Source organism: Hyla sarda, chromosome 4, assembly GCF_029499605.1.
Source record: "Hyla sarda isolate aHylSar1 chromosome 4, aHylSar1.hap1, whole genome shotgun sequence".
NCBI lineage: Eukaryota > Metazoa > Chordata > Amphibia > Anura > Hylidae > Hyla > Hyla sarda.
Genome location: NC_079192.1, coordinates 358258209 through 358402387, shown reverse-complemented (window position 1 = coordinate 358402387; position 144179 = coordinate 358258209). Strand labels below are relative to the sequence as shown.

The window sequence follows — 144179 nt, the reverse complement described above, 5'->3', positions numbered from 1 at the left end:
GACAAGGGGGGGGGGGATATCAGTGTCCCCATAAGTGAGGGTAGCGGGGAGGCAGTATGAGGAGCCTGGGCGGCTGCACTGTAATGTCAGCCCGGGCTCCTGCCCTGAGAGCCAAAAGCTTTGGCTGTCAGGGCATGCTGGGTGTTGTAGTTTTGTAACAGCTGGAGGGCCACAGTTTGCAGACCACTGGTTTGTGGTCTGTAAACTGTAGTCCTCCAGCTGTTGCAAAACTAAACAGCTGAAGGGGACCTGCGAAGACGTTCACTTACCCTTCCGAGGCTCCAGCGACGATCGGTGACGGGGATCGTCGGGCGGCACTGTCGCGCGGTAGTGTCGTGCAGCGCTGGATCCTACGGAAGCCGGTAAGTTGCCCAAGCCCTAAAACTGTTTCCCAACCAGGGTGCCTCCAGATGTTGCAAGACTACAACTCCCAGCATGCCTGGACACCCTTTGGCTGCCCAGGCATGCCTGGAGTTGTAGTTTTGCAACATCTGGAGGCACCCTTGTTGGGAAACACTGGCCTAAAACAGTGTTTCCCAACCAGGGTGCCTCCAGATGTTGCAAGACTACAACTCCCAGGATGCCTGGACAGCCTTTGGCTGTCCAGGCATGCTGGGAGTTGTAGTTTTGCAACATCTGGAGGCAACCCTGGTCGGGAAACACTGGCCTAAAACAGTGTTTCCCAACCAGGGTGCCTCCAGATGTTTTGACGCTCCGGGCATTTTTGACGCTCCGGGCCTGTTGGTACCGGCTCTTCCCGGCACCCCTGTGGTGTTGGGTACTGGGGCAATAATTGGGGGTTAGCGCTAGCTGTTTTTGTGGCTAACGCTAAGCCCGGCTTAGTAATGTACTCCATCTATAAGACAGCTTCCACTGCTAAGCCTATCTAGCAAAGTTTTAAAAAAAAACAACAGGTTTAAAAAAAAATGTATTACAAAAAAAAACTCCCCCACAAGCCCTCGTTAACCATTTTATTAACATCAAGCAAAGAAAAACGCTGGTCGTCGAAGTAGTCCACCGAATCGGAAGGAGTCCACAGAATACACGGATCTGTAGAAGAAGTAACAAAAAAAAAAAAAAAAAAAAAGTGTAAGTACATTTAGGGAGAAAAAAACTGCGTTGCCGGCATATTTACATTACACCACGCCGAACTGAGGATGCGTGGAGCGATGGATATGATATTTCTATATGCAATTTGTTTCTGATTGGGTGAGTGTCCCTGAGTTTCCGCTTACTCTCCTACTGCAAGATTGATTAATTATTTTGCATCTGTGCACAATTTAGTAATGTTATGCACTTTATATGTATATTTTAACACAAATTGTTATGCACTTTATGGTTTCACGTTTAGTGAACCTATTAAATTGCAATATACTTTTTATTGCATCTTTTGCACATTGTATTTTTATATATTTTTACTCATGTATACTTAATCACTTGTAATTGATATTGTATTGAACACTGTATATATACTGCCCTATGGTCACTATTAGCTTGTGCTTGGAAAAGGCTGCATGGGCTGCTGAAACGTAGCAATTGGAATAAAAACCACTTGACACTACGCCTCGTGTGCCGCAGCAACTTCGTTCTTTTGTATAGCCTTGTGGACCCCGGACCTGGGACCTTTTGGCTGCGTGCACCTACTTACAAAATTTTTTGAGGTGCGGCCCATCCTTCTTTTTTTTATATATATATATATATATATATATATATATATATTAGAATAATAATTATATATATACTTATACTCCTGTCCTCTCCCTTTTATTGCAAGGTTTGACAAATTGTTAAAACTAGAGATGAGCGAACTTATGAAAAATTTGATTTGGCCGATTTGCCAAATTTTTCGAAAAAATTTGGTTTGATCCGAATTTATTGGCGGCGAATCTATATTTAACCCCTTAACCCCTTCCCGCAGAATGTCATATATAAACGCCGGGTTGTGCAGTGCGTTCGCGCATCCCGGCGTTTATAAATGACATGCAGTTAACCCGGCGATGCGCAGCATCGCACGGGTTAACTGGCAGAAGTCCCGCTGTTTCCAGCAGGGGACAACTTCTGCTTCACCCCCAGGACCATCAATTGATGGTCCTGGTCAGCGATCACTGTGATTGGTCCCTGTGGACCAATCACAGTGATCTGGGGTGAAAGTTCACATCCCCCGCACTGCCCGCCCCTGGAAGTCGGGCAGAACGGGGGACGAAGGCTGCAGGGGCTCGCGGGGACCTGCGGCATTCGGGGGGAACACGTGGGGACCGGCGGACTTACCTGATCCAGCGGCGGGACCGAGGAGCAGCGCGGGACCGGCCACGTGGACGAGCAGCGACGGGTAAGTATGTGGTCCTCAGAGGCAGCAGTGAAGATCTTCACTGCTGCTTCTAGGAGTCTGAAAACTACAACTCCCAGCATGCCTAGACAGCCTTTGGCTGTCTGGGCATGCTGGGAGTTGTAGTTTTGCAACATCTGGAGGGCCTCAGTTTGGAGACCATTGTATAATGGTCTCCAATCTGTGCTCTTCCAGCTGTTGCAAAACTACAACTCCCAGCATGCACTGACTGTCCAGGCATGCTGGGAGTTTTAGTTAAGCAACATCTGGCCCTTCAGATGTTGCCGAACTACAACTCCCAGCATGCCCTTCAGCTGTCTGGGCATGCTGGGAGTTGTAGTTTTGCAACAGCTGGAGACACACTGGTTGGGAAACATTGTTTCTAACTCAGTGTTTCCTAACCTGTGTGCCTCCAGCTGTTGCAAAACTATAACTCCCAGCATGCACTAAAAGACCATGCATGCTGGGAGTTGTAGTTTTGCAACATCTGGAGGGCCCCAGTTTGGAGACCATTGTATAATGGTCTCCAATCTGTGCTCTTCCAGCTGTTGCAAAACTACAACTCCCAGTATGCACTGACTGTCCAGGCATGCTGGGAGTTTTAGTTCAGCAACATCTGGCCCTTCAGATGTTGCCGTACTACAACTACCAGCATGCCCTTCAGCTGTCTGGGCATGCTGGGAGTTGTAGTTTTGCAACAACTGGAGACACACTGGTTGGGAAACATTGTCTGTTTCTAACTCAGTGTTTCCTAACCTGTGTGCCTCCAGCTGTTGCAAAACTATGACTCCCAGCATGCACTAACAGACCATGCATGCTGGGAGTTGTGGTTTTGCAACAGCTGATGCAAGCCCCCCCCCCCCCCCGTGAATGTACAGGGTACATTCACATGGGCGAGGCTTTTACAGTGGGTTTCTCACATCTTGAGATGCAGCAAATTTTGCGCTGGGAAACTCGCTGTAATCCCCCGCCCATGTGACTGTACCCTAAAAACACTACACTACACTAACACAAAATAAAATAAAAAGTTAAAAACACTACATATACACATACCCTTACACAGCCCCCCTCCCCCAATAAGAACGTCCGATACACCACTGTTTCCAAAGCAGAGCCTCCAGCTGTTGAAAAACAACAACTCCCAGTATTGTCGGACAGCCGTTGACTGTCCAGGCATGCTGGGAGTTTTGCAACAGCTGGAGGCACCCTGTTTGGGAATCACTGGCGTAGAATACCCCTATGTCCACCCCTATGCAAATCCCTAATTTAGGCTTCAAATGCACATGGCGCTCTCACTTTGGAGCCCTGTCGTATTTCAGGGCAACAGTTTAGGGCGACATATGGGGTATCGCCGTACTCGGGAGAAATTGCGTTACAAGGTTTGGGGGGCTTTTTCTTCTTTAACCCTTCATGAAAAGGAAATGTTGGTGTCTACACCAGAATGTTAGTGTAAATTTTTTTTATTTTTTACACTAACATGCTGATGTTGCCCTATACTTTACATTTTCACAAGAGGTAAAAGGGAAAAAAGCCCCCCAAAATTTGTAACGCAATTTCTCCCGACTACAGAGATACCCCATATGTGAGCGCAAAGTGCTCTGGGGGCGCACAACAAGGCCCAGAAGGGAGAGCGCACCATGTACATTTGAGGTGATTTGCACAGGGGTGGCTGATTGTTACAGCGGTTTTGACAAACGCAAAAAAAACAAAACCCCACATGTGACCCCATTTCGGAAACGACACCCCTCACGGAATGTAATGAGGGGTGCAGTGAGAATTTACCCCCCACAGGTGTCTGACGGATCTTTGGAACAGTGGTCCATGAAAATGAAAACTTGTACAGCCCACTGTTCCAAAGATCTGTCAGACACCAGTGGGGGGGCAAATGCTCACTGTACCCCTTGTTACGTTCCTCAAGGGGTCTAGTTTCCAAAATGGTATGCCATGTGTGTTTTTTTTTGCTGTTCTGGCACCTTAGGGGCTTCCTAAATGCGACATGCTCCCCGAGCAAAATTTGCTCTCAAAAAGCCAAATATGACTCCTTCTCTTCTGAGCATTGTAGTTCGCCCATAGTGCACTTCAGGTCAACTTATGGGGTACCTCCATACTCAGAAGAGATGGGGTTACAAATTTTTGGGAGTATTTTCTGCTATTAACCCTTGCAAAAAGGTGAAATTAGGGGGGAAACACATTTTAGTGGAATTTTTTTTTTTTTTTTTTACATATGCAAAAGTCATGAAACACCTGTGGGGTAATAAGGCTCACTTTATTCCTTATTACATTCCTCAAGGGGTCTAGTTTCCAAAATGGTATGCCATGTGGGTATTTTTTGCTGTTCTGGCACCATAGGGGCTTCCTAAATGCGACATGCCCCCCGAGCAAAATTTGCTCTCAAAAAGCCAAATATGACTCCTTCTCTTCTGAGCATTGTAGTTCACCCATAGTGCACTTCAGGTCAACTTATGGGGTACCTCCATACTCAGAAGAGAAGGGGTTACAAATATTGGGGGGTATTTCCTGCTATTAACCCTTGGAAAAATGTGAAATTTGGGGGGAAACACACATTTTAGTGAAAAAAAAAATTTTTTTTTACATATGCAAAAGTCGCGAAACACCTGTGGGGTATTAAGGCTCACTTTATTCCTTGTTACGTACCTCAAGGGGTCTAGTTTCCAAAATGGTATGCCATGTGAGGGTTTTTTGCTGTTCTGGCACCATAAGGGCTTCCTAAATGCAACATGCCCCCAAAAACCATTTCAGAAAAACGTACTCTCCAAAATCCCCTTATCGCTCTTTCCCTTCTGAGCCCTCTACTGCGCCCGCCAAACACTTTACATAGACATATGAGGTATGTGCTTACTCGAGAGAAATTGGGCTACAAATATAAGTATACATTTTCTCCTTTTACCCCTTGTAAAAATTTTAAAATTGGGTCTACAAGAACATGCGAAGATTGTGAATTTTCTCCTTCACTTTGCTTCTATTCCTGTGAAACACCTAAAGGGTTAAAATGATGACTGAATGTCATTTTGAATACTTTGGGGGGTGCAGTTTTTATAATGGGGTCTTTTGTGGGGTATTTCTAATAAGAAGACCCTTCAAATCCACTTCAAACCTGAACTGGTCCCTGAAAAATAGTGAGTTTGAAAATTTTGTGAAAAATTGGAAAATTGCTGCTGAACTTTGAAGCCCTCTGGTGTCTTCCAAAAGTAAAAACTCGTCACTTTTATGATGCAGACATAAAATAGACATATTGTATATGTGAATAAAAATTTTTTTTATTTGTAATATACATTTTCCTTACAAGCAGAGAGCTTCAAAGTTAGAAAAATGCAAAATTTTCAAATTTTTCATCAAATTTTAGGATTTTTCACAAGGAAAGGATGCAAGTTACCACAAAAATTTACCACCATGTTAAAGTAGAATATGTCACGAAAAAACAATCTCGGAATCAGAATGATAACTAAAAGCATTCCAGAGTTATTAATGTTTAAAGTGACAGTGGTCAGATGTGCAAAAAACGCTCTGGTCCTTAAGGCCAAAATGGGCTTGGTCCTGAAGGGGTTAAGGACCACGGGTTTTTCCATTTTTGCACTTTCGTTTTTTCCTCCTCACCTTTTTAAAAGCATAACCCTTTCAATTTTGCACCTAAAAATCCATATGATGGCTTATTTTTTGGGCCACCAATTCTACTTTGCAGTGACATCAGTCATTTTACCCAAAAATCTGCGGCGAAACGGGGAAAAAAATCATTGTGTGACGAAATTGAAGAAAAAACGCCATTTTGTAACTTTTGGGGGCTTCTGTTTCTACGCAGTACTTTTTTTGGTAAAATTGACACCTTATCTTTATTCTGTAGGTCCATACGATTAAAATGATACCCTACTTATATAGGTTTGATTTTGTTGTACTTCTGTAAAAAATCATAACTACATGCAGAAAAATGTATACGTTTAAAATTGTCATCTTCTGACCTCTATAACTTTTTTATTTTTCCGCATATGGGGCGGTTTTTTGGCGCCGTGATCTGAAGTTTTTAGCGGTACAATTTTTGTATTGATTGGACATTTTGATTGCTTTTTATTACATTTTTCATGATATAAAAAGCAACCAAAAATACGTTATTGACCGTGCGGTTTAATTAATGATATATTTTTATAATTCGGACATTTACGCAAGTTCGGACCACATATGTTTATATTTATTTTTATTTACAGGGTGTTTTTTTTAATGGGAAAAGGGGGGTGATTTAAACTTTTATTAAGGAAAGGGTTAAATCACATTTATTAACTTTTTTTTTACACTTTTTTTTGCAGTGTTTTAGCTCCCATTGGGACCTATAACACTGCACACACTGATTGCCAGAACTGTTCACTGCAAAGCCATAGCTTTGCAATGATCAGCGTTATCGGCGGGCAGATAAGAGGACCTCCGCTTGTGTCCCAGCTGATCGGGACACCCTATTTTCATTGCGGTCGTCCCGATCAGCCCCGCTGAGCAGCTGGGCAGCTTTCACTTTCGTTTTAGACGCAGCGTTCAACTTTGAACGTAGCGTCTAAAGGGTTAATAGTGTGCGGCACCGCGATCGCTGCCGCGCGCTATTAGCCCCGGGTCCCTGCATCAGATACATGCCGGGACCGACCCGATATGACAGGTGGTCACCTCTTGACCCCGCGTTATATCGCGGGAGCCGGTCAAGGACGTAAATATACTTTCTTGGTCGTTAAGGGGTTAAAATGGCTATTTCTGGGCTACAGAGAGCCTCAATAGGGGTGTAAAACACTTTGCTGTGTTCTAACACGCATATGGAGTATGCTTGGGTAGTTAAGTAATACTGTTATGCAGATTACCGGCATCGCTTTTAGAATCACTGCTGCAGAACGGCAGAATGACAGAGCCTGGAGGTGGCATCAGTATGAGGAGACCATATAGTGGCTGAATGACACAGCTTGGATGAGGCTGAAGCATGAAGAGACCATATAGTGTCTTAATGATACAGCGTGGAGGTGTTCGCAGCATGAGGAGACCACATAGTGGCTGAATGACACAGTATGGAGGTGTTGGCAGCATGAGGAGACCATATAGTGGCTGATTGACACAGCTTGGATGAGGCTGAAGCATGAGGAGACCATATAGTGGCTTATTGACACAGGATGGAGGTGTTCGCAGCATGAGGAGACCATATAGTGGCTGAACGACACATTGTGGAGGTGTTGGCAGCATGAGGAGAGCATATAGTGGCTGGATGACACAGCTTGGATGAGGCTGAAGCATGAGGAGACCATATAGTGGCTTAATGACACAGCGTGGAGGTGTTTGCAGCATGAGGAGACCATATAGTGGCTGATTGACACAGCTTGGATGAGGCTGAAGCATGAGGAGACCATAAAGTGGCTTAATGACACAGTATGGAGGTGTTCGCAGCATGAGGAGACCATATAGTGGCTGAATGACACAGCGTGGAGTTGGCGGCAGCATGAGGAGACCATATAGTGGCTGGATGACACAGCTTGAATGAAACTGAAGCATGAGGAGACCATATAGTGGCTTAATGACACAGCGTGGAGGTGTTTGCAGCATGAGGAGACCATATAGTGGCTGAATGACACAGCTTGGATGAGGCTGAAGCATGAGGAGACCATATAGTGGCTTAATGACCCAGCGTGGAGATGTTCGCAGCATGAGGAGACCATATAGTGGCTGAATCACACAGTGTGGAGGTGTTGGCAGCATGTGGAGACCATATAGTGGCTGATTGACACAGCTTGGATGAGGCTGAAGCATGAGGAGACCATATAGTGGCTTAATGACACAGTGTAGAGGTCTTCGCAGCATGTGGAGACCATATAGTGGCTGAATGACACAGTGTGGAGGTGTTGGCAGCATGAGGAGACCATATAGTGACTGATTGGCACAACCAGGAGTTGGCAGCAGCATGAGTAGACACTAGACTTCACAATCCCTAAGATTATAAGATGAATTTTGAACCGAAGTTTTGGGTAGCTACTGCTACCATGACAACATTTTTATTCCCAGACCCAGGCCCAGCAGCATCAGTAAACCATATATTTCCTGAATGACACAGCCTGGAGTTGGCAAAAGCATGACGAGACCATTAAAATATAAGAATTTTAAATTGAAATCTAAGATTTTGAAATGGAACCTTTAACTCCCAAGTTTTAGTGTTCCAGGCCCCGGTGTGTGGGTACAAAGGACCTAATCTAACAATGTCACATTGCAACACAATGACAGAGCCTGGAGGTGGCATCAGTAGGAGGAGACCATATAGTGTCTGAATGGCACAGCCTGGAGTTAGCTGAAGCATGAGGAGACCCCAGTGCTTCACAATCCCTAAGAAAAAAAAGACAAAGTTTGAAAGTTAAAGTGAAGATTTTGGGTAGCTAGTACTACCATAAAAAAAGTTTTTATTCCCAGGCCCATCAGCATCAGTAGACCATATATTGCCTGAATGGCACAGCCTGGAGTTGCCAGCAGCATGAGTAGACACTAGGCCTTCTCAATCCCTAAGATTACAAGATGAATTCTGAAATTTAAACCGAAGATTTTGGGTAGCTAGTGCTACCATTACAAAATTTTTATTCTCAGACCCAGTCCCAGCAGGATCAGTAAACCATATATTGCCTGAATGGCACAGCCTGGAGTTGGCTGTAGCATGAGAAGACCATATAGTGTCTGAATGGCACAGCCTGGAGTTGGCGGCAGATGAGGAAACAATAGGGCCACACAATCTCTAATAATAAAAGATGAATTTTGAAATTCCCATTGAAGATGTATAGTTCCTAGTGCTACCATAAACATATATAGTTCATGTCCTAGGCTCAGCAGCATCACTAAACCATGTAGTTGCTATATGGCAAATACAGGAGCAGGCAGCAGCATGAGTACACAAGAGGGGTTCACAACCCCTAACATTAAAAGGTGACTGTTTAAATCTCTATTGAAGATGCATGATAGCTAGTGCTAGCATCCAAAAATTTAAGGCCCAAGCCCAGCAGCATCACTAAAACCCTGTAGTTGTTGAACGACACAGACAGGAGCAGTCAGCAGCAGGAGTACACAGGAGGGTTTCATAACCCCTAAGATTGAAAGATAAACGTTGAAATCGCAATGATGCATGCATGTAAGCTAGTGCTAACTTCCAAAAATGTACGGCCCAAGCCCAGCAGAATCAGTAAGCCAAGTAGTTCCTGAAACACACAGTCAGGAGCAGGCATCAGCAGTACACCAGATAATTTCATAACCCCTAAGATTGAAAGATCAATGTTGAAATTTCTGTTAAGCATGTATTTAGCTAGTGCTAACCATCCAAAAATTTAAGGGCCAAGCCCAGAAGCATCTGTAAGCAAGGTAATTTGTGAAAGATAAAGGAGCAGTCAAGATGTATGGTACCTAGTTCTACCATAAACATATATAGGTAATGTCCTAGGCCCAGAAGCATCACTAAACCATGTAGTTGCTTAATGACACAGACAGGAGCAGGCAGCAGCATGAGTACACAACCCCTAACATTAAAAGGTGAATGTTGAAATCTCTATTGAAGATGCATGTTAGCTAGCGCTACCATCCCAAAATGTAATCTTCAGTAAGCCAAGTAGCTCCTGAAACACGCAGGCAGGAGCAGTACTCAAGAGGGTTTCATAACCTCCTAAGATTGAAAGATCAATGTTGAAATCTCTATTGAAGAGGTATGTTACCTTGTGCTATCATCAAAGAATTTAAGGCCCAAGCCCAGCAGCATCACTAAACCATATAGTTTCTGAAAAACACAGCCTGGAGCAAGCATCAGCATGAGTTTACAAGAGGGCTTCACAACCCCTAACATTAAAATGTTAATGTTGAAATCTGTATATAAGATGAATGTTAGCTAGTGCTAGCCTCAAGTCAGTAAGCCTCAGCATCAGTAAGCCAAGTAGTTCCTGAAACACACATCCTCTATCAGGCAGCAGGATGAGTACATAAGAGGGCTTCACAATGCCTAACATTAAAAGATCAATGTTGAAATCTCATTTGAACATGTATGTTTGCTAGTGCTAACATAAACTAAATGTAGGTAATATCCAAGACAGTCACAGCAGCATCAGAAAAAAATATATTGGCTGAATGGCACAGCCTGGAGGTGGGGAAAGCATAAGGAGCCCATACAGTGTCTGAATGGCACAGCTTGGAGTTGGCAGAAGCATAAGGAGACAAAATATTGGCTGAATGAAACCGCCTGGAGGTGGCAGCAGCAGCATTATGAGTCCAGAAAGTGACCCGGTGAGTGGTGCGGTGGGTGGCTATACCAGTACCCGGTGATGAAGGTGGCTTCAATGTTTTTAACTGGGGAGCAGCACCTTAAATCTGTTTGGCACTATCAATATTTGTGAAGTGTTGGTGTAGCACCATGGTCAATCTACTCTGATGCACCTGGCATTGGTGGGTGGAAATCCTGGCTGATCCATGCCTGATTAATCTTCACAAAGGTCAGTCTCCACATTTTTCGTAGACAGACGAGTTCTCCTTGGCGTGACTATGGCCCCCGCCGCACTAAACACCCGCTTTGATGCCACACTACTGGCCGGGCAGGACAACTTTTCCAGGGCAAACTCTGCTAGTTGCGGCCATAATTCAAGTTTGGCTGCCCAGAAGTCCAGCGTATCTTCAATGTTTTTTGGCATGGCCTTGTCAAGGTATGCCACCTCCTGCTGGTTCAGGTCCTGCTCCATGTCTACCTGCTGCTGATGAGTTGCTTCACTATGCAGGTGAAGAAAGGTACTCATCATCAACTGTAGACTCAGGCTGCTGCTGATGGAGCTGGTACTGCTCCTGCCACCCCACCCCTCCCCATCAGCCATGGCAGTGGAAGGTGAGCGCAGAGGGCCCCCTGAGTAAGATTTTCTGGTGGATGGATGATGTCGCTGATAGGCATCAGCCAACTGACTATGTAGGATCTCTCTGTAGTGGGTCAGTTTGTCCTCCCTCTCAGTGGGTGTAAAAAAGACCCCCATTTTGAGCCGGTAGCGTGGGTCCAATAAGATGGAGAGCCAGAAGTCATCCTGCTGCCGAATGGTGACAATTCTGCTGTCACAACGCAAGCAAGTGAGCATGCATAGTGCCATTTGTGAAAGTGACTCAGAGGGACTCCCTGCCTCCATCTACACTGCATACTGCCACAGTGTTTCTGGGTACTCTATCTCGCTTTTCCTCAAAACCCTCTAGCTCCTCTAGTTGATCATACTCCTCCTCTCCTGTCAGATGACTAGAAACACTGCCCATCTCATTAAACCTAAACTGTGCTCCACTGTGCCCCTCATCCTCCTCCAGTTCAGCCCCCACAGGGCTCATGTGGCTGTGAGATGTAGCCGCAACGTCTCCATTGCCCTGACCAGCCATTGTTTCCAACACTTGTTGTAGTAAATGAAGCAGTGGAATGACGTTGTTCATCCCATAATCCTGGCGACTGACTAATAATGTGGCTTCCTCAAAGGGCCTGAGCAAACGGCAGGTGTCACATATGAGTTGCCACTGGTTCACATTGAAGTTACACGGGGAGTACCCATATCCGCTTAGATCATCAAGAAATTGGTGGTGGCTTTTCTCTGTTCATACAGTCGGTCCAACATATGGAGGGTCGAATTCCAATGTGTGGAAACGTCACAAATCAGACTATGTTGGGGGATACCAGTCTGACACTGCAGCTGAAGGAGGGTGTGCTTTGCGGTGTACGAGTGGCTGAAGTGCATGCAAAGTTTCCTTCTCATTCTTAGGATGTCTGGCAAATGGGGGAAACACTTCAGGAACTGCTTGACAACCAGATTTAACACGTGTGCCATGCAGGGCGCATGTTTCACCCTTCCTTGTTGCAGCGCGGCAACGATGTTCCTCCCCTTTGTCGGTCACCATGGTTCCCATTTCCAGATTTTGTGGAGTAAGCCATGCATCGATTTCTTTATGAACGACTTTTAGCAGTTCCTCCCCTGTGTGACTCTTTTCACCAAGGCAAACTATGAAAAACAGCGTGACACTGCCGTGCCCTGCACACATGGTATACTGAAGGGCCACTGAGACTTGTCTGGGCAGTGGAGGCTGAGGACACAGTGGAGGAGGTGGAGTTGCACACTGTGACAGGACCAATGGGCTGACAGCGTGGAGGAGGAAGCTGCGTGACCTGTCCAAGTTGGGGTTGTGGCTGTGCAGGAACCACATTCATCCAGTGAGCTGTAAAGGACATGTATTGTCCCTGACCGTTGTTACAGCTCCAGACATCGACGCTGCCATGCACTTTGGTACACACCGACAGGCTCAAGGACTGGCCCACCTTCTCTTTCACAAAATTGTACAGGGCTGGTACTGCCTTCTTCGTAAAGAAATGACTGCTTGGCACTCTCCACCTTGGCTCGGCACAAGCCATCAGTTCTCTAAAAGGTGCAGAGTCCACCACTTGAAAAGGGAGGGACTGCAGCACCAGCAACTTAGACAGGAATAGATTCAGCTTCTGCGCTGTTGGATGAGTGGGCGCATACTGTTGTCTCTTGGACATGGCTTCGCGGATGGATTGTTGGTGGAATGGCTGAGTAAAAGTGGGAGAAGCAGGAGCATCTGGAGCGACAGAAGGAGGGTATGACACACAGCTCCCTTCAACTGAGGTGGTGGAGCCTTGGCTGGCTGAAACAGGGAGCGGCGTGCCACTGGGTGATGCAGCAGGCTGGACAACTACATCGGAGCCACGGTTCTCCCAGGCCGCTTTATGGTGGCGAAGCATGTAAATGTGCCAACATTGGTACCCTGGCCACGCTTCACCTTCTGACGACATATCTTGCATGTGGCTATGTGAACCTCCTCCGGATGCTTCATGAAAAACTGCCAAACCGCCGAGTAGCAGATTTTCCCACCCACAGTCCGCACTAATTGACTGCTACTGCCGCCATCTCCAGGAACCCCTGTTCCACTACCTCCCGGGAAGATAAGCTGCCGCGAAGCAGGTGGTCTCCCCTGGGTACATTTGGCTCCAGAATTTCCACTTCTGCATTACACTACTTAGATGTATGTATGTGGTATGCACTGATGAGGGCAGAAAAATGCTCTACTGTACACCAAAAAAGTATCTGAGTACAACACCACCTGATGAGTACTTTTACCTGGACTTTCACAGTATGTAGGACCTTGACAGATTAGCAGGTACAAAATAGTACACTACTTAGATGTAAGTATGCAGTATACACTTATGAGGGCAGAAAAATGTGCTACAATGAGCCTAAAAATTCTGTAATTTTTTTAAAACACCAGCCAGTGATTGCTTTTGGCTGTCCTTTCACAGTATGTAGGCCCTTGACAGATTAACCGGTACAAAATAGCACACTACTTAGATGTAGGAATCCCGTATGCACTCATGAGGGCAGAAAAAATGTGCTTCAATGCGCCAAAAAACTCTGTATGTTTGTAAAACATTAGCCGTTGGTTACTTTTGTCTGTCCTTTCACAATATGTAGGCCCTTGACAGATTAACAGGTACAAAATAGTACACTACTTAGATGTACATATGCTGTATGCATTTATGAGGGCAGAAAAGTGCCCTACAATGCGACGAAAAACTCTGTATTTTTCTAAAACACCAGATGAGTACTTTTGGCTGTTCTTTCAAAGTATGTAGGCCCTTGGTACACTACTTAGATGTAAGTATGCGGTATGCACGTATGAGGGCAAAAAAATGCGCTACAGTAAACTTGGAAAATGTATTTTCATAAAACCACAGCCAGTGATTACTTTTCCCTGGCCTTTCACTGTATGTAGGCTTTTTACAGATTAACAGCTACAAAATAGTAGACTGCTTTGATGTAGGTATGTGGTATGCACGTATGAGGGCAGAAAAATGCCCTACAGTCCGCTGAAAAAACATATTTTTGCACAACTGCGGCAGTACACAAAAGTGCAGCACCACAAAAAAAATGTGTATTAAACCCAAAATTGCACTCTGTCAAAGAGTATTAAGAATGGTGGGAATTGCTGGTTATTATACCATCTACAGACTAGTATAAGCAGCAGATGATTTCTTGTGGAAAAAATATACAGAATTGTGCTGAAAAGTCATTCATGTCTCCTCTGCTAAGGTTGATGAAGTTGAGGCAGCTTGTTGAAATGTATGAGGCAACAAAAAGCTATCTGCCCCTCTCTGATAAAATGCTGAATAAAGTGACTGGGAGGTTAAAGGGGTACTCCGGTGGTTAATTTTTTTGACTATATGGCATCTTCTTTGTAAGTTTTGTTTTTTTGCAATATACATGTGTTATATGTTTTGGCAGCATGTGTGTGTTTTGCTTACCTGTTTGTTGGGCAGGAAGTTATATAGTTCAGAGGGTTTTCTTTTAGGCTAGGACTCCACTGAGATTTTTGCCCTGCAATTTTTGTGGCATAAAAACGCCAGAAAAACTGCCATAGTTTTTCCCTGCGTTTTGGCATTTTTCTGGCGTTCTTACCTTTGTGTGGAATTTGCCTTTTTTGGCCCCTTTTGCATTTTTTTTTTACAAAATAGTTGGGTACCAAAAAGAAAAAAAGGACGCAGTAGGGATGTAAAAATGTATTTAACTAAATGTTTATTTTTTATACCAAAATTTAGAAATTTTGTCTTTAACTTTTTTTTCTCTTTTTTTATGTAGTACTACTACTCCCAGCATGGAACACACTGTTCCATGCTGGGAGTAGTAGAACTGTAGTATAAACATATCGATGTGATCGTCCATAATATAGCAGAGATGGAGCGGCTCTATACAGCGCTCGCACCTCTGCTCTGTACTCTGAGTGATGTTCTATTCACATCACTCATTCATATTTTCCGCCCTGAGCTGTGATTGGCCGGATGGTTGCAGCCAATCACAGCTCTGAGGAAAAGATGAATGAATGAGCGGCCGGCCCGGAGTATAGTGCAGAGCAGGGATGCGAGCGATGTATACAGCCGCTCTGCATCTCTGCTATAGACAGGACGATCACAGCGGGTGTCAGTAGTGATACCCGCTGTGATCTGTTCTTATCTGCAGGTACTCCTACTCCCAACATGGAGCACACTCTGCTCCATGCTGGGAGCTGTAGTACCTGCATTAATAGACAGATCGCAGCGAGTGTAACTTCTGACATCCGCTGCGATCTGTCTATTAATGCAGGTACTACAGCTCCCAGCATGGAGCAGAGTGTGCTCCATGTTGGGAATAGTAGTACTTGTAGTTAAGGAAAGGTCATTGTGGGTATCACTCCTGACACCCGCTGTAATCCTCCGGTAGAATGTATGGATGCGGCCGGTGCTCTCCTATGGTCCCCTGCACGCCGTATATATACACATTCTGATTTCTCAGAGAGAGCTGTGATTGGCTGGAACCATCTGGCCAATCACAGCTCTCTGTGGGAAATATGAATATTTGTGTATATATACGGCAGTGCAGGGGATCATAGAAGAGCGGCCGCATCTATACATTATACAAAAGGATCGCAACGGCGATCTGTCAATTAGTATAGGTACTACTACTCCCATCATGGAACAGTGTGTTCCATGCTGGGAGTAGTAGTACTACCTAAAAAAAATTACAAATAAAGTGAGCAACACACACACACTACATTTTTATTATTGTCGGCTACATTTTTAGTGCTTTACCTGCTCACATAAATTGAACCTTGTTTAAAAATTTATAAACATTTCATAACAAAAAAGATAAATTTCGTTAGATACAATTTTTTCCATCACTACTGTATCTTTTTTTATTAATTTTTTTTTAATGGTTTTAAAAGTCCAAAAAAGAATAAAAACCGCCTGCAAAAACCGCAAAATTTAAAACCAACATGGCGTTTTTTTGGTTGTTTTTGCTCTCCCATAGAACTCTATATGGGAGGAAAACGCCACGATTTCAGGGCAAAAAATGCCAAACTAGGTTTTGTCGGGCGATTTGAAAATCCAGCCTCTCAGCCCGAAATTGTTGAAAAACGCCAAAAGGATTAAAAAAAACGCCAAGTGAATCTGGCATTTTGCAGTTTACTATTAACTTGCAGCTAACATCTGGACGTGGCGTTTTTTCACTGAAAAAACGCCGTGCGGGAAAATTGGCGTTTTTTATGACATTTTTGCAAAAAAAAACTCTGTGGAATTCCAGCCTTACTGTTGTCCACAGTTCGGAGTCTGTTGTGGACAAGATGTCACAGCTTTTTTTAATTTTTATTCATTGTCTGCATCAGAAAAATAAGCCATGCCCCCTCATCTCATCCAGCTGAGTACACAGCTCCTCCCCTCCCCCCTGCTCTGTATTCTAAGGACGCAGGTCTGCACAGGAGAAGGACCTCACAGAGAAGATAAGTGTTATCTGAAGGGGAGGATGAGAAGGTGTACGGGCTGGGGATGTATTGACTGCAGGGGAAAAAATATCATACTGGGAATGATCTCTATATGTGAAGGGAGTGGGGGGACTCCTGAATGACACATGCTGGGAGTTGTAGTCCCTGTTGTGTGTGTGTGTATGCTAGTGTTTACAAACTAGTGTGCTTCCAGCTGTTGCAAAACTACAACTCCCAGCATGCCCTGACAGACTTTGGCCATGTTGGGAGTTGTAGATTTGCAACAGCTGGAGGCACACTGGTTGGGAAACACTGTTCTAGCCTATTCAGCATTCACATCATGTTACACCAGTGTTTCCCAACCAGTGTTCCTTCAGCTGTTGCAAAACTACAACTCCTAGCATGCCCAAAGGCTGTCAGGGCATGCTGGGAGTTGTAGTTTTGCAATACCTGGAGGCACCCTGGTTGGGAAACACTGGTGTATGCCCTACAGAGGTGTGGTGCACTACAACCCCCAGGAGACTACAGAGACAGCATGCTGGTGTTATACCACAGATTGAACACTCCTGAATGACACATGCTGGAAGTTGTAGTCCCTTTTGTGTGTGTATGTCAGTGTATCCCAACCAAGGCTGATTATATTAGTGTGCTGTGTATAAGGGGGCTGACTCGGGAAAATAGTAGGATGGGTAAAGGGCGTAACAAAAAAAAAACAAAGGAGCCACCCAAACCAGCAAGGCATGTGGCATGCTGGGATTTGTAGTTTTCAGCACAGCAAGAAACAGGAAATAGAAGCAAAGATAGGAAAACAAAGTGGGGGATAAAAAGACAACAAAGAACGGAAATAGAGTAGGCTAAACAACAAGAATAGAAATGAAACAAAACAAATAGGGTAAGTCAAAAACGGAAAAACACGTTTACCACCGGAGTACCCCTTTAATGACTGGCGTAAAAATCCTTTTCAGTGAAAGCAAACACTGCTCTCTGTCCACAACGCTGATGTGACTAGCAGTTGGAATTGGAACACTGCGGTATGATCAATTCAGCATGTTTGTGTAACACACAGAGACACGCAGTCCTTCCTATCCCTCTGCAGTGTATGGCATGAAATGAGCAACCGCAAAATGGCTGCCGATTATATAGGGCTGTGACATCACAGGGGTGACTGAATGCTGATAGGTTGCATCCTGCATGTGATTCAGGATCATCCCGCCTACCTACCTTCCCACCTTGCCTTCCCAGCATTCCCTGACCCATGTACTGACATGTGGATCCACCATTTTAGGTGTCCTGGAGCCTGGAACGCTGTAAAATGGAGTTTAATGAAACAATTTGTGCAATAGAATTGCGGCGATATTCGCATTAGTTGCAAATTGAATATTTCCTGAAATTTGTAACGAATTCGGGTTCGTCTGCTTCGATTCGCTCATCTCTTATAGGTGTATATATACAGTGGGGATCAAAAGTTTGGGCACCCCAGGCAAAAATTTGTATTAATGTGTATAAAGAATCCAAGGAAAGATGGAAAAATCTCCAAAAGGCATCAAATTACAGATTAGATATTCTTATAATATGTCAACAAAAGTTAGATTTTATTTCCATTATTTACACTTTTAAAATAACAGAAAACAAAAAAATGGCGTCTGGAAAAGTTTGGGCACTCTGCAGAGTTAATATCTTGTACTGCCCCCTTTGGCATGTATCACAGCTTGTAAACGTTTTTTGTAGCCAACCAAGAGTCTTTCATTTCTTGTTTGAGGTATCTTTGCCCATTCTTCCTTACAAAAGTCTTCCAGCTCTTTGAGATTTCTGGGCTGTCTGTCACGCACTGCTCTTTTAAGGTCTATCCATAGATTTTCAATTATGTTGAGGTCAGGAGATTGTGAAGGCCAAGGCAAAACCTTCAGATTACGCCTGTTGATGTAACAGATTACGCCTGTTGATCCCCCTTGGATTTTGAGGTGTGTTTAGGATCATTATCCATTTGTAGAAGCCATCCTCTCTTTAACTTTAGCTTTTTCACAGAAGGCGTCAAGTTAGCATCCACTGGCTGCAACACAACCCCAAAGCATGATTGATCCACCCCCATGCTTAACAGTTGGACAGAGGTTCTTTTCATTAAATTCTGTTCCGCTTCTTCTCCAAATGTACCTTTGCTCATTCTGGCCAAAAGTTCAATTTTAACCTAATCGGTCCACAGTTCAAACGGCGATTTTTGTGGGGAGGACGTAGAAGAGGTTTTCTTCTGATGACTCTTATTTATTTATTTATTTATTTTATATAGCGCCTACAGATTCTGCAGTGCTTACAATTATGGGGTACAAACAAAGACAAGTATCAGACATAAAATTACACAATAACTATTCAAACAAGAAGTATGAATAGCATATGAAGACCATATTTGTACAAGTATCTCTTTATAGTGGAATAGTGTACCACAACTCCAGTGTTTGCCAGATCTTTCTGGAGGGATTGTGCAGTGGATTTTGAATAGTTTTTCTCACAATCCTGCGAGCTGTTCTGTCTGATATTTTTCTTGGTCTTCCAGATCTTGCTTTAACTTCCACTGTTCCTGATGACTGCCATTTCTTAATTACATTCCGAACAGAGGAAATTGACATCTGAAAATGTTTTGCTATCTTCTTATAGCCTTCTCCAGCTTTGTGAGCATCAACTATTTTCAGTTTCAGATTTCTAGACAACAGCTTAGAAGAACCCATGGTGCTGATTGTTGGGGCAAGGTCAGATGAGTCTGGGCATTTAAAACCTTTGAAATTGACATCACCTGGTCTTCCCAGATGATGATTGAGAACAATCCATGACACTGGCAGGTCTCAGCTTTCCAAAGGGGGCAGTGCAAGTTATTCTGCAGGGCGCCCAAACTTTTGCTGATGATATTTTTTTGTTTTCTGTTATTTTGAAAGTGTAAATGATGGAAATAAAATCTAACTTTTGTTGACATATTATAAGAATGTCTAATCTGTAATTTGATGCCTTTTGGAGATTTTCCATCTTTCCTTGGCTTCTTTATGCACATTAATACAAATTTTTACCTGAGGTGCCCAAACTTTTGATTCCCACTGTACATTAATGCAGGGGACCATAGAAGAGCCGGCTGCATCTATATATTATACAGGGGGATCACAGCGGGTGTCAGGAGTGACATCCGCTGTGATCTTTCTTTAACTGCAGGTACTACTACTCCCAACATGGAGCAGAGTGTGCTCCATGATGGGAGTAGCAGTACCTGCAGTTAAGGACAGATCACAGTAGGTATCACTCCTGACATCCGCTGTGATTGTCCTATCTATTGCAGAAATGCAGAGCGGCTTTCTCCTGCGCTTCACATCTCTGCTCTGTACTCCGGCCAGTGATGTGAATAGAACAACACTCATTCATATTTCCCTCTGAGAGCTGTGATTGTCTGCAACCATCCGGCCAATCCCCACTCTGGGCGGAAAATATGAATGAGTGATGTTCTATTCACATCACTGGCCGGAGTATAGTGCAGAGATGTGAGTGCTGTATAGAGCGACTCCGCATCTCTGCTATATTATGGACAATCACATCTGGTGTCAGGATTGACACCCGGGGAGATATGTCTGTTAGTAGATGTACTACTACTCCCATCATGGAAGTCTGTTCCATGTTGTGAGTAGTAGTACTACCTAAAAAAAATTACAAAAAAATAGAGGGAAAAAAAGTGAAACACACATACACTATAAAAACATAATTAAAAGTTCATTATAAAAAAATAAAAATTTCCTTAACCCCTTAACGACGCAGGACGTATATTTACGTCCTGCGCTGGCTCCCGCGATATAAAGCGGGGTCGCGCTACGACCCTGCATCACATCGCGTCAGTCATCAACGGCCAGGACCCGCGGCTAATACCACACATCGCCGATCGTGGCAATGTGCGGTATTAACCCTTTAGAAGCCGCGGTCAAAGCTGACCGCCGCTTCTAAAGTGAAAGTATCCCGGCTAGTCAGTCGGGCTGTTCGGGACCGCCGTGGGGAAATCGCGGCTTCCCGAACAGCTTACAGGACACCGGGAGGGCCCTTACCTGCCTCCTCGGTGTCCGATCGACAAATGACTGCTCCGTGCCTGAGATACAGGCAGGAGCAGTCAAGCGCCGATAACACTGATCACAGGCGTGTTAATACACGCCAGTGATCAGCATGAGAGATCAGTGTGTGCAGTGTTATAGGCCCCTATGGGACCTATAACACTGCAAAAAAAAGTGTTAATAAAGGTCATTTAACCCCTTCCCTAATAAAAGTTTGAATCACCCCCCTTTTCCCATAAAAAAAATATAACAGTGTAAATTAAAAAAAATAAACATATGTGGTATCGCCGCGTGCGTAAATGTCCGAACTATAAAAATATATCATTAATTAAACCGCACGGTCAATGGCGAACGCGCAAAAAAATTCCAAAGTCCAAAAAAGCATATTTTTGGTCACTTTTTATACCATTAAAAAATGAATAAAAAGTGATCAAAAAGTCTGATCAAAACAAAAATTATACCGATAAAAACTTCAGATCAAGGCGAAAAAAATGAGTCCTCATACCGCCCTGTACGGGGAAAAATAAAAGTTATAGGGGTCAGAAAAGGACATTTTTAAACATATACATGTAGTTCCTGCATGTAGTTATGATTTTTTACAGAAGTACGACAAAATCAAACCTATAAAAGTAGGGTATCATTTTAACCGTATTGACCTACAGAATAAGGTTAAGGTGTCATTTTTACTGAAATATGCACTGCGTAGAAACGCAAGCCCCCAAAAGTTACAAAATGGCGTTTTTTCTTCGATTTTGTCGCACAATGATTTTTCTTTCCGTTTAGCCGTGAATTTTTGGGTAAAATGACTGTTACTGCAAAGTAGAATTGGTGACGCAAAAATAAGCCATAATATGGATTTTTAGGTGGAAAATTGAAAGGGTTATGGTTTTTAAAAGGTAAGGAGGAAAAAACTAAAGTGCAAAAACTGAAAAACCCTGAGTCCTTAAGGGGTTAAATAAATTTTTTCCCATCCCTACTGCCCTACACCAAAGGGGTCAAAAATGCAATTTAGAACGAAAAATTAGCCCAGAGTAGGGACAGGGATAACCAGACTAATTGACTAAACCCCAATCACCCTAGGGTGATGTGGTAAAAAAAAACCCTAACCAAATGTCCCTCTCTTGTAATGACCTATAGGTCTATAAAACTTCACTTTTATTGTATTCAGTAAAAGGTTCAATACAATGCTTAAAACCAATAGCTCAGTCCCTGTAGTATTATATTTCAATCCACTGTGGGATATATATTTGTCACAGGACGCCTGCAGTGCGTCCCTCTTAGGGACTAGTAGCTAGTTGTTAAAACCAATGAATTATGTCTCCCCTACATGTTTCGTGGTACCAACCACGTCCTCAGGGGCTTGAGACATACTGACACGTGCAGCCTTCTAGGGTTCCTTTTATAACATGCCAAGAACCTCCCCCTGTTTACATACCAGAGCGATCACGTGAGTCCCGATCTCGCGCATGCGCTGGGACTTAGACATCGGTATCAGCCATCTACATAGGATCGCGGGAGTTGGTAAATATCCCGCGCCTGCGCCAGAACTTTAATTCCGAATCCAGGATTCTTCCTAGTGCGCATGTCAAATATATTAAACACTGAACCGTTCCACATTCTCTGTTATCATTAGGATAGATAGTACAAATTATATACTTCAAATCAGGGGATAAGATGGTAAAAATTATCCATGATGTAATTAGTTAGGTAAGTATTTTATTTAGAGCATGCTAATTAGGGACTAAACCATTAGCTGATAATCACACAGATGTAAGATCAAACTATACGAATTAATAAACATTAATATCCAAATAATTGTCATCATCAATCATCCAGGGGGAGGAAGGAGGAAGGGAGAGGGAAAAGGGAACACCAGGCTGCAATTGTAAGTTACGAACCTGCTTAAATATTATCATGACTCAATATAATCCTATATACAGTATTGGACCAAAATAACATACCATATTAGATAAAGGCTCCAAAGGAGAAACCCTCATTTAATCCAAAAGGGCTCCTAGTACACAACCTATAAATCCATCTGGATTCCTCCTGTAATAGGAGTCTATCTAAGTTGCCTCTACATTGGCCCACACTCCTCTGACACACACCCCAGAATTGCAAATCAAGCATGTTGGCAGAATGTGCTGTCCTCATGTGTCTCGCCAGAGGCGTATCAGTATTCGTACGGACAGTACTAAGATGTTTGGAAATCCTCCTCCCAAATTCTTGCGTTGTCTTGCCAACATATAATTTTTCACAGCCACATTTTGCAACGTAAATGATGTTCTTAGTCGAACAATTAATGAACTGTCGTATCTCATAATTGTGTCCATCCAGTGGGTTCACAAATGTCTGTAATTTAGGTAGATATTTGCAAAATTGGCAGTGGCCACAGGGGTATGAACCCCTTACTCCTGATGCCATAGTAACCTGCTTGCTAACAGAAGAAGAATAGTGACTTCTGACTAGTATTTCTTTCAGATTAGGGCCCTTTCTGAACGTCACCTGGGGTCTATCACCTACCGCCAATCTGAGACCTGGGTCCGAATATAAAATTGGCCAGAATCTCCGTAAAATATTATAGACCTTCGTACTGTATCCATCATAGGTGCCAATGCATCTTATTAGAGAGGAAGTTTCTTTTTTTCTCGTGGAACAGAGTAGGGTCCTTCTATCACTCCTTTGTGCCCTGTCATAGGCCCTTCTCACATGGGTCAAGGAGTAACCTCTATCCATAAATCTCTTTTTAAGTTCTACTGCCTCCTCCTTGAAAGTCTCAGGAGTTGAACAGTTGCGTTTCGCCCTGAGGAATTGACCTACCGGGATACTCTTCCTAAGGGTAACCGGGTGCCAGCTCTGCCAATGTAAAAGACTGTTTGTGGATGTCGGTTTGCGAAAAACCTGAGTCTGTATTTTATTGTCATTATCAATAGAAATAGTAAGATCTAAGAAGTTGATTGTCCTCCCTCCCGTCTCAAAAGTAAAGTGCATCCCTATCATGTTGTGATTGAGTGCTTCAATGAAAGAAGTGAAAAGAGTACTGTCCCCATCCCACAAAATCAAAATGTCGTCAATATACCTCCCCCAAAAAATAATGTGTTTAGTATACAACTCAAAGGTGTCAGAAAAAATATATTGACTCTCCCACCACCCAAGAAAAAGATTTGCATAATTTGGTGCACATGTAGACCCCACAGCGGTGCCCTGTGTCTGGAAATAAAAAGTGTCATTAAAGAGAAAATAATTGTGAGTTAACACAAAAGTGAGTAGTTCAATTACAAATTCAGTGTGTGCCTTAAAGTCAATACTACGTGTATTCAAGAATTTCTGTGCCGCCGTGATCCCTAATTCGTGCTTAATATTCGTGTATAGACTTTCTACGTCAATACTAAATAAAGTGGTAGTGTCACTAACTGTGATATCCTGTAATTTCAAAACTGTGTCTTTAGTGTCTCTTAAATACGACAGAAGGGAGGTAACATGAGGTGCTAAGAATTGATCTACATATATACTGGCACCCTGCGTGAGATTGTCACTGCCAGAGACGATTGGGCGACCCTTAAGAGGTCTCATCTCTTTATGTGTCTTGGGCAATGTGTAAAAAGTAGCAACTGTTGGACTCTGATTATAGATGAAATTATACTCATCCATGGAAATGAGGTTATTATCCCTGGCCCTTTTTAGGAGTGATTCTAATTCGGAAAGAAACACAGTTGTTGGATCTGTCCTAAGTGTCTTGTATTTACTCGTGTCTTCTAATAAGCTCATAGTCATACGTACATATTCCTGCTCGTCCAAAATTACGACATTACCTCCTTTGTCGGAGCTCTTAATTACAATGTCGTTACGAGACTTGAGATCCTCTAAAGCCCGCCGTTCACCAGGGGTAAGATTTGCATGTATCAAATTAGATGCTGGCCTGATCTTCTCTATTTCTTTAGTAACCAAATTGACAAAAGTGTCTATATTCCCATATTGGGGAAGAGATGGTGTAACTTTAGATTTAGGTCTTAAATTGGTTAAAGGGCCCTCACATTCCCTTATACCTTCTTCACTTTCCAATAGAAGATCTTCCAATGCCTCTAGCGCCTGTAATTCATTTCTAGAGCTTATCGCTTCTGTATCGGCATGTTGTTGATGCCACTTATGCAGGCACAACTTGCGAGCAAAAAGATTTATATCTTTTACCCATGTGAACGTATCAAATTTGGGTATAGGTGTAAAGGACAAGCCTTTCTTTAATAAATTGATTTCATCAATCTCAAATACAAAAACGGCAGAAAAAAATGCCAGAAAAAGACGTCAGACACAGGAAATTGCACTGGCGTTTTTTCTGGCGTTTTTTTCAGTGAAAAAACGCTGGGGAAAAAAACGCAATCCTAGTCTAATGGTAGTGGGGGAAACCTACTTGAACTTTTGTACCAGAACCCATAAGCCTTCAGTTACACTTCTGGAGCCAAGGTTGATTATGAATTAGGCTCATATGAAAATAAGTATGCAGGATAGAGCTTAGAATGATAGGATATGCAGGATAGAGCTTTGTTTATGGGTTGATTTGTTTTTGTTTTTTGTGATAGTTAACTTAACAATAAATGCCGAATTTTGCCCTTGAAATATCCAATTTGCGAGAGAAACACCTGAGGTGCAGTGAGCATGTACTGTCATGTACAAAGTGGGCAGGTTGAAAAAGGAGGATCTGACCTATTCCTGGCATCACCTCAGCTCTAGATATACAAGGTGGGCCATTTGTATGGATACACCTTAATAAAATGGGAATGGTTGGTGATATTAACTTCCTGTTTGTGGCACATTCAGGGGTGTGGAAATTTAAAAAAAAAAACTACTTGTCCAAGGGACTAAAGCAGAACACAATCTACTTGTCCCTCAAGAAAATCCACTTGTCCTGGCAGATAAAATAATTTTCACCAAAATAGTCTGATCCCCCCCCCCCCACTAGACCACCAGGGATGGATATAAGATCCTTTAGACACTGCTGACAGCGGTGATCTAATGGTTTAATAGGCGATCGCAGCATGCCAGGCTATTAGCGGAAGGAGAGCTGTAGCTCCTCTTACGCCTGAGCCAAGCCCAGAAAAGTCTAGATATAACTTTTTGATCACCTTATAAAAAATTTCTCATATGAAGTGACCAAAAATGAGCAATTCTGGACTACTTTTTACATTTACACCGTTCACCGTACGGTTTAATTAACATCATATTTTAATAGTCTGGACATTTCCACATGCAGCAATACCACTTATGTTTATTTTTGTACATTATTTTTATTTAAAGAAAATTGGAAACTTTTATTAGGAAAGGGGCTTATTCACATGTATACGCACTTTTTAAAATATTTTAATCACTTTTTTTCAGTCTCAATAGGGACTTATGTTACTGGGGGGTGTTCTGCTTCTCCAGTTTATATGGTGCATTTTGTGTCAGAAAATGCTGGAAGTTGCATTTAGTTACTAGATAACTACAACACCCAGCATGCCGTGATACAGCCTATGGTTGTGTGGGTGTTGCAGCATGTTGCACTGTATAGTAGTACAGTTAAGGTTATTGTGTAACATGCTGGGAGTTGTAGTTTTGGTTTGTGTCACAGGGGTGTGGAAATTTAAAAAAAAACTACTTGTCCAAGGGACTAAAGCGGAACACAATCTACTTGTCCCTCAAGAAAATCCACTTGTCCTGGCAGATAAAATAATTTCCACCAAAATAGTCTGATCCCCCCCCACTAGACCACCAGGGATGGATATAAGATTCCTTTAGACACTGCTGACAGCATGATCTAATGGGTTAATAGGCGATCACAGCATGCTGGGCTATTAGCGGCAGGAGAGCTGTAGCTCCTCTTACACCCGAGACAAGCCCAGATAAGTCTAGATGTAACTTTTTGATCACCTTATAAAAAATTTCTCATATGAAGTGACCAAAAATGAACAATTCTGGACTATTTTTTACATTTACACCGTTCCCCGTACGGTTTAATTAACATTATATTTTAATAGTCTGGACATTTCCACATGTAGCGATACCACTTATGTTTATTTTTGTACATTATTTTTATTTAAAGAAAATTGGAAACTTTTATTAGGAAAGGGGCTTATTCACATGTATACGCACTTTTTACAATATTTTAATCACTATTTTTCAGTCTCAATAGGGACTTATGTGTTACTGGGGGGTTCTGCTTCTCCAGTTTATGTGCTGCATTTTGTGTCAGAAAATGCTGGAAGTTGCATTTAGTTACTAGATAACTACAACTCCCAGCATGCCCTGATGCAGCCTATTGCTCTGTGGGTGTTGCAGCATGTTGCACTGTATAGTAGGACAGTTAAGGTTATTGTGTAACATGCTGGGAGTTGTAGTTTTGGTTTGTGTCAGCTGCAGAGCCATAGGCTGTGTCAAGGAATACTGGGAATTACATTTAGTAACTACAACACCCAGCATGCCCTGATGCAGCCTATGGCTCTGCAGCTGACCCGAACCAAAACTACAACTCCCAGCATGTTGCCCTTTATAGTTCTACAGTTTAGGTTATGGTCCAACATGCTGGGAGTTGTAGTTTTGGTTCGGGCGTGTTTGTGTGCATCCGTGGGGCTCTTGGTCGTCGGGCGAGTATGAAGGGGGTGGGATTCTGGGGGTGCAATTTAGTGTGGGGGCCACTAAAAATAAATAAAATTAGATGGTACAACTGCCCTAATGCCCGACGTGACAGTCCGCTCCTATACAAAACATTCATGCATACACATATCATACATACACCAGCCACTGCCCCCATATCATACATAAACACACACACACGCCTCCCCCACATCATACATTACATATACACATACACCATACATATGCACATATCATACATACACCAGCCACTGCCCCCATATCATACATACACACCCCCGCCACTGCCCCCACCACATCATACATTACATACACACATACACTCACACCCTACATATACACCATACATATGCACACATCATACATACACCTGCCGCTGCCCCCCCACATCATACATCACATACACACATCACACTTAGACATTATACACACATCATACATTACATACACATCACACATAGACATCATACACACATCACACATTACATACACATCACACATAGACATCATACACACATTATACATTACATACACATCACACATCACATACACATCATACATTACATACAAATCACACATAGACATCATACACACATCACACATTACATACACATCACACACAGACATTATACACACACCATACATTACATACACATCACACATAGACATCATACACACATACACTCACACCATACATATCCACCAGTGTTTCCCAACCAGGGTGCCTCCAGCTGTTGCAAAACTACAACTCCCAGCATGCCCAGGGCATGCTGGGAGTTGTAGTTTTGCAACAGCTGGAGGCACCCTGGTTGGGAAACACTGATATACACCATACATATGCACACATCATACATACACCTGCCGCTTCCCCCCCCATCATACATTACATACACACATCACACATACACTCACACCATACATAGACAACCACCCTTCCTGCCGCCGCCTGTATTCTCGGTCTCCTCACCTGAGCCGCCATGAGTGGACATCAGAGCTGTAGTCCCGGCCGGTGTGAGGTGAGATTTCCATCCCCCCCCCCCCTCACCCCCCCTGCTCTGTGTTTTCCCCGTGCAAACAAGCAACCGCCCCGTGGTGGATTAGGTCCTGTGGAGACAGATCAGGGGAGGGGGGAGGGATAGAGCTGTGTGTGGGGGAGGGGAGGAGCTGTACACGGAGCTGTCTACATCCTTTCTCTCACCCTGCTGTGTCTTCTGAGCACCGTCCATCCTCCGGGAGGTGAGATAAGGGGACTCTGCAGTCAGCTGGAGGCCGCCGCCCCCTCCATACACCCTGAGCGCCGGTGTGAGGTGAAGACTTCCATCGGCTCCTGCGCCTCACACAGACATTAAAGAAAAATAAGGGGGAAGTCTGTCTGTCCCTGCTAGCCCGATACAGGGCTAAATCTATGAACAATTCACCTGCCCGGCACCCAAAACTACTTGTCCCGGGCGTCGGGCTATAGGATTTCCACATCCCTGGTGTCAGCTGCAGAGCCATAGTCTGTGTCAAGGAATACTGGGAATTGCAGTTAGTAACTACAACACCCAGCATGCCCTGATGCAGCCTATAGCTCTGCAGCTGACCCGAACCAAAACTACAACTCCCAGCATGTTACACTTTATAGTTCTACAGTTTAGGTTATGGTCCAACATGCTGGGAGTTGTAGTTTTGGTTCGGGCGTGTTTGTGTGCATCCGTGGGGCTCTTGGTTGGCGGGTGAGTATGAAGGGGGCGGGATTCTGGGGGTGCAATTTAGTGCGGGGGCCACTAAAAATAAATAAAATTAGATGGCACAACTGCCCTAATTCCTGACGTGACAGTCCGCTCCTATACAAAACATTCATGCATACACATCATACATACACCAGCCACTGCCCCCATATACATACACACACACACCTGCCACTGCCCCCCCAACATCATACATTACATACACACATACACTTACACCATACATATACACCATACATATGCACACATCATACATACACCTGCCGCTGCCCCCCCCCACATCATACATTACATACACATCACACTTAGACATTATACACACATTATACATTACATACACATCACACTTAGACATTATACACACATTATACATTACATACACATCACACATAGACATTATACACACATCATACATTACATACACATCACACTTAGACATTATACACACATTATACATTACATACACATCACACAGACATCATACACACGTACACTCACACCATACATATCCACCAGTGTTTCCCAACCAGGGTGCCTCCAGCTGTTGCAAAACTACAACTCCCAGCATGCCCAGGGCATGCTGGGAGTTGTAGTTTTGCAACAGCTGGAGGCACCCTGGTTGGGAAACACTGATATACACCATACATATGCACACATCATACATACACCTGTCGCTTCCCCCCCCATCATACATTACATACACACATCACACATACACTCAGACCATACATATACAACCACCCTTCCTGCCGCCGCCTGTATTCTCGGCCTCCTCACCTGAGCCGCCATGAGTGGACATCAGAGCTGTAGTCCCGGCCGGTGTGAGGTGAGATTTCCGTCCTCCCCCTGCTCTGTGTTTTCCCCGTGCAAACTAGCAACCGCCCCGTGGTGGATTAGGTCCTGTCTAGACAGAGCCGGGGAAAGGGAGGGGGGAGCTGAGTGCGGGGGATGGAGCTGTGCACGGAGCTGTCTATATCCTCTCTCTCACCCAGCTGGAGGCCGCCGCCCCCCCCATACACTCTGAGTGCTGGTGTGAGGTGGAGACTTCCATCGGCTCCTGCGCCTCACACCGACATTAAAGAAAAATAAGGGGGAAGTCGGTCTGTCCCTGCTAGCCCGATACAGGGCTAAATCTATGAACAATTCACCTGCCCGGCGCCCAAAACTACTTGTCCCGGGCGTCGGGCTATAGGATTTCCACATCCCTGACATTAGTATATGTGAGGGGGGAAACTTTTCTAGATGGGTGGTGACCATGGCGGCCATTTTGAAGTCGGCCATTTTGAAGCCAACTTTTCTTTTTTCAGTAGGAAAAGGGTCATGTGACACATCAAACTTATTGGGAATTTCACAAGAAAAACAACGATGTGCTTGGTTTTAACATAACTTTATTCTTTCATGAGTTATTTACAAGTTTCTGACCACTTATAAAATGTGTTCAATGTGCTGCCCATTGTGTTGGCTTGTCAATGCAACCCTCTTCTCCCACTCTTCACACACTGATAGCAACACCGCAGGAGAAATGCTAGCACAGGCTTCCAGTATCCGTAGTTTCAGGTGCTGCACATCTCGTATCTTCATAGACAATTGCCTTCAGATGACCCCAAAGATAAAAGTCTAAGGGGGTCAGATCAGGAGACCTTGGGGGCCATTCAACTGGCCCACGACGACCAATCCACTTTCCAGGAAACTGTTCATCTAGGAATGCTCGGACCTGACACCCTTTTTTTTTTTTTTTTTTTTTAAAGAGTCGGACCTGACACCCTTGATGTGGTGGCGCACCATCTTGCTGGAGAAACTCAGGGAACATGCCAGCTTCAGTGCATAAAGAGGGAAACACATCATCATGTAGCAATTTCACATATCCAGTGGCCTTGAGGTTTCCATTGATGAAGAATGGCCCCACTATCTTTGTACCCCATATACCACACCATACCATCAATTTTTGTGTTCCAACAGTCTTGGAAGGATCTATCCAATGTGGGTTAGTGTCAGACCAATAGCGGTGGCTTTGTTTGTTAACTGTTAACTTCACCATTCACATAAAAATTTGCCTCATCACTGAACAAAATTTTCTGCGTAAACTGAGGGTCCTGTTCCAATTTTTGTTTTGCCCATTCTGCAGTACATGAAACTACAAAGCCTGTGCTAGCATTTCTCCTGCAGTGTTACTATCAGTGTGTGAAGAGTGGGAGTAGAGGGTTGCATTGACAATCCAACACAATGGGCAGCACATTGAACACATTTTATATATTTGTAAATAACTCATGAAAGAATAAAGTTACGTTAAAACCAAGCACATCATTGTTTTTCTTGTGACATTCCTAATAAGTTTGATGTGTCACATGACCCTCTTCCTATTGAAAAAACAAAAGTTGGATTCAAAATGTCCTACTTCAAAATGGCTGCCATGATCACCACCCATCTTGAAGTTTCCCCCCTCACATATACTAATGTGCCACAAACAGGAAGTTGATATCAACAACCATTCTCATTTTATTAAGGTGTATCCATTTCAATGGCCCACCATGTAGAACCACATATCACAGTCAAGACTGCAGCTGTATTGGGTTTCCACTTGGTTTTTTTCTGGCAGTTTTTGGAGAACTGCCACTGCAGTTTTTGACCCAAAGCCAGAAGTGTATTAAAAAGGAATAGGACACAAAAAAGGAAGGACTCATACTTCTCCCTTATGGATCCACTTCTTACTTTGGGTCAAAAACTGCTGTGGAAGTTTTCAAAAAATGGTTGAAAGTGGAAACTTAGCCTTATTAGGTCTTCAGCCCCTGGAGAGGAGAGCTGGGAGTACGATTCAGAGCAGCAGTGTGCTTAGGGCACTTTGTATGAAAATGTTGGAGACTGCCTCCAGGCCAGCAGTCAGAGAACTTTATAAATCCCATGGAGTAGAGTGATTAACAATGCTTCATTCAACCAAGGGGGCCCAAGTACCCACATTCAGATAATAGGTGCAGACCCTCCCACTAATCAGACTATCATCACTTGCTTAGGAAATGGGTGTCTTTTATAGGAAGCCCCCTTAAAAAAGTTGAGCATTAGTAGAAATCAGTCATCTTCTGTCTGCTTACTTCATTGCAAGTCCAGTGGTGTCCAGCCCATTAATACGTTAAGGACCCGGCAATTTTTTGAACATCTGACCACTGTCACTTTTAACATTAATAACTCTGGCATGCTTTTACTTTTCATTCTGATTCAGAGATAGTTTTTTCGTGACATATTCTACTTTATGTTAGTGATAAAATGTTGTCGATACTTGCATCATTTCTTGGTGAAAAATGCAAAAATTTGAGGAAAAATTGAAAATGTTGCCTTTTTTTTTATAACTTTGAAGCTCTCTGCTTACAAGGAAAATGGATATTCCAAATAAATTATATATTGATTCACTTATACAATATGTCTACTTTATGTTTGCATCATAAAATTGACATGTTTTTACTTTTGGAAGACATCAAAGGACTTCAAAGTTCAGCAGCAATTTTCCAATTTTTCTCAAAATTTTCAAAATCTGAATTTTTCAGGGACCAGTTCAGGTTTTAAGTGGATTTTGAAGGGCCTTCATATTTGAAATAGCCCACAAATTACTCCATTATAAAAAACTGCACCCCTCAAAGTATCCAAAATGACATTCAGTAAGTGTGTTAACCTTTTAGGTGTTTCACAGGAATAGCAGCAAAGTGAAAGAGAAAATTCCAAATCTTCATTTTTTACACTCGCATGTTCTTGTTTTTGAATTTTTACAAGTGGTAAAAGAAAAAGAGAAAAAGCCCCCCAAAATTTGTAACCCAATTTCTCTCGAGTAAGTAAATACCTCATATGTGTATGTAAAGTGTTCGGCGGTCGGGCTCAGAAGGGAAGGAGCGACAATGGGATTTTGGAGAGTGAATTTTGCTGAAATGGTTTTTGGGGGGCTTGTCACATTTAGGAAGCCCCTATCATGCCAGAAGCGCAGAAAACACCACATGGCATACCATTTTGTAAACGACACCCCTCAAGGAACGTAACAAGGGGTCTAGTGAGCCTTAACACCCCACAGGTGTTTGACGACTTTTTGTTAAAGTCGGATGTGTAAATGAAAAAAATTTTTTTTTACTAAAGTGCAGTTTTCCCCCAAAAATTTGCCATTTTTACAAAGGGTAATGGGAGAAAATGCCCCCCAAAATTTGTAAACCCATCTCTTCTGAGTATGGAAATACCCCATGTTAGGACGTAAAATGCTCTGCGGGTGAACTACAATGCTCAGAAGAGAAGGAGTCACATTTGGCTTTTTGAAAGCAAATTTAGCTGAAATGGTTTTTGGGGGGCATGTCTCATTTAGGAAGCCCCTGTGGTGCCAGAATAGCAAAAAAAAAAAAACACATGGCATACTATTTTGGAAACTACACCCTTAAGGAACGTAACAAGGTATTATAAGTGATAGCCAGCATGGGTTTACTAAGGATAGAAGTTGTCAAACCAATCTAATTTGCTTTTATGAAGAAGTGAGTAGAAGCCTTGACAGAGGAATGGCTGTGGATATAGTTTTTCTGGATTTTGCTAAAGCGTTTGATACTGTCCCTCATAGAAGTCTGACAGGTAAGTTAAGGTCTTTGGGTTTGGAAACTTTAGTTTGTAACTGGATTGAACACTGGCTCATGGATCGTACCCAGAGAGTGATGGTCAATGATTCGTACTCTGATTGGTCCCCCGTTATTAGTGGTGTACCCCAAGGTTCAGTACTGGGCCCGCTGTTGTTTAATTTATTTATCAATGATATAGAGGATGGCATTAACAGCTCTGTTTCTATCTTTGCAGATGACACCAAGCTTTGTAGCACGGTACAGTCTATAGAGGATGTGTATAGGTTACAAGATGACTTGGATAGAAGTGTCTGGGGATCCACTTGGCAAATGAGGTTCAATGTGGATAAATGTAAAGTTATGCATCTGGGTACTAATAACCTGCATGCATCGTATGTCTTAGGGGGGATTTAACTGGCAGAGTCACTGGTAGAGAAGGATCTGGGTGTACTTGTAGATCACAGACTACAGAATAGCATACAATGTCAGGCTGCTGCTTCCAAGGTTGGCAGGATATTGTTATGTATAAAAAGAGGCATGGACTCGAAGGACAGGGACATAATACTCCCCCTTTATAAAGCATTGGTACGGCCTCACCTTGAATATGCTGTTCAGTTTTGGGCACCAGTCCATAAAAGGAACACTGGAGCAGGAAAGGGTGCAGAGACGCGCGACTAAACTAATATGGGGCATGGAACATCTTAGCTATGAGGAGCGATTAAAGGAGTTACAATTGTTTAGTCTTGAGAAGAGACGTTTAAGGGGGGATATGATAAATGTATATAAGTATATTAATGGCCCATACAAAAAATATGGAGAAAAACTGTTCCAGGTTAAACCCCCCCCCCCCCCCCCAAAGGACGAGGGGGCACTCCCTCCGTCTGGAGAAGAAATGGTTTAGTCTCAAGGGGCGACACGCCTTCTTTACCATAAGAACTGTGAACTTATGGAACAGTCTACCTCAGGAACTGGTCACAGCAGGAAAATTTTACAGCTTTAAAACAGGGTTAGATACATTCCTGGAACAAAATAACATTAATGCTTATGAAGAAATATAAAATGCCATCCCTTCCCCAATATCGTGCCACACCCCTACCCTTCAATTTCCTGGTTGAACTTGATGGAAGTATTTCTTTTTTCAACCGTACTAACTATGTAACTATGTAAGGGGTACAGCGAGCCTTAACACCTCACATGTGTTTGACGACTTTTTGTTAAAGTTGGATGTGTAAATGAAAAATAAAATTTTAAATTTCTGCAAGGGGTAACAGGAGAAAATGACCCCAAAAATTTGTAACCCATGTCAAGTGCTCTGCTGGCACACTACAATGCTCTGAAGAGAAGGAGCTCCATTGAGCTTTTGGAGAGAGAATTTGTTTGGAATGGAAGTCAGGAGCCATGTGAGTTTACAAAGCCCCCCGTGGTGCCAGAGCAGTGGACCCCCCCACATGTGACCCCATTTTGGAAACTACACCCCTCACAGAATTTAATAAGGGGTGCAGTGAGTATTTACACCCCACTGGCGCTTGGCAGATCTTTGGAACAGTTGGCTGTGCAAATGAAAAATGAAATTTTTCATTTTCTCGGACCACTGTTCCAAAAATCTGTCAGTCACCTGTGGGGCGTAAATGCTCACTGTACCCCTTGTTACATTACGTAAGGGGTGTAGTTTCCAAAATGGGGTCACATGTGGGTGGGGGGGTCCATTGTTCTGGCACTATGGGGGCTTTGTAAACACACGTGGCCTTCAATTCCGGACAAATTTTCTCTTTTTTTTTTTCATTTTCACATCCAACTTTAACCCCTTAAGGACCAAGCATTTTTCTGTTTTTACACTTTCGTTTTTTTCCTCCTTACCTTTTAAAAATCATAACCCTTTCAATTTTGCACCTAAAAATCCATATGAGGGCTTATTTTTTGCGCCACCAATTCTACTTTGGAATGACATCATTCATTTTACACAAACATTTATGGCGAAACGGAAAAGAAAATCATTGTGCGACAAAATTGAAAAAACACCATTTTGTAAATTTTGGGGGCTTCTGTTTCTAGGCAGTATATTTTTCGGTAAAAATGACACTTTATCTTTATTCTGTAGGTCCATATGATTAAAATGATCCCCTACTTATATAGGTTTGATTTCGTCGTACTTCTGGAAAAAATCATAACTACATGCAGGAAAATTTATACATTTAAAATTGTCCTTTTCTGACCCCTATAACTTTTTTATTTTTCCACGTACAGGGTGGTTTGAGGGCTAATTTTTTGCGCCGTGATCTGAAGTTTTAATCGGTACCATTTATATTTTGATTGGACTTCTTGATCGCTTTTTTTTCCTTTTTTTATGGTATGAAAAGTGACCAAAAATACGCTATTTTGGACTTTGGAATTTTTCTTGCGTGTACGCCATTGACCGTGCGGTTTAATTAATGATATATTTTTATAGTTCAGACATTTACGCTCGTGGCGATACCACATATGTTTATTTTTATTATGGTTACATTTTTTTAATATGGAATTTGGACAAAGGGGGGGTGATTTAAACTTTTAATAAGGAAGGGGTTAAGGTGTGTGTTTTTAAACTTTTTTTAAACTTTTTTTGTTTACACTTTTAGTCCCCTTAGGGGACTTTTAGGAGGAATCATTAGATTCCTCATACAGATCATTGTGGTTTCATAAAACCACAATGATCTGTGTGCTCTGCGCTCGATTGATAAAGCCTGGCCCTGCCAGGCTTTATCATGCAGAGCACCGGAGCCGCCGCAGCAGGAGAGGTAAGCCCTCAGGCTACCTCAGTAGTGGATCGCTCCCCCGCGATCGCGCTGCGGGGGGGGCGATACACCCCACTGGACCACCAGGGACTGTATACAGGCACCTTTAGACGCCACTGTAAACTTTGACAGCGGCGGTCTAAAGGGTTAATAGCCGGCCGCGGCGATCGCCGCATGTCGGCTATTAACGCCGGCCCCCAGCTACAGGAATCAGCTGGGGGCTGGCCGGTATGACGCGGGCTCGAGTCGGGAGCACGCATCATACCCCGGTAACTGCCATTGGACGAGTATAGACGTCCATGGTCGTTATCGGGTTAATGAAAATTTGTCAAACACCTGTGTTAAAGGGGTATTCCAGACAAAACCTTTTTTTATATATATCAACTGGATCCAGAAAGTTAAACAGATTTGTAAATTACTTCTATTAAAAAATCTTAATCCTTCCAATAGTTATTAGCTTCTTAAGTTTTCTGTCTAACTGCTCAATGATGATGTCACGTCCCGGGAGCTGTGCATGATGGGAATATATCTCCATAGGAACTGCACAGCTCCCGGGACATGAGTCATCAGAGAGCAGTTAGACAGAAAGCAACAACTCAACTTCAGAAGCTAATAAATATTGGAAGGATTAAGATTTTTTAATAGAAGTAATATACAAATCTTTTTAACTTTCCGGAGCCAGTTGATATATATAAAAAAAAAGTTTTGGCCTGGAATACCCCTTTTAGGCTCACTATACCCCTTGTCCGTGAGGGGTGTAGTTTCCAAAATGTGGTCACATGTGGGTATTTATTTTTTAGCGTTTATGTAAAAACCGCTATAAAATCAGCCACCTCTGTGCAAATCACCAATTTAGGCCTCCAATGTACATGGTGTGCTCTCACTCCTGAGCCTTGTTGTTCGCCTGCAGAGCATTTTACGCCCACATATGGGGTATTTCCTTACTCAGGAGAAATTGCGTTACAAATTTTGGGTGTCTTTTTTTTGCTTTTACTGCTTGTGAAAATATAGTATGGGGCAACACCAGCATGTTAGTGTAAAAATTTAAATTTTTTATACTAACAGGCTGGTTAAGCCCCCCCAACTTTTTCTTTTCATAAGGGGTAAAAGGAGAAAAAGCCCCCCAAAATTTGTGGAGCAATCTCCCCCGAGTACGGAAATACCCCATATGTGGCTCTAAACTGTTTTCTTGAAATGCGACAGGGCTCTGAAGTGAGAGAGCGCCATGCGCATTTGAGGACTACATTAGGGATTGCATAGGGATGGACATAGGGGTATTCTACGCTAGTGATTCCCAAAAAGGGTGCCTCCAGCTGTTGCTAAACTCCCAGCATGCCTGGACAGTCAGTGGCTGTCTGGAAATGCTGGGATTTGTTGTTATGCCACAGCTGGAGGCTCTGTTTTGGAAACACTGCCGTACAATACGTTTTTCAATTTTAATGGGAGGGGGGGGCCAGTGTAAGGGGGTGTATAAGTAGTGTTTTACCCTTTATTATGTGGTACTGTAGTGTAGTGTTTTTAGGGTACATTTGCTTTAGCGGGTTACGTTGAGTTTGCGCTGTGGCGAAAAATTTGCCGCAGCCCAAACTTGAAGCAGGAAACTTACTGTAAACCTGCCCGTGTGAATGTACCTTGTACATTCACATGGGGGGGGCAAACCTCCTACAACTCCCAGCATGTACTGAAAGACCGTGCAAGCTGGGAGTTGTACTTTTGCAACAGCTGGAGGCACACTGGTTGGAAAACCTTCAGTTAGGTTCTTTTACCTAACTCAGTATTTTCCAAACAGTGTGCCTCCAGCTGTTGCAAAACTACAACTCCCAGCTTGTACTGATCGCATGCTGGGAGATGTAGTTATGCAACGTTTAAGGGGGGATATGATAAACGTATATAAGTATATAAATGGCCCATACAAAAAATATGGAGAAAAACTGTTCCAGGTTAAACCCCCCCAAAGGACGAGGGGGCACTCCCTCCGTCTGGAGAAGAAAAGGTTTAGTCTAAAGGGGCGACACGCCTTCTTTACCGTGAGGACTGTGAATTTATGGAACGGTCTACCTCAGGAACTGGTCACAGCAGGAACAATTAACAGCTTTAAAACAGGGTTAGATACATTCCTGAAACAAAATAACATTAATGCTTATGCAGAATTATAAAACTACATCCCTTTCCCTTATCCCCTTACACCCTTCCCTTCAATTCCCTGGTTGGACTTGATGGACATATGTCTTTTTTCAACCATACTAACTATGTAACATGGATTTACGCAACTACAACTCCCAGCATGCCGAGACAGCTGTTTGCTGTTTGGGCATGCTGGGATTTGCAGTTTTGCAACATCTGGAGGGCTACAGTTTAGAGACCACTGCACAGTGATCTCCAAACTGTGGCTCTCCACATGTTGCAAAACTACAAATCCCAGCATGCCCAGACAGCAAACTGCTGTGTGGGCATGCTAGGAGTTGTAGTTTTTCAAGATCTGGAGGGCCACAGTTTAGAGATCATTGCAAAGTAATCTCCAAACTGCAGCCCTCCAGCTGTTGCAAAACTACAAATCCCAGCATGCCCACACAGCAAACAGCTGTTTGGGCATGCTGGAAGTTGAAGTTTTGCAACAGCTGGAGGGCTACAGTTTAGAGACCACTGTATAGTGGTCTCAGACTGTAGCCCTCCAGATGTTGCTAGGCAACTCGCCGACTTCCTTACGATCCAGCAAGCCAGCCGCACGACATCACTGCCCGATGATCACCGTCGCCGCCGATGGGTAAGTGGATCTTCTGCCGCCGGTCCCCGTCGGTTTCCACGTTCTGCCCCGCCTATTGTGGGGGGGCAGAAGGGGGAAACTTAAAGTTAACCCCCTCGTCCCCGTTCTGCTATTGGTCTTCGCTTCTGGCGACCAATAGCAGGGTAGGAGGGGTGGCACTTCTGCGACCTCACTCCTATCCCTTCATGGGGATCATGGGTGTCTTAGACAACCGCGATCCCCCATATATTCTTGGTCACCGGGTCATCATAGACCTGTATGACCCGGAAATGACTCGGCGCAAATTGTCGGTGTGAATTCACTGGCGATTTGAGCCGATCGTGGACATGATGACCCCCCCCGGGCATTTGCGCAGGGTGCCTGCTGATAGATATTAAGTACCACGAAGCCAGGGCGTATTCATACGTCCTAGGTCCTTAAGGGGTTAAAGCTATCTAATATGATATGGTCACTGTGTGTGCAAAAAAGGGGTTATGACCAAGGGTGGCAAAAATCCTTGCACCAGCCCTGCCCGTAATTATGCGGCCCTGAGCACAGCTGATACTGATCAGTAGATATACGTCATATAGCTCCTGCCCAGCAAGAATTTACAGTAAAAACTGCTTTACTGTAACCCCTTGCTGGGCTGAGCGCTATGTGGCAGCCCAGCTAGGAAAGACTTAGCTTGCACTGCTGAGCAGCGTTTGTTAACTCTTTGTTGGGTATAAAGTATATACAGTTATCTATAGATCAGTGCATATACTGTATACAGTAGCCAAACATAAACTCTCCACCCTGGCTTTAGCGCCTTCTTGGTCTAGTGTAGCTCCACCCCTCAGTGATAACGTCATTAGAGAGTCAGGAGCCAGGGTGGTAAGTATGACTTTGTTCTCGTTATGCATTATGTGAACAGACCCTTTCTGACAGGCTTTGGCTGTCTGGGAATGATGGGGGTTATAGTTTGGCAACAGCTGGAGGCTCCCTGTTTGGGAAAATACTGCATTATGGACAATCTCCACCAGGGGAGAGCGCAATAAATGTATTAACCCATTTTTCACGTTTGTATTTTCTTTTTTTTTCTTTCAATTAAATGGTTAACAAGGGCTTTCCTTACATCCTACAAGCAGCACAGATGAAAATAAAAATATTAGAAGTGAAAACACACCCACAATCACCCCTATAAAGAGGGAGATCAATCTAAGCACTTTGTGTTTTTTTTCTGTCCTCTCAGACAGTAGGCCTGATGGTGATCCCCCTCATCCAGGCCCGTCGCTACAGGACAAGAAACCAAGCAATTGCTTGGGGCCCCGAGCCGGCCAGGGGCCCTGAGCAGAGCCGATGCTTGCCCGTCCTGTAGCGACGGAGCAATTCCCCCTATCACTATTATGGACATCTCTGTGTCCCGGAAGATTTTTTCGGGACACAGGGATGCCCCCATTAACTCTCTGCGGCCCAGCGTTAAGTTTAAAAACACAGGGCCATCGGGTGATAGCGCACTCCGGGACTTCACTGACGTCCCATGCGTGCGCCCATAGCAACGGAGGCACCGAAGACCGGAGCATTGAGGAGGAGGAAGACGCGCGCTGGCCAGCTTGGTAAGTGACCAGCGGCACATCATCTTCGGTGTTCTGATCACCGCTTCTCCGGTCGCGGAACTAATGCTATGGCCGGACGGGAGGAGCGGTAGTCGGAGCACTGAAGTGGAGCAGTACACAGACATACAGCCTCCAGCCATATACAGTGCATGGAACACTGCCAGCCTAATGTGGGGAGAACTATGCTGCACCTAATGTGAGAGAACACTGCCAACCTAATGTGGGGAGAACTATTCTCCACCTAATGTGGGGGGAACATTGCCAGCCTAATGTGAGGAGAACTATGCTGCACCTAATGTGAGAGGAACACTGCCTACCTAATGTGGGGAGAACTATGCTGCACCTAATGTGGGGGGAACACTGTCAGCCTAATGTGGGGAGAACTATGCTGCACCTAATGTGGGGGGAACACTGCCAGCCTAATGTGGGAAGAACTATGATGCACCTAATGTGGGGGGAACTATGCTGCACCTAATGTGGGGGGAACACTGCTAACCTAATGTGGGGAGAACTATGCTGCACCTAATGTGGGGGGAAATCTGCTGCACCTAATGTGGGGGGGAACTCTGCTGCACCTAATGTGGGGGGAACACTGCCAACCTAATGTGGGGAGAACTATGCTGCACCTAATGTGGGGGAACACTGCTGCACCTAATGTGGGGGGAACTCTGCTGCACCTAATGTGGGGGGAACTCTGCTGCACCTAATGTGGGGGGTTACTATGTCCTGACGCCGGCCCTAGAGCGTGACGTGCGAGAACATCAAGGGGGGGGGGGGCCCCTCCATGTCCATTTTGCTTGAGGCCCCCAAATTCCTTCAAACGGCCCTGCCCTCATCCACAGTATTGAATGAGATACAGGGAACGGTATAGCACCACTCCCGCTCTCTGCATCTCATTGTGTTTAAGTGGGTGATTTTTTTTACTATATGCATTTTAACCCCTTAAGTTCATAGGGTTGAAAAAAAAGACCAGAGTCCATCTAGTTCAACCTATATCCCTAAGAAGTCCCTACTGAGTTGATCCAAAGGAAGGCAAAAAAAACCTCATACTAGAGGTAAAAATTCCTTCCCGACTCCAAATATGGCATCAGAATACCGTATTTATCGGCGTATAACACGCACTTTTTAGGCTAAAATTTTTAGCCTAAAGTCTATACACCCCCAGGAAAGGCAGGGGGAGAGAGGCCGTCGCTGCCCGCTTCTCTCCCCCTGCCTTCCCTGCTGCCGGCTCTTCTCACCCCTTGGCTATCGGCGCCGCTGTCCGTTCTGTCCCCCTTACTATCGGTACCGGCGCCCCATTGCCGGCGCCGATAGCCAGGGGGAGAGAAGCGGCGCCGACAGCCAGGGGGAGAGAAAGGGCAGCGGCACCCATTGCCGGCGCCGCTGCCCCGTTGCCTCCCCCATCCCCGGTGGCATAGTTACCTGGGTCGGGTCCGCGCTGCTGCAGGCCTCCGGCGTGCGTCCCCTTCGTCGTTGCTATGCGCTGCACGGCGCGGCGCATGACGTCAGTGCGCCGCGCCGTGCATAGCAACGACGCAGGGGACGCACGCCGGAGGCCTGGAGCAGCGCGGACCCGACCCAGGTAATTATGCCACCGGGGATGGGGGGAGGCAACGGGGCAGCGGCGCCGGCAATGGGTGCCGCTGCCCCTTCTCTCCCCCTGGCTGTCGGCGCCGCTTCTCTCCCCCTGGCTATCGGCGCCGGCAATGGGGCGCCGGTACCGATAGTCAGGGGGACAGAACGGGCAGCGGCGCCGATAGCCAGGAGGAGAGAAGGGTCGGCAGCAGGGCTCTAGACCCCAGGAAAGGCAGGGGGAGAAAAGCGGGCAGCGACGGCCTCTCTCCCCCTGCCTTTCCTGGGGATGTATCGGGGTATACACGCGCACAGACGCACCCTCATTTTACCATGGATATTTGGGTAAAAAACTTTTTTTACCCAAATATCCTTGGTAAAATGAGGGTGCGTGTTATAGGCCGGTGCGTGGTATACCCCGATAAATACGGTAAATCTCTGGATCAACATTCTGTCCCTATAAATCTAGTGTACATAACCGACGATGTTATTATTCTCCAAGAATGCATCCAGACCCCTTTTGAACTCTTTTACAGAGTTCACCATGACCACCTCCTCCGGGAGAGAATTCCACAGTCTCACTGCTCTTACAGTGAAGAACCCCCGTCAGTGGTTGTGTAGAAACCTTCTTTCCTCTAAACGTAGAGGATGCCCCCTTCTTATAGATACAGTCCTGGGCATAAATAGATCATGGGAGAGATCACTTTACTGTACCCTGATATATTTATACATAGTTATTAGGTCTCCCCTAAGCCTTCTTTTTTCTAAACTAAATAAACCCAATTCTGATAATCTTTCTGGGTACAGTAGTCCTCCCATTCCCTATATTACCCTGGTTGCCCGTCTTTGAACCCTCTCCAGCTCCGCTATATCTTTCTTGTACACTGGTGCCCAGTACTGTACACAGTATTCTATGTGTGGTCTGACTAGTGATTTGTACAGCAGTAGAATTATTTCCTTGTCGTGGGCATCTATGCCCCTATTGATGCACCCCATGATTTTATTTGCCTTGGCCGCAGCTGCCCGACACTGGTCACTACAGCTAACTAAGACCCCTAAGTCCTTCGTCCCAAGTGTTCTCCCATTTAATATATAACCCCGTCCTGGATTTTTCCTCCCCATGTGCATAACCTTACATTTATCAGTGTTAAACCTCATCTGCCACTTCCCAGCCCAAACCTCCCACATATCCAGATCCATTTGTAACAGTGCACTGTCCTCTATAGTGTTAACCGCTTTACAGAGTTTAGTATCATCTGCAAAGATTGCTACTTTACTATTCAACCCCTCTACAAGGTTATTAATGAATATATTAAATAGAACAGGACCCAAGACTGACCCCTGTGGTACCCCACTAGTAACAGTCACCCAATCAGAATAAGTACCATTAATAACCACCCTCTGTTTCCTATCACTGAGCCAGTTACCCACTTGCACACATTCTCCCCCAGCCCAATCCTTCTCATTTTATGCACCAACCTTTTATGTGGCACCTTATCAAATGCTTTGGAAAAATCCAGATATATGACATGCAGTGATTCCCCCTGGTCCAGTCTGGAGCTCACCTCCTCATAAAAGCTGATCAGGTTAGTTTGACAGGACCGATCCCTCATAAATCCATGCTGATACGGGGTCATACATTTATTTGTATCAATATACTCCAAAATAGCATCTCTTAAAAAAAAACCTCAAACAATTTACATACAACGGAGGTTAAACTAACAGGTCTGTAATTCCCGGGGTCACCTTTTGTCCCCTTTTTAAATATTGGCACCACATCTGCCATGCGCCAGTCCTGGGGAACAGTCCCTGTTACTATAGAGTCCTTAAATATTAAAAATAGAGGTCTGTCTATTACAATACTTAATTCCTTTAGAACTCGGGGGGTGAATGCCATCTGGACCTGGTGATTTGTCTATTTTGATTTTTTGTAGGCGGCACTGTACTTCTTCCTGGGTTAGACAGGTGACCTGTACTGGGGAGTTTACCTTATCACACTGTATTTCACCTGGCATTTCATTTTCCTCGGTGAATACAGTGGAGAATAATTTGTTTAGTATATATATTTGCTTTTTCCTGATCCCCGTTTATAATTTCTTCCTCAACATTTTTTAAAGGGCCTACACTTTCATTTTTGACCTTTTTGCTATTTATATAGTTAAAGAACATTTTGGGGTTAGTTTTACTCTCTTTGGCAATGAGTCTTTCTGTCTCTATTTTTGCGGCTTTTAGCTGTATTTTGCATATTTTAACTTTTTCTCTATAGCTTTTTAATGCTTCTTCACTGCCGTCCTGTTTTAGTAGTTTAAATGATTTATTTTTGTCAATTATTGCCCCCTTAACATTTTTATTCATCCATATTGGTTTTCTTTTATTTCTGACCCTTTTATTCCCATAAGGTATATACATCTTACAGTGAGAATTTAAGATATTCCTAAAAGTCTCCCATTTAGTGTCAGTATTCATATTTTTTAGGACATTATCCCATTTTATATTGTTAAGGGCTTCTCTGAGTTGATTGAACTTTGCCTTCCTAAAGTTCATTGTTTTTGCGGCCCCTCGAGAGATTCCCTTATTGAAGAACAAGTTATAATTTATTATGTTAGGATCACTATTTCCTAGATGTCCTTCTACCTGCACATTAGTTACTCTATCAGGTCTGTTGGTTAATATTAAGTCTAGTAGGGCGCCCCCTCTGGTTGGGTTCTGTACCATATGGGACAGATAATTGTCTTTAGCTATAGTCAGAAACCTGTTTCCTTTATGAGATTCACAGGTCTCAGTCTCCCAGTTTATATCAGAATAGTTAAAGTCCCCATTATTATCACCTCATTCTTCTTTGCTGCCTTGTTTATTTGCTTCAGTAGTTGATCTTCTACCTCTTCCATTCTTTTTGGCACTGGGCATATCTATACGCCCTGTTTTAAGGTCCTTAAGGACTGAGGGCGAATGGGTACGGACGTGGGAATTTCTGTCCCCACCGGCAGCCAGTCGGGGACCAGACCGGGATGCCTGCTGAAATGGTGGCGAAATCGGCGGCAGTGAGGAGGTGGCAGCGGGGCAGCAGTAAAGATCAGTGGTAAGTGATCTTCACTGCTTCCTTCTAGGAGTTGCCAAACTACAACTTCCAGCATGCCCAGATAGCCAAAGGCTTTCTGGGCATGCTGCTAGTTGTAGTTATGCAACATCTGGAGGGCCACAGTTTGGAGACCACTATACAGTGGTGCCCAAGCTGTAGCTCTACAGATGTTGCAAAACTATAACCCCCAGCATGCCTAGACTTGCCAGGCATGCTGGGAGTTGTAGTTCTGTAACCTCTGGCCCTTCAGATGTTGCAGAACTACAACTCCCAGCATGCCTGGACAGTCTGAGCATACTGGTAGTTTTTCAACATCTGGAAGAGAACAGTTTTGACATCACTATACAGTGGTGTCCAAACTGTAGCACTCCAGATGTTGCAAAACTACAACTCCAAGTATGCCCAGACTGCCCAGGCATGCTGAGAGTTGTACTTCGGCAACATGTGGCCTTTCAGATGTTGCCAAAATACAACTCCCAGCATGCCTGGGCTGTCTGGATATGCTTGGAGTTATAGTTTTGCAACATCTGTAGGGCTACAGTTTGGAGACCACTACACAGTGGTCTCCAAACTGTTTTCCTCCAGTTGTTGCATAACTACAACTCCCAACATGCCCTTCGGCTGTCTGGGCATGCTGGGAGCTGTAGTTTTGCCACAACTGGAGGCACACTGGTTGGGAAACATTGCCTGTTTCCTAACTCAGTGTTTCCCAACCCTTGTGCCTCCAGCTGTTGGAAAAATATAACTCCCAGCATGCACTGACAGACCATGCATGCTGGCAGTTGTAGTTTTGCAACAGCTGGAGGCACACAGGTTGGGAAACAAACTTAAGTAACAAACTTTCAGTGTTTTGCCACCGGTGTGCCTCCAGCTGTTGCATAACTGCAACTCTCAGCATGCATGGACAGCCAAAGGACATGCTGGAAGTTGTAATAGTATGCCTCGAGCTATTGCATAACTACAAGTCCCAGCATGCCCTTCTGCTTTCTGTGCATGCTGGGGGTTGTAGTTTTTGCAACAGTTGGAGGCACGCTGGTTGCGAAACACTGAGAGTTTGTTACCTAACTCAGTGTTTTGCCACCAGTGTGCCTCCAGCTGTTGCATAACTGCAACCCCCATCATGCACAGACAGCCAAAGGGCATGCTGGGAGTTGTAGTTTTGCAACAGCTGGAGGTTTGCCCCCCCCCTCCCCCCATGTGAATGTACAGGGTACATTCACACGGTCGGGTTTACAGTGAGTTTCTCACTGCAAGTTTGAGATGCAGCAAATTTTCCACTGCAGCTCAAACTCGCAGCGGGAAACTCGCTGTGAACCCCCGCCCGTTTGACTGTACCCTCAAAACACTACACCTACATAAAATAAAGGGTAAAACACTACATATACACATACCCCTACACATTTAACACCCCCCCCCCCCTTAGCCCCTAATAAAAATGAGAAATGTCTGGTACAGAACGGTTTCTAAAGCGGAGCCTTCAGCTGTTGCAAAGCAACAACTCCCATTGTTGCCGGACAGCCATTGACTGTCCAGGCATGCTGGGAGTTTTGCAAAAGCTGGTGGCACCCTGTTTGGGAAATACTGCCGTGGGGTAGTTTTGGTATACAAGGCAAGTCTAATTCTTGCAACCAGGTCCGTCCCTATGCAAATCCCTAATTTAGGCCTCAAATGCGCAATCATATTTGATGGCAACAGTTTAGGGCCACATATGGGGTATTTCCGTACTCAAGAGAAATTTGGGAGGCTTTTTCTCCTTTTACCCCTTATAAAAATGGAAAGTTGGGGTCTAAACCAGCATGTTATTGTAAAAATGTTTTCTTTGTTACACTAACATGCTGGTGTTGCCCCATACTTTTCATTTTCACAGAAAGGAAAAGGAAAAAAAGACACCTAAAATTTGTAACATAATTTCTTCTGAGTATGGAAATATCCCATATTTGAGCCTAAAATGCTCTGTGGACACACAAGGCTCAGGAGTGACAGCGCCATGTACATTTGAGATGATTTGCACAGGGGTGGCTGATCATTACAGCGGTTCTGACCTTAACGCAAAAAAAAAACAACACCCACATGTGACCCCATTTTTGGAAACTACACCCCTCATGGTGCATAACAAGGGGTATAGTGAACCTTAACACCTCACAGGTGTTTGAAGAATTTTTGTTAAAGTTGGATGTGAAAATGAATTTGTTTTTATTTTTTTCACTAAAATCCTGGTGTTATCCCAAATTTTTCATTTTCACAAGGAGTAATAGGAAAAAAGCCCCCCAAAATTTGTAACCCCATATGTGGGTATAAAGTGTTCTACTGGCGAACTACAATGCTCAGAAGAGAAGGAGCGCCATTGGGCTTTTGGAGAGAGACTGTGTCTGGAATTGAAGGCCATGTGTGTTTACAAAGCCCCCCGTGGTGCCAGAACAGTGGATCCCCTCCCCACATGTGACCCCATTTTGGAAACGACACCCCTCAAGGAATGTAATAAGGGGTGAAGTGAGCATTTACACCACAAAAGTGTCTAACAGATTTTTGGAACAATGGTCCGTGAAAATGAAAAAAAATTTTTTTCATTTGCACAGCCCACTGTTCCAAAGATCTGTCAAACGCCAGTGGGGTGTAAATGCTCACTGCACCCCTTATTAAATTCTGTGAGGGGTGTAGTTTCCAAAATGGGGTCACATGTGGGGTGTTTCTGCTGTTCTGGCACTATGGGAGATTTGTAAATGCACATGGCCACCGACTTCAATTTCAGCAAAATTCTCTCTCCAAAAGTCCAATGGCGCTCCTTCTTTTCTGAGACCTGTAGTGCGCCAGCAGAGCACTTAACATCCACAGACAGTAATGGACATGCTTAGGAAGGATCTGCGCTTGTCTTGGGGCTAAATGGCTATGTTGTGAGATTACCATAACACTGTGGCTTGCTGTTTGTGAACTGGTATTTCCTGTTTGTCTTTTCTTTTTTTGACTACAAATCCCACAATTCCATCTTCCTCCCTCCCACACATCAGCCACCCATAAATAAGCTGCATCCATTCAAATCAGTGGGGTTTTCAATCAGGGTGCATACAACTTTTGCAGATTAACCTCTCTCCCACCAAGCGATCCCTCCACCCATTGAAGCAGACAGGCTCTCTGTCGTCAGCTGACTAGTGAGTCAGGTCTTGGCCACATTGCAACCTGAGAAAGATCTGAGACAACAGTCATTTTGTATGCTGGTAAAAGTAAATATTGGGGTGAAAATGACATAAAAATCTTGAGAAAACCGTCACACATAGGTACAGACACTATATTATGAACTACACTAACTTTACAGCCCCTGTAGCATAGTCAAATAAAAAAAATTCTTGGAATACCCCTTTAATGAATGCACATGAGGATGTTGGGGCCCTTGTTTGCAATCCTGGAAGTGCTTCCTTGGGACTTTGGCATATGCACCCTCTTCAGTTGGAGGTCTTAGCCAAGTGGAATCACCAGCCCTCAGTGCTGAACATATAACACTCCCTGTCTTATCCCACTTGGTCCTTCTTTAGATGGTGGTGTCATTTAGAGGATGACAAGTCCCTGATCCAAGCCTCTTGGATCATGCTTACTACAGACACGTCCCTTGTAAGTTGGGGAATGCATTATTTGAACATGAGTGTGCAAGGTGTCCTGGTGTCCTCAAGAGAGAATAATAACATCCAATCTCTAAGAGGCACACAATCACAGAGAGATAGGTCTGAAACCTCACCCATCTGTCAGCAATTCATATTTGAGGTTGATATAGCAAAGCGTAGAAGCTGAATAGAATGCACTCACCTATATGAGTAGCTTGCTTGAAAAACTTTTTTTATTTAAAAGCAGTAAAAGTACAGTGGCAGCCCGAGGAAGTGCGCTTGGGTGCAGGTAACAGTCTGTTGCCGTAAGGTTACTCCACTGATTCTACCAGCTGTACTTTTACTGCTTTTAAAGAATAAAGTTCTTCAAGCAAGCTACTCATATGGGTGAGTGTATTCTATTCAGCTTCTATGCTTTGCTATATTTCCAGAAACTTTGTCTGTATTTTGGATAGCACCCCCAGATAGGATCCATAGGCGTGTCCATGCCTTCCAGCTAGTTGGACGTTAGGTCAGGTGTGCAGTGCCGAATTGGCTCTACAGTGTTCATATTTGAGGTTCCCTTAACATGATTGCCGGTCGCCTAAGCCAGGGACTTCCGACTGAAGGGTGTACATATTCAAGGAACTTACTCTCTGGCAAAGAGATGGATCTCATGGCTAAGAGGTTCAACACCAAGTTGAAGAGCTTCTAGTATCAATAGATTCTCTGTCGATCCTGTGGGGGTTCAGGCTGTCCTACAACTTCACTTCAGTTTCCATTCCAACGGTCTTGGGATGTTCATCCTGACAGCCTGGAAGTTGATCAGTCCCTTCCACAGTTAGAAGGGCTTTCTGATGCGGTCTTGAGAACTTTGTCACACTCTCGGGCAGATTCTACAAAGAAGGCATACACGGACAATCTTTCTAGCATGCTGCACCAGTAAACAAATCTGTATCTACCTATCTCAACAATCCCACAATTCCTGCAATTGTAAGATTCTACCCTGTGAGCACAGACATCTGCCATCTCTGCTTATCCCCCTGACAAGGAAGGAGCCTCAAGATTAAACCAATTACAATTAAATAACCAGTCCCTGAATGGGACATTTCAGTAGTTCTCATGGGTTGTCATCTCTCCCCTTTGAGCCTATGGAGGACGTGGACTTAAGGCATGTTACCTTAAAGATAACTTTCCTACTTGCAATAACCAGAGCAAAAAGAATCGGTGAACTGAAAACATTGGCCCTCATTTACTAAGAGTGGAGTGTAGGTTTCTTTGTAGGTTTTAATTCCCTACAATTTATTTTCCACTGTATTTACTAAGGTTTCCCTACATTTTCCACTTTCCCTACACTTTGCTTTTTTTTTTTTTTTACACATGCTCTGATCTGTAGGGTTTTCCCCAGCTCAAATCCACAACATTTTATGTGGAAACCTTAGTAAATATGTTGGGTTTTTGTGAAAATGTCGGAAACATGCCCCTTTTTGGAGACCTCACCCCCTTTATCGACAGTCATACCCCCTTATTTGGGTTTTCTAAGCAAAATGGAGAGTTAGTCGGGTTTTTTTTTTTTATTCTGGCGCAAATACTGGAGCAAAATCTGGCGCAGACAGAATCTGGCGCACAACCTGACAAAACATGTCGGGTTTGCAATAGTAAATGAGGGCCATTGTTCGCTAATGAACTGTACACATGCTTGGAGTTATTTAGTTTGGAGAAAAGACGTCTTGGGGTGATGTACAAATGTACGAATGGACAGTACAGAGATCTTACAAGTGATCTTTTCATAACCAGGCCGGTAACCATGACAAGAGGGCATCGTCTATGTCTAGAGGAAAGAAGGTTTCACCATCATCACAGACAGAGATTCTTTACTGTAAGAGCATTGAGACTATGGAACTCTTTGCCACATGATGTTGTGACGTCTAACTCAATAAACAAGTTCAAGGGGGGCTTGGATGTTGTCCTGAAAAAAAGAAAAATATTACAGGTTATGGCTACTAGACTTATGTGGATAGAACGTTGACCCAGAGATTTATTCTTATTGCCAGATTGGCAATTCGCATCAGCCTCATGAGGTTTTTTTTTTTTTGCCTTCCTCTGGATCAACTCTTGTTTTTTTTTAACCTTACAAACTATCACCAGGTTGTTAGGATTCATTCCGTCATTCATCCCAAGAGTTCCTACGTTCCATAACATTAAGCCCTTAAGGACGCAGCCCTTCTTTTGCAAATCTGATCACTGTCACTAGAGATGAGCGAATCGAATTTGATAAACTCGAATTCGTTACGAATTTCATGAAATATTCAATTCGCAACGAATGCGAATATCGCTATGATTCTCTTGCACAAATTGCTTCTTTAAACTGCATTTTACAGCATTCCAGGCTAAAGGAGAACTAAAATGGCAGATCCACATGTCACTACATGGGGTAGGGGATTATGGGAGGGCGGGAAAGTACGGCGGGAAGGAAGGTAGGCGGGATGACCCTGAATCACATGCGAGACGCATCCTATTATCATTTATTGACCCCTGTGATGTCACAGCCCTATATAATCGCCAGCCATCTTGCGGCTGCTCATTTCATGCCATATACACTGCAGAGATAGGACAGACTGTGTGTCTGTGTGTGTTACACAGACACGCTGAATTGCTTATACCACAGCGTTCCACTGCCAACTGCTATTTACATCAGCGTTGTGGATAGAGAAGTGCAGTGCTTTGCTTGTTCTGACTGAGAAGGATTTTTACGCCATAAACCTCCCATTCACTTTATTGAGCATTTCATCAGAGAGGGGCAGATAGCTTTTCATTGCCTCATACATATCAACAAGGTGCCTGAATTTCATGAACCTTATCACGGGAGGCAGGAAAGATTTTTCAGCACAATTCTGTGTATTTTTTCCACTAGAAATCATCTGCTGCTTATAATAGTATCTAGACGGTATAAAAATAAACAGTTCACACCATTCTTAACACTCTGTGACAGAGTGCAATTTAGGGTTTAATCCCCGTTTTTTTGTTGTTTTTTTGTGTGTGATGCTGCACTGTTGTGTCCTGTTGCTGTGCAAAAATACGTTTTTTCAGCGGACTGTAGTGCATTTGTTTGCCCTCATACGTGCATACCACATACCTACACCAAAGCAGTCTACTATTTTGTATCTGTAACAAGTCTAGTTACTGGGAAAGTCCTGGTAAAAGTAATCACCGGCTGGTGTTTTACAAAAATACTGAGTTTTTTGGTGTATTGTTGCGCATTTTTCCCCCTCATACGTGCATACCACATACGTACATCTAAGTAGTGTACTATTTTGTACCTGTTAATCTATCAAGGGCCTACATACTGTGAAAGTCCAAGCAACAGTATTCACCAGCTGGTGTTTTACAAAAATACAGAGTTTTTTGGTGTATTGTTGCACATTTTTCTGCCCTCGTCAGTGCATACCGCATACGTTCATCTAATTAGTGTACCATTTTGTACCTGTTAATCTGTGAAAGGCCTATATATTGTGAAAGTCCAGGCAACAGTACATACCGGCTGGTGTTTTACAAAAATACTGAGTTGTTTGGCATATTGTAGAGCATTTTTTTGCCCTCATACGTGCATACCACATACCTACATCTAAGTAGTGTACGTATTGTTGCGCATTTTTCTGCCCTCATCAGTGCATGCCACATATGTACATCTAATTAGTGTACCATTTTGTACCTGTTAATCTGTGAAAGGCCTACATACTGTGAAAGTCCAAGCAACAGTACTCATCGGCTGTTGTTTTACATGTATTGTTGCACATTTTCTGCCCTCATCAGTGCATACTGCATACATACATCTAATTAGTGTACAGTGACCCCCCCGACCTACGATGGCCCCGACATATGATGAAATCGACATACGATGGCCTCTCAGAGGCCATCGCATGTCGATGTCAGCATCGACATACGATGCTTTTTTATGTCGAGGCCATCGCATTAAGTGCTATCCGGCACCGCCAAATGCTTAAGCTGCTGCCGGATAGCAGCTTAATGTTCCCCCGTGTGGTGCGGTAAGTATTACTTACCCCTCCACGATGCTCCGGGGTGCCCTCCGGGTCCAGCGCTGGTCTTCCGGCGTCTTCTCGGCCCTCTCCGATGACGTCAATACGCTGCTGCGCACGCCATCCAATAGGAATGGCGTACGCATCGGCGTAGTGACGTCGCTACGCAGGCCCAGTAAGGCCTTGCGGAAGACAGAAGAGGACCGGAGAAGACAGCGGAGAGCCCAGCGGAGGCCCGGGATCACCATCGGGAGCGGCGGGGACAGGTGAGTACAGCTTCCTATACTTTACATTGCACGGATGCCTCAACATACGATGGATTCGACAAACGATGGTTCGTTTGGAACGAATTACCATCGTATGTTGAGGGACCACTGTACTATTTTTTACCTGTTAATCTGTCAAGGGCCTACATACTGTGAAAGTCCAAGCAACGGTACTCACCGGCTGGTGTTTTACTAAAATACTGAGTTTTTTGGCATATTGTTACGCATTTTTTTGCCCTCATACATGCATTCCACATGCCTACATCTAAGTAGTGTACCATTTTGTACCTGTTAATCTGTCAAGGGCCTACATACTGTGAAAGAACAGCCAAAAGTACTCATCGGCTGGTGTTTTAGAAAAATACTGAGTTTTTCGGAGCATTGTAGGGCATTTTTCTGCCCTCATAAGTGCATACAGCATATGTACATCTAAGTAGTGTACTATTTTGTACCTGTTAATCTGTCAAGGGCCTACATATTGTGAAAGGACAGACAAAAGTAACCAACGGCTGATGTTTTACAAAACTTTTTTCGGCATATAATTTTGTACCTCTTAATTTGTCAAGGGCCTACATACTGTGAAAGGACAGCAACAGTACTAACCGGCTGGTGTTTTACAAAAATACAGAGTTTTTTGCCGTATTGTTGCGCATTTTTCTGCCCACATCAGTGCATACCGCATATGTACATCTAATTAGTGTACCATTTTGTACTTGTTAATCTATTAAAGGCCTACATACTGTGAAAGTCCAAGCAACAGTATTCACCAGCTGGTGTTTTACAAAAATACTGAGTTGTTTGGCATATTGTAGAGCATTTTTTTGCCCTCATACGTGCATACCACATACCTACTGTCAGGCCCAAGCCCTGATTATTAAAATCCTATATGTGTATTATAAATTATAACTGTGTGTGATGGATCGTCCAAGACATGGGTGAGAGGTCATCCAGACTGTTTTTTGTGTATTGCATTTTATTGGAGGTCTGGCTGTCTTCGTATCTCCTTTGAAGTCGTGCACTCTGGTCCCATCATAAAACCAATATAATCATATAATCAAACAGATTAGGGGTCAGGAAGAGGTAAGACCCCCTGGTGGGACCAGAGGGGAGGGGGGAATGGAGCCTCCCTCCCAAGAAAGCAGATATGATATTTAAAACAATGCTAGACCCAAAGTGGGGTGTTCAATGCTGTGCAACAAGCTGACAAGACCATCCTAAGAACAGCTGAACCCTCACTCACTCATGGACTGCTATATCATCATGCTGTAAGAACTACATCTTTTGTTTTCTGAACTTGTCTTGCAAAAATCTTTTATATATTGTTATACCTGTATGTCATTTGTTTCTGTATTTTTATGCATAGCACTGTGATACCTTTTATCAGATTAAATGTTTAATTAATCAGCTCTGGTCTTTGATCTCTAAATATATGAGCTCACCTTTCTGAAGGCAGCTCTGGTGGAAACACGTTTATCTAAGGGTTAATTTGGTGACTTGCTGGGACTAGTAGTGGATACCCAGAGGTCTGGCGGCTTTAACCCTTGCACCATCACACTCTCTCTAGCGTCTTAGCTGGACCGATAGGGTGTGATCGTGACACCTACATCTAAGTAGTGTACAATTTTTTTACCTTTTAATCTGTTAAGGGCCTACATACTGTGAAAGTCCAAGCAACAGTACTCATCGGCTGGTGTTTTACAAAAATACACAGTTTTTTGGCATATTGTTGCGCATTTTTCTGCCTTCATCAGAGCATACCGCATATGTGCATCTAATTAGTGTACCATTTTGTACTTGTTAGTCTGTGAAAGGCGTACATACTGTGAAAGTCCAATCAACAGTACTCACCGGCTGGTGTTTTACAAAAAATACTGAGTTGTTTGGCATATTGTAGAGTATTTTTTTGCCCTCATACGTGCATACCACATACCTACATATATAGCAAAAACCTCCAAACTCCACAAGGACTTGAATCGGCGCAGAATGGATGAGGAACAAGAAGATCACTAGGCGATTTATTTGGAACAACGCGTTTCGACGCCAGGACAGGCGTCTTTTTCAAGTTCACAACATGTAATGGTCACATAGACATATTTATACAAGCTTAAAACACAACTCAAGTAACGAGTGAATCCTCAAGACACGTCGGACCGGAAGTTGTCATCAGGGTCATGGCGCGTCAGAGGAAACACAAGATCAGGGTCACGGCGTATCAGAGGAAACACAAGATGAATGGACCGGAATGCATCCAAACAGTAAGTATCAATATATACATTAAAAATCATAAACTTAGCGGTCTACAGTGCATAAAAAAACATAAAACAAGCAATAAAACCTAAATGCATCAATTATGTTACATTTTCGATCGTCTCGTTTAAACCATCAGGATGAAGGCTTTTCAGTTTAAATATCCAGTAGGATTCCTTATTGATCAGTTTGCGAAAGCGATCTCTCTGATCTTCAGGGATCTCATCAATAATGAGAAGTTTTAGAAGTTCCGGATTATTATTGTGTTTCAATGCAAAATGTCGGGATACACTATGCAGTGGATATCCCTTCCTGATGTTAAAGCGATGTGCGTTCATGCGGGACCGCACCGTCTGAACGGTGCGGCCCACATACTGTAATTGACACGGGCACTCTAATAGGTAAACCGCATAGTTTGTATCGCAGCTATAATTGCGTTTAATCTGAAAAGTTTCATTGGTAATATTAGATTTAAAATTAGAACACTTGTCCTGGAGAATATTGCAACACAAACATCTGTTCTTTCCACAGATGTTTATTGCTGGTTTAGAAATTTGCACTGTGTCTTTATTTTTTGTTGTTATTTTGTTTTTGAATTTGCTGGGGGCTAAATAGTTGTGAAGGGACATTGGTTTCCTAAAAGTGATCCGGGGACAGTCAGGGACAAAATCTTTCAGGATAGGGTCGTTTTTTATAATCGGACAATGTTTTTTAAAAATTTTCCTTATAGAATCAGAGGCACAATTAAATGTGGTAAGAAAATTATATTTAATCTTATCATTTGTTTCATTACTTGGAATTTTTACTTTTGTTTTAGTAAGTTGATGTTGTCATAACCTTTTAGTTCTATTGTATGCCTGCACAAGAATTTGTTTAGGATAGTTTTTTTCTAAAAATCTTTTTTGTAAAATCTGTGATTGTGTTTTAAAATCTGAATCATCCGTACAGTTTTTTCGAATTCTGAGGTACTGACCAAATGGGACATTTCGGAGCCACTTAGGGTAGTGGCAACTGCGGTAATCTAAAAAACTATTAACATCCACAGTTTTAAAAAAAGTTTTTGTTTTAAAATGGCCAGAATCCGATTTAAAAATTTCCAAATCTAAAAACTGGATGGATGTGTCAGAAAAATGAGGTGTAAAATTGACCCCCCCAGGTATTACTGTTAAGACATGATACAAAATTAAGAGCCTGTGCATGCGATCCAGTCCAAAGGATAAAAAGGTCATCTATGTAACGCCTATAATAATAAATATTTTTAAAAAAAGGGAGATCAGGCTGTGCGATGTGTTGGGACTCGAAACGCCCCATGAATAAATTTGCATAACTTGGGGCGAATCGAGTCCCCATCGCACAGCCCTTGATCTGATGGAACACTTGATTATTAAAATCAAATGAATTGTGATCCAAAATAAATTGGATAGCCTCAATGATAAAATCAATTTGTTCCTCATTGAAAAACTCCTGTTTTAAAAAATGTAAAACTGCTTGGGTGCCTAAGGTGCTATTAATGTTGGAATAAAGTGCTGAGACATCAAGAGTTTAGGCACCCAAGCAGTTTTAAAAATTTTTAAACAGGAGGAGTTTTTCAATGAGGAACAAATTGATTTTATCATTGAGGCTATCCAATTTATTTTGGATCACAATTCATTTGATTTTAATAATCAAGTGTTCCATCAGATCAAGGGCTGTGTGATGGGGACTCGATTCGCCCCAAGTTATGCAAATTTATTCATGGGGCGTTTCGAGTCCCAACACATCGCACAGCCTGATCTCCCTTTTTAAAAAAATATTTATTATTATAGGCGTTACATAGATGACCTTTTTATCCTTTGGACTGGATCGCATGCACAGGCTCTTAATTTTGTATCATGTCTTAACAGTAATACCTGGGGGGGTCAATTTTACACCTCATTTTTCTGACACATCCATCCAGTTTTTAGATTTGGAAATTTTTAAATCGGATTCTGGCCATTTTAAAACAAAAACTTTTTTTTAAACTGTGGATGTTAATAGTTTTTTTTAGATTACCGCAGTTGCCACTACCCTAAGTGGCTCCGAAATGTCCCATTTGGTCAGTATCTCAGAATCCGAAAAAACTGTACGGATGATTCAGATTTTAAAACACAATCACAGATTTTACAAAAAAGATTTTTAGAAAAAAACTATCCTAAACAAATTCTTGTGCAGGCATACAATATAACTAAAAGGTTAAAACAACATCAACTTACTAAAACAAAAGTAAAAATTCCAAGTAATGAAACAAATGATAAGATTAAATATAATTTTCTTACCACATTTAATTGTGCCTCTGATTCTATAAGGAAAATTTTTAAAAAACATTGGCAGATTATAAAAAACGACCCTATCCTGAAAGATTTTGTCCCTGACTGTGCCCGGATCACTTTTAGGAAACCAATGTCCCTTCACAACTATTTAGCCCCCAGCAAATTCAAAAACAAAATAACAACAAAAAATAAAGAGACAGTGCAAATTTCTAAACCAGCAATAAACATCTGTGGAAAGAACAGATGTTTGTGTTGCAATATTCTCCAGGACAAGTGTTCTAATTTTAAATCTAATATTACCAATGAAACTTTTCAGATTAAACGCAATTATAGCTGCGATACAAACTATGCGGTTTACCTATTAGAGTGCCCGTGTCAATTACAGTATGTGGGCCGCACCGTTCAGACGGTGCGGTCCCGCATGAACGCACATCGCTTTAACATCAGGAAGGGATATCCACTGCATAGTGTATCCCGACATTTTGCATGGAAACACAATAATAATCCGGAACTTCTAAAACTTCTCATTATTGATGAGATCCCTGAAGATCAGAGAGATCGCTTTCGCAAACTGATCAATAAGGAATCCTACTGGATATTTAAACTGAAAAGCCTTCATCCTGATGGTTTAAACGAGACGATCGAAAATGTAACATAATTGATGCATTTAGGTTTTATTGCTTGTTTTATGTTTTTTTATGCACTGTAGACCTCTAAGTTTATGATTTTTAATGTATATATTGATACTTACTGTTTGGATGCATTCCGGTCCATTCATCTTGTGTTTCCTCTGATACGCCATGACCCTGATCTTGTGTTTCCTCTGACGCGCCATGACCCTGATGACAACTTCCGGTCCGACGTGTCTTGAGGATTCACTCGCCGTAAGTTACTTGAGTTGTGTTTTAAGCTTGTATAAATATGTCTATGTGACCATTACATGTTGTGAACTTGAAAAAGACGCCTGTCCTGGCGTCGAAACGCGTTGTTCCAAATAAATCGCCTAGTGATCTTCTTGTTCCTCATCCATTCTGCGCCGATTCAAGTCCTTGTGGAGTTTGGAGGTTTTTGCTACATTTGCTACACCGTTGCGGTGGTGGGACTGGCTGCATTGTGGAATACCTTTTACAGTGTTGTGCCTGACTTTGCACAACCTATTGGGTAAGCGCATCCGATAATATCGGCTTAGTTATATTACCCTTTTAATGCACTATGGAGCGCTTCTTGTCTTTTTACACATACCTACATATAAGTAGTGTACAATTTTTTACCTTTTAATCTGTTAAGGGCCTACATACTGTTTAAGTCGAATCAACAGTTTTACCAAAATACAGAGTTTTTTGGCGTATTATTGCGCATTTTTCTGCCCTCATCAGTGCATACCACATATGTACATCTAAGTAATGTACCATTTTGTACCTTTAAATCTGTCAAGGGCCTACATACTGTGAAAAACCAAGCAAAGTTACTCACCGGCTGGTGTTTTACAAAGTTTTAAGGCTCATTGTAGCGCATTTTTCTGCCCTCATAAGTGCATACCACATACCTTCATCAAAGCAGTCTACTATTTTGTATCTGTGAATCTGTAACAAGTCTAGATACTGGGAAAGTCCAGTCAAAAGTTATCACCGGTTGGTGTTTTACGAAAATATGTTTTCCAAGTGTACTATAGAGCCTTTTTTTCTGTCATATGTGCACACCACAAAGCTACATCTAAGTAGTGTACTTTTTTAACCTGTTAATCTGCAACAAGCCCACATACAGTGAAAGTTGTGTAGTGAAGTGTATTTTACTCCCCTTGTATACGCACTAAGTATGTCAGGCAGAGAAGAGCCAGGACGTGCTCAGAGGAGTGACAGAGGCCTAAATTTATTAGGCAGAGGGCGCAGCAGACTAGGGGCGCGTGGTAGCAGGCGTCGCAGCGAGAGGCCTGAGCTCCCGGTATCAGCTACCGGTTGTGTCTCTACCGGCAACCCATCTGTTGTCGGCGATTGGTTGACACGGTCATCCACTTCATCACAAATAACATTTGATACCCCCAACAATTGGTGGGTTCCTCAAACACAATCCTCAGTTGGCATGGCCCGGGAGCAGTCCCTGTCCTTCCATTGCCTATGTCCTATGCTGTTCCCACCCCTAAAGAATTATCTTACACAGTGGGTTCAGCTCCACTATTCAGTGAGGAAGATGTATTAGACTACAGTCAGCAGTTACTGCCCAGCCAAGAATTTGAAGAGAAATCTGCCGCTTCCTATGCTGGGTGGGCAATTATTGATGAGGTGGTGTTTCCAGCATTAAGGGTCCTGAATCATACACTATTGAGGAACCTGAGGAGGACATCAGTGACGTGCAGACAGAACTCGATGATGATAAAGCTGATCGCACTTGGGAGCCGGGTGCAGAGGGGATTTCTTCAGCAGAAGAGGGTTGCAGGTTGCCCGTGAGGCAGCAGATGAGCCAGCAAGGTGGTAGCATGGTTGGCAGTCAGCATAGTGGCAGAAGTGGAAATTCAGGAGCCAAACGTGCCTGGGTAGGTCACCTGCTTTGCGGCAGCCTACCTTCCCGGGAGGTAGTGGTACAGGGGTTCCTGGAGACGGCGGCAGTAGCAGTGAATTATTGCGCACTGTTGGTGGTAAAATGAGATACTCGGCGGTCTGGCTGTTTTTTTTTCAAGCATCTGGAGGAAGTTAACACAGCCATATTCAAGATATGTCAGCAGAAGGGGAAGCGTGGACAGGGTAGCAATGTTGGCACCACGGCCCTGCATCAACATATGATGCGTCACCATAAAGCTGCCTGAGACAACCGTGGCTCAGATGTGGTGGTCCAGCCCGCAGCATCACCCAGTGGCACGCCACTCCCTCCTTCAGCCAGCCAAGGGTCCACCACCTCAGGTGAAGGGAGCTGTGTGTCATACCCTCCTGTCACTACAGATGCTTCTGCTCCTCCTACTTGTAGTCAGCCATTCAGCCAACAATCCATCGGTGAAGCCATGTCCAAGAGACCATAGTATGCGCCCACTCATCCAATAGCGCAGAAGCGGAATGTCCTCCTTTCCAAGTTGCTGGTGCTGCAGTCCCTCCCATTTCAAGTGGTGGACTCTGCACCTTTCAGAGAATTTATGGCTTGTGCCGAGCTGAGGTGGAGAGTCCCAAGCCGTCATTTCTTTGCGAAGAAGGCAGTACTAGCCCTGCATAAGTTTGTACAAGAGAAGGTGGGCCAGTCCTTGAGCTTGTCGGTGTGTTCAAAAGTGCATGGCAGCACCGATGTGTGGAGCTGTAACTACGGGCAGAGACAATACATGTCTTTTAGGGCCCACTGGGTAAATGTGGTTCCTGCACAGCCACAACAGCAACTTGGACATGTCACACCACTTCCTCCTCCACGCTCTCGCTCTCAGGCAGTTGGTCCTGTGACAGTGTGCGACTCCGCCTCCTCATCCTCCACCATGTCCTCGGCCTCCACTGCACATACAAATCTCAGTGGCCCTTCATCTTATCATGTGTGTAGGGCACAGTGGTGTCATGCTGTTCTTCACATGCTTTGCCTTGCCGAAAGGAGTCACACGGGATGAACTGCTAAAATTAATTCGTCAAGAAATTGAAGTATGGCTTACTCCACAAAAACTGGGAATGGGAACCATGGTGACCGACAACGGGAAGAAAATTGTGTCTGCGCTGCGACAAGGAAGTGTGAAACATGAGCCCTGCATAGCACATGTGTTGAATCTGGTTGTCAAGCACTTCCTGAAGTCTTCACCCCATTTGCAAGACATCCTAACAATGGGAAGGAAACTGTGCATGCACTTCAGTCACTCGTACACCGCAAAGCACACCCTCCTTGAGCTGCAGCGTCAGAACGGTATCCTACAACATAGTCTTATTTGTGACGTTGCCACACGTTGGAATTCCACCCTCTATATGTTGGACAGACTATATGAACAAAGAAAAGTCATCACCGATTTCTTGATGATCCAAGCAGATAGGGGTACTCCCCTGTGTAACTTCAATGTGAACCAGTGGCAGCTCATAAGTGACACCTGCCGTTTGCTGAGGCCCTTTGAGGAAGCCACATTATTTGTAAGTCGCCTGGATTATGGGATGAAGGACGTAATTCCACTCCTACAACAAATGATTGAAACGATGGCTGGTCACGGCAATGGAGACGTTACGCCTACATCTCACAGCTACATGAGCCATGTGGGGGCTTAACTGGAGGAGGAGGAGGATGAGGGGCAGAGTGGAGCACAGTTTAGGTTTGATGAGATGGGCGGTGTTTCTAGTCATCAGACAGGAGAGGAGGAGCATGATCAGCTAGAGGGTTATTATGAGGAAGGCGAGACAGAGGACCCAAACACACTATGGCAGTATGCAGTGGAGATAGAGGCAGGGAGTCCCTCCGAGTCACTGGCACAAATGGCAAGATGCATGCTCAGTTGCTTGCGTAGTGACCCCCGAATTGTCATAATTCGTCAGCGGGATGACTTCTGGCTTTCCACCTTATTGGACCCTCGCTACTGAGAGGGAGAACAAACTGACCTCCTACAGAGAGATCCTACGTAGTCAGTTGGTCGATGACTATAGGCAACATGGTCCATCCACTCGCAGGTCTGACTTGGGGGGCCCTCTGCGCTCACCTTCCACTGCCATGGCTGCCGGGGAGGGGTGGCAGGAGCAGTACCAGCTCCATTATCAACAGCCTAAGTCTACAGTCGATGATGAGTAGCTTTCTTTACCCGCATAGTGAAGCAACTCGTCAGCAGCAGGTAGACATGGAGCAGGTCCTGAACCAGCAGGTGGTGGCATACCTTGACATGCCCATGCCAACAAACTAAGAAGATCCGCTGGACTTCTGGGCAGCCAAACTTGATTTATGGCCGCGACTAGCAGAGTTTGACCAGGAAATGTTGTTCTGCCCGGCCAGTAGTGTGCCATCAGAGCGGGTGTTTAGTGCGGCCAGGGCCATATTCACCCCAAGGCAAACTCGTCTGCCCACGAAAAATGTGAAGAGACTGACCTTTGTGAAGATGAATCAGGCATGGATCAGCCAGGATTTCCACACACCAATGCCAGATGCCTCAGAGTAGATTGACCATGCTGCTACACCAACACTTCACAATTATGGTTATGAAACCGTCCTGGGTTATCAATTAGGGTTATGAAACCCTCTTGGGTACACCGTATGCTTGCTCCTGACTGATCCTGTGTCTTTCAGGAACTACTTGCCTCACTGTTGCTTCTGGCCGTGGGCCTTTAATTTTTGGATGTTTGCACTAGCTACATACATGCTTAATTGAAATTTCAAAATTGATTGTGCAATATAAGGGGTTATGAAAGCCTCTTGGGTACTGCTGATGCCTTTTCCTGACTGTGTCTTTCCGGAACTACTTGGCTTACTGATGCTTCTGGGCTTGGGCCTTAAATTTTTGGATGGTAGCACTACCTAACATGCATCTTCAATAGAGATTTCAACATTCACCTTTTACTTTTAGGGGTTGTGAACCCCTCTTGTGTACTCATGCTGCTTCCTGCTCCACTCTGTCAGCCCGTTGGTCCTGTGACAGTGTTCGACTCCACCTCCTAATCCTCCATCATGTCCTCAGCCTCCACTGCCCGGACAAGTCTCAGTGGCCCTTCAGCATACCATGTGCACAGGGCATGGCGGAGTCATGCTGTTCTTCACATGGTTTGCCTTGACGAAAAGATTGGAAACAATGGCTGGTCAGGGCAATGGAGACATTGCGCCTACATCTCATGGCCACATGAGCCCTGTGGGGTTTTGTTAGATTTGGCCCTTTGTACCCACACGCCGGGTTAAATTTCAAAATCATTAAATTACGTTTCCAATTCTTAACTCCTTGGGGACGGAGCCCATTATAACCCTAAGGACGGGAGCATTTTTTGCAATTCTAACCACTGTCACTTTAAGCATTAATAACTCTGGGATAATTTTACTTTTCATTCTGATTCCGAGATAGTTTTTTCGTGACATATTCCACTTTATGTTAGTGGTAATTTTTTGTCGATACTTGCATCATTTCTTGGTGAAAAATTCCCAAATTTTATGAAAAAATAGAAAATTTGGCATTTTTCTAACTTTGAAGCTCTCTGCTTGTAAGGAAAATAAACATTCTAAATAAATAATATTTTGATTCACATATACAATATGTCTACTTTATGTTTGCATCATAAAGTTGACATGTTTTTACTTTTTTAAAACATCAGAGGGCTTAAAAGTTCAGAAGCAATTCTCCAATTTTTCACAAAATGTTCAAAATCGGAATTTTTTAGGGGCCAGTTCAGTTTTGAAGTGGATTTGAAGGGCCTTCATATTAGAAATACCCCATAAATTACCCCATTATAAAAACTGCACCCCTCAAAGTATTAAAAATGACATTCAGTCAGCGTTTTAACCCTTTAGGTGTTTCACAGGAATAGCAGCAAAGTGAAGGAGAAAATTCAAAATCTTACACTCGCATGTTCTTGTAGACCCAGTTTTTGAAATTTTACAAGGGGTAAAAGGAGAAAAAGCCCCCCAAAATTTGTAACCCAATTTCTCTTGAGTATGGAAATACCTCATATGTGTATGTCAAGTGTTCGGCGGGCGCAGTAGAGGACTCAGAAGGGAAGGAGCGACAATGGGATTTTGGAGAGTGAGTTTTGCTGAAAAGGTTTTTGGGGGCATGTCGCATTTAGGAAGCCCCTATGGTGCCAGAACAGCAAAAAAAAAAAAAAAAACACATGGCATACTATTTTGGAAACTACACCCCTCAAGGCACGTAACAAGGGGTCCGATGAGCCTTAACGACTTTTCGTTAAATTCGGATGTGTAAATTAAAAAAAAAAAATTTTCACTAAAGTGCAGTTTTTTCCCCCAAATTTACCATTTCTACAAAGGGTAATGGGAGAAAAATCCCCCCAAAATTTGTAACGGAATTTCTCCCAAGTACGGAGATACCCCATATGTGGCCCTAAACTGTTGCCTTGAAATACGACAGGGCTCTGAAGTGAGAGAGCGCCATGCGCATTTGAGGCCTGAATAAGGAATTTGTAGTAGGGGTGGACCCGGTTACAAGGATGGGGCTTGTCTCCACCAAAACCCTACAGCAGTGTCTCCCACAGGGTGCCTCCACCTGTTGCAAGACTCCCAGCCTGCCAGGACAGTCTATGGCTGTCCGGCAACACTGGGAGTTGTGGTTTTGCCACAGCTGGAGGCGCCGTTTAGGAAACACTGCCGTATGAGACGTTTTTCATTTTTATTGGGGGGGGGGGGGGCGACGTGTAAGGGGGTGTATGTGTAGTGTTGTACTTTTTATTATTTGTTAGTGTAGTGTTTTTAGGGTACATTCACACAGGCAGGGGTTCACAGTAAGTTTCCTTGAAGGAAACCCACTGTAAACCCGCCCGTGTGAATGTACCCTGTACATTCACATGGGGGGGGGGGCACCCCAAACCTTCAGCTGTGGCAAAATGATAACTCCCAGAATGCACTGACAGACCGTACATGCTGGGAGTTATAGTCTTGCAACAGCTGTAGGCACATTGGTGGGGAACCACTGAGTTAGAAAACAGACTCTAGCTCAGTGATTCCAACCCATGTGCCTCCAGCTGTTGCAACACTACAACTCCCAGCATGTACGGTCTGTCAGTGCACTCTAGAAGTTATAGTTTTGCAACAGCTGGAGGCACACGGGTTGGAATCACTGAGTTAGGAAACAGACTCTAGCTCAGTGTTTCCCAACCAGTGTGCCTACAGCTGTTGCAAAACTACAATTCCCAGCATGCCCGTACAGTCAGGGATGCTGGGCGTGTAGTTCTGCAATATCCGGCCCTTCAGATGTTGCAGAACTACAACTCCCAGCATGCCTTGACAGTCTGGGCATGCTAGGAGTTGTAGTTATGCAACAACTGGGGAAGAACAGTGGCCTCCAAACTGTAGTCCTCCAGATGTTGCAAAACTACAACTCCAAGCATGCCCAGACTGTCCAGGCATGCTGGGAGTTGTAGTTCTGCAACATCTGAAGGGCCAGATATTGCAGAACTACACGCCCAGCATCCCTGACTGTCTGGGCATGCTGGGAGTTGTAGTTTTGCAACATCTGGAGGGCTACAGTTTGGAGACCACCATATAGTGGTCTCCAAACTGTGCCACTTCAAAAGTTGCAAAATTACAACTCCCAGCATGCCCAGACAGTCAGTGCATGCTGGGAGTTGTAGTTTTGCAACATCTGGAGGACCACAGTTTAGAGACCACTACACAGTGGTCTCCAAACTGTGACCCTCCAGATGTTGCAAAACTACAACTCCCACCATGCCCAGACAGCCTTTGGCTGTGTGGGCATGCTGGGAGTTGTAGTTTTGCAGCTTTTAGAAGGCCACAGTGAAGATCACTTATCGCGATCTTCACTGCAGCCTTCTCAGCCGCACTTTCCGGCCGCCGCTCTTCCTCCTGCCGCCGCTGCTCCGGGATGCCGTCGCAGGTCCGGGTAAGCTGGGCCATGTTACCCCCGTGTTCCCCCCGCTCTAACCGACTTCGATCAGTGCGCAGAGCGGGGGGAAAGGAATTCTAACCCCCCCGCCCCCCTCCTGCCATTGGTGGTCAGCCTGACCGACCAATGGCAGGGATTAGGAGGGGGTGGCAACACCTCGCTCCTATGCTTTAGGCTGGTCGGAGCTGTCTCTGACAGCTCCGATCAGTCTTATTTTCCGGGAGATCGGGTCACCAGTGATTTGACCTGCGATCGCCGATATGGGGGGGTCTCAGGACCCCCCTAGGCATTGCCACAGGATACCTGCTGATAGATATCAGCAGGCATCTTGGTCCGATCACTGCCCGGCGAGCGGCAGTGATCGGAAATGCCGAGGGCGTATGGATACGCCCTCCGTCCTTAAGTGACGGGACGCGAGGGCGTATGCATACGCCCATCGTCCCCAAGGAGTTAAATTTTAATTTAAAAAAATCATTCATTTCAATCCTCTCCTCATGCTTCAGCCAACTCCAGGCTGTGTCATTCAGGCAATATATGGTTTAATGATACTGCTGCCGCGCCTGGTTCTGAAAATGTTGTTATGGAAGCACTAGTTATCCAAAATCTTCATTTTAAATTAAAAAAATTATTGTTTTTTGGGGGGGGATTGTGAAGCCCTGGAGTCTCCTCATGCTTCAGCCAACTCCAGGCTGTGTCATTCAGACAATATATGGTTTACTGATACCGCTGCTGGGCCTGGGTCTGGGAATAAAAATGTTGTTATGGTAGGTAGCACTAGCTATAAAAATTCTTAATTTTCAATTTTAAAAAATTCTTGCGTTTTTTTCTTGGGAATTGTGAAGCCCTGGGGTCTCCTCATGCTTCAGCCAACTCCAGGCTGTGTCATTCAGGCAATATATGGTTTACTGATACCGCTGCTGGGCCTGGGTCTGGGAATAAAAATGTTGTTATGGTAGGTAGCACTAGCTAACCCAAATCTTCGGTTTAAATTTCTGAATTCATCTTTTAATCTTAGGGATTGTAAAGGCCTAGTGTCTACTCATGCTGCTGCCAACTCCTGGCCGTGCCATTCAGCCACTATATGGTGGTCTCATGCTGCCAACACCTCCACGCTGTGTCATTCAGCGACTATATGGTCTCCTCATGCTTCAGCCTCATCCAAGCTGTGTAATTCAGCCACTATATGGTCTCCTCATGCTACCATCACCTCCACACTGTGTCATTCAGCCACTATATGGTCTCCTCATGCTTCAGCCTCATCCAAACTGTGTCATTCAGCCGCTATATGGTCTCCTCATGATGCCAACACCTCGACGCTGTGTCATTCAGATACTATATGGTCTCCTAAAAGCGATGCTGGAAATCTGCATGTTATTCTGAATAACAGTATTATTTCACTGTTATTTCATATGCGTGTTAGAACACAGCAAAGTGTTCTATACCCCTATTGAGGCTCTCTGTAGGTAAGAAATAGCCGTATTTAATATAGTTTCGCCGAGAATAAGTTCGGATCAAAACAAATTTTTTAGTAAAATTCTGTGAATCGGCCGAATCGAATTTTTGAAAAGTTTGCTCATCTCTAACTGTGGGATACTTTTACCTTTCATTCTGATTCAGAGAATGTTTTTTCATGACATATTCTACTTTAACATAGGGGTAACTTTTTGTCGTTACTTGCATCCTTTGTTGGTGAAAAAATCCCCAAATTTCATGAAAATTTTGAAAATTTAGCATTTTTCTAACTTTGAAACTCTCTGCTTGTAAGGAAAATGAATATTCCAAATATATTATATATTGATTCACAAATACAATATGTCTACTTTATGTTGACATAATAAAGTTGACATGTTTTTACTTTTTGAAGACATTAGAGGGCTTCAAAATATAGCAGCAATTTTAAAAATTTTCACGAAAATTTCTAAATCTGAATTTTTCAGGGACCAGTTGAGTTTGAAGTGGATTTGAGGGGCCTTTCTGTGAGAAATAACCCATTAATGACCCATTATAGAAACTACACCCCTCAAAGTATTCAAAATGACATTCAGAAAGTTTGTCAACCCTTTAGGTGTTTCACAAGAATAGCAGCAAAGTGGAAGAGAAAATTCAAAAATTCATGTTCTTGTAGTCCCATTTTTTTCATTTTTAAAAGTGGTATTAGGTGAAAAAGGCCCCCAAAATGTGTAGCCCAATTTCTTTCGAGTATGGAAATACCTCATATGTTGACATAAAGTGCTCTGCGGGCTCACAACATGGCTCAAGAGGGAAAGAGCATCTGTTGGATTTTTTAAAACAAATTTTGCTGTCATGGTTTTTTGGGACCATGTTGCATTTAGGAAGCCCCCATGGTGCCAGAACAGCAAAATAACCCCCACATGGCATGCTATTTTTGAAACTACATCCCATTAAGGAACGTAACAAGGGGTAAAGTGAACCTTAACACCTCACAGGTGTTTGACGACTTTGGCCCTCATTTACTTTTGCAAACCCGACATGTTTTGTCGAGTTGTGCGCCAGATTCTGTCGCATTGCGCCAGAAATTCTGTCTGCGCAAGATTTTGCACCAGATTTTGCACCAGAATTGAAAAAAAACCCGACTAACTCTCCATTTTGCTAAGAAAACCCTGAAAAGGGGGCATGGCCTAAAAGGGGGCATGGCCTGAAAGGGGCGTGTTCCCAACATTTTCACAAAAACCAAACATATTTACTAAGGTTTACACATAACATGTGGTGGATTTGAGCTGAGGAAAACCAGACAGATCAGAGCATGTGTAAAAAAAGCAAAGTGTAGGGAAAGTGGAAAATGTAGGGAAACTTTAGTAAATACTGTGGAAAATAAATTGTAGGGAATTAAAACTCACCAAGAAACCTACACTCCACTCTTAGTAAATGAGGGACTTTGTGTTGAAGTTGGACATGAAAATAGAAAATTTTATTTTTAACACTAAAATGATGGTGTTACCTCAAATTTTTATTTTTCACAAGGGGTAATAGGAGAAAATGGCCCCAAAATTTAAAGCCAATTTCTCCCAATTAAGAAAACACCCCATATGTGAACGTTAAAGGGGTACTACCGTGCATACAACTTATCCCCTGCCGCTGGGGACCCCCGCGATCTCGCACGCAACACCCCGCTCTCATCAGGCCCCAGAGCGAACATCCGCTCCGGGTCTGATGACTGCCAATCCCGGGGCCGGAGTAACATAACATCACGGCTCCGCCCCCATGTGACGTCACGCACCGCCCCTCAATGTAAGTCTATGGCAGGGGGCGAGACAGCTGTCTCGCCCCCTGCCATAGACTTGCATTGAGGGGCGGAGTGTGACATCACGATCACCTGCCCCGTCATCAGACCCGGAGCGGATGTTCGCTCGGGGGCCTGATGAGAGCGTGGTGCTGCGTGTGGCATCACGGGGGTCCCCAGCGGCGGGACCCCGCACGATCAGGCATCTTATCCCCTATCCTTTAGATAGGGGATAAGTTGTCAGCACAGTAGTACCCCTTTAAGTGCTCTGCTGGTGCACAACAATGCTCAGGAAAAAAAGAGCTAAATTTGGCTTTTTGAAAGAGGATTTTACTGAAATGGTTTTTGATGGGCATGTTGCATTTAGGAAGCCCCCATGGTGCCAGAACAGCATAACTCTTATTAAGGACCAGGATGGTCTTATTAAAGCCAGGGTGGTAAGTGGACATCTGGCTATTGTATACAGTATATCCAGCGATCTATAGATAGCTGGATTTACTGTATACCCCATGAAGAGTTAACCAGCATTGCTCAGCAACACAATTTAACTTTTTTGTTGCTGGGGTATTGCATAGTGCTTAGCCCAGCAGGGGGTTACAGTAAAGCAGTACTGTTTTTACTGTAAATTCTTGCTTGGCAGGAAATATATGATTCATATCTCCAGCTCATCATCAGCTGGGCAGGCTCAGCCCTGCTAGGAGCAGGCACTTCAGGAGTCTCGGCTCCTGTATAGTATATAGCAGTGCACTATACACCAATGTAAACTATTAGCCCTGAGGAGGTAAATGGTAATGCTATGCATCACTACTTACCACATAACACTCTGTAGGCCGGGTGCCCTGCATCTGACCCACAGAGTGGTACACTGAGGCTAAGTTTCCACTTGTTTTTTTTTTTTCTGCTAGTTTTTGGTATACTGCCAATGCAGTTTTTGAGCCAAAGCCAGAAATGTATCCAAATGGAATAGGACATAAAGCAAGGATGTATACTTCTCTTCCCTTATTCCCTTATGGATCAATTTCTGACTTTGGCTCAAAAACTGCAGTGGCAGTATTCCAAAAACTGGCAGAATAAAAACCATGTGGAAACTTGACCTCAAGGCAGTAAAAAACTGCCACAGGGTACAAAATTGGCTGTTTCCACACTTCAGAAAAATTGATAAAACAATCATAAAAGCTGTGGTTGTCTTTCATTTTTTTTTGGGGGGGGGGAGGGGGGGGGGTAGTTGGAAAAAAAAAAGTGGTAACCTAGCCTTAGCCTGTCACTTATCAAAAGCTCCCAACTTGGAACCTGGACTAGACTATAAAGCCACATATACTCATACTAGAGTGTTTTCCTCACTCGATCTTATTTCTACATTGTGCTGCATTCTCTCCTATGATAACTTAAAGAGATACAAAAAGAAAAAAAAGAAGAAAAAAAACGTGTGCAATGTTGTTCTGCAAGCTGCTACAGTCATCAGATTAGGAGAAATGTTTCCGGCAAAAAAATATCTCCTTCCTGTCAGCCTTCTCTACTCTATCTTCAGATGGGGACCAGCTGATGTCTTATAAAGTGCCTTATGTGCACTTCTTCACCTCATATTCAAAGTCAGAAAGTTTAGGAAATGAGATGAGATTCAATCCCTATTCATTTTCACCTTTATAAGTGTAGGTATACTATACAATATTAGAAAAACAGGAAATACATAACTTTCCTAGCCCACTAAATTTGAAGCTTGCTTATTTAGGCAGGAGGGATTTTTCACTTTATTTCTACCCACAAGTTCTGTAAAGACTGTCTATTGTGTTTCTGAGCTGTAAAGACTGTTTGTCTATAGGTTTCTGAGCTGACCCTAAGGGTCTATTCACATGGGCAGAATTCCGCCTGAAATAAAAGCCCATAAACTTCTATGGGCGGAATTCTGTCAACAGGAGTGCGGAAACCCATAGAAGTGTATGGGCTTTCATTTCAGGGTCTATTCACACAGCTGTAATTTCTGCATCAATTCCGCTTCTGCTTTCTTGGGTGGTTTCTGGCTAGTGCGGATTTTGTGAGGAATTGGTGCAGAAATTCACAAGTGTGGAATCCCATAGAAGTCTATTGAGCTTTCATTTGAGGTAAAATTACGCCGATTTGAATAGACCCTTAGGCTCTCCTTACAATTTCAGTGGGAAATTCCACGTGGATTTCTGCACAGAGATTCCACTGCAACAGAGTCCTGCTGCACTGTGCACACAGCTGAATTTCCTGGCACGGATATTCAGATTTCCATGTCTGCAGAAAGTCTATCAGGAAAAGGAAAGGAAAGATGATCCTCAATAGGCGCAATAAACAGCAGTGAAGGAGATTTCAATGGTCATCCATAGTTCATATAAAGATATTTATTGAGCACACAGTGGCAACGCGTTTCTTTCCCGGATCGGGCACTTCCTCAGGCAAATGTGCATAGGCAAATGTGCATGGGCAGATATGCACATTTGCCTGAGGAAGTGCCCGATCCGGGCAAGAAACGCGTTGCCACTGTGTGCTCAATTAATATCTTTATATGAACTATGGATGACCATTGAAATCTCCTTCACTGCTGTTAATTGCGCCTATTGAGGATCATCTTTCCTTTCCTGTTCCTGATATCTCTGCAAGCCGGCCAGCTACGCTGATACCGGAGGATCCAGGCTGCATCCAGCACACTGCATCACAACTCGAGCTCATCTAGGTGTTGTGCTCATAGCGCAACACCATCTGGTAAGTGGAATACCAACCCCTTCCCTTACCCCAAGGTCTGGAAGTATTTCACTTGGGGCGCGTGTCCTTTTTCCTTTTTTGTCTTGCAGAAAGTCTATGAGACAGCGCATTCCTGTGCGGTCCTAGCATTGACATATTATGCCAGCGCCCACAGTCTCTGCAATGTCTGCACTTACATTTTCTGTGCGGACATTCTGAAGTCTGAACATAGCTTAAAGACAAATCTGTCTAGCTAGGACACTATTTGGGAGTAAGGAAAATTATTTATTTACTTAGATTTAGTATTTGTCACTAGTACTACTCCCTATTAGTTTATAACCCAGCTTTTCTGGGACCCTGTGTGGCAAAACTGCTTATTTATGTCACTATTTGGAGAGAGATTTATTTTTACTACTTCACATGATTTGTCAACCAGCTTCTGCAATTTCCCTCTAGAGCTGTAATGGAGGTCCTATTTGTGGATACAGCTGTCCTACTTTATGCAAGTATATATAGTGTTGGGACAATAGTATACAGCAAGTATGCTGCTTCTGTCCCTGTATGAACAATTGGTACCATAAGTGTAATACACCTGAACTTTGACACTTTGTATGCACTGTAGCTGGGGTATTTGGTGCTATAGCTGGTATTATTGGTACTAGGAATGGTGCTGTTACTAAATTTATTTTGTAGTGATGCCTCTCAACAAAATGGCAATGCATAGGGCCGTGTATACAGAAAAAAATTAAGATGACAAAGGGGGGTAGGACCAGCGGGTGTTTATAGTGGCCTCCGGACTCTCCCCCAACAGAAATTAACTGCTGCCAGAAGAACCTTGCAGCAGAATAACTCTCTGCTCCTAATTCAAATCACATGAATGCTCAGCTATGTATGTATGGAGGGATCAGGAAAGATGGCAGCAAAACGAATGTGTATGGGCACCTCTCTTCACTGTGAAAACACATGCATACTTAAAGGGGCATTCCGGCCTAGACCCCTTTGGATAAGGGAAAAGATGTCTAAGGCCGGAATACCCCTTTAACTGAGCCTGGCATGCTTGTGTTTGTTACTCAGCTTTTCCAATTTCCCATTAAAGCTGTAATGGAGTGTCCTATTTGTAGATAAAGCTATGGAAGTGGTCGGGAGGTATAGCTGACAGCTTGTTCGGCTGACAGCTGTTGACGGTGTAAAGGCATTTTTATATTGAGCCTCTTCATTAAAATAGATCATTATACTCATGTCACCCATCTCAAACTGTCTTAATGATTCTTTGTGCCACTAAATGCACTTTGTTGAATATTTTGTAATGCTGGTTAACCAGCATATTTTCTGCACTGTTAGCATACTTTATAAGGTTCAGCTTTTATTTGTCCTGCACCTGTACACAAACGCTCATTTAACCTTAAACTGTTGTTACTGTCAACATCAGTAACTATTCCTTTGTGACCTATGTACAATGCTTGTATTGTATTGCTGTAGAGTATTTGTTTGTGTTTACCCATTGTCAGGGTTTAATCCTGAATTAACCACCCCCAGCAGTGAAAAAGACAGTCACCCTGTCTTTGTAATGATAATGAGAAGACTCAGCCAACCCTCCCCCAGTCTGATAGGCACAAGCTAAAACATGACTAAACATAAAGTGACAGATATGTGTGACCCAGAGTGAAAGCAAGAACATATAAAAGTAAAAACCAACATTAACCTCGTATGGATACGCCCTGCATCCCGAGTCCTTAAGGACGCAGGGCGTATCCATACGCCTGTGGGAATTCCGGTCCCCACCGCTAGCCGGTTAGGGACCGGAGCCGGATGCCTGCTGAAATCGTTAAGCAGGCATCCCGGCATATCGCCCAGGGGGGTCATTATGCCCCCCCATGTCGGCGATCGCCGCAGATCGCTGGACAATTCAGTCCAGCGATCTGCGGCGATTCCGGGTCAATCGGGTCTCCAGTGACCCGGTGACCCGGAATTACTGGCTGTTCGGGGCCGTCTCTGACGGCCCCGAACAGCCAGAGCCTGCAGGGGTGAGGTGGCACTGGTGCCACCTCACGATCGCCCTGATTCGTCGGCCGGATTACCGGCCGACCAATCAGGGCGCCTGCTGCGGGTGTCACTCCCGCACCCACTCCGCCCCTCTTCCGGAGGGCGGGTGCGGGAAGACGACCCCGGGTGCTGGGGACCCCGATCCCCCGCGTCCATGTTGGGATCGGGGCCGCAGAAGCGACGGCGGCGGCGAGGGACAGCCTGCGATGGAGCAGCAGTAGGAGGTGAGTGACAGCCTCCTGCTGTTGCTTAGCAACAGCTCCCAGCATGCAAAAAGGGCATGCTGGGAGCTGTAGTTATGCAACAGCATGAGGCAGACCACCACAACTCCCAGCATTCCCTTATGGGCATGCTGGGACTTATGGTTTTGCAACAGCTGGAGGCACATTTTTTCGATGGAAAAGTGTACCTTCAGCTGTTATATAACTACAACTCCCAGCTTGCACAAACAGCTAAAGTGCATGCTGGGAGTTGTAGTGGTGCATCTGCTGGTTGCATAACTACAACTCCCAGCATGCCCGTTGGCTGTCGGTGACTGCTGAGAGTTGTAGTTTTGCAACAGCTGAAGGCACACTGGTTGTGAAACTTGAGTTTTTTTTTTACCTAACTCAGTGTTTCACGACCGGTGTGCCTCCAGCTGTTGCAAACTACAACTCCCAGCAGTCACCTTACACCATGCACCGTACATGCTGGGAGTGGTAGTTTTGCAACAGCTGGAGGCACACTGGTTTTGAAACACTGAGTAAGGTCACAAACTCTGTGACACATAACCAGTGTGCCTACAGCTGTTGCAAAACTAAAACTCTCAGCATGTACAGTCTGTCAGCGCATGCTGGGAGTTGTAGTTTTGCAACAGCTGGATGTCCCCCCCAATGTGAATGTACAGGGTACACTCACATGGGCGGAGGCTTACAGTAAGTATCGGGCTGCAAGTTTGAGCTGCAGCAAATTTTCTGCAACAGCTCAAACTGCCAGCGAGAAACTACTGTGAACCCCCGCCCGTGCGACTGTACCCTAAAAACACTACACTACCACAAAAAATAAAATAAAAAGTAAAAAACACTACATATACACATACCCCTACACAGCCCCCCTACCCTCCCCAATAAAAATAAAAAACGTCTGGTACGCCACGGTTTCCAAAACGGAGCCTCCAGCTGTTGCAAAACAACAACTCCCAGTATTGCTGGACAGCCGTTGACTGTCCAGGCATGCTGGGAGTTTTGCAACAGCTGGAGGCACCCTGTTTGGGAATCACTGGCGTAGAATACCCCTATGTCCACCCCTATGCAATCCCTAATTTAGGCCTCAAATGCGCATGGCGCTCTCACTTTGGAGCCCTGTCGTATTTCAAGGCAACAGTTAAGGGTCACATATGGGGTATCGCCGTACTCGGGAGAAATTGGGCTTCAAATTTTGGGGGGTATTTTCTGCTTTTACCCTTTTTAAAAATGTAAAGTTTTTGGGAAAAGAAGCATTTTATGTAAAAAATGTTTTATTTTTTTTTACATATGCAATAGTCGTGAAACGCCTGTGGGGTATTAAGGTTCACTTAACCCCTTGTTACATTCCCCGAGGGCTCTAGTTTCCAAAATGGTATGCCATGTGGGGTTATTTTGCGGTCCTGGCACCATAGGGGCTTCCTAAATGTGGCTTGCCCCCAGAGCAAAATTTGCTTTCAAAAAGCCAAATGTGACTCCTTCTCTTCTGAGACCTGTAGTGCGCCAACAGAGCACTTTTCACCCCCATATGGGGTGTTTTCTGAATCGGGAGAAATTGGGCTTCAAATTTTGGGGGGTATTTTCTGCTATTACCCTTTTTAAAAATGTAAAGCTTTAGGGAAACCAAGCATTTTAAGTAAGAAATTTTAATTTTTTTTTACATATGCAAAAGTCGTGAATCACCTGTGGGGTATTAAGGTTCACATTACCCCTTGTTATGTTCCCCGAGGGGTCTAGTTTCCAAAATGGTATGCCATGTGTTTTTTTTTTGCTGTTCTGGCACCATAGGGGCTTCCTAAAAGTGACATGCCCCCCAAAAACCATTTGACGCTCCTTCCCTTCTGAGCCCTCTACTGCGCCCGCTGAACAATTAACATAGACATATGAGGTATGTGCTTACTCGAGAGAAATTGGGTTTCAAATACAAGTAAAAATTTTCTCCTTTTTACCCCTTGCAAAAATTCAAAAATTGGGTCTACAAGAACATGCGAGTGTAAAAAATGAAGATTGTGAATTTTCTCCTTCACTTTGCTGCTATTCCTGTGAAACCCGTAAAGGGTTAAAATGCTTACTGAATGTCATTTTGAATACTTTGGAGGGTGCAGTTTTTATAATGGGGTCATTTATGGGGTATTTCTAATATGAAGACCCTTCAAATCCACTTCAAACCTGAACTGGTACCTGAAAAAAAGCGAGTTTCAAAATTTTGTGAAAAATTGGAAAATTGCTGCGGAACTTTGAAGCCCTCTGGTGTCTTCCAAAAGTAAAAACTCATCAATTTTATGATGCAAAAATAAAGTAGACATATTGTATATGTGAATAAAAAAAAATTATTTGGAATATCCATTTTCCTTACAAGCAGAGAGCTTCAAAGTTAGAAAAATGCTAAATTTTCAAATTTTTCATCAAATTTGGGGATTTTTCACCAAGAAAGGATGCAAGTTACCAAAAAATTTTACCGCTAGGTTAAAGTAGAATATGTCACGAAAAAACGATCTCGGAATCAGAATGATAACTAAAAGCATTTCAGAGTTATTAATGTTTAAAGTGACAGTGGTCAGATTTGCAAAAAATGGCCGAGGTGAAAAAGGGCTCAGTCCTTAAGGGGTTAAAGGGGTTATCCAGGAAAAAACTTTATATATATATATATATATATATATATATATATATATATATATATATATATAATCAACTGGCTCCAGAAAGTTAAACAGATTTGTAAATTACTTCTATTAAAAAAAATCTTCATCCTTTCAGTATTTATGAGCTTCTGAAGTTGAGTTGTTGTTTTCTGTCTAAGTGCTCTCTGATGACACGTGTGTAGGGAACCGCCCAGTTTAGAAGCATTTTTTAATAGAAGTAATTTACAAATCTGTTTAACTTTCTGGAGCCAGTTGATATATACCGTATTTATCGGGGTATACCACGCACCGGCCTATAACACGCACCCTCATTTTACCAAGGATATTTGGGTAAAAAAAGTTTTTTACCCAAATATCCATGAAAAAATGAGGGTGCGTGTGTGCGCGTGTATACCCCGATATACCCCCAGGAAAGGCAGGGGGGGAGAGGCTGTCGCTGCCTGCTTCTCTCCCCTGCCTTTCCTGGGGTCTAGAGCGCTGCTGTCGGCCCTTTTCACCCCCTGGTTATCGGCGCCGCTGCCCGTTCTGTCCCCCTGACTATCGGTGCCGGCGCCTATAGCCAGGGGGAGAGAAGCGGCGCCGACAGCCAGGGGGAGAGAAGGGGCAGCGGCACCCATTGCCGGCGCCGCTGCCCCGTTGCCTCCCCCCATCCCCGGTGGCATAATTACCTGAGTCCGGTCCGCGCTGCTCCAGGCCTCCGTCGTGCGTCCCCAGCGTCGTTGCTATGCACGGCGCGGCGCTCTGACGTCATGCGCCGCGCCGTTCAGCGCATAGCAATGACGCCAGGGACGCACGACGGAGGCCTGGAGCAGCGCGGACCGGACTCAGGTAATTATGCCACCGGGGATGGGGGGAGGCAACGGGGCAGCGGCGCCGGCAATGGGTGCCGCTGCCCCTTCTCTCCCCCTGGCTGTCGGCGTCGCTTCTCTCTCCCTGGCTATCGGCGCCGGCACCGATAGTCAGGGGGACAGAACGGGCAGCGGCGCCGATAACCAGGGGGTGAGAAGGGCCGACAGCAGCGCTCTAGACCCCAGGAAAGGCAGGGGAGAGAAGCGGGCAGCAACGGCCTCTCTCCCACTGCCTTTCCTGGGGGTGTATCGGCGTATAACACGCACATAGAGTTTAGGCTAAAAATTTTAGCCTAAAAAGTGCGTGTTATACGCCGATAAATATGGTATATAAAAAGTTTTTTACTGCAATACCCTTTAAGATACCAAATGTCTCTGCAACTTTCATGTGAATTGTCTAATACTTCTACAAACAATATATACTTTTTCCCCTTTAAATAGAAGAGTATTTATGTTGCATGTAGAGCTATTTTAAACCTTATGGCAGTATTGTTTAACATTTCATGCATCTTATATGTTTGAATACTATATCTTATTTATTTATTTTACATAATGCAAGAGCTCACGTTAAAGGACTGATTACATGTAGCAAAAATGTAGAGAATTTTTCATAGTTTAAAATCTGCAGCATTTTGCACCAAAATGCACCAAAAGTAGATTTTGGTGCAGACTTGTTACAATTTTTTTTACAGAATGTGAAAATAACTAAATAAAAGGTGTTTTAAAATCCAGAGCTTTAGCTGCCTCCAGCCTTTGTTTATGCAGCTATAGTTACTGGGCAGACTAGATACTTGGATAAACAGACATGACACACATAAGAGTATCCAAGGCTAAATTCATAGTCAAAGGCAAACTTGAGTTCAACAAAGGTCAAAGGTATGTAGCAAGGATCAGAATAAAATATGTAAACAAGGTCAGCATTGATGATTATAGTATAAGTACACTGGTATGGTAGTAAGGCTAGTGGGTCTCTTAAAGGGGTACTTCGGTGGAAATTTTTTTTTTCAAATGGGCACTGTCACCAACCTTTTTTTTATTTTTTTATATGTTGTAGTACTTATGTACTACTACAACATATCTCTAATATACTTTCATAATTTGTTTTAAATTAAAATTAGAGATATAGAATTCGTTTCGGCCGATTCGCTGAATTTTTCGAAAAAATTCAGTTTCATAAAAATTTATTTGCGGATAATCTATATTAAAAACAGCTATTTTTGGCCTACAGAGAGCTTTAATAGGGGTGTAGAAAACTCTGCTGTGTTCTAACATGCTTATTGAGTGTGCTGGGGTAGTGAAATAATATTGTTATTCAGAATGACATGCAGATTACCGAAATCCCTTTTAGAATCCCTGCCGCAGAGTGGCGCAATGACAGAACCTGGAGGTGGCATCAGTATGAGGAGACCATAAAGTGGCTGAATGACACATCGTGGAGTATTTGGCAGCATGAGGAGACCATATAGTGGCTGAATGACACAGCTTGGATGAGGCTGAAGCATGAGGAGACCATATAGTGGCTGAATGGCACAGCGTGGAGGTGTTTGCAGCATGAGGAAACCATATAGTTGCTGAATGACACAGCGTGGAGGTGTTGGCATAATGAGGAGACCATATAGTGGCTGAATGACACAGCGTGGAGGTGTTGGCAGCATGAGGAGACAATATAGTGGCTGAATGACACAGCGTGGAGGTTTTGGCAGCATGAGGAAACCATATAGTGGCTGAATGACACAGTGTTGAGGTGTTGGCAGCATGAGGAGACCATATAGTGGCAGAATGACACAGCGTGGAGGTTTTGGCAGCATGAGGAGACCATGTAGTGGCTGAATGACACTGTGTGGAGGTGTTGGCAGCATGAGGAGACCAAACAGTGTCTGAATGGCACAGACAGGAGTTGGCAGCAGCATGAGTAGACACTAGGCCTTCACAATCCCTAAAATTATAAGATGAATTCTGAATTTTCAACCGAAAATTTGGGGTAGCTAGTGCTATCATAACAAAATTTTGATTCCCAGACCCAAGCCCAGCAGCATCAGTAAACCATACATTGCCTTAATTTGGCAAAAGCATGAGGAGACCATTGAAATATAAGAATTTTAAATAGAAATCTAAAATTTTGAAATTGAGGATTTTGAAATGGAACTTTTAACTCCCAAGTTTTAGTGTCCCAGGCCCCGGCGTGTGGGTGCAAAGGACCTAGTCTAACAAGGAGTCACATGTCAAATGGCAGCACAATGACAGAGCCTGGAGGTGGCATCAGTAGGAGCAGACCATATAGTGTCTGAATGGCACAGCCTGGAATTAGCTTAAGCATGAGGAGACCCCAGGGCTTCACAATCCCTAAGAAAAAAAGACAAAGTTTGAAATTTAAAGTGAAGATTTTGGTTAGCTAGTACTACCATAACAAAAGTTTTTATTCCCAGGTCCAGCAGCATCAGTAAACCATATATTGCCTGAATGGCACAGCCTGGAGTTACCTGAAGCTTGAGGAGACCATACAGTGTCTGAATGGCACAGCCTGGAGTTGGCAGCAGATGAGGAGACAATAGGGCCACACAATCTCTAATAATAAAAGATGAATTTTGAAATTTCAATTGCAGATGTATGGTACCTAGTGCTACCATAGACATATATAGGTAATTTCCTAGGCTCAGCAGCATCACTAAACCATGTAGTTGCTATATGACACATACAGGAGCAGGCAGCAACATGAGAACACAAGAGGGATTCACAACCCCTAACATCAAAAGGTGAATGTTGAAATCTCTATTGAAGATGCATGTTAGCTAGTGCTACCATCCAAAAATTTAAGGCCCAAGCCCAGCAGCATCAGTAAGCCAAGCAGTTCTTGAAACACACAGTCAGGAGCAGGCATCAGCAGTACATAAGAGGGTTTCATAACCCCTTACATTGAAAGAACAATGCTGAAATCTCAATTAAGTATGTATTTAGCTAGTGCTGAACATCCAAAAATGTAAGGCCCAAGCCCAGAAGCATCAGTAAGCCAAGTAGTTCCTGAAAGACACAGAAGCAGTCAGGAGCAGGCATCAGCAGTACACCCGAGGGTTTCATAACCACTTTACATTGAAAGATCAATGTTGAAATTTCTATTAAGCATGTATTTAGCTCAGGCTAAACATTCAAAAATGTAAGGCCCAAGCCCAGAAGCATCAATAAGCAAAGTAGTTCCTGAAACACACAGTCAGGAGTAGGCATCAGCAGGACACCAGAGGGTTTCATAACCCCTCACATTGAAAGATCAATGTTGAAGTTTATATTAAGCATGTATTTAGCCAATCACTGAAAAAGCTGGACTACCACATCCAATTTAGCTAGATTCTTAACCAAAAAATAACCAAAATAGCTAACATTTTACAATCTTTAATAGAAAATTACATAAAACCTATATCAAAAATACTAAAAGATCAGTAGACAAATAGAGTAAGGATTTTCCTATACAGAGACTTTCCTAAGGGTCAATCCCCCAAATTTTAACCCGACTCGTTTCCCCTTACCACTCATATAATATGGTTCATCAGGGGTATATATAAGTAACCCGCTATTACAGGGTGGAGATAACAGAATATCAGAGATTATTCCATTTTAGAAGATATATAGATATATCAAGCAAAAGAGTGTACATGTAGCAGGAGGCAGACACAAAAGCAGCATTATATCACATATTATACGGTATTTTTATTATGTAAATTCTGTTCCCAGCAGGAAGTTGTCCTCAACAGGTATTCTTGAGGCTTGATATATTTTCCTCAAGGAAAAGGAATCCTTGTTCGTAAAATAAAACCTCTGTGGCAAGTGTAGGGCTTGTGCATTTGTACTTCAGACAAAAACCTTTTTGAGCGTAGTTACCCAAAAGGTTTATGTGATAAGTGATTTTGCTAATTGTGAAACAGAGGGAGTAGTATACCTGTGCACGTGCCCTATGCTATATGTAGGAAAGATCAAGAGAGCTTTGAAACGGAGAGTGAGGGAGCACATATGCAGGGGTGTGGAAATTTTATAAAAAACTACTTGTCCACGGGACTAAAATGGAGCAAAATCTACTTGTCCCTCATGACGATCCACTTGTCCGGCCAATTTTCGCTTTTACACTCTAATTTTTTCCTCCTTGCCCTACCATAACTACCTACTATAATGATACCTTTTAATTTTTCAATAACATATTCTCCGAACCAAAAAAAAAAAAAAAAAAAATATATATATATATAAAGGGAAGTGAAATTGAAATAGTAAAAGATAATTTAGCAGATTTGGTGGTTTTTCTTTTCTGCGCCATTTACCTTGTGGTTGAGGTAACATGTTATTTTTATACTTTAGGCGCCTGATTACAGCGATAGCAGATTTGTATCGTTTACGTCATGTTTTACAAATTCTGGACTTTTTCAAATTTTTTTAATTGCCATTTTTTAACCCCTGTAGCTTTATTTTTTTTCCGCATACCAGGCTGTATGAGGGCTCATTTTTTGCGCCATAATCAGTTTTTTGTATCGGTACCATTTTGGTATTGATCTGACTTTTTAATCGCTTTTTAACTTTTTTTTTCTGGGATATTATAAAAATTGCAAATCTGTGGTTTGGTGTGATTTGAACTTTTAACATGGAAGGGGTTAATGCAGCGGTCTTCAAACTGTGGCCCTGCAGATGTTGCAAAACTACAACTCCCAGCATGCCCGGACAGCCAACGGCTGTCCTGGCATGCTGGGAATTGTAGTATTGTAACATCTGGAGGGGCACAGTTTGAAGACCACTAGGTTAATGTGTCTTTCAAACTTTTATTAAAACTTTTTTATTTTATTTTATTTTATTTTATTTTTTACACTTTATTACACTTATAGGAGGAATCATTAGATTATTAATTAAACTATTAAACTATTAATCTGTGTGCTCTGTGATTCATTGATAGAGCCTGGTCCAGCCAGGATCTATCAATTACAGAGCGGGACAGGAGGAAGCAGAGGTAAGTCCTCCGGCTACCTCTATAGTGGATCGCCCCCCTGCGATCGCGCTGCGGGGGGGGGGGGGGGGGGGGGGCGATCCACCCCACTAGCCCACCAGGGAGCATTCACATGTCCCTTTAGACGCCGCTGTCAGCTTTGACAGCGGCGATCTAAAGGGTTAATAGCCAGCCGTGGCGATCGCCGCATGCTGGCTATTAGCGGCGGCCCCCGGCTACTGAGAACAGCCGGGGGCTGCAGAATACGGAGCGGGCAGGAATCCCGAGCCCGCTCCATACATACTGCAGAGCGCCGCATGCATCTCCCCGTGCAGACGTGCGTCCTCCCCTCAGCTCTCCGAAGCTACAGCTGGGGGGAGTGAAGGCAGAGGACGCAGGTCTGCACGGGGAGCAAGAAGCCACGCCCCCTCATCTCCCCCCGCACGTCTGCAGAGCAGGGGAGAAAAGACAAATACACAGCTTCTCATCTCCCCTGCTCTGCTTCGGAGGACACAGGCTGCAGAGTATGAAGCGGGCAGGAGTCAGGAGCCCGCTCCATACAGACTGCAGATCCGCCGCACTTGTCAGGTCCGGCCCTGCTTGCCCGAAGCCGGGCTAAGGGCCGGACAAATTCACCTGTCTGGCGCTCAAAACTGCTAGTCCCAGGCGTCGGGCGATAGAAATTCCACATCCCTGACATGTCACATTGAGAATAGGAGGGATACCCCCTTGGCTCAACATGTCATGGAGAAATATGAAGGTAATGTTAAGGATCTAACATTCTGTGTAATGGAGGTAGTCCATCGGTCCCCAAGAGGAGGTAAATGGGACAAAAAAATGCTACAGAAAGAGGCAGAATAGATCCACAAGATGAAGTCAGTAATGCCATTGGGTATCAATGAGCGACTTTCCTTTGGCTGCTTCATTTAGCTTATGAAATACATACAGTATTGCTTGGTATCAAGACATGCTGTCCATGAATCATCGTCCCTTCTTTTAGGCATGACATTTGATATGTCCTGCATTAGATGGGAGTATATCATATCGGGACCCCTTTAATGTGAGATAGCTTTAGCTATTGGCTCTAACGTGCTGTAAGCTAATAATGTAATATAGAATGCAGGGTTATCATTACCTTCTATTTTTTTTAAATCTTTTTACCTTTTACCTTTTTTCAACTTGGTATTTGTTTTTTGCAGAGGCTTTGTGGTTAGACCTGAAAATTATCTCTTCCCATTTTATTATTATAATGTAATATAAGGTGCTGAGTTTCATTTATTTGTGGTTGTAATCATAATTGGCCTCCATTGGTACATGTGAAGTACATGTGACAGTCTTTTGTCTCTATTTTGACATTATTTAAAATTGATGTATTTTGACTATTTGAAGTGACCGCATGATTACCTGGTAAACGAGGCATAGTGCGCACTGTTTGGCCATTGACTCGCAAACCTGAAGTGTCAATGGTACCTAATGTGAGGTGTGGAACGCATGGTGACATGCAAACCTGAAGTATCAATAGGAATTAATGCAAGACGTGGAACGCACAATGATACGCATGTGGAGATGGTGCCCGGAAGTGATGCACGTGGCGTCCTGATCCGAGCGCGCTCCTGCACATGTAAGGAGGGATATTTAAGGCGCTTGCGGACTCTGTATAGATGCCACAAACCTTTATCAGAGATTTTTAGTGGTCAGGAATAGTGACCTATATGGACTTATATAGGTTTTGGCTTATACTTTGGACCAAACATTTGACATAAAGTTTTATTGGACTTGTGGTGACATTTGTATTATCTGGCATAGGTATTTAAAGGGGTTCTCCCTTGTTTATACTGTTTTTTGTTATTATGCTTGTGTGTTATGTGTGTATAAGTATGTGTTTTTTTATGTGTGTTGTGATTATGTATATATGTACTTTCTTACCTTTTGTGAAGATCCGGAAGCTGGCCCCTTTTTCTTCCAGCGGCTTGCTGTGTAACCTCGGCCTCCGCCATGTTGTGTTCGGTAAATGGGATGTCGGGGGTGTGTTCTTGCTTCTGTCCTTCCTATCTTCTGACGTCCGAGGCGAATCTTTTCTTCCTGTTTCTTCCGTGGCTCAGCGACGAATCTGCGGCCTCTTCCGGCACATGCGCAGGTAGTTTTTTTTTTTTACCAATAAAGTTTTTTTTGTCTAATTGACAAACTGTCTGCGCATGCGCGAGTACGCAAGTGCTACACTAACAGCGTAGCGTACGTTAGGTCTACGCTAATCGCGCAAGCGCAGACAGTTTGTCAATTAGACAAAAAAAACTTTATTGGTAAAAAAAATAATAAAAATACCTGGGCATGCGCCGGAAGAGGCTGCAGATTCATCGCTGAGCCACGGTAAGAAAATACATATGTATACATAATCACAACACACATAAAAAAACACATACTTATACACACATAACACACAAACATAATAACAAAAAACAGTATAAACAAGGGAGAACCCCTTTAATGGAGTGATCTCTATACCACATGACAGATTGCGGTCCGTGGTGTTTTAGGGTAAGAAATATATTTTCAGAATTTAGTCTCCCCTTCTTCTTATCACCCATGAGGATCTTGTGGTAGTTATAATACACCTTGTTATTGTCTTTTGTTAGGTTCCTTTGCTTTTTCTTGTGCAATTTAGCACGTTGAAGTGACATTGGAGTGTTATAGTGTATCCAGTGGAAGGGGCATGAAATAATCTCCTGAGAAAATCTTGGTGATCTCACTAGATGGTTGTTATCATTATTAATAATTGTTGGTTATCTTTATTAGCATGATGGTGTTTGTGACTATATCTATATAATACCATCTAGGTTCAGTTTTATGTCATCTTGGGATAAAGAGTCTATTGAAGTTCCCAGCTTCTTTCAGCATACCGTATATGCCGGCGTATAAGACGACTGGGCGTATAAGACGACCCCCAACTTTTACAGTTAAAATATAGAGTTTGGGATATACTTGCCGTATAAGACTATCCCTCCTACCGCAATGTACAGTACCTTATAGTTCCCCCACATTAGGTCAGCAGCATGTTCCCCCACATTAGGTCGGCAGCATGTTCCCCCACATTAGGTCGGCAGCATGTTCCCCCACATTAGGTCGGCAGCATGTTCCCCCACATTAGGTCGGCAGCATGTTCCCCCACATTAGGTCGGCAGCATGTTCCCCCACATTAGGTCGGCAGCATGTTCCCCCACATTAGGTCGGCAGCATGTTCCCCCACATTAGGTCGGCAGCATGTTCCCCCACATTAGGTCGGCAGCATGTTCCCCCACATTAGGTCGGCAGCATGTTCCCCCACATTAGGTCGGCAGCATGTTCCCCCACATTAGGTCGGCAGCATGTTCCCCCACATTAGGTCGGCAGCATGTTCCCCCACATTAGGTCGGCAGCATGTTCCCCCACATTAGGTCGGCAGCATGTTCCCCCACATTAGGTCGGCAGCATGTTCCCCCACATTAGGTCGGCAGCATGTTCCCCCACATTAGGTCGGCAGCTCCCCCCCCCCCCCACATTAGGTCGGCAGCTCCCTCCCCCCCCACATTAGGTCGGCAGCTCCCCCCCCCCCCACATTAGGTCGGCAGCTCCCCCCCCCCCACATTAGGTCGGCAGCTCCCCCCCCCCCCCCATTAGGTCGGCAGCTCCCCCCCCCCCCCACATTAGGTCGGCAGCTCCCCCCCCCCCCACATTAGGTCGGCAGCTCCCCCCCCCCCCCACATTAGGTCGGCAGCTCCCCCCCCCCACATTAGGTCGGCAGCTCCCCCCCCCACATTAGGTCGGCAGCTCCCCCCCCCACATTAGGTCGGCAGCTCCCCCCCCCCCACATTAGGTCGGCAGCTCCCCCCCCACATTAGGTCGGCAGCTCCCCCCCCCCCACATTAGGTCGGCAGCTCCCCCCCACATTAGGTCGGCAGCTCCCCCCCCACAATAGTAGGCAGCTCTCCCCCCCCCCCCCACACAATAGTAGGCAGCTCCCCCCCCCCCACAATAGTAGGCAGCTCCCCCCCCCCCACAATAGTAGGCAGCTCCCCCCTCAGACATACAACTTCCAGCCATATAGAGTGCATGGCTGGAGGCTGTATGTCTGTGTACTGCCCCCCACAGTGTTCCGGTCACTGCTTCTCCGGCCCCGGGTCACAATCTACTGCTATGGCCTATGGACCATAGCAGCAGTCCCGGGACCAGAGGAGCGGTGATCGGAACACTGTAGATGACGCGCCGCCGGTCACTCACCAGGCCCCGGCCGCGCTCGTCCTCCTCCGGTCCTCCTGCGCCTCTATGGTTGTACGCACGGGACGTCACTGACGTCACGTGCATACAACCATAGAGAGGTGGAGAAGCGCAGAAGGACCGGAGGAAGACCGCAGGAGGACGCGCGGCGGGCGGGGAATGGTAAGTGACCTGCGGACATCCTTATGTCCCGAAAAGATTTTTCGGGACACGGGGATGTCCGCCATAGGAATACTTACGATTATCGTGCCGGCTCCTGTGTGTGGCTGCAGGCGGGGGCCGGCCAGAGCATGTAAAAACTAATTCATGAATACTAAAAACCAGGGTGCCTCCAGTTGTTGTGAAACTACAACTACCAGCATGCCCGGACAGCCTTTGCCGGTCCGGGCATGCTGGGAGTTGTAGTTTCACAACAGCTGGAGGCACCCTGTTTTTTAAGTATATAGTTATAAGGTTGTACATGCTCTGGCCGGCCCCCGCACACAGGAGCCGGCACGATTATCGTAAGTATTCCTATGCCGGACCCCAATACCCGGCGTATAAGACGACCCCCGACTTTTCAGAAGAAAATTCGGGGTTAAAAAGTCGGCTTATACGCCGGGATATACGGTAAATTATCTTGGGGCCTCACATGTGAATATACATGTGCAAATATCTAGATAATACATTTCACTGTATTGTTTCAGAGTACGCACTTATAAAACACTATTTGTTGCTTTAATTCTAATTTATATTTATATATGAAATTTCTAGCCAGTGGGGGCCATTGTGAAAGAAAGGATGGATAATGTTACCATCATATATCTACCTTGTCCTATGAAAATTTGATGTATCATTACTTCAAAAGATATTATTTGAGATTATTTCATTCTTTCTGAAATATCACTATGGCTTGCTGTATGTGTGTTTTGTATGTGTCTTGCTTTGTGCCTTATATGTGCTCTGTGATGTACCTGGTCTTTGTGCTGATAGTGATTGGAAAAAAAACAAAAAAAACTGCAACATCTTCATATGGCATACATGTCAAGTTTAAAGTATCTTAGAAACCAATCACAGTTCACCGGTTTCTCAAAATAAGCTGTGATTGGTTGCCATCTGTCTGAGACAAAAATCTGACACTTTTTTGTCGCGAACAGATTAATAATGCAGGGCTATCCTATTTATTGAGGATATGGCACAAACTCCATGACAAAGACAGAAAATAGATCACCAGGGGTGCTGTCTTGTTTTTCGTTGACTATTTAACATTTCTAATAAAAAAAACAACTGACGTCCTCATTTCCAAGACCTCTGGCAAAGTGGTGTTTTGCTTGGGAAGCCACAGTCAACCGGGTAATGAAGATTTACATGGTGGTCATATTATGTTTGGGGACACCCAGAATTACTATGGAAAGAAATTTGGCACCAGCTGTCCTAGAATTGTGGCATGCGGTAATCATTGATTATATGCACCAAAATGTACAGTAAGGGATGTGACTTCTATGAAGGAGGCATGGCTTAAAATACAGCAGTAATGACTGGGGGGCAATGCAGCCCTGAGCTGAACCCAATCCACTATCCCGACCCATTTGTAAAATCTGCTCTAACTGACAGCCCTGAACTGCAACAACAGTGCAAGTAAAGTGTAGTAAAATTAACTAGGCCAGAACTGAACACATACAGTACAGAATCAAAGCCAGGGATCAGAACCAGAGGACAGCATAAGAATCAAAAATAGAGGGAAGCACCAGAAAAAAAGCAGAGTCAGAAAAGGAGGTTTTGTCTAGTCCAAATCAGATTCCAGAGGCAGAAGTGGAAGACTGTGGCCACAAAGGACTGAAATCCTGCAGAGTCCCCAAAGCTCCCCTGCTCCTTCTTATCTCAGACAGAACGGGAAGTCTCAGCTGAGATTTATGCCTAGTGGCCAGAGTGGAAACTGTTACATTTCAGGATTATTTTATAATGTAAATAGCAAAATGAAAAATGAGAATTATCAAAAAAAAAAAGACAAAGAAAAAACATAATAACTTTATTTAAACAATAGGTCATTCCTATTAAAGATGGGCAGATATATTAAACTGAGTCGGTCACTAGATAAATCAGGCACATTTGTAGAATGTCTAGTTTAAGTTTACATTCTCTATGATAGACAAATCGCCCGGTCCAGATGGCATTCACCCCGATTTCTAAAGGAATTAAGTAATGTAATAGACAGACCCCTATTTTTTATATTCAGGGACTCTATAGTAACAGGGACTGTTCCCCAGGACTGGCGCATGGCATATGTGGTGCCAATATTTAAAAAGGGGCAAAAAAGGTGACTTTGGGAATTATAGACTTGTTAGTTTAACCTCTGTTGTATGTAAATTGTTTGAGGGTTTTCTAAGAGATGCTATTTTGGAGTATATTGATAAAAATAAATGTTTGACTCCATATCATCATGGCTTTATGAGGGGTCAGTCCTGTCAAACTAACCTGATCAGCTTTTATGAGGAGGTGAGCTCCAGACTGGACCAGGGGGAATCGCTGGATGTCATATATAGAGATGAGCGAATCGAAGCTGACGAACCCAAATTCGTTACGAATTTCATGAAATATTCGATTCGCAATGAATGCAAATATCGCCGTGATTCTATCGTGTAAATCGCTTCATTAAATTCCTTTTTACAGCATTCCCGGCTAAAGGAGACCTAAAATGGCGGATCCACATGTGAGTACATGGGGCAGGGGATTATGGGAGGGCGGGAAGGGAGGTAGGCGGGATGACCCTGAATCACATGCGAGATACCAGATGAAATACAGTGTGATAAGGTAAACTCCCTTTTACATGTCATCTGTCTAACCCAGGAGGAAGTACAGTGCCGCCTACAAAAAATCAAAATAGACAAATCACCAGGTCCAGATGGCATTCACCCCGATTTCTAAAGGAATTAAGTAATGTAATAGACAGGCCCCTATTTTTAATATTCAGGGACTCTATAGTGACAGGGACTGTTCCCCAGGACTGGTACATGGCAAATGTGGTGCCAATATTTAAGAAGGGGTCAATAGGTGACCCTGGGAATTATAGACCTGTTAGTTTAACCTCTGTTGTATGTAGATTGTTTAAGGGTTTCCTAAGAGATGCTATTTTGGAATATCTTAATAAAAATAAATGTATGACTCCGTATCAGCATGGATTTATGAGGGATCGATCCTGTCAAACTAACCTGATCAGCTTTTATGAGGAGGTGAGCTCCAGACTTATTCTGATTGGGTGACTGTTACTAGTGGAGTACCACAGGCAGGGCCGGACTGGCTTAGCGGGATACCGGGAATATTCCCGGTAGGCCGCTGCCCTGTGGGCCGGCAGTGGCTGGAGCGCAGGCTGCCTGAATCCCGACAAGCAGTTGCGACACTATGCAGCTGCAGTAACAGGTCCGCCACTCAGGCTGCGCCCGTCGCTGCCAGCAATCTTTACTAACTTTTAATTACCTGCGCGCCGACCCTTTAAAAATCAGCTGGGAGGCCAGGGGCATGATGGGAGTAGACGTGCTCCGCGTAGGTATGCACGCACGTCTGCTCCAAGCCCCTGACACGTCTCTGCCTCTGACCCTATGATATCGATACCAGGCAGTGGCAGGTGCAGCTGCCCGCCCGACATCGCTGCAGTGATCTCCAGGAAGGTGAGGAGACACGGGACGGGCTGCCGGAGGGGGTTGCTGGGGGTGATAAATTCACGAGGGGTTAGATTGATTGGTGAGGAGACCGAGGATGGCGGGGGGATTGATGAGGAGACTAAGGACGGGGTGCAGGTGGGGCGGGGGCGGGGGTGATTGATGAGACAAAGGGCGGGGGGGGCCTAATTGATGGGGAGACCGAGGATGGGGTGTGTGTGTGTCTGTGTGTGGGAGCTGGGGGAAGGGATGGATTGATGAGACTGAGAATGGGGGGGCGTGTTTGGGGAATGGGGTTCAGGGGGATTGACTGAGAATGGGGTGCTGGGGGGTTGGACTGGGTGGTGGTGTATGAGGAGACTGAGAATGGGGTGCAGGGGGGATTGAATAATGAGGAGACTGAGGGTGGGGTGCAGGGGGGGTTGAACTGGGTGGCGGTGTATGAGGAGACTGAGGATGGGGTACAGGGGGGGCTGGGTGGTGATGTATGAGGTGATAAGGAGGAGGATGGGGTGCCAGGGGGGTCGTGGGTGACGGTGCATGAGGTAATGACTTGGGTAAAGACGTAGGAGTCTTGGGGGGGGGTTGACAGAGAAGCCTGGAGGAGGATAGATGGGTCTGGAGGAGGACAGTGCAGGGGTGGGATTCAGCTGGACTATGGAGAAACACTGTGTGACAGTATTATTATTATGGGAACAGTGTGTGGCATATGGGTTATATTCTGAGGATACAGTTTGTGGAAGTATTTTACCCAAGGGTTACAGTGTGTAGCAGTATTATATTCAGGGGGTACACTGATTGGCAGTATTATATTCAGGGGGTACAGTGTGTAGCAATATATTTAGAGGGTACAATGGGTGGTAGTATTAAATTCAGGGGGTACAGTTTCTGGCAGTATTATATTCAGGGGGCACAGTTTCTGGCAGTATTATATTCAGGGGACACAGGTTTTGGCAGGGTTATAATGATTAATGATTAATTAATTAATTAACATCATTGTTTATATCTTGTTTATATCATATTTAAAAAAAAGTTTTTGAGGGTGCGTGTGTGCGCGTGTATACCCCGATACACCCCCAGGAAAGGCAGGGGGAGAGAGGCCGTCGCTGCCCGCTTCTCTCCCCCTGCCTTTCCTGGGGTCTAGAGCCCTGCTGCCGGCCCTTCTCTCCCCCTGGCTATCGGCACCGCTGCCCGTTCTGTCCCCCTGACTATCGGTGCCGGCGCCGATAGCCAGGGGGAGAGAAGCGGCGCCGACAGCCAGGGGGAGAGAAGGGGCAGTGGCACCCATTGCCGGCGCCGCTGCCCCGTTGCCTCCCCCCATCCCCGGTGGCATAATTACCTGTTGCCGGGGTCAGGTCCGCGCTGCTTCAGGCCTCCAGTGTGCATCCCCTGCGTCGTTGCTATGCGCTGCACGGCGCGGCGCATGACGTCAGTGCGCCGCGCTGCACCGTGCAGTGCATAGCAATGACGCAGGGGACGCACGCCGGAGGCCTGAAGCAGCGTGGACCCGACCCCGGCAACAGGTAATTATGCCACCGGGGATGGGGGGAGGCAACGGGGCAGCGGCGCCGGTGTGAGGTGGTTTTTTGCGCCCCCATAGATCCATGCGTCCGCTGCTCCCCCAGCTCTCCGAACATTTCCGAAGCTAGAACTGGGGGAGGGCAGAGCAAGGGGAGAGAGAAGGTCCACACCCCCTCCCTAATCTCCCCTCCCTGAGCTCGGCTGGACGCAGATCTCTACGGCCACGCCCCCTCCCTGAGAACATAGATCTCCTCGGCAGGTCCCCTCCCTCATCTCCCCGAGCTGAGGACGTAAATCTCCACGGCAGGTCCCTCCCTCATCTCCCCTCCCTGAGCTTGGCTGGACGCAGATCTCTACGGCACGCCCCCTCCTTGAGGACATAGATCTCCCCGAGCTGAGGACGTAGAGCAGTGCTCCCAATGAGCTCTATGTGTAAAGGGGGACATACTGTACGGGCTAAAGGGGGACATACTGCACGGGCTAAAGGGGGACATACTGTACGGGATAAAGGGGAACATACTGTACAGGCTAAAGGGGAACATACTGCACGGGCTAAAGGGGAACATACTGTACGGGCTAAAGGGGAACATACTGCACGGGCTAAAGGGGAACATACTGCACGGGCTAAAGGGGAACATACTGTACGGGCTAAAGGGGAACATACTGTACGGGCTAAAGGGGAACATACTGTACGGGCTAAAGGGGGACATACTGCACGGGCTAAAGGGGAACATACTGTACGGGCTAAATGTCCCCCTTTAGCCCGTACAGTATGTCCCCCTTTACACATAGAGCTCACTGGGAGCACTGCTCTATGTCCTCAGCTCGGGGAGATGAGGGAGAGGACCTGCCGTGGAGATTTACGTCCTCAGGGAGGGGGCGTGGCCGTAGAGATCTGCGTCCAGCAGCCGAGCTCAGGGAGGGGAGATGAGGGAGGGGGCGTGGACCTTCTCTCTCCCCTTGCTCTGCCCTCCCCCAGTTTTAGCTTCGGAAATGTTCGGAGAGCTGGGGGAGGAGCGGACGCATGGATCTACGGGGGCGCAAAAAACCACCTCACACCGGCAATGGGTGCCGCTGCCCCTTCTCTCCCCCGGCGCCGATAGCCAGGGGGAGAGAAGGGCCGGCAGCTAGGCTCTAGACCCCAGGAAAGGCAGGGGGGGAGAAGCGGGCAGCGACGGCCTCTCTCCCCCTGCCTTCCCTGGGGGTGTATCGGCGTATAACACGCACATAGACTTTAGGCTAAAAATTTTTGTCTAAAAAGTGTGTGTTATACGCCGATAAATACAGTATTTGTTGGCTAAACCTCCACATAGATAATCTGACACATCTATGTGAAGGTCTATCCCACAAATCAAAGTTTTGTGGCCAAATGTGGATATTAAAAAAAAATATATAGTATAGTTTAAAACTTGCAGAGTTTATCATATAAACCAATCAACTTGCTTCTTTCATAATTGATCAAGCATCAAATAAATTATATAAGTTTTGGTTAAACTATGTTCAAGTCTGGAAATTTAAAACTGGTCTAGTATTTGTAAAAACAAACCATATACCGTATTTATCGGCGTATAACATGCACTGGCGTATAACACCCCCCCCCCCCCCCCATTTTAACAGGGAAATTTAAGTTAAAAAAAATAAAATGTAAAATAAATGACTTGGACTAAATGCCACATAATCCCCCCAAGTTCGTTTTCTTCTGCACCTCAGTTTGGTCCCGTCCCCTCCAGTGCCAAATGATTCCTTCTCTTTTATCTGTCCCTGTGCCACATTTACCCCTCTCATCGCCACCCCCCATGTCTCATCATCTCCCCATGTCTCATCATTTCCCCCTGTCATAGACTACCACTAGCCATACAGACATTAAGCATTTAGTGCCTCCACCACCATCATTTCCCCGTCTCATCATCCCCCACCCTGTCTCATCCCCCACCCTGTCTCATCATCCCCCACCCTGTCTCATCATTCCCCCCTCATCATCCCCCACCCTGTCTCATCATGTCCCCCCATCATTCACCCCCTCATCATCGCCCCACCCTGTCTCATCATGCCCCCATCATTCCCCCCTCATCATCCCCCCACCCTGTCTCATCATGTCCCCCATCATTCCCCCCTCATCATCGCCCCACCCTGTCTCATCATGCCCCCATCATTCCCCCCTCATCATCCCCCCACCCTGTCTCATCATGTCCCCCATCATTCCCCCCTCATCATCCCCCCACCCTGTCTCATCATGTCCCCCATCATTCCCCCCTCATCATCCCCCCACCCTGTCTCATCATGTCCCCCATCATTCCCCCCTCATCATCCCCCCACCCTGTTTCATCATGTCCCCCATCATTCCCCCCTCATCATCCCCCCACCCTGTCTCATCATGTCCCCCATCATTCCCCCATCATCATCCCCCCACCCTGTCTTATCATGTCCCCCATCATTCCCCCCTCATCATCCCCCCACCCTGTCTCATCATGTCCCCATCATTCCCCCTCATCATCCCCCCACCCTGTCTCATCATGTCCCCCATCATTCCCCCTCATCATCCCCCCTCATCATCCCCCCACCCTGTCTCATCATGTCCCCCATCATTCCCCCTCATCATCCCCCACCCTGTCTCATCCTGTCCCCCATCATTCCCCCTCATCATCCCCCCACCCTGTCTCATCATGTCCCCCATCATTCCCCCTCATCATTTCCCCCTGTCTCATCCCCCCCATCATTCCCCCTCATCATCCCCCCACCCTGTCTCATCATGTCCCCCATCATTCCCCCTCATCATCCCCCACCCTGTCTCATCATGTCCCCCATCATTCCCCCTCATCATCCCCCCACCCTGTCTCATCATGTCCCCCATCATTCCCCCTCATCATTTCCCCCTGTCTCATCCCCCCATCATTCCCCCCTCATCATTTCCCCCTGTCTTATCCCCCCATCACCCCCCCCTCATCATTTCCCCCTGTCTCATCCCCCCATCATCCCCCCTCATAATTTCCCTCTGTCTCACCCCCCCCTCATCATTTCCCCCTGTCTCATCATCCCCCCATCATGTTCCTCCTATGGCATCCAGTGGTCTTCAACCTGCGGGCCTCCAGATGTTTCAAAACTACAATTCCCAGCATGCCCGGACAGCCAACTGCTTTCCTTACTTGTCTGCACTTCGGCTGTCTTGCGGGGTCTGTGAAACAGATGAGTTACGTCCTCTCCCGGCTCCTTGCGCGGCATCACGGATGTCACTTTTCGGCGGCGACTACAGGAAATGAAGTGATGCCGCACAGAGAAGCCGACAGAGGACGTAACTCATCTGCTTCACTGACCCCGCAAGACCTGCCGAAGTGCAGCCAGGTAAGGAATATAAACAAAACTATAAAAAGCAGGGAAAGGGGGAATGATGGGGGAGGGAGGGCAAATGAAAAGTGAAACTCACTTGTCTCCCGCACGATCCACAGGTACTGGTGGATAGTGCGGGAGACACTGATTAAAAGGTAGTGCAGATCCGGGCAAGGTAGGGCTCATTTTAATCAGCGTCTCCCCCACTATCCACCACACCAGTACCGTGCAGGAGAAAACAAGTGACAGAGCGGGGAGGAGACGCCGCTGGTCACTGATTTAAAGTGGCCGCGGCCGTGCTGTTAATACTTAACAAGCAGATGCTGCTGCGGCCGCTTTAAATCAGTGACCAGAAGATTTATCGGCGTATTACACGCAGGCAGACTCTTTGCCTTAAATTTAAGTTTTAAAGTGCGTGTTATACGCCGATAAATACGGTATATCACATATTCATTAGATCAATTTTTCATTCATATCACATGTCTGTGGCGTACTTTGACATTATTTTTTCAAGGACAAGAGTGTTCACAGTAATTTAATTAATAATTTATGAAAACAACCTTTAAAATTTTAAATGGAAAAATATGGTCCTGAAAAATAATATCAAAAAGTGTATAAATAATAAACCTGTGCAGAGGAAAAGTGGTGTAGTTGCACATGGCAATCAATCAGATTGCTTTATTCATTTTTAAAGAGACTATAAAAAACATAGTATGCAATCTGATTGGTTGTCATGGGCAAATGCGCCACTCTTCCACTGCACAGGTTTTGAAAAGTCTCCACCACTTTAAAGGGGTACTCCGGTGCTTACACATCTTATCCCCTATCCAAAGGATAGGGGATAAGATGCCTGATCGCGGGAGTCCCGCAGCTGGGGACGCCCGTGATCATGCACGCGGCACCCCGTTTGTAATCAGTCCCCGGAGCGTTTTCGCTCCGGGTCTGATTACGATCGACCGCAGGGCCGGCGGCGTGTGACGTCACGCCTTCATCCCCATGTGACGTTACGCTCCGCCCCTCAATGCAGGCCTACGGGAGGGGGCGTGATAGCTCCGGGGACTGATTACAAACGGGGTGCCGCGTGCATGATCACGGGCGTCCCCAGCTGCGGGACTCCCAAGATCAGGCATCTTATCCCCTATCCTTTGGAGAGGGGATAAGATGTGTAAGCACCGGAGTACCCCTTTAAATGATGGTTTGATAAGGACTTACCTATACAATTACAAAAGGATGTCCAGCGCAGATAGATGCAGAACGGTGCTCTTTATTGCGATAAAACTTCAATTCATGTAAGACATGGACACTGGTGACGCGTTTCGGCCCTGGTGTTGCAACACCAGGGCCGAAACGTGTCACCAGTGTCCATGTCTTACATGTATTGAAGTTTTATCGCAATAAAGAGCACCGTTCTGCATCTATCTGCACTGGACATTCTTTTGTAATTGTATTTACATATCCAGGCGCTGGCCATGCCAGTCCGGGCGCTGCGGGCATGGGAAAGGAGCTGGACATCACCTACTTCGGTAACCAAGGACTTACCTATACCCCATCTTGCCATGGCACAGCTCCAAGGGGAGAGCAGAAGAAGTTTGCCAATGCTTCACGTATTTCCATAATTGGCACATGACCTTTGGAATGATGGTTCCAGGGCAACCATTGAGGCTTCTTCTATTTCCTCCATCAATACGAAGTCATGTGGCTGATTATATAGCACAAAGTTATGAAGCACTACACATTCTTGGATGACAGAATCAACTTTATGTGGCCTTAATTGAATGCACGTGGTGAAAACCCTCCAACTAGGATACCGAAGGCGCATTCAACATGTCTTCTCGCCCTTGTTAGACGATAATTAAAAATTCTTCTCTGGGCATTCAGGCTTCAGCTTGCATATGGTTTTAATAGGTTTTTTGACATTTGAAATGCCTCGTCTGCCACCAGTACATGAGGCAGTAGGGGTCCTGTTGTTCCAGGTAATGCTTTTGGGCCGGGGATGTTAAAGTTTCCACTGTAAAAAGCATGTCCAAGTTTGGACTCTATGAAAACTCTAGAGTCATTATTATGACCATATGCCCCTATGACACCTGCCAGAAAACAATATTTTGCATCTGCAATCATCTTTAAAATAACGTTGAAAAACTTCTTATAGTTATAAAATGGCGATCCACTTCCAGCAGGCTTTCCAATTTCGGCATGTTTCCTGTCCAGGGCACCAATACAGTTGGGGAAGTTGGCATTATCCTTAAATCCTTGAGCTGCTGTCATCCAAATTTGGGTATTTGGCTCTGGTAGATAGTTTGGCTGAAGATTGCTCCACAGTGCATCACATGTTTCCGATACTATTTGACAAATAGTGGATTTCCCAACCTAAATAGATACAGTCTTGGCCATCAATGTTGGCACCCCTGAAATTTTTCAAGAAAACAAAGTCTTTCTTACCGAAAAGGATTGCAGTAACGCATGTTTTGCTATGCACGTTTTTAATCTCTTTGTGTGTATTGGAACTAAACCAAAAAAGAGAGGAACAAAAGCAAATTGGACGTAAAGTCACACCAAACTCTAAAAATGGGCTGAACAAAATTATTCACAAATCAAAATGATAGACAGCGCTCCGAAGTGTATTAACATTGGTAACTGGATGAGAGATAGTATAGTGGTGCTTACCACAAGGAGTTACACTAAACCAAGTGTAACTATGGGAAACCGCCAAGGTAGGTATGCCTGCAGCCATTCTACTTCCAATATGATATATGTAAAAGAAGTACCTCCAACAGGGGGGACGGGATTAAGGCGCTGAACAAGCCATGTAGAAAGATCTAAAATTTTATTCACCCATCATGCAACGCGTTTCTCAGCAAAGCTGTTTCATCAGGCATGATGCCTGATGAAACAGCTTTGCTGAGAAACGCGTTGCATGATGGATGAATAAACTTTTGGCTCTTTCTACACGACTTGTCCAGCACCTTAATCCCGTCCCCATGTTGGAGGTATTTCATTTACATAACTCTTATTGGAAGGATGCCTTTTCCCAACAGCAATTTTAAGATCTCTCCACAGGTGTTCAATGGGATTTAGATCTGGACTCAGCTTTCTGACACTGGGCTGTACAGTGTAACCCAAAATCTATTGGTAATCCTCAGATTTCATGATGCCTTGCACACATTCAAGGCACCCAGTGCCAGAGGCACTGAAACAACCCCAAGACATCATTAAACCTCCACCATATTTCACTGTAGGTACTGTGTTCCTTTCTTTGTAGGCCTCATTCCATTTTTGGTAAACAGTAGAATGATGTGCTTTACCAAAAAGCTTTATCTTGGTCTCATCTGTCCACAAGACGTTATCCCAGAAGGATTTTGGCTTACTCAAGTTCATTTTGGCAAAATGTAGTCTTGCTTTTTATATCACTGTGTTAGCAGTGGGGTCCTCATGGGTTTCCTGCCATAGCATTTCATTTCATTTAAATGTCGACAGATAGTTCGGGCTGACACTGATGATCCCTGAGCCTGCAGGACAGCTTGAATATCTTTGGAATTTGTTTGGGCTGCTTATCCACCATCCGGACTATCCTGCGTTGACACCTTTCATCAATTTTCTCTTCTGTCCACGTCCAGGGAGATTAGCTATAGTGCCATGGATTGCAAACTTCTTGATAACGTTGCACACTGTGGAGAAAGGCAAATCTAGATCTCTGGAGATGGACTGGTAACATTGAGATTGTTGCTATTTCCCCACAATTTTGGTTCTCAAGTCCTCAGACAGTTCTCTTCTCCTCTTTCTGTTGTCCATGCTTACTGTAGCACACACAGACACACAATGCAAAGACTAAGTGAACTTCTCTCCTTTTTATCTGTTTTCGGGTGTGATTTTTATATTGCCCACACCTGTTACTTGCTCCCAGGTGAGTTTAAAGGAGCATCACATGCTTGAAACAATCTTATTTTTCCACAATTTTGAAAGGGTGCCAATAATTTTGTCCAGACCATTTTTGGAGTTTGGTGTGACATCATGTGCAATTTGCTTTATTTCCCTCCCTTTTTTGGTCTAATTCCAATACACATATAGGGAATAAACATGTGTATAGCAAAACATGTACTACTGCAATCCTTTTCTGTGAGAAATACTTTATTTTCTAGAAAAATTTCAGGGGTGCCAACATTTACGGCCATGACTGAAATGTAAAGAGGCGAATGATTCGCCACTGGCCAGTAATCTATTGAGAAAAAAATTATAATTTTATATTTTGCATATAACAAGGTAAGTTTATTAACCCCTTTGGGACCGAGCCCATTTTGACCCTAAGAACCAGAGCATTTTTTGCAATTCTGACCACTGTCATTTTAAGCATTAATAACTCTGGGATGCTTGTACTTAGGAATTTGATTCAGAATTTTTTTTTTTGTGACATATTCTAATTTATGTTAGTGGTAAATTTTCGGCGATACTTGCATAATTTCTTGGTGAAAGATTCAAAAATTTCATGAAAAATGTGAAAATTTAGCATTTTTATAACTTTGAAGCTCTCTGCTTGTAAGGAAAATAGACATACCAAATAAATTATATATTGATTCACATATGCAATATGTCTACTTTATGTTGGCATCATAAAGTTGACATATTTTTACTTTTTGAAGACATCAGAGGGTTGCAAAGTATAGCAGCAATTTTCCAATTTTTCAAGTAAATTTTAAAATCTTAATTTTTCAGGAACCAGTTCAGTTTTGAAGGTAATTTGAGGGGTTTTATGTTAGAAATACCCCATAATGGATACCATTATGAATACTGGACCCCTCAATGTATTCAAAATGACATTCAGAAAGTTTTTTAACCCTTTAGGTGTTTCACAGGAATTGCAGCAAAGTGGAAGCGACAATTCTAAATGTTCATTTTTTACACTAACATGTTCTTGTAGACCCATATTTTTAATTTTTACAAGGGGTAAAAAGGAGAAAAAGCCCCCTGAAATATGTAACCCAATTTCTCTTGAGGAAGGAATTACCTCATATGTAGATGTAAAGTGCTTCATGGACTCATTAGAGGGCTCAGAAGGGAAGAAACCACAATGGGATTTTGGAGAGCGAATTTTGCTGAAATGGTTTTTGGGGGGGCATGTCGCATTTAGGAAGCCCCTATGGTGCCAGAACAGCATAAAACAGCCCACATGGTATACTATTTGGGAAACTACAACCCTCAAGGAACATAACAAGGGGTACAGTGAGCCTTAACACCACACAGGTGTTTGACGACTTTGCGTTGAAGTTGGATGTGAAAATGAAAAATTACATCTTTTTTACTAAAATGCTGATGTTACCCCAAATTTTTCATTTTCACAAGGGGTAATAGATGAAAATATCTCCCAAAATTTTAAACCCCATTTCTCTCGAGTAAGGAAATACCTCATATGTGGATGTAAAGTGATCTGCGGGTGCACTAGAGGGCTCAAAAGGGAGAGAGCGACATTGGGCTTTTGGAAAGCAAATTTTGTTGAAATGGTTTTTGCGGGGCATGTCTCATTTAGGAAGCCGCCTTTCCCTGGTCCTCAGTCCCCGCCGCATCCACAGGCCCCCCACATATCGCCGCCATCTTCCCCCGCTCTTCCCCGACATCCAGGGGATGGCAGAGCGGGGGATAGGAGGAGGAGTCCTGATCGTGGGGGAAAGGAGGAGGTGGCACCCCTGCCACCTCACTCCTATCCTTTAGGATGATCAGGGCTGTCTCTGACAGCTCCGATCATCCCTATTTTCCGGGCTATCGGGTCATCAGAGACCCGATCAGCCCGGAATCACCGCGAATCGCAGATCTGAATTGATCCTGTTCCGATCCCCATCTGGCTAGCGGCGGGGATCGAAATTCCTTAAGTACCAGGACGCAAAGGCATATCCATATGCCCGTGGTCCCCAACAGATTAACCCCCTCACGACGGGCGACGTACATGTACGTCGTGGGGTTTCGGGAGCGCCGCGTCACCGGTAGCGGTGATCGGACCGGGATGACTGCTGTTATCTAACAGCAGGCATCCCGGCACATCGCCGAGGGGGGTCCTGAGACCCCCCCATGACCGCGATGCGCGCAAATCGCAGGTCAATTCAGACCTGCGAGCTGCGCGATTCCGGGTCATACGGGTCACTGGTGATCCGGTGACCCGGAAAATAAGAGGGATCGGGGGTGTCCGAGACACCCTTGATCCCCCTAAAGGGATAGGAGTTTGGTGGCAGGGGTGCCACCCCTCCTATCCCTGCTATTGGTCGGCCGAGCGACCGACCGATAGCAGACCGGGGGAGGGGGGTTAAAGTTCGGTTCCCCCGCTTTGCCCACCTGTCTGTGTCCGGGCAAAACGGGGGAACCGTCCAGAGAAGGTCGGCGCCGGAGGTCCCTTACCTGGATCTCGGATCCCCGTTCACGATCCTCCCCCACGAGCGGCGGCGGCGGCAGCAATACTTCCGGGGCCTGCTAGGTGAGTTGTTGCCTAGCAACATCCGGAGGGCCACATTTTACAGTGGTCTCTAAACCGTGGCCCTCCAGATGTTTCAAAACTACAACTCCCAGCATGCCCAGACAGCTGTTTGCTGTGTGGGCATGCTGGGACTTGTAGTTTTGCAATATTTAGAGGGGTTCAGGTTGTAGATCACTAAGTGGTCTCAAACTGTAGCTCTCCAGATGTTGCAAAACTACAACTCTCAGCATGCCCAGACAGCAATTTTCTGTCTGGGCATGCTGCGAGTTGTAGTTTTGCAACATCTGGATGGCCACAGTTTTGAGACCACTGGACAGTGATTTACAACCTGAACCCCTCTAAATCTTGCAAAACTACAACTCCCAGCATTCAGGAACAGCATAAGGCTGTCTTGGCATGCTGGGAGTTGTACTTGCGTGCCTCCAGCCATTGCATAACTACATCTCCCAGCATGCCCTTCCGCAATCAGTACATGCTGGGAGTTGTAGTTTTGCAACAGCTGGAGGCACACTGGTTGGAAAATACTGAGTTAGGTCATAGAACCTAACTCAAGGTTTTCCAGCCAGTGCGCCTCCAGCTGTTGCAAAACTACAACTCCCAGCATGCATGGTCTGTCAGTGCATGCTGGGAGTTGTAGTTTTGACCCCCCTCCCGTGTGAATGTACAGGCTACATTTACACTGGCGGCAGATTACAGTGAGTTCCCTGCTCCAAATTTGAGCTGCGGGAAATTTTTCGCCGCAGCTCAAACTCCTAGCGGGAGACTCAGTGTAATCCGCCGCCAGTGTGAATGTAACCTAAAAACACTACACTACACTAACATAAAATAAAGAGTAAAACACTAGATATACACACGTACACTGCCCCCCCTACCACCCCCTTCCCCAATAAAAATGAAAAACGTATTGTATGGCAGTGTTTCTAAGATGGAGCCTCCAGCTGTTGCAAAACAAAAACTCCCAGCATTTCTGGACAGCAATTGACTGTCCAAGCATGCTGGGAGTTTAGCAACAGCTGGAGGCACCCTGTTTTGGAATCACTGGCATAGAATACCCCTATGTCCACCCCTATGCAAGTCCCTAATTCAGGCCTCAAATGCGCATGGCGCTCTGACTTTGGAGCCCTGTCGTATTTCAAGGCAACAGTTTAGGGCCACATATGGGGTATTGCCATACTCGGGAGAAATTGCCTAACAAATTTTGGGGGGCTTTTTCTCCTTTTACCCCTTATGAAAAGGAACAGTTGGGGTTTACACCAGCATGTTAGTGTAAAAAAATAATTTTTACACTAACATGCTGGTGTTGCCATATACTTTTCATTTACACAAGAGGTAAAAGGGAAAAACGCCCCCCAAAATTTGTAATGCAATTTCTCCCGAGTACGGAGATACCCCATATGTGCTCTGGGGACGCACAACAAGGCCCAGAAGGGAGAGTGCGCCATGTACATTTGAGGTGATTTGCACAGGGGTGGCTGATTGTTACAGACGCAAAAAAACGCAAAAAAAAAAACACCCACATGTGACCCCATTTTGGAAACTACACCTCTCACGGAATGTAATAAGGGGTGCAGCGAGAATTTACACCCCACAGGTGTCTGACGGATCTTTGGAACAGTGGTCCGTGAAAATGAAAAATTTTGCACAGCCCACTGTTCCAAAGATCTGTCAGACACCAGTGGGGGGGTAAATGCTCACTGTACCTCTCATTACATTCTGTGAGGGGTCTAGTTTCCAAAATGGTATGCCATGTGGGGGTTATTTTGCTGTTCTGGCACCATAGGGGCTTCCTAAATGCGACATGCCCCCCGAGCAAAATTTGCTCTCAAAAAGCCAAATATGACGCCGCCTTTTCTGAGCATTGTAGTTCGCCCGCAGTGCACTTCAGGTCCACTTATGGGGTACCTCCATACTCAGAAGAGATGGGGTTACAAATTTTGGGGGGTCTTTTTTGCTATTAACCCTTTAAAAAATGTGAAATTTGGGGGAAAACCAACATTTTAGTGAATTTTTTTTTTTTTTTTACATTTGCAAAAGTCGTGAAACCCCTGTGGGGTATAAAGGCTCATTTTATCCCATGTTACATTCCCCGAGAGGTCTAGTTTCCAAAATGGTATGCCATGTGTTTTTTTTTTTGCTGTTCTGGCACCATAGGGGCTTCCTAAATGCGACATGCCCCCCAAAAACCATTTCAGAAAAACGTACTCTCTAAAATCACCTTGTCGCTCCTTCGCTTCTGAGCCCTCTACTGCGCCCGCCGAACACTTTACATAGACATATGAAGTATGTCCTTACTCAAGAGAAATTGGGCTACAAATATAAGTATACATTTTCTCCTTTTACCCCTTGTAAAAATTCTAAAATTGGGTCTACAAGAACATGCGAGTGTAAAAAATGAAGATTTTGAATTTTCTCCTTCACTTTGCTGCTTTTCCTGTTAAACACCTAAAGGGTTAAAACATTTACTGAATGTCATTTAGAATACTTTGGGGGATGCAGTTCTTATAATGGGGTCATTTATGGGGTATTTCTAATATGAAGACCCTTCAAATCCACTTCAAACCTGAACTGGTCCCTGAAAAATTGCAAGTTTGAAAATTTTGTGAAAAATTGGAAAATTTCTGCTGAACTTTGAAGCCCTCTGGTGTCTTCCAAAAGTAAAAACTCGTCAATTTTATGATGCAATCATAAAGTAGACATATTATATATGTGAATCCAAAAAAAAAAGGATTTGGAATATCCATTTACCTTACAAGCAGAGAGCTTCAAAGTTAGAAAAATGCTAAATTTTACATTTTTTCATCAAATTTTGGGATTTTTCACCAAGAAAGGATGCAAGTTTCCACAAAAATTTACCACTATGTTAAAGTAGAATATGTCACGAAAAAACAATCTCAGAATCAGAATGATAACTAAAAGCATTCCAGAGTTATTAATGTTTAAAGTGACAGCGGTCAGATTTGCAAAAAAGGGCTTCGTCCTAGAGGTGAAAATGGGCTCCGTCCTTAAGGGGTTAAAGAAGAAAACGTGGCAAAGAAGAAAACAACATGCCAGTGCTAATTAAAGCTTCATTCATCAAATTGGAGAGATAGTATTGTCTCTGGGTGGATTTGAACCCCCAACCTTTCAGCTTTACTAACCGAACTTGCTACCAATTGCACCACAGAGACTATAAATCTACTAACAATCTACTTTGATTAATTAATGAAACTATAAAAGCACACTGTGGAGGAGTACCATCAATAGCTATTCTAATAACTATGTCCTCGACTATAGAAATCAGATATCTTCACATTTGAGCTGTGTACAAATTTAATTTAATAGATAGGGTATTGTTTTCCAACCAGGGTGCCTCCAGATGTTGCAAAAGTACAACTCCTAGCATGCATGGACAGCCTTTGGCTGTCCAGGCATTCTGGGACTTGTAGTTTTGCGAAACCTGGAGGAACCCTGGTTTGAAAAACAGACATAGGGGGATGAGAAAATTTCCTTAAATTTTCTTGCCAGAGATCCATAACAACACATATACATATTATGGATCTCTTGCAATAAATTGGCGGGAAACTTTTAATCCCCAGAGAAATCTCCCTACAATTTTCTTGCAAAAGATCAATATTACCATACATACTCTAAACACATTCTTCTCCACTGTATTCACAGAGGAAAATGAAATGCCAGGTGAAATGCAGCAGGATAACAAACTCCCCAGTACAGATCACCTGTCTAACCCAGGAAGAAGTACAGTGCCGCATACAAAAAATTTAAATAGGCAAATCACCAAGTTCAGATGGTATCCACCCACCTGATCTAAGAGAGGTAAGTAAAGTAATAGAGAGACCACTATTTCTAATACTCAAGGACTCTATGGTGACAGGGATGGTTCCCCAGGACTGATGCATAGCAAATGTGGTTCAAATATTTAAAAAGGGGTCAAAAAGTGACCCCAGGAATTATAGGCCTGTTAGTTTAACCTCAGTTGTATGTAAATTATTTGAGGGTTTTCTGAGAGATGCTATTTTGGAGTATCTTGATAAAGATAAATGTATGACAGCATATCAGTATGGCTTTATGAGGGATCGGTCCTGTCAAACTAACCTGATCAGCTTTTATGAGGAGGTGAGCTCCAGACTGGACATGGGGCAATTGCTGGATGTCGTATATCTGGATTTTTCCAAAGCATTTGATACGGTGCCACATAAAAGATTGGTGCATAAAATGAGAAGGATCAGGCTAGGGGAGAATGTGTGTAAGTGGGTAAGTAACTGGCTCAGTGATAGGAAAAAGAGGGTGGTTATTAACCCCTTAAGGACTCAGCGTTTTTCCGTTTTTGCATTTTCATTTTTTCCTCATCACCTTCCAAAAATCATAACGCTTTAAATTTTGCACCTAAAAATCCATATTATGGCTTATTTTTTGCGCCACCAATTCTACTTTGCAGTGACATTAGTCATTTTACCAAAAAATCCACGGCGAAACGGAAAATAAAATCATTGTGCGCCAAAATTGAAGAAAAAAAATTCATTTTGTAACTTTTGGGGGCTTCCGTTTCTACGCAGTGCATTTTTAGGTTAAAATAACACTTTATCTTTATTCTGTAGGTACATATGGTTAAAATTATACCCTACGTATATAGGTTGGATATTGTCGTACTTCGGAAAAAAATCGTAACTACATGCAGGAAAATTTATATGTTAAAAATTCTCATCTTCTAACCCCTATAACTTTTTTTTTTCCACGTACGGGCCGTTATGAGGACTCATTTTTTGCGCTGTGTTCTGAAGTTTTTATCGGTACCATTTTTGTATTGATCAGACTTTTTTATCACTTTTTATAAATTTTTTCATTATATAAAAAGTGACCAAAAATACACTATTTTGGACTTTGAAATTTTTTGGCGCACACGCCATTGACCGTGCGATTTAATTAACTATATATTTTTATAGTTCGGACATTTTCGCATGCGGCAATACCACATGTTTATTTTTATTTACACAGTCTTTTTTTTTTTATGGGAAAAGGGGGTGATTCAAACGTTTAATAGGGAAGGGGTTAAATGACCTTTTGTTAACTTTTTTTTTTCACTTTTTTTTTGCAGTGCTATAGCTCCCATAGGGACATATAACGCTGCACACACTGATCTCCTATGCTGATCCCTGCAAAGCCATAGCTTTGCAGGGATCAGTTAGATAGGTGGTCGATTGCTCAAGCCTGTAGCTCAGGCTTGGAGCAATCAATCGACCATCGGACGCTGCGGAGAGAGGTAAGGAGACCTCTGCCTGCGTCCCAGCTGATGGGAACATCGCGATTTTATCTTGATGTCCCGATCAGCCCAACTGAGCTGCCGGGAAAGGTTTACTTTCGTTTTCAGATGCGGCGATCAACTTTGATCGCTCCGTCTGAAGGGTTAATAGCGCGCAGCACTGCGATTAGTGCCGCGCACTATTAGCCACGGGTCCCGGCTGTTGTTAGAGGCCGGGCCCGACCCGCTATGACGTGGCGCTACGCCGTGGCCCCGCGTTATAGATCGGGAGCGGACTCATGGCGTAGCAGTACGTCATGAGTCCTTAAGGGGTTAATGGTACTTATTCTGGTTGGGTGACTGTAACTCGTGTGGTACCACAGGGGTCAGTTTTAGGTCCTGTTCTATTTAATATATTTTTTAATGACCTTGTAGAGGGGTTGAATAGTAAAGTAGCAATCTTTGCAGATGATACTAAACTCTGTAAAGTGGTAAACACTATAGAGGACAGTGCACTGTTACAAATGGATCTGGATAGGTTGGAGGTTGAGGCTGGGCAGTGGCAGATGAGGTTCAACACTAATAAATGTAAGGTTTTGCACATGGGGAGGAAAAATCCAGGTTGGGATAATGTGTTAAATGGGAGAACACTTGGGATGACTTGGGAAAAAGACTTAAGAGTCTTAGTTAACAGTAAATTTAGCTGTAATGACCAGTGTCAGGCAGTTGCTGCCAAGGCAAAAAAAATCATGGGGTGCATCAATAGGGGCATAGATGCCCACGACAAGGAAATAATTTTACCGCTGTACAAATCACTAGTCAGACCACACATGGAATACTGTGTACAATACTGGGCACCAGTGTACAAGAAACATACGGTGGAGCTGGAGAGGGTTCAAAGATAGCAATCAGAGTAATACAGGGAATGGGAGGACTACAGTACCCAGAAAGATTATTATAATTAGGCTTATTTAGTTTAGAAAAAATAAGGCTTAGGGGAAACCCAATTACTATGTATAAGTATATCATGCAGCAGTGAAGAGATCTCTCCCATGACCGATTTATAATACAATACAGGAATTTAGGTGCACTACTGTGGTAGATGTATACAGTGACATTGGCTATCCCTCAACACTGATGTTAAAATTGAGACATTCGCCAGTATATCTTTATATGAAGGACATACCAGAGCCCGCACACCAACGCCAAGGTTTCTCAAATGGCACGGGACCTAGCGCTAAACCTACCTGTGCGTGATAAGCAAAACAGGGGCCAGTGGGCAATTACGGCAGCAATAGGTTGACTCACAGAGTTCTCCCAGGTACCCTCCAGCGTGGCTAAGCACACATACAATGGGAGGAGGGAGGCAGGCTGCAAGCCCCACCTAAGTTGGCTAATATAGGTGCATGGCCTCACAGGTGCTACCTTGATGCTGCCTGGAAAATGTTCAAGGCGCATTACATATGGAGTTTTCACACCTCCAAGTTTTTTACTTTACCATTTTTTGTGCCATTTTACACTCCAGGGTCCGCATTGAAGATTGAACAGGAGTAAGCAATGAGGAAAAGTCCTTATGTAGTGAGGGCCGAAGCAATTGGAGCATATCCTTTAAGGCATTTTCAGATACCGTTTTATCAGTGGTCTGGTATAGGGCAAACATGTCTCCTGCGCCCACCTGGCTAGACTGCTCTCCCTCAGCACCTGCCGCCCAGTCATCAGCCTTTGCCGCCCAGTCATCAGCCTTTGCAGAGGTAAGTCAGGGTTTTTGCTTCACAGGGCTAATTTGTGCAGAGGAGGACAAGCGTGGGGGAGAACTTCCATCTTCTCAGAGGCATTAGAGGCCTTAGCCTGAGGTAAAGGCAGAGTGTCATCTCCTTCCTCCATCTTCGCCATGTTAGATTCTACTAGCGGGGCCCCAAGACACAGAGATAATACAGTCCTCGCGGGCTCTGGTGGAGCGGGTCTTGTCTCTCACCTTTCCTGCAGCGGTGCGAGCTGTACGTTGAGGCAGTGGTATCTGAGACCTTCATGCTCCGGGAGAGACTCGTGAGGACGCAGGAGGCGCAGCGCCATCTTGGGTATCTCAAGCCCGGGGCTTCTTCATGAAAAACTGCCGAAGGGACTTGGATTCACCCGGCTGGTGAGATCTCTTCCTGCCCGAGGTCGCCATAAAGAACTAGGTGTGTCTAGTGGGCTAATAATGTCACTGGCAGGTTATATCGGTCGTTTTCTGTGAGCCTGCTTTGGAGCAGTCGTACTATGCGGCCATCACTCTGCACGGCCAAACCACGCCCCCCTGCTTATTCACTTTAGTGGAATTCCTGCAGCGGAAATTCTGGGGCAGAAATTCTCCTGTGTGAATGGGACAGCGGAATCCCATTGGGGGAGATTTATCAAGCTGTTCCCATAATTTTCTTTTGCTGTAAAAAGGTGTATCGTTGCGCAATTTTTTTGCACCTTTTTGAAGTCGATTTTTTTTTTGCAGTGGACAGTATTAACTGTGCCTTTGGAAAAAAATGCGCAAAATTTTGGCGCAAACGGTACAAATAAACCAAAAATGTAGACCATGAACAACTTGGCTTAAAAAAAAAATACAGAACACAGTGAAAGGTCTTTCAAGCACTGGGTTGGCTAGAAGAAGAGCACAGCACCCGGCACTCCTCACTCAGGTGGCCAGGTCCTGACAACCCAGGTGGCCTCTTGACTTCTTGGCTTCTGGGGGTGTGAGGAGACTGTGGAAGTGTTGACTTCTTGGCTTCTGGGGGTGTGAGGAGACTGTGGAAGTGTATGTGTATATATATATATATATATATATATATATATATATATGTATTACACCAGTGTTCCAGCTGTTGCAAAACTACAATTGGGCATGCTGGGAGTTGTAGTTTTGCAACAGCTGGAGGCACCCTGGTTGGGAAAAGCTGAGCTATATATATCATGGATGGTGGGGGTTATTATATATATAAACACACACACACCAACACAGGGTATATATATATATATATATATATATATATATATATATATATGTTAAAAGCCTAATTGGCTGCATTTGTGGGAGTGGCGTGGGGTATATAACCACCCCTCTCCCACAGGTCGGGGCGTATGTATCGTTGGCGGTATCTTCTGTTACAGAGTAACGCGTTAGGTCATACGTCCCCAGGTGGCAAAGTCGTCGTTCGTTGTGGTTTCCTGCCCGGGTTCCCCCTGGTTAGGTATGTGGTGTCCCGGTACCGTATCCTATCCGGTACCTGCGTGTGGGTCCCCTTAGCCAGAGTCCCTAGGATGTCGGGGTCCCCATTGTCTAGTTCACCCCTGGTCACCTCTCATCCAGATAGTTATTGTGCTAATAGTTTATTTAGGAAGCATCTAAATATGATATCAATGTCTATAAATAGTTAATTACCTGTCTATAGCATAGCAGGACCTGTGGGTCATGTGGTCAGGTGAACTCTATGGTATTTCTGCTTAAGGACCTTTGGAGGTCCCTGTGACATATGCTACCCATCACACTGTGTAACAGTGAATGACGGATGTTCGGACCAATCAGATTCACCCCGCCCCTGCCCATATAAGGGAGCGGCGGCCATTGCTCTCTCTCTCTTGTTCCCTGGCTGTCAAATGAGCAGTATCTGCACAGCTGTCTATCGCAGTGAGTTCGGCCTGAGCCTTGCGGCAACGGCTGATATATTCAGGATCGCAAGTGTATCAATCCCTAGGCACTCTGCAGGATCACCGGCCCGCTCACACAGTCACCTCTCCCCATAAGTCATCAGCATCCCCAGGGTCTTTCCCCTCTCCCGGCACTCTCACTGGGTCTCGGCCTGGGGGGGGGAAGGGGGGGGGGCTTGTGTGTGTGTGCACAATGAGCGCCCCGGTCAGCAGGTTCCCACCTGTCGGTGGTCCGGGGCCACCCTCTGGGCTCCCCCTCCCGGCACAATCACAGGCATGAACTCACTAAGGTTACATGGTTAGTACGGTTGAAAAAAGACATACGTCCATCAAGTTCAACCAGGGAATTGAATATGATGTTTTAAATGTTTGAGAATGCTCTTATGTTACTGTGTTTAGTTACCTGCCGTTCCCTGGTTAATGGGGCGTAAAACAGCTGTCAGACATGGCTCTAAGCTTGTCTTCCACGTGCCGTCTTCTTCAGACTTGTGTCTTGTGAGGTTCTGCAGCAGCTGCAATATATTGGTTGGGCTGCTGGTTCGCGTGTCAAATACCGTACCGCTCTTATTTGCCACACTGTTTCAAGGTCACTACTTGAGACCTCATTGTCTGCTATGCTTCCAAATAATTCAGACTCAACTGTCGGGTCAATCGATGCGGCAGTTCAATGTTATTCCATGTTTTTGTTTCAGATTGTTTAGTTGGTTGTCGGTGATTAGAGTTTCCCTTCAAGCGATTCCCTCTCAGCTTTATGCTTGAGGTATATATAAAAAAGGAAGAAAAAAAAGGGGAAAAAAATATATAAATGTAAACCCATAACTTACTCATGCCTTCCATATTCTGCTCATGACGCTGCTACTGACATGCCTTCAGAGCCACGTGCGTCCTCACACACTCGCCATCTGGCCTCCGGTCTGACTCTTCTTCAGTCGGGGCATGGTGCACATATTGTTCCTGACTCATTTCAGCGCAATATGACATAACTTTAGGAAGAGAATAACCTTTATCGGACACGTCCTCAGCTGGGTCCTCTGCGTATGCCGTTCTGACTCTTCTTCAGCGCAACGGCGTACACATAGTCTCAACAATTACTACATTCTTCGCCACTCCACACCCTCTAGCTTATTACACACATGTATTACGCTAATTATCTCATATAATATCCACAGCTTGAAAGTCGGGCTGTGCCGTCAAGGCTCCTGTGTGTCATATACACAAAGAAAAAATCGAGTTCAAACAACTCCTTAATTAAAATCATGATTTTATTGAAACAATTTAAAAAACAATGTAAACAGACGCCAATAATTGGAGATGGGATTAAGGTTAGATTCCAGTACAAAAGAATAGGGCTACTGCCAGCTACAATGGGCTAACATATAATATGGTGTAAAAAGTAATCAGTATGGTATCTCAGTCTCTAAGAGAACTGCACTGCACATAAATTATTACTACTAAAGTGCTCTATATACGGTATTTATAATATACACTGACCACAATTGTGGGTATTATTGAATATAAATTAGTGCAAAAAAGTGCCAAAGTAAGTTGCAACCCAAATGTGCATATACATACAAAGATAAAATATTGCGCAATAATAGTATGACAATATAATAGTAGCACAAGCACTTATCTATGGATCCATGCAGACTGCAGAGAGACACAGAGACTGGTCAAATAAAGTGCATATGGTAAACTTACCCATATTGAGCTGCAGAGCCCTGACCCCTACGATCGTTTTGGTTTCCCTTTATCAAGAGGTACTGCTGAACAACACCGCACTACGATCTCGTGTGCTCGCTATTACTTACAGTGCTCGCTATTACTTACAATTAATTACAGCTGTGGATGATGACAGTTGTAAGACAAAAGTACATATATCAGATTTACCCATAATCCATACAACAGTTCACTGTACAATTGAGGGATATCCTAGAGGAAGCAGTTGATAAGGACATTATTACCAGAAAACATATGGAAGCATTAATACCAACATATCCACAGATACCTACCATATACTTTCTTCCTAAGGTCCACACAAGAATCCCCTCGATTCCCCTGGTCGTCCCATCGTGTCAGGAATTGAAGGCATATGTGATCTTACTTGCAAATTTATTGATATCTATCTAAAACCGATGGTTGAGAATCTCCCATCTTATGTCAGAGACACGATGGACGTACTCGGGAGGATTGATGGGATTTTTGTGGAAATAGATATGCTCATAGTCACAGCATATGTGGAATCACTGTATACATGCACTACACATTCTGATGGATTGCATGCTGTAAGGTTCTACCTTGAATTCAGTAATGTCTCTAGAGATATGGGTTTACTTATTATACAGTTGCTTGAATTTGTGTTAACACATAATTTTTTCATTTTTAAAAACAGTTTTTATTTGCAGACGCGCGGCACTGCCATGGGTGCTGCCTGTGCCCCATCGTATGCCAACCTCTTCCTTGGTTTTTGGGAGAGGGAGGTTTTGTCATGCGGTGGGGCACAGGGCAGCGACCATGTGCAGTGCTGGCTGCGTTACATAGATGATGTGCTATTTATTTGGCAGGGCACTGTTGAGGCATTACAGGATTTCATGAAAATACTCAATAACAATAACATTAATCTTAAGTTAACATATACTTACAGTTCAACTACCGCCAATTTTTTGGATATCCAGATGCACCGACAATCAGATGGACACATCGCTACAGATATTGATAGAAAGGAAACCTCTACAAATTCGCTGCTTCATGCCACCTCATCCCATATGCCATCTACGATCAGAGCAGTGCCCATAGGTCAGTATTTACGCCTAAGACGTACATGTTCAAGTCTGAAAAAATTTGAGGAACAAAGTAAAGAGTTAAATCAAAGATTCATAGAAAGAGGATACAGTAAGAGATGCATTAAGAGAGCTTATAGGAGGGCAAGGCATACCCCTAGAGAAGAATTATTAGTGAAAAAAACTAAATGTCAAGATCAGATGGGAGATGTTACCCGATTCATTACAACTTACAATTGTAAGTGGCAAACAATGCAACAAGCAATACAAAAACATATAGGGATCCTTAAAATGGATCCAGTGCTAGCCACAAAAATATCTGATAGAATCCCTATGACTGCACGCCGCAGCCGTAATTTAAAAGACCTATTAGTCAAGAGCCACTATGTACCAAAAAATATTAATCCTTTTACAGAATCAATGCCAAGAGTTGGTTGCTACCCTTGTGGGGAATGGCTAGCTTGCTCCAATATTATCAGGACAAAAACGCTCACTACATCTGGGAGTTTGCGGGAATACAGGATAAGGCAGTATATTTCGTGCACTAGCTAACATGTTATATATTATGCCACATGTGACTGTGACAAAATCTATATAGGTTTGACCTCTAGACAACTGCGCACCCGAGTCCGAGAACATGTGAGGGACATTATCTCTGCCAAGAACTGTGTTGATACTATGAGCTTAAAAACCCTGCCAAGACACTTTAAGGAGAAACACGGATGTGACCCCTCTGGATTAAAAGTAAGAGGGATCGAAAGAGTCCAAGGTGGTATGAGAGGGGGCAATTTGAAAATAATTTTGGCCCAGAAGGAGTGTAGGTGGATTACAGTGTTGAATACAATGGTCCCCCACGGGTTAAATGAACAATTAAGCTTCTCATCCTACTTGTAAAGTAAAATAAAATATATATTGTGTCCGTGGTAATACAGACATAATGTTCTTTGGTTCCGACACCTAGTGAGGACGAATGACTCTTTAACATGAATATGTAGTACCAATCGAGTCTTAATATCAACTTACTCTAGATACATAATATCGTGACAAGAATTATTTACCATTTGTCTCCCCAATTTGTTTTTAACTCTCCATGTGTTGTTCACATGTTTTAAATTGTATTGTTGTATTTAATTGTAACTCTTATTTTCTTTGTTTAAGATATACCTTTGTACACATGGCATTATAAGGCACACCGTTACCCTGTGATATGAGTCTCGCATCTCAGTATGAAAGATACAAATTATTGAAAGAAGTATGGACTACTTGAAGACCACTAAATGAACCATGGTAGTCAGACTGTGTTAAAGGAAAAAGGAAAAAATTGGACAATATGGTAGTGAAAGGAATTGTAGCGGGGTTTTGGATTTTTTGGGATTTTTCCCTAGTAAGTGCCACATTGGTGGCTGTATACAATTTGACAGCTGCTGTGGTCTACTGGAGTTTTATTCAAATATTGGGGCATAATTCTGTATTTTTTTGTCATTAATATAGATTTGGCATTCACTTTATAGATGTGGTTTTATCAACACCTTTTTTGTATCGGGATATTGGGTAATATCCCTTGTATTTTCTTATATATTGGGTAACTGGGTTACATTGTCAAATTAATATGCACTTTAATCATACTGTTTAATGGGGATTTGCCAGTAATTAATACTGACATGATATACATATATATTTGCACTGTATGCACAGCACTTTATTTATTCTTGTAATATGTTATATTTATATATATAATATTTTTTTCCTTTTGTTATATGTTATCTTGATATGCACTTATAATATAGCACGATTTATTTTTGCATTGGGTTAATACTGCACTGGGTCTATTTACTCCATATATGTCCTTACTTGTATACTATTGTCAAGTCTGTCCCATGGATTCATGCAGATGTCTGCACTGAGTATTTCGTACGGCTGTGTTGGTTCAGTGCGCATGCGAGGCATGTCGATATCCGAGATACCGCCCTTCCGACATGACCGTGGCCGTAGTGCGCATGTCCGGAAGCTTACTGCTTTCGGGCATGCGCATAGTGGTGTGGACGCCGGAAGTGGGGCGGTTGTTTACATCCGGAAGACTACTATCGCATGCACCAAAAGAATCATCCACAGCTGTAATTAATTGTAAGTAATAGCGAGCACTATAAAGATTGTGGTGCGGTGTTGTTCAGCAGTACCTCTTGATAAAGGGAAACCGAAACGATCGTAGGGGTCAGGGCTCTGCAGCTCAATATGGGTAAGTTTACCATATGCACTTTATTTGACCAGTCTCTGTGTCTCTCTGCAGTCTGCATGGATCCATAGATAAATGCTTGTGCTACTATTATATTGTCATACTATTATTGCGCAATATTTTATCTTTGTATGTATATGCACATTTGGGTTGCAACTTACTTTGGCACTTTTTTGCACTAATTTATATTCAATAATACCCACAATTGTGGTCAGTGTATATTATAAATACCGTATATAGAGCACTTTAGTAGTAATAATTTATGTGCAGTGCAGTTCTCTTAGAGACTGAGATACCATACTGATTACTTTTTACATGATATTATATGATAGCCCATTGTAGCTGGCAGTAGCCCTATTCTTTTGTACTGGAATCTAACCTTAATCCCATCTCCAATTATTGGCGTCTGTTTACATTGTTTTTTAAATTGTTTCAATAAAATCATGATTTTAATTAAGGAGTTGTTTGAACTCGATTTTTTCTTTGTGTACATGGTATTATGAGTTCTCTTGTATCTATGCAGGAATTAGTGTGCCCCCGACTGTATGCCATAGAGGCAAGGGGTGATCACACACGTTATATGCTAGAACCTGTATTAATAATCCTGTGTGTCATAACAGCTCAGGATATTCAGCAGGTCAGTGTTAACCTAGTAGCTAGGTATATTTGGTTTAGTTGCTAAGTCACATTAGTCTTTTTTTTTTTTCCCCCCTCCGGCACCCTCCTTCACTGGCCCGGATAGGTTCGGCTAGAGGCATGTCACAACCCTCGGATATCGAGGATGCACTCTCCCTCCCGGAAACCCTTGCTAGGGCTTCTGACCGAGGCAGCATGCCATCATACCGGGCCTGGACCATCCCCAGCCTGATGGAGGAACTAAGGAGGACGGGCATCCCTTTTCCAGCCTCAGCCAGGAAGGGCGAGCTGTTTAGCCTGCTTAATGAGGATCAAGCCCCCAGGGGTAGTCAGGAAGCTGCTCAGGCTCAAGCTTCAAGCGCCTCTCTGTCCCAGCTCCACACAATGATGGCGGATGTTCTAGCTTCAGTCTCAGGCTTCCAGGCCAGACTGGACCTCATGGATCTTTCCAAGAGTGGCGAAGCAGCCCCAGTTGTAGCGCCTCCCACAGCTCCTACCTCTCAGGCTACGCCTCCAGGTACGCCACAACCTCCACCTAACATCACACCTGCACACTTCATACCAGCGCCCATTAAGAAAGACATTCTGTATGTTGCTTATATGCTAATTTCTCCTTCTAGGTACACCTCTTGATTATACCCCTTTCTCTTTTCCATTTTCTCCTTTCTCCAACCCCCTCCCTTACGGAACACAATTCTATAGCAAGTAAGTTTTGATTAGGCTACGACATGGAAGCCTCTCGCCACCATTCTCCCTGGCTTTATATTTAGACCATTGTGTAACATGTGTTTCAGTTACCTCCACAGGCTATGGACTTTATTCATGATGTATATGTACTTTTCTGTGACGGATTGTATTTATTTGTTTGTTGTTCAGGTCGTTACGCCTGACCATTATGCTTTGTCCACTGTTTATTCCGGATATGCCCGGTTCTCTGTTATTTCAAAATTTAATAAAAACTTATTCTTGAAAAAAAAAGAAAGACATTATCGAGGGCAAGGATATTAACCTTGCTTCTCTGCTCATTGCCACAGCTGATAAAGGACACCAAGACTGTCGCCTGTGGTGAGCTAGCAGTTACCTTTAAAAGCAAGGACGCTAGGCTCAGCAGGTCATTGAATGTCACTGAATTCGTAATAGCTTTCGGGCTCTTCAGGGATGTTGACTGCTCCGTCAGCCCTGGCCGCAGGGAGGAGTTAGCTCTATACTTCCATAGAGTAATTCAGATGGCTCACAAGTACGGGGGAACTACGTTCTACGAATACCATAAGGCATTCTCGGCTAAGGCAGCGGCAGCTTACACACAGTTTAATTACGTGACCAACTGGGGGGGCCATAAACACGGATCTGTATGTGAACATTTTGCAGGCTTGAAAGCTCCCTCCTGCACTTTGTGTGGGGTTATCACCCACCTGTCCAGCTGGTGTCCTCGGAGCAGTGGCCTAGGGGAACCTAGCTCCAGTAGGGGCTCCAGTTCTTACGCCTCATCAGCTCAGAGAAACACAGCCGCCCTGGACAGGCTGGGTAGACCTGTGAGGTATCTGGAGAAAACCCAGATCTGTAATAACTTTAACCTCTCTACCTGCCAGTACAGTAAGTGTAGATTGCTACACATATGCTTCATCTGCTACAAGGCTCACCCCAGCTCAATCTGCTCCCAGAAGGGCTCTCAGGCTTGACTAGGCGTGGTCCAGGCCCAGGTCCTCGCCAGGATCCTTGCCGGTCACCCTAATCCCAACTGGGTCAGTTGGTTGGTGGCAGGGATCTGTGACGGCTTCCACACGGGCTTGGTCGCCCTTCCCCAATGTACGTACGAGTGTCACAACTTGTTGTCAGCCCTTGCCGAGCCTAAGGTCGTCTCCGATTTGATTAAGTCTGAGATGACCAAAGGCTTCATGATTGACCTGTATTGCTTGGTCAATGGAAGAATATTTCATCGAGAATTCCTCTGACGGGATTACAGCGTTAATGCTGGGTATGACGGAGGAGTAAGGAGCTGAGAGATCGTAAATTAATCTCTTTTGATTTGAGAATTTAGCAGTAGCAAGCCCCAGCGGGCTGACTCTCCAAGAAGAAAAGGGGGGCCTGCAGCTGGGAAGGAACACTTGGCTGTCAAAAGCTGACATAACCGACGCTTTTAAGTTACTCCATATCAGACCAGACCTCTGGCAGTGGCAGATTGCAAGAAAAATATTATTTCGCTGTCAAACTTACTTTTGGTGCTAAAAGTAGCCCATGGCTCTTTGACCAGTTGGCCACAGAGTTACACTGGGCACTTCAGAATACTGCCAACACACAATACACTACTTGGATGATTTCTTACTGCTCGAACATCCTAACCACCCACCTAACAACCTTTCCTCACTTTTGGCACTATTTAAAGAAATCGGGGTCCCCGTCTCACCTCACAAGACTGAGGGTCCCACCAGACAGCTTGTCTTCCTGGGCATCATCCTAGATACCGTAAACATGCAGGCTGGACTGCCTCAGGACAAATTAACTAGAATTCGAGAACTGATACATAGGCTGTCCAGATGTTGCACGGTGTCCAGGGTCGAGCTACAGAGCCTCCTGGGCATGATGGCTTTCGCCATGAGGATTATACCTCAGGGGAGAGCCTTCATATCCAGACTCCTGGACCTTCTCCCATCAGTCTCGGGCCAGAGGCACACGATTCATGTCGATGACGAGGCCATGGCAGATCTGATTATGTGGGATCATTTCCTAGAAAGTTGGAACGGGGTCTCATTCTTCACACCCTCAGCTTCAGAATTGTCCCCCACAGTTGTGTCTGATGCCTCAGCATTCGGATTCGCAGTCATACATGGTAATCACTGGCTGGCGGGGCCTTGGCCTCCAGAAATTCTTAACATTCACGATTTTAGGGAAACCTCGGCATTATTTGAGACATACCCCATTGTAGCTGCCGCTACAGTCTGGGGGCATTCTTGGTCCAATACGACCGCCCGGTTCCTATGTGACAATACCGCCACGGTCGATATCCTAAATAGAGGGCGCTCCAAATCTCATCAAATTATGCGCTTTGTCAGAAGGTTCATTTTACTATCACTTCAACACAACTTTCACTTTTCTATTGAACACATTGAGGGTAGGTTGAATCTGGCAGCTGATGCACTTTCACGGGCTAAACTAAGTATGTTCTTCCAGGTGCAACCAGAAGCAGATCAAACCGGAGTCACGGTCCCCCTGCTCCAGCAGCTAATGATGGATTAGCCAGTTACGTATCTATAGCCAACACTTTAATTAGAAGGTCACTAGCACCCAGCACAATTCGGGCCTATGTTGCCGCTCTGGCATCCTTCACCTCTTTCATGCACAACTTAGGTCTTCCCGCCACAATTTCCGTGCACTCCTCCCTAGCTTTTGTCGGTTTTTGCCATTCCTCCCTACATCTGTCTCATAACACCATCAAGCTGCACCTAACGGGTCTTCGGCACCACAGGTCTTTGTTGCATCCTAACGCACCCTCACTGCTTTCTGCTCATCCCATCAAAGCAGCTCTTAGAGGCGTGTCACTCCTGTCACACCTCAGGTCCCCTTCTCACGCACCTGTCACCGGGGACCTTTTCCGGGCCATGTCTTCTCTTCTGGATACTCACCCTTTCGGTTATCAGCTCAGCACGGTTATCAAAGCTGCCATCCACCTTGCTTTCTACGGCTTTCTTAGACAAGGGGAATTCACGTGTCTCGGTCACAGATCACCGGGTTTGACCCTGGGCCAATTGTCACCCGACAGCCCAGGTTTCATTCTCACGCTGCTAGCCACCAAAACCTGTAGATGGGGAGCGTCTATCCGTTACTTCCCCGCGTCACATCAATGGTGCCCGGTCTCTTCCCTCTCAGTCCTACTCTCCATGCTTTCAGGGCAAGCACAGGGCACCACCGGTTGGTGGTCAGGCTTTATCGACGTTACAATTCATAAAGCACGTACGGTCACTAGTCACGATGTTGGGTCTAGATTCCACAGGCATTACAGGTCATTGATTCAGGATTGGGGCAGCCTCAGCAGCTTCTAAACATAACGTTCTGGCTCACGTTATCAAGAAGTTAGGCGGTTGGAACTCCAGTTGCTTCGATCGTTACGTGCCTGACCCTTCTACAGAAAATGCAAATGTATTTAAAATATTGGCTTTGTGACTCTAAATGAACCCCTTAAAGACGCAGCCCTTTTTCACCTTAAGGACTGAGCCCTTTTTCGCAATTATGACCACCGTCACTTTACGAATTAATAACGCGAAAACGCTTTTACCGAATATTCTGATTCTGAGATTGTTTGTTTGTTTTTTCGTGACATATTCTGCTTTATTTAAGTGGTAAATTTTCGGCGTTAATTGCATCCTTTTTTGGTGAAAAATCCCCAAATTTCATGAAAATTTTGAAAATTTAGCATTTTTCTAACTTTGAAGCTCTCTAATTGTAAGGAAAATGGATATTCCAAATACATTTTATTTTTCTTCACAAACACAATATGTCCACTTTATGTTCGCATCATAAAATGGACATATTTTTGCTTTTTGAAAAAATTAGAGGACTTCAAAGTAGAGCAGCAATTTTCAAAAATGTCATGAAAATTGCTAAATCTGAAGGGACAGATGTTAAAGAACTACAACTCCCAGCATGCCTGGGCAGTCGAGGCATGCTGAGAGTTGTAGTTTGGCAACATCTGGAGGGCTACTGTTTGGGCACCACTGTAACAGTGGTCTCCAAACTGTGACCCTCCAGATGTTGCAAAACTACAACTCCCTGCATGCCCAGACAGCCTTTTGCTGTCTGGGCATGCTGGGAGTTGCAGTTTGGCCCCCCTAGTGGTTGCCACAGTAAAGATCGATTTACTTTCACTTTCAATTACCCCCCCCCCCCCCCCCCCCCCACTGTCGATTCCCTACCTGATCAGAATCCAGCAGGCTCCAGCGAAGATCCCAGGTCCCCAGGCATCTTCTCCTGCAGGTACGGTCTCCATCTTCTTCCCAGAGCCCCTCGACATCCAGGGGCGGGCAGAACGGGGGGGTTGCCATGGCAACCCCCTGTCCTGCGCTGCCATTGGTCAGAACTCCGTTCTGAGTAATGGCAGGGGATAGGAGTAGATCGCAGCTTTACGACCTCACTCCTATCCTTTAGGCTGATCGGGGCTGTTGCTGACAACTCCGATCAGCCCTATTTTCCGGGTGATCGGGTCACCAGAGACCCGATCAGCCCGGAATTGGAGAAAATCGCATGTCTGAATTGACATGCGATTTTCTCCGATCGCCGACATGGGGGGGTCTCAGGACCCCCCTGGGCGATGTGCCAGGGTGCCTGCTGAATGATTTCAGCAGGCATCCGGCTCCGGTCCCCAACCGGCTAGCGGTGGGGACCAGATTTCCCACGGGCGTATGGATACGCCCTCGGTCCTTAAGGACTCGGAATGCATGGCGTATTCATACGCCCTGCGTCCTGAAGAGGTTAAATTGAGTTGCACCCTATTTTTGACTATTTGCCCTCTATAGGCGTACCCACGGTCGCGGTATTTGGGCACACCTCAACCGCTGTTTTCCTGTTGTCACAGTTGTATTTTAGGTCCCCTGATGGTTCTAGGTTCGGGTCGGTAAGTACAATCAAATGTGTTTCCTTCCCCAGGTTATTCACTTACGGCTCTTCGAGCCACGACCACAAGTCAAAATATGGGTTTTGGCTAGGGTTGCAAAAATCCTTGCACCAGCCCTGCATGCTGTATTAGATTTCCCATGTGGTAATACAGTAGCTGGAGACACCACTGCAGTCCTTGCATTTTCTATCAACCAGCGGGAGAGAATATTCATGCATTTTGGTTGCTCCATGAGCCAAATCTGGAGAGCGCAAAGTGAGAGCCCCAAATATGAGACCAGGGAGTGGTGGCAATCTTAGTCACAATGGCCTAGGTGTTGAAAATGCTGCAGGGGAGACAGCTCGGTAACAGGTAAGCTGCGTTTAATCTGAAGGCTAGTGCATGTGTCTTTAGAGGCAGACGCGACAGCTCTGTTATTCCAATTTGGGTCACGCAAATTCTGTTGCACTCGCCAGGTTGTTATGTTATTGATCGATTTTGGTGATAAATCACCAGGAGCAACCAAAATGCCTAAGTAATCTCTGCGGCTTTAAAAAAAATTACAATAAAAAAAATTAAAATAAAAACACCAGTATGCCAGCCTATTTAGAACTCTGTGTATGACAATTTTGTAATTATAAAAAGGGCTGTCGATACCTTGGTAATGTCTGGCAGTCTTTGTAGCTTTTATTTTAGCTATGTTAAAAATAAGACAGGCAGAAACACTTTAACATTAAACACTTACAAGTAGGGTAATCTGCTATGACAGCACCTTCTGTACCGAGCATACAGGCCCCCAAACAACAGGCTACTCAATCTGAGGGAAATCCAAAGGAAACTTCCAATTTGGTGGCTCACAGCCGTTTGTGAGGTGAATTTAAATTTGCACAATATTTAATAATGTCTGTGGGCCTTTTTGATAAATTTGGTGCACAACAGCAAAAAACTGCACAAAAAAAATCGCACAAAAAAGGACTTTGCACAGCAAAGAAGCAATCTGTTTTGCTGTGCAAAGTCCTTTTTTGTGTGATTTCTTTTGTGCTGTTTTTTGTCGTTTAGCACCAAATTTATCAATCCCCCCCATTGAAGTGTACTGGATGTAAATTCTGGAATTCTGCACAAATTTATAGCCAATGGGGGAGATTTATTAAAACCTGTGCAAAGGAAAAGTTGCCAAAATCAGATCGCTTCTTTCATTTTGCAGAGGCCTTGTTAAAAATTAAAGAAGCGAGCTGATTGGTTGCTAAGGGTCTGGGCAACTTTTCCTCTGGACAGGTTTTGATGAATCTCCCCCAATACACTTCAATTGGATTCTGCTTTCCTAGTCACACAGCAGAATTTTTCCTGAAGGAAGTTCATTGAAGTGGATTGGCTATAAATTCATGTAGAATTGTCATACAGAATTCAATGCAGATATTCTGCCGTGTGAACTCGGCCTTAGGCTGCGTTTACACAGTGGAAATTCCCTGCAGATTTCCGCTTGGAATGTCCACATGGAATTTCCGCTGCAGCAGAGTCCCATTAAATTCTGCATCGGGATTCTGCTGCGCTGTGCATGCTGCGGAATTTCCATGCCAGATATTTCCGGCATGGAAATTCCTTTTTCTGTGTCTGCACAAAGAATGAACATGTTTCCACACGGAATGCATAACCATCTATGAGATTGCGCACTGCACTGTACGGAATGTCCGCACAGAGATCTTCTGTGCGGACATTCCACCGTGTGAACACAGCCTTACAGAGCCTTTTAGAAAACTGAACATTTGTGTGGACAGGGCTGCATGAATGAGTACTGGACTGTTGGCTTCCATTATTCATTGGCCGCACATTCCCTATTACACAAGGCAATGTACGGTTCAAGAAAGATGTTTTTTTTTTTTATCAGGTCAGAATAAAGTTATCAGCTGATAAATGGTCTTTTTCTCATTTGCTAGCTGATAGTTCCTATTATACTAGATAATATTGGCCTACTTGGCTGATAATTACCCTGTGTAATAGAAACCTTACTCAATTTTGTAATTAAGGCTGCATTCACATCACGATTTTGCAATACAGATTTGGATCAGTTTTTTTTCTCCAAAAATGGATGTCTCAAAACCAGACCAAACCGTATACAACCGTGTACAACCGTATATACTTCTATACGGTTTCAAACCATATACGGTTTGAAAACGGATATACAGTTGCATACGGTTTAATATGTTGTTTTTTTGTTTTTGTTTTTTAAACGTATACTGTTTCAAATTTGTACTTTTTTATATACATCAAAGAGTGGTTTTCTTTGGTCTTTAGCCTTGGTAGTGTGGTGAAAGGAGAAGCAAGTATTTTACAGAGCTCAGCTATTTTTCTGGTGTGTATACATATTCCAAGATGATAGTTGCGCCATTTTTGCGTTAAAATCTTCCAAAGCTGTGAGAGAGGGAAAAGGAGAGGAAGAGGCAAAGTTTGCTCCATCGTTAGTGGGTACATCTAGTCAATCTGGTCTTTCAGCAACATGGAGCCTTCCACTGCCTTTACGTGCAGTTAACTTGTTAAGGACCAAGGGCGTACATGTACGCCCGTGGGAATTTCGGTCCCCGCCGCGTGCCGGGCGGGGACCGGACCAGGGTGACTGCTGATGGTCATCAGGCCCCCCCCCCCGTGTCGGCGAATTCACACTTGCGATTTGCACGATTCCGGGTCATTACGGGTCTATAATGACCCGGAATATAAGGGGGATCGCTGTTGTCTAAGACACCTATGATCCCCCTGAAGGGATAGGAGTAAGGTGGCAGGGGTGCCACCCCTCCTATCCCTGCTATTGGGCGTCTAGAAGCTTCGTCCAATAGCAGATCGGGGGCTGGGGGTTAACTTTCGTTTTCCCCATTCTGCCCACCCACAATAGGCGGGGTAGAATGGGGAAACGACAGAGGACCGGCGCCAAAGTCCACTTAGCCTGCGGGCGAGGCTGCGGGCGACGATCGGTTAGAGATCGACAGGCGGCATGTCGTGCGGCTGGCTCCCTGGATCCGACGGAAGCCGGTAAGTTGCCTAGCGACATCCAGAGGGCTACAGTCTGAGACCACTATACAGTGGTCTCCACACTGTTGCCCTCCAGGTGTTGCAAAACTACAACTCCCAGCATGCCCAGACAGCTGTCATGCTGGAATTTGTAGTTTTGCATCAGCTGGAGGGCTACAGTTTGGATATCACTGTGCAGTGAACTGTGGCCCTTTTACATCTTGCAAAACTACATCTTCCAACATAGCAGTTTGCTGTCTGGGCATGCTGGGATTTGTAGTTTTGCAACATCTGGAGGGTCACAGTTTGGAGATCACTGTCAGGGGGTGGTACAACCCATACACCTGTATGGGGCCCGGACATCCCTTTATTCATTTTTTTTTTTTTAAATACTGGATTGTCACTTGTACCCCACATGATGGCGGCCCTGCTTGTCAATGAGTGACTGCAACTGTGACTCACTGACCGCTGGGTGCCCGCAAGGACTATGACCGGGCCTCATAGTCCAGAGGGCCCACACATTTCTATTGAATTACTTATTTCTAGGGTGCGGGCCCCTTAAGAATTATGGCAGGGCCGGACAGGCCAAGGCTGATTGGAGTAGAGACGTCACGTGCCCCCCGCAGGCACGCACGTCTGCTCCAATCACCTGACCTGCCCCTGCCTATGTCCCCGCGCGATCTCCAGTGAATCTTCCTGTGCAGTGACAGGAGCTGCAGAAGCCTCACGTGGTTTCACTGAACCCCGGCAGGGTAGGTGAACTTGTGCGGGGGCGGGGGTTATGGAGGTGATAAGTGGTGCAGGAGGGGTGATGAGTTGGGAGGGGGGGGGGTGATGAGAGGTGCAGGGGGGGTTATGGGGGTGATGAGTGGTGCAGGGGGGGGTATAAGAGGTGCAGGGGGAGTGATGAGAGGTGCAGGGGGTTATGGGGGTGATGAGAGGTGCAAGGGGGTGATGAGAGGTGCAGGGGGGTGATGAGAGATGCAGGGGGGTTATGAGGTGGTGGGGGGTTATGGAGGTAATGAGTGGTGCGGGGGGGGGGGGTGATGAGAGATGCAGGAGGGTGATGAGAGATGCAGGGGGGTTATGAGGTGGTGGGGGGTTATGGAGGTAATGAGTGGTGCGGGGGGGGGGGGTGATGAGAGGTGCAGAGGGTTATGGGGGTGATAAGAGGTGCAGGGGGGTGATGAGAGGTGCAGAGGGTTATGGGGGTGATAAGAGGTGCAGGGGGGGTGATGAGAGGTGCAGAGGGTTATGGGGGTGATAAGAGGTGCAGGGGGGGCTGATGAGAGGTGCAGAGGGTTATGGGGGTGATAAGAGGTGCAGGGGGATATAAGAGGTGCAGGGGGAGTGATGAGAGGTGGAAGGGGGTGATGAGAGGTGGTTGGGGGGTTATGGAGTTGATGAGTGGTGCGGGGGGGGGGGGGTGATGAGAGATGCGGGGGGGGGGGTGATGAGAGATGCAGGGGGGGTTATGAGAGGTGCAGAGGGTTATGGGGGTGAGATAAGAGGTGCAGGGGGGTGATGAGAGGTGCAGAGGGTTATGGGGGTGATAAGAGGTGCAGGGGGGTGATGAGAGGAGCAGGGGGGGTGTGATGAGGGTGATAAGAGGTGCAGGGGGGTTATGGGGGTGATGAGAGGTGCAGGGGGGTGATGAGAGGTGCAGAGGGTTATGGGGGTGATGAGAGGTGCAGGGGGGGTTATGGGGGGTGATAAGAGATGCAGGGGGGGGTGATGAGATGTGCAGAGGGTTATGGGGGTGATAAGAGGTGCAGGCGGGGTGATGAGAGGTGCAAGGGGGGGGGGTGATGAGGGTGATGAGAGGTGCAGGGGGTGATGAGAGGTGCAGAGGGTTATGGGGGTGATAAGAGGTGCAGGGGGGGGTGCTGAGGGTGATAAGAGGTGCAGGGGGGTTATGGGGGTGATGAGAGGTGCAGGGGGGGTGATGAGAGGTGCAGAGGGTTATGGGGGTAATAAGAGGTGCAGGGGGGGTGATGAGGGTTATAAGAGGTGCAGGGGGGTTATGGGGGTGATGAGAGGTGCAGGGGCAGGGATGTGGAAATCCTCTCGCCCGACGCCCGGGACATGTAGTTCTGGGTGCCGGGCAGGTAAACTGTTTATAGATTTAGCCCTGTATCGGGCAAGCAGGGACAGACAGACTTCCCCCTTATTTTTCTTTATTGCCGGGGTGAGGCACAGGAGCCGATGCAGACTTGCATGGGATGCAAAATTCTGTTTCTTGACAAGTTCTGTGTCCCGATCAGCTGATGAAAGTGCTGAGTCAGCAGAGCTGCAGCATAGACACTGTGATTGCACTGTGATTGGTTGATGGGAGGGTGTGTCTGCTCACTGCACAGATCACACTATTTTGCAGCCTCTAGACAAGCACAGACACAGATTTTTGCAAACCCTAATCCCTTATGTATTCAGACTGGACACACATCTTTTCAAACCCTAAACTCTCATGTACCCAGCTTTTCCAAGACACATCTTTTCAAACCCTAATCTCTCTTGTACCCAGCAGACATCTTTTCAAACCCTAAACTCTCATGTACCCAGCTTTTCCAAGACACATCTTTTCAAACCCTAATCTCTCATGTACCCAGCTTTCCAAGACACACATCTTTACAAACCCTAATCTCTCATGTACCCAGTACGCATCTTTTCAAACCCTAAACTCTCATGTACCCAGGTTTCCAAGACACACACCTTTTCAAACCCTAATCTCTCATGTACCCAGCTTTTCCAAGACACACATCTTTTCAAACCCTAATCTCTCATGTACCCAGCTTTTCCTGGACACACATCTTTTCAAACCCTAATCTCTCATGTACCCAGCTTTTCCAAGACACACATCTTTTCAAACCCTAATCTCTCATGTTCCCAGCTTTTCCAGGACACACTTGTTTAAAAACCCTAATCTCTCATGTACCCAGCTTTTCCAGGACACACATCTTTGCAAACCTTAATCCCTTATGTATTCAGACTGGACACACTTTTTTTTTATAAACCCTAATATGTCATGTATGCAGCCTGGGAAGAAAGGAATAAGCGCTCCATAGAACAGTATTGTTTGTACCCAAAGCGTGAGTTTAGTATCTAAATTTACTGCTCACCCTGGTTGGTTGTGTAGGCACATACACAACAATGGAAAAGATATACAAGATAGGTCGTCTGCTGCCCTCCGGAGTAGGTGCGACAATTGGATATTTTGGTTTCAGGTGAACCCAGTTCCCGGCGCTGAACGACCAGACAGGTGGATAGATTCAAGGTAAGTTTATTGACCAGAATGCAACGCGTTTCATTGCTCATGCACAGCTTCCTCAGGCATGACAGAGGGTACACAGCTAGTTTAACCCCTTAACGACCACGGCCATAAATGTACGTCCTGGTTTGGCGGGACTTCCCGCACCAGGACATACATTTACGTACGGAACGGTGCTCGCGTCACACATTGCAGGTTCCGGCTGCTAGCAGCAGCTGGAGACTCACCTGTAATGGCCGACATCGCGCGGATGTCCGCCATTAACCCCTCAGATGCCGTGATCAATACAGGTCACAGCATCTGTTGCTGTGCGGTACTTTGAATGGGTGATCGGATCGCCCGCAGCGATCCAATCATCCAGCATGGCGGCTGGAGGGTCCCCTCACCTGGCTCCGGACGTCTCCCAGGGTCTTCTGCTCTGGACAGCGATCGAGCAGACAAGAGCAGAAGATCACCGATAATACTGATCAGTGCTATGTCCTATACATAGCACTGAACAGTATTAGCAATCAAAGGATTGCTATAGATAGTCCTCTATGGGGACATAAAAAGTGTAAAATAAAAGTTGAAAAATGTAAAAATAAAAAGTAAAAAAAATGAAAAATCCCTCCCCCAATAAAGATGAAAATTGTCAGTTTTTCCCATTTTACGCCTAAAAAGCGTAACATTTTTTTTTATAAACATATTTGGTATCACCGTGTGCGTAAATGTCCGTACTATCAAAATATAATGTTAATTATCCCGTACAGTGAATGGTGTAAACGTTAAAAATTCAGTTCAAAGTCCAAAAATGCAGTCCAAAGTCCATAAATGCAGCTTTTTTGTCACATTTTATTTAAAAAAAATGAATAAAAATTATCTAATAGTTTTATATATGCAATTGTGGTATCAATAAAAAGAACAGATGACGGCGCAAAAAATAAGCCCTCATACCGCCCTATATACGGAAAAATGAAAAAGTTATAGGTGGTCAAAAGAGGACGATTTTAGATTACTGATTTTGTACAAAAAGTTTTAGATTTTTTTTAAGCAGTACAAAAATATAAAAGTATCTAGCCATGGGTATTATTTTAATCATATTGACCCACAGAATGAAGAACACATGTCATTTTTACCGTAAAGTGTACAGTGTGCAAACAAAACCCTCCAAAATGTGCAAAATTGTGGTTTTCATTTCAATTTCCTCCCTAAAAATTTTTTGGGGGGGTTCGCCGTACATTTTATGGTAAAATGAGAGTTTTCATTACAGAGTACAATTGGTCACGCAAAAAACAAGCCTTTATATGGGTCTGTAGATGGAAATATAAAGGAGTTATGGATTTTAGAAGGTGAGGAGGAAAAAACGAAAACGCTAAAATTAAATTGGCCTGGTCCTTAACCCCTTAAGGACACATGACGTACTGGAACGTCATGTGTCCACTCCCGATCTATAACGCGGGGCCACGGCGTGGCCCCGCGTCATAGCGGTTCGGGCCCGGCCTCTAACAACGGCCGGGACCCGTGGCTAATAGCGCGCGGCATTGATCGCTGTGCCGCGCGCTATTAACCCTTTAGACGCGGCGTTCAAAGTTGAACGCCGCGTCTAAAGTGAAACCGAAAGCATGCCGGCTAGCTCAGTGGGCTGTTCGGGATAGCCGCGGTGAAATCGCGGCATCCCGAACAGCTGACAGGACAGCGGGAGGGCCCCTTCCTGCCTCCTCGCTGTCCGATCGCCGAATGACTGCTCAGTGCCTGAGATCCAGGCATGAGCAGTCATCCGGCAGAATCGTTGATCACTGGTTTCTTATGAGAAACCAGTGATCAACATAGAAGATCAGTGTGTGCAGTGTTATAGGTCCCTATGGGACCTATAAGACTGCAAAAAAAGTGAAAAAAAAAGTGAATAAAGATCATTTAACTCCTCCCCTATTAAAAGTTTGAATCACCCCCCTTTTCCAATAAAAAAAAAAAACAGTGTAAATAAAAATAAAAATAAACATATGTGGTATCACCGCGTGCGGAAATGTCCGAATTATAAAAATATATCATTAATTAAACCGCTCGGTCAATGGCGTGCGCGCAAAAAAATTCCAAAGTCCAAAATAGTGCATTTTTGGTCACTTTTTATATCATTTAAAAATGAATAAAAAGTGATCAATAAGTCCTATCAATGCAAAAATGGTACCGTTAAAAACTTCAGATCATGGCGCAAAAAATGAGCCCTCATACCGCCCCATACACGGAAAAATAAAAAAGTTATAGGGGTCAGAAGATGACAATTTTAAACGTATTAATTTTCCTGCATGTAGTTATGATTTTTTCCAGAAGTCCGACAAAATCAAACCTATATAAGTAGGATATCATTTTAATTGTATGGACCTACAGAATACATATCAGGTGTCATTTTTACCGAAAAATGTACTACGTAGAAACGGAAGCCCCCAAAAGTTACAAAACAGCGTTTTTTTTTTCAATTTTGTCGCACAATGATTTTTTTTCCCGCTTCACCATAGATTTTTGGGCAAAATGACTGACGTCATTACAAAGTAGAATTGGTGGCGCAAAAAATAAGCCATCATATGGATTTTTAGGTGTAAATTTGAAAGAGTTATGATTTTTTAAAGGCAAGGAGCAAAAAACGAAAATGCAAAAACGGAAAAACCTCCGGTCCTTAAGGGGTTAAAGGGGTTATCCAGGAAAAAACTTTTTTATATATATCAACTGGCTCCAGAAAGTTAAACAGATTTGTAAATTACTTCTATTAAAAAACCTAAATCCTTTCAGTACTTATGAGCTGCTGAAGTTGAGTTGTTGTTTTCTGTCTGTGATCTCTGATGACACATGTCTCAGGAGCAGTCCAGAGTAGAAGCAAATTCCCATAGCAAACCTCTTCTACTCTGTGCAGTTCCTGAGACAAGCAGAGGTGTCAGCAGAGAGCACTGTTTCCAGACAGAAAAGAACTTCTTAACTTCAGCAGCTGATAATTATTGGAAGCATTCCAAGGGGTATTCCAGGCAAAACCTTTATATATATATATATATAATATATATATATCTATCAACTGGCTCCGGAAAGTTAAACAGATTTGTAAATTACTTCTATTAAAAAATCTTAATCCTTCCAATAGTTATTAGCTTCTGAAGTTTTCTGTCTAACTGCTCAATGATGATGTCATGTCCCGGGAGCTGTGCATGATGGGAGAATATCCCCATAGGAACTGCACAGCTCCCAGGACGTGAGTCATCAGAGAGCAGTTAGACAGAAAACAACAACTCAACTTCAGAAGCTTATAACTATTGGAAGGATTATGATTTTTTAATAGAAGTGATTTACAAATCTGTTTAACTTTCCGGAGCCAGTTAATATATAAAAAAAAGTTTTGACCTGGAAGACCCTTTTAAGATTTTTTAACCCCTTCAGGACGGAGCCCATTTTGGCCTTAAGGACCGGAGCGTTTTTTGCACATCTGACCACTGTCACTTTAAACATTAATAACTCTGGAATGCTTTTAGTTATCATTCTGATTCCGAGATTGTTTTTTCGTGACATATTCTACTTTAACATAGTGGTAAATTTTTGTCGATACTTGCATCCTTTCTTGGTGAAAAATCCGTAAATTTGATGAAAAATTTGAAAATTTAGCATTTTTCTAACTTTGAAGCTCTCTGCTTGTAAGGAAAATGGATATTACGAATACATTTTTTTTTGGTTCACATATACAATATGTCTACTTTATGTTTGCATCATAAAATTGACGTGTTTTTACTTTTGGAAGACACTAGAGGGCTTCAACGGTCAGCAGCAATTTTCCGATTTTTCACAAAATTTTCAAACTCAGTATTTTTCAGGGACCAGTTTAGGTTTGAAGTGGATTTGAAGGGTCTTCATATTAGAAATAGCCCATAAATGACCCCATTATAAAAACTACACCCCCCAAAGTATTCAAAATGACATTCAGTCAGCGTTTTAACCCTTTAGGTGTTTCACACGAATAGCAGCAAAGTGAAGGAGAAAATTCACAATCTTCATTTTTTACACTCACATGTTCTTGTAGACCCAATTTTTGAATTTTTACAAGGGGTAAAAGGACAAAATTTTTACTTGTATTTGTAGCCCAATTTCTCTCGAGTAAGCACATACCTCATATGTCTATGTAAAGTGTTCGGCGGGCGCAGTAGAGGGCTCAGAAGGGAAGGAGCGACAAGGGGATTTTGCAGAGTACGTTTTTCTGAAATGGTTTTTGGGGGGCATGTTACCTTTAGGAAGCCCTTATGGTGCCAGAACAGCAAAAAAAAAACACATGGCATACCATTTTGGAAACTAGACCCCTCGGGGAATGTAACATGGGATAAAGTGAACCTTAATACCCCACAGGTGTTTCACGACTTTTGCAAATGTAAAAAAAAATAAATAAAAAATTTTTACCTAAAATGCTTGTTTTCCCCCCAAAATTTTATTTTTAAAAAGGGTAATAGCAGAAAATACCCCTAAAAATTTGAAGCCCAATTTCTCCCGATTCAGAAAACACCCCATATGGGGGTGAAAAGTAATCTGCTGGCGCACTACAGGTCTCAGAAGAGAAGGAGTCACATTTGGCTTTTTGAACGCAAATTTTTCTCTGGGGGCATGCCGCATTTAGGAAGCCCCTATGGTGCCAGGATAGCAAAAAAAAACCCCACATGGCATACCATTTTGGAAACTAGACCCCTCGGGGAACGTAACAAGGGGTTAATTGAACCTTTATAGCCCACAGGTGTTTCACGACTTTTGCATATGTAAAAAAAAAAATTTTTTTTTACCTAAAATGCTTGTTTTCCCAAAAAGTTTACATTTTTAAAAAGGGTAAAAGCAGAAAATACCCCCCAAAATTTGTAACACAATTTCTCCCGAGTACGGCGATACCCCATATGTGACCCTAAACTGTTGCCTTGAAATACGACAGGGCTCCAAAGTGAGAGCGCCATGCGCATTTGAGGCCTAAATTAGGGATTGCATAGGGGTGGACATAGGGGTATTCTACGCCAGTGATTCCCAAACAGGGTGCCTCCAGCTGTTGCAAAACTCCCAGCATGCCTGGACAGTCAACGGCTGTCCGACAATACTGGGAGTTGTTTTGCAACAGCTGGAGGCTCCGTTCTGGAAACAGTGGCGTACCAGACGTTTTTCATTTTTATTGGGGAGGGGAGGGGGGCTGTGTAGGGGTATGTGTATACGTAGTGTTTTTTACTTTTTATTTTATTTTTTGTGGTAGTGTAGTGTAGTGTTTTTAGGGTACAGTCGCACGGGCGGGGGTTCACAGTAGTTTCTCGCTGGCAATTTGAGCTGCAGCAGAAAGTTTGCGGCAGCTCAAATTTGCAGCCAGATACTTACTGTAATCCTCCGCCCATGTGAGTGTACCCTGTACGTTTACATTGGGGGGGGGGGGGACATCCAGCTGTTGCATAACTACAACTCCCAGCATGCCCGAGAGTTGCAGTTTTGCAACAACTGTAGGCACACTGGTTATGTATCACTGAGTTTGTGACCTAACTCAGTGTTTCACAACCAGTGTGCCTCCAGCTGTTGCAAAACTACAACTCCCAGCATGTACGGTGCATGGTGTACGGTGACTGCTGAGAGTTGTAGTTTGCAACAGCTGGAGGCACACCGGTCGTGAAACACTGAGTTAGGTAAAAAAAAACTCTGAGTTTCACAACCAGTGTGCCTTCAGCTGTTGCAAAACTACAACTCTCAGCAGTCACCGACAGCCAACGGGCATGCTGGGAGTTGTAGCTTTGCAACCAGCAGATGCACCACTACAACTCCCAGCATGCACTTTAGCTGTTTGTGCAAGCTGGGAGTTGTAGTTAGACAACAGCTGAAGGTACACTTTTCCATAGAAAGAATGTGCCTCCAGCTGTTGCAAAACCATAAGTCCCAGCATGCCCATAAGGGAATGCTGGGAGTTGTGGTGGTCTGCCTCCTGCTGTTGCATAACTACAGCTCCCAGCATGCCCTTTTTGCATGCTGGGAGCTGTTGCTAAGCAACAGCAGGAGGCTGTCACTCCCCTCCAACGATCCAGACGCTGCAGGTCAGTCCCGCCGCCGCAGCTGCTCCTGGGGCCCCGATCCCAACAGGGGCGCCGGGGATCGGGGTCCCCAGCACCCGGGGTGCACGTCCCGCACCCGCTCACGTCCTCCAGAAGAGGGGCGGAGCGGGTGCGGGAGTGACACCCGCAGAAGGCGCCCTGATTGGTCGGCCGGTAATCCGGCCGACGAATCAGGGCGATCGTGAGGTGGCACCAGTGCCACCTCACCCCTGCAGGCTCTGGCTGTTCGGGGCCATCAGAGACGGCCCCGAACAGCCAGTAATTCCGGGTCACCGGGTCACTGGAGACCCGATTGACCCGGAATCGCCGCAGATCGCTGGACTGAATTGTCCAGCGATCTGCGGCGATCGCCGACATGGGGGGGCATAATGACCCCCCTGGGCGATATGCCGGGATGCCTGCTGAACGATTTCAGCAGGCATCCGGCTCCGGTCCCCAACCGGCTAGCGGTGGGGGCCGGAATTCCCACGGGCGTATGGATACGCCCTCGGTCCTTAAGGACTCGGGATTCAGGGCGTATCCATACGCCCTATGTCCTGAAGAGGTTAATAGAAGTAATTTACAAATCAAAAACAAAGATTAACCACGCCTCAAGAATACTACCCTAGGGTACACAGTGAATAATTGTTTGAGACATAAAGTTTTGAAAAAAAGTGCAGATTTTATGAAAACAATAAAAACCTAAATGGTTAAAAATATCAGAGCAATGTCAATGTTATCTTAAACTGTCATTGGGCCCTAATGACAGATTTAGAAAATATGAATATATATATATAGCAACCACCTAATATAGAATAATCTATAGATGTAAAAAACAAATGCAATTTTTCAACGGCATATAATGATCCGGAGTCGACTATTAGTCCAGCACCTATGATGAATAAAAAAGGGGCTGATAGTCCGGCACTTGTAATGGAAAAGGCAAAGTCACTTGATGGACTGATGTATAGGTGTATAAAAAGCTGCCCACAGTTGTTAGACAAATGCAAAGTTCAACCTCACCCTGGCTGCTGGTCCCATACTGCGACGGGCCGATATATGGAATTCTTGTGTTGGCTGCAGCAATCCCGGCATGAGAGCCTGGATGGATATGGGCTCCGGCAGGAGACTCTCTCGGGAGCGGTCCGTGGTATCGGCAAATACCTGGATGTGTATCGGACCTTCGCTGGAGAGATCGTGGCTGGGTTCTGGTAGTGCAGGCAGCAGGTTGATAATGCGCTCAGTGGGAGAGGATGTTTGATGAATGCAGCAAGTGGTGCACAAAGTTCTGGACCGGCTTCAGTCTAGGTGGTGCGTGCGAATTGTGCTCTGTTCAGATTAGATATCAGCCTAGACGCGTTTCAGGGTGCTAAAAACGACCCCTTCCTCAGTAGGCGAATGTAGGAAATAATGAATGTGCAGCCTTTATATGGTGGGTGCACATATGTTCTTGATTAATGGGACAAAAAGAACCTGTGGAGTGAACTTGACAGCAAAAACCTGGTAAGTGGACCAACTTGGAACACTGAATTTGAATCTACTATTAAATGAATAGTTATCATCCGTTAATCTTTCTATATCTCTTAGATGTTCAGTATAAAACAGATTAGAAAATATAAATCCATATACATTTATCAGTGTTATACTAGAATTGTCAAATCTAGCTATTTTTTGGTTTCACATAGTAAAACCTTCACACAAAAGAGAACTGATGTGTTGAGGAAACAGGTGGCCCTCCAACATAGGTAACGCATGGAGACATCTGAGGTGTGAATTGAAGTCAAGAAGACATGTTTGTGAAAAATGTATATAAGTATGTAAATATGTTTGTAAAAGAAGAAAAATCCTGTATATAGGTGTGTGAATGAAATCAAAAGGAATGTTATGAGAAAAAAAAATAAAAATAAAAAATATTAAAAAATATAAAAAAAAATAAATAAATAAAAATATATATATATAAAATAAAGCAGAGAATAAAAAATAGTAAATGATATGTAAAATAAATATAAAATAAAAATGAGTGATGTGGTGTAAACTGAGGTGGATGAAACCAAGAAGATAATAGTAATGTCAATTAATGTGAAATTGTTGAAGATGTGTGACCAGTGAAAAAGGTTGATAGTGAATGTATTTATTTTTTGTATATTTTTACTACTTTTTATTTTATATATTTTTTACATTCCTATTCTTTTCATTAATATAATTTTAATATATATATTATTTATTCCTTTATTTAATATTTATTTTTTCTCATTTCATTTTACTTTTTTTTATTTTAATTTTTTTATTCACAGACACTCACTACAATTTCCCCATTCAAAACCTTTACATTCACTATCAACCTTTTTCACTGGTCACACATCTTCAACAATTTCACATTAATTCACATTACTATTATCTTCTTGGTTTCATCCACCTCAGTTTACACCACATCACTCATTTTTATTTTATATTTATTTTACATATCATTTACTATTTTTTATTCTCTGCTTTATTTTATATATATATATATTTTTTTTTTTCTTTTTTTTTTCTATTTTTTTCTATTTTTTTTTTCTCATAACATTCCTTTTGATTTCATTCACACACCTATATACAGGATTTTTCTTCTTTTACAAACATATTAACATACTTATATACATTTTTCACAAACATGTCTTCTTGACTTCAATTCACACCTCAGATGTCTCCATGCGTTACCTATGTTGGAGGGCCACCTGTTTCCTCAACACATCAGTTCTCTTTTGTGTGAAGGTTTTACTATGTGAAACCAAAAAATAGCTAGATTTGACAATTCTAGTATAACACTGATAAATGTATATGGATTTATATTTTCTAATCTGTTTTATACTGAACATCTAAGAGATATAGAAAGATTAAGGGATGATAACTATTCATTTAATAGTAGATTCAAATTCAGTGTTCCAAGTTGGTCCACTTACCAGGTTTTTGCTGTCAAGTTCACTCCACAGGTTCTTTTTGTCCCATTAATCAAGAACATATGTGCACCCACCATATAAAGGCTGCACATTTATTATTTCCTACATTCGCCTACTGAGGAAGGGGTCGTTTTTAGCACCCTGAAACAGGTCTAGGCTGATATCTAATCTGAACAGAGCACAATTCGCACGCACCACCTAGACTGAAGCCGGTCCAGAACTTTGTGCACCACTTGCTGCATTCATCAAACATCCTCTCCCACTGAGCGCATTACCAACCTGCTGCCTGCACTACCAGAACCCAGCCACAATCTCTCCAGCGAAGGTCTGATACACATCCAGGTATTTGCCGATACCACGGACCGCTCCCGAGAGAGTCTCCTGCCGGAGCCCATATCCATCCAGGCTCTCATGCCAGGATTGCTGCAGCCAACACAAGAATTCCATCTATCGGCCCGTCGCAGTACGGGACCAGCAGCCAGGGTGAGGTTGAACTTTGCATTTGTCTAACAACTGTGGGCAGCTTTTTATACACCTATACATCAGTCCATCAAGTGACTTTGCCTTTTCCATTACAAGTGCCGGACTATCAGCCCCTTTTTTATTCATCATAGGTGCCGGACTAATAGTCGACTCCGGATCATTATATGCCGTTGAAAAATTGCATTTGTTTTTTACATCTATAGATTATTCTATATTAGGTGGTTGCTATATATATATTCATATTTTCTAAATCTGTCATTAGGGCCCAATGACAGTTTAAGATAACATTGACATTGTTCTGATATATTTAACCATTTAGGTTTTTATTGTTTTAATAAAATCTGCACTTTTTTTCAAAACTTTATGTCTCAAACAATTATTCAATGTGTACCCTAGGGTAGTATTCTTGAGGCGTGGTTAATCTTTGTTTTAGTTTTTACCCATTTGGATTGGTGGGGATCAATCCTTTAACCACAATAACCTCGAATACCTGGTTGTGAGCTGCACACATTTTTCTAATTTACAAATCTGTTTAACTTTCTGGAGCCAGTTGATTTTAAAAAAAAAGTTTTTTCCTGGAATACCCCTTTAAGGTGAAAATGGGCTTGATCCTTAAGGGGTTAAATTGGTAAGAATTAACCCTTTACATATCATTATTGCACATAGGAAAAACACAATCACAATAATCTGACTATATTCCTACTTGCATTGTGAATAGTGACCAGGCCTCCGTAGGACCGGAGTCCTCATCACACCATATGTGCAGCGAAACGCGTTGCATTCTGGTCAATAAACTTACCTAGAATCTATCCACCTGTCTGGTCGTTCAGCGCTTTTTTGGAACCGGGTTCACCTGAAGCCAAAATATCCAATTGTCGCACCTACTCTGGAGGGCAGCAGACGACCTATCTTATACAGTGGTCCCTCAACATATGATATTAATTGGTTCCAGGAGAACCATCATATGTTGAAACCATCATATGTCGAGTACATATGTCTATGTAAAAATGGTTATTGGTTCTGGGGCCTTGGAACCATTGTATGTTGAATACATATCTCTATGGGAAACTGCTAATTGGTTCTGGGATGACCATTGTATGTGGAGTTTATGGGGAGTGTATAAACAAACCAGGGTGCCTCCAGCTGTTGCACAACTACAACTCCCAGCATGCATGTACAGCCATTGACTGTCTGGGCATGCTGGGAGTTATAGTTTTGCAAGAGCTGGAGGCACACTGATAGGGAAACATTGATGTATGGGGTGTATATGTATTGTATGTGATGTGTGACACCGCATACAGTACTGTACAGTTCTTTAAATACCTTCAGGGGTATTTTACGATCCTGCCGACTACAGCTCTATAGGAAAGGAAGGGGAGGGCAGCCAGCAGCAAGATGCTGCAGGCTATTGGCTATGGCTGCACTGGGGGGGGGGCTTACACGGAGCTCACAGTGGAAGCCTGCGTGAGTTAGCAGGACAGCATGTGAGTAACAGGAGGCAGAACGGGGCACATTAAACAACTCTGTCAGTTGCTGAAGTTGTCAGCGCTGTCAGCTGTTTGTACGATGGCCCCGACACACAGAAGCATCATATGTCGATGCTGCCTTCAACATACGATGGGCTCTGAGAGGCCATCATATGTTGAAATGATCATATGTCGGGGCCATCATAAGTCACTGTATATCTTTTCCATTGTTGTGTATGTGCCTACACCACCACCCAGGGTGAGCAGTAAATTTATATACTAAACTCACGCTTTGGGTACAAACAATACTGTTCTATGGAGCGCTTATTCCTTTCTTCCCAGGCTGCATACATGACAGATTAGGGTTTATTAAAAAAAGTGTGTCCAGTCTGAATACATAGGAGATTAGGGTTTGCAAAGATGTGTGTTTTGGAAAAGCTGGGTACATGAGAGATTAGGGTTTGAAAAGGTGTGTCCTGGAAAAGCTGGGTACATGAGAGATTAGGGTATGAAAAGATGTGTGTCCTGGAAAAGATGGGTACATGAGAGATTAGGGTATGAAAAGATGTGTGTCTTTGAAAAGCTGGGTACATGAGAGTTTAGGGTTTGAAAAGATGTGTGTCTTGGAAAAGCTGGGTACATGAGAGATTAGGGTTTGAAAAAATGTGTGCTGGGTACATGAGAGATTAGGGTTTGAAAAGATGTGTGTCTTGGAAAAGCTGGGTACATGAGAGTTTAGGGTTTGAAAAGATGTGTGTCCTGGAAAAGCTGGGAACATGAGAGTTTAGGGTTTGAAAAGATGTGTGTTTTGGAAAAGCTGGGTACATGAGAGTTTAGGGTTTGAAAAGATGTGTGTCTTGGAAAAGCTGGGTACATGAGAGTTTAGTATTCGAAAAGATGTGTCTTGGAAAAGCTGGGTACATGAGAGTTTAGTGTTCGAAAAGATGTCTTGGAAAAGCTGGGTACATGAGAGATTAGGGTTTGAAAATATGTGTGCTGGGTACATGAGAGATTAGGGTTTGCAAAGATGTGTGTTTTGGAAAAGCTGGGTACATGAGAGATTAGGGTTTGAAAAGGTGTGTCCTGGAAAAGCTGGGTACATGAGAGTTTAGGGTTTGAAAAGATGTGTGTCTTGGAAAAGCTGGGTACATGAGAGTTTAAGGTTTGAAGAGATGTGTGTCCTGGAAAAGCTGGGTACATGAGAGATTAGGGTATGAAAAGATGTGTGTCTTTGAAAAGCTGGGTACATGAGAGTTTAGGGTTTGAAAAGATGTGTGTCTTGGAAATGCTGGGTACATGAGAGATTAGGGTTTGAAAAAATGTGTGGTGGGTATGTGTATGTATGATGTGGCGGGTGTATGTATGATGTGTGCATATGTATGATGTGTGTATGTAATGTATGATGGGGGGGCAGCAGCGGGTGTATGTGTGATGTGTGTATATGTATGGTGTGAGTGTATGTGTGATGTGTGTATGATTTCTGTCTATGTGTGATGTGTGTATGTAATGTATGATGTGGGGTGGGCAGCGGCAAGGGTATGTATGATGTGTATATATGTATGGTGTGAGTATGTGTGTATGATGTATCTGTGATGTGTGTATGTAATTTATGATGTGGGGGGGCAGGGGCAGGTGTGTGTGTGTGTGTATGCATGAATGTTTTGTATAGGGGCGGACTGACACGTCGGGCATTACTGCAATGCCCAAGGGCCCGTGTCTCGTGGGGGGGGGGGGGGGGGCGTGCTGCTGCTGCCAGTTGTGCTATCTAATTTTATTTATTTTTAGTGGTTTCTGGCCACCCGCACTAAATTGCACCACCAGAGTCCCGCCCCCTTCATACTTGCCCGACGACCCAGAGCCCCACGGATGCACGCAAACACTACAACTTCCAGCATGTTGCACCGTAACCGAAACTAGAGAACTATAAAGTGTAATATGCTGGGAGTTGTAGTTCTGGTTCGGGTCAGCTGCAGAGCCATAGGCTGCATCAGGGCATGCTGGATGTTGTAGATACTAACTGCAATTCCCAGTATTCCTTGACACAGACTATGGCTCTGCAGCTGACACGAACAAAAACTACAACTCCCAGCATGTTACACAATAACCTTAACTGGACTACTAATACAGTGCAACATGCTTCGACACCCACACAACCATAGGCTGTATCAGGGCATGCTGGGAGTTGTAGTTATCTAGTAACTAAATGCAACTTCCAGCATTTTCTGACACATAAATTAGAGTAAATAAAATTCACCACATAAACTGGAGAAGCAGAACACCCCCCCCCCCCTCCCCCAGTAACACATCGTTGTTCAGTGGTTTCCAATCAAAAGACTCCGTGTATAAGTCCCTATGAAGACTGAAAAATAGTAAATAAAATATTTTAAAAAGTGCGTATATATGTGAATAAGCAGATTTCCTAATAAAAGTTTCCATTTTTCTTTAAATAAAATAATGTACAAAAATAAACATAAGTGGTATCGCTGCATGTAGAAATGTCCAGGCTATTAAAATATGATGTTAATTAAACCGTACGGTGAACGGTGTAAATGTAAAAAATAGTCCAGGATTGCTCATTTTTGGTCACTTCATATGAGAAATTTTATATAAGGTGATCAAAAAGTTACATCTAGACTTTTCTGGGCTTGCCTCGTGCGTAAAAGGAGCTACAGCTCTCCTACCGCTAATATCCTGGCATGCTGCGATCGCCATGGCCGCTATTAAACCATTAGATCAATGCTGTCTAAGCTATCAGCAGTGTCTAAAGGGATCTTATATCCATCCCTGGTGGTCTAGTGGGGTGGATCGTACTATTTTGGTTGAAATGATTTCATCTACCAGGACGAGTGGATTTTCTTGAGGGACAAGTAGATTGTGTTCCGCTTTAGTCCCTTGGACAAGTATTTTTTTTTTTTTAATTTCCATACCCCTGAGGGGGGTGATGAGAGGTGCAGGGGGTTATGGGGTTGATGAGAGGTGCAGGGGGGTTATAGGGGTGATGAGAGGTGCAGGGGGTTATGGGGTTGATGAGAGGTGCAGGGGCAGTTATGGGGTTGATGAGAGGTGCATGGGCGGTTATGGGGTTGATGAAAGGTGCAGGGGCGGTTATGGGGTTGATGAAAGGTGCAGGGGCGGTTATGGGGTTGATGAGAGGTGCAGGGGCGGTTATGGGGTTGATGAGAGGTGCAGGGGGGTTATGGGGGTGATGAGAGGTGCAGGGGGGTTATGGGGGTGATGAGAGGTGCAAAGGGGGTTATGGGGGTGATGAGAGGTGTAGGGGGTTATGGGGGTGATGAGAGGTGTAGGGGGTTATGGGGGTGATGAGAGGTGTAGGGGGTTATGGGGGTGATGAGAGGTGTAGGGGGGGTGATGAGAGGAGCAGGGGGTGATGAGAGGTGCAGGGGGGTTATGGGGGTGATGAGAGGTGCAGGGGGATTATGTGGGTGATGAGAGGTGCAGGGGGGTATGGGGGGATGAGAGGTGCAGGGGGGTATGGGGTTGATGAGAGGTGCAGGGACGGTTATGGGGGGATGAGAGGTGCAGGGGGGTTATAGGGGTGATAGGAGGTGCAGTGGGGGTTATTGGGGTGATAGGAGGTGCAGAGGGGGTGATGAGAGGTGCAGGGGGGGTTGATGGGGGTGATAAGAGGAGCAGGGGGTGATGAGAGGTGCAGGGGGGTTATGGGGGTGATGAGAGGTGCAGGGGGGTTATGGGGGTGATGAGAGGTGCAGGGGGATTATGTGGGTGATGAGAGGTGCAGGGGGGTATGGGGGGATGAGAGGTGCAGGGGGGTATGGGGTTGATGAGAGGTGCAGGGACGGTTATGGGGGGATGAGAGGTGCAGGGGGGTTATAGGGGTGATAGGAGGTGCAGTGGGGGTTATTGGGGTGATAGGAGGTGCAGAGGGGGTGATGAGAGGTGCAGGGGGGGGTGATAAGAGGAGCAGGGGGTGATGAGAGGTGCAGAGGGGGTTATGGGGGTGATGAGAGTTGTAGGGGGTTATGGGGGTGATGAGAGTTGTAGGGGGTTATGGGGGTGATGAGAGGTGTAGGGGGGTGATGAGAGGTGCAGGGGTTGATGAGAGGTGCAGGGGGGGTTATGGGGGTGATGAGAGGTGCAGGGGGATTATGGGGGTGATGAGAGGTGCAGGGGGGGTTATGGGGGTGATGAGAGGTGCAGGGGGATTATGGGGGTGATGAGAGGTGCAGGGGGGTATGGGGGGATGAGCGGTGCAGGGGGTTATGGGGTTGATGAGAGGTGCAGGGGCGGTTATGGGGGGGATGAGAGGTGCAGGGGGGTTATAGGGGTGATGGGAGTTGCAGAGGGGGTTATTGGGGTGATGAGAGGAGCAGGGGGGGTGATGAGAGGTGCAGGGGGGTTGATGGGGTGATAAGAGGAGCAGGGGGTGATGAGAGGTGCAGGGGGGTTATCGGGGTGATGAGAGGTGCAGGGGGGTTATGGGGGTGATGAGAGGTGCAAGGGGGTTATGGGGGTGATGAGAGGTGCAGAGGGGGTTATGGGGGTTATAAGAGGTGCAGGGGCAGTTATGGGGGTGATGAGAGGTGCAGGGGGGTTATGGGGGTGATGAGAGGTCCAGGGGGGTGATGAGAGGTGCAAGGGGGTTATGGGGGTGATGAGAGGTCCAGGGGGGTGATGAGAGGTGCAAGGGGGTTATGGGGGTGATGAGAGGTGCAAGGGGGTTATGG

The 144179-nt window shown here is 44.5% G+C and overlaps 1 long non-coding RNA gene across 1 annotated transcript; it reads left to right on the top strand.

Annotated features, from left to right (window-relative positions):
- Nucleotides 1-48585: 48585 nt before the first annotated feature.
- Nucleotides 48586-116480, top strand: LOC130267226 (uncharacterized). The gene is made up of 6 exons (XR_008843104.1): nt 48586-48669; nt 105790-105945; nt 108894-109119; nt 113685-113836; nt 114419-114564; nt 114979-116480. It is a non-coding gene; the product is annotated as an uncharacterized LOC130267226 (long non-coding RNA).
- The last annotated feature ends 27699 nt before the right edge of the window (nt 116481-144179 follow it).